The sequence below is a fragment of the Heteronotia binoei genome, chromosome 16 (genome assembly GCF_032191835.1).
Source record: "Heteronotia binoei isolate CCM8104 ecotype False Entrance Well chromosome 16, APGP_CSIRO_Hbin_v1, whole genome shotgun sequence".
In the NCBI taxonomy this organism is placed as follows: Eukaryota; Metazoa; Chordata; class Lepidosauria; order Squamata; family Gekkonidae; genus Heteronotia; species Heteronotia binoei.
Window position 1 is genome coordinate 48,626,776 of NC_083238.1, and position 128,070 is coordinate 48,754,845.

Here is a 128,070-nt window from a genome sequence, read left to right on the forward strand (position 1 = left end):
GGCCATAAGAGCTGCCACGCTAACTGGAAATGTGGTTTCTTAGTGGGTTAAAGACATAGGAACTGACAGTCCTTCTCATTGTGTTGGCTTGCTTACTGTTTACTAGCCAAGCACTAGCCACTGCGAACTTCAACACTAGAATTGGTGTTTAACATGTTTACAGAACTCACGGTTTTCATACTTCTTAGCCTCGGCTGCCCAAGATAAATAAAAGATGCAAGTTATTGGGGGATCATTCGCCTCGTGCCACACCCAGGCCCCAAATAAATGTGTGCTAGATCAAAATCAAGATGTTTGCTTTAAATGTGTCAACAGACACCTGCCCCCCCTGTTTCTTCTGCAACTGTTCAGCAAGAAGAAAACTTTTTAAATGCTTTTTTTTAAAAAAAAAGTATTATGTGTACTTCGCCCACAAAAACGCTCACGTCGTCGTTCTGGTGTGTCCTCTTGTGACTGAACTGTTTTCTTCATTTCTACAGGTAACGTTTGTCAACATCTTACATAAAACAGGGTGCTGTTCTTTCTTATGGCTGTCACTGATATAGGTGAGGGGAGATAACAGAAAAATATTCTCTTGGCTAAAATTAACTTGGGTTTAGGATCGCTGACGCAAAAAAAAAAATCACTTCTGGATGTTTGAATCATGGCTTATGTGTGTAACTTCTTTATTTAAAACAAAAACATGTCGGTTGGAGGTCAACTGTAAAATGGAACAGTTTTCATAATAAAGAACATTGCGAATGTTGTGGTTCGACTGTGAAAATCTCTACAAATCCCATTCTAATGCAGTTCTCTAATCGCTCCAAGGTGGTTCTTCTGTAGAGAGAGCAGTAATTCTGTTGTCATATTAATATTTATTTTGAAGGCTGTTTCTGTTTAGCTCCTTTTAGCAGCAGCCCTGAGCTGCAGAGGTAACAGGCTGATTGAAATAAATTATTGGCTTATGTTCCCCCCCACACACACACACACATAGATAATGGGCCCACGCACACACACACACACACACGCATGCAAGGTGCAGTCCCTTCTTGACCAAAGTTTTAGGGTTGGCTGCCTTGACTTGGCCACTTTCAGAGCCCCTCCGCCAGAAAGCTTCTGAGAATCAGCAAGCCCTGCAGTGGATGGGAAAGGGTGTTCCCCAACTTTTTTAAAAGCCCCCCCAACTCTTAAAATCCTGGCTACAGCCCTGCCCCCAAACCATATCAAATTATATCTGTGCATGCAGAGGAGCACTGCAGAAATAAATAATGGTGTTCTTTGATGAGAGCACCTTGTGAGATCTCAGTTGCCATTTTGGGTTGCCACAGCAACCCTTAACTATGAGGCCTCCACCTCACTTTGTGGTGTGGGGAAGCATCTGTAGATTTTAGGGCCCTTTGCCAAGCATCAGGTGCTAGGTGGTTTGCTTGATGCTCAGCAGAGAGTACTAAACCCTTCTGCAGACTTGCCAAAACAGAACATACAGTGGAGGAGCCATTTTGGCAACCTGGAATATTGTGATGGCTGTGATCAAAAAAAAGAGAAGAAGGTGGAGGGAAAACTAAAAAAAATTATAGCACCATATGGTTAGTTTTTAAATTATCTATATATGTTTTATTTTTATGACTGTATTTTTAATGTTGTATTAGCTGCCCAGACTCCACTCATGGAGTGGGCAGCATATAAATCCAAAGTAATAAATAAATAAAACCAGGAGCGAGAGTGGTGGGGGTGGTAAACAAAAGTAAGGGTTAGACAGGCAGTAGACAGGCTTTGATCTGTAACACGTCAGAAACGGATTGAGCTTGGGGTGGCTGCCCAGAAACAATGACTAGAGTAAAAGGTCTGTGGACCAGAGTTGGAAGGATACTTTCCTCCAGAGCGAACAAGATGCGTTTGTCTGTCTGAATTCATAGTCCTAAATCAGTCAAAGCAAAGCTATCTCAAGTGTAGTGTAGTTGTTAAAAGTGTTGCACTACTATCTGGGAGACCTTCCTTTAAATCCACGCTTGTGCCATGGAAGCTTGCTGGGTGACCTTGGGGCAGTCACATTCCGTCAGCCTAAATGACTTCACAGGGTTGTAAAGATAAAATGGAGAAGAGGAGAATGATGTCAGCTATTCTGCATCCCCATAGGAGGGAAAAGGTGCGGTACAAATGAATTAAATAAATAAAAATCTCTCAGTGTGTGTGGGCCTAGTAAGCTGTCGACATTCTATTAGATAATTTTTGCCTTCAAAACATTCATGATCAGAAATAGCTAGGATTTTAAACTTCCAGATAATGATGGAGGTGGCGGGGTGTGTGTGTGGAAACTTAGCTCTAAGTGAAAGCATTTAATTGGCACTTGAATTGAAACAATTCCTATGAGTCCCCAACCCTAGGGCTATGGACCAGTATCAGTCTGTGACCTGTTAGCAACTGGGCTGTGAACTGTGTAATTATTTTATTATATATTACAGTGTAATAATAGAAATAAAGTGCACAATTGTATCATCCTGAGACCTTCCCCCACTCTGTGGAAAAATTGCCTTCCACAAAACCGGTCCCTGGTGCCAAAAAGCTTGGGGACCGCTGCTATAAGAGAACACCCGATGGATCATTCCAACAGCACCTGTGAATCGCCAGTGTATTTTAATAATGATCAGTAGCTACATCACGGCCTCGTGCGGTTGTTCAGAATTGCCATGAAAAAGATATGCTCATTAGAGAGAAAAATAGAACATGATACATTTTGTAAATTGCCTTCTAACAAGGTAACTAACCGTGTCATATCCCGTTCAAATTGATGTATTTCTAACCACAACTACGGTGAACCTTATAATTGCTTAGGTGGGGGGAAATAAATTAATTCAGAAAAAAATCAATTCAGAAGAGTTAAGGACGTAATGCTGTGACCTGGATAGCCCAAGCTAGCCTGATCTCATCAGAACTTGGAAGCTAAGCAAACTCGAACCTGGCCTAGTATTTGGATGGGAGACCTCCAAGGAATACTGGGGTCTTGCTGTGGAGGCAGTCAATGGTAAACTACCTCTGAAATGTCTCTTGCTTTGAAAACCCTACAGAGTCACCATAAAACAGCTGTGAAGGCACAAAAAAGAGGACATAATCCTAAATTGACATATTCAGGTATAAATCCTATTGAACCCAGCGGAACTTCAGAATAAATGCAGGACTGAGATGTGCATCATTGCCTCTTTTGCTCTGGAGCAAGTAAAAGGGAAGCCTTCGACAAGGATGCTTAATAATATCATACACCTAAGAACTGGAGTGTTAAGTTTTGATTTCGTCATTGCATTATATTCTGTATTGTAATGGTCTTGTAGTGGATCAGTGGCTGGAAATACCATGAATGTCTGTCTAAATCATTCAGTCCATTAGGGTGGATTGGCCATTTCACTTACAGGGAAATTTCCTTGCGGGTCTGTTGCCCTGAGGGGGGGCACTGGGAGAGCAGGGGAGAGCAGAGCCAAACCCCAACAATGCTGCCAACGCCTCTGGGGGGGGGGGAGCGGGAATAGTTGGCTCTGACCCTTCATTGGCAGGGGTAGTTGGTGGTGACACGCGGATTCTCCCCTTGCACCACCTCCAGTTTGTGGAAGGACACAATGGGTGAGTGTTAGGGAATATTCTGTGTCTTATTAGTCCATGTTGGTTTGCCAAACTTTAAAAATACATTCCTGCCTGAGTGCCCCCCTGTTCTTTTTAACCTATGTTCCCTTAGCAATGACATCGGTCGAGGGTTGGTACCCCATTATCTGTCAGGGAAGAGTTGCATGGTTTGTTTTTCTTTTTGGAATATAAAATGTATTCTAGATAGAGGTTAGACAGAATTATGATAACATAAGAGAAGTCATGTTGGATCAGGCCAGTGACCCATCCAGTCCAACACTCTGTATCACACAGTGGCCAAAAAAAATCCAGGTGCTATCAGGAGGTCCACCAGTGGGGCGAGAACACTAGAAGCCTTCCCACTGTGCCCCCCCCCCCCGCCAAGCACCAATACAGAGCATCACTGCCCCAGACAGAGAGTTCCAACAATATGTTGTGGCTAATAGCCACTGGTAGACCTCTGCTCCAGATGTTTATCCAATCCCCTCTTGAAGCTGGCTATGCTTGTAGCCGCTGCCACCAACTGTGGCAGTGAGTTCCACGTGTTAATCTCCCCACAAGTGAAGAAGTACTTCCTTTTATCCGTTCTAATGGGGAGGGTCAGTGGCAGAGCATCTGCTTGGGAAGCAGAAGGTCCCAGGTTCAATCCCTGGCATCTCCAAAAAAGGGTCCAGGCAAATAGGTGTGAAAAAGCCTCAGCTTGAGACCCTGGAGAGCCGCTGCCAGTCTGAGAAGACAATACTGACTTTGATGGACCAAAGGTCTGATTCAGTATAAGGCAGCTTCATATGTTCATATGTTCAACCTGACTGCTCAGCAATTTCATTGAGTGCCCACGAGTTCTTGTATTGTGAGAAAGGGAACAGAACTGATGCTCTTTTCAAAATCCTAGACCCCACCCTTTTGCCTACTTTATCCTATAAAGGAAGGACTAGGTGTCTTGTTAGGGGTGCTTGCATGATCTGCTCTTGCAGGTATCAGGATGATCGTCCTTAATAAAGACTGTGCTCCATTAGCCAAAAGCCTTGGTGATTTTCTCTCCCCCAGATATGTTCTTGGAAAGGGTGAGGGGAGGCTGCCTATTCTAGGCTCGCCCATAACAGCGAGCTAAGGCCTTCAAGTGAGGCAGCAGATGCCCATAGTACATCACATCTGGCCTCCCTGTCGCAGTATTCCATCACCTATAGGGCCTATTGGAACATCATTGGTTCCTGCTCTGTTTGCACTATGGTCTGATCAGTTGTCTTCTACCTGAAATGGAGTAATTTTATTGTTTTAATTATTTTAATTGGTTATTTATTTCTAATTTTATTGCCTATTGTTATTATTTAAGTCTGTTGAGATCCGCCCTGAGCCCGCTCGAGGGATAGGGTGAACTAGAAGTTAACATAAATAAATGTTATTTATAAATAAATAAATAAAATATGTTATTATAAATAAAAATAACAACCATTTTTGATACTGCTGAACTGCATGGGCCCTCCATTATTGATTTATAGCAGGGGTGGCCAACGGTAGCTCTCCAGATGTTTTTTTGCCTACAACTCCCATCAGCCCCAGCCATTGGCCACGCTGGCTGGGGCTGATGGGAGTTGTAGGCAAAAAAACATCTGGAGAGCTACCGTTGGCCACCCCGATCTATAGCTTCACAGGGGCTACTCACTTGGCTTACTCCAGGACCATTTTCATGTCCCAGTTCCATTCTACAGCCTGTCTTCTTAAGATGTAATGATTAGCTTGAAGAGAATCCCGTAATTAGATGTGCGTGGATTTGTCTGAGCAGCGGTAGAAAAACTCAATAGATTAGCACTGGTGGCATGGCGTTCCTGGTGATCAAAGAAACAAATTCCCTTCTTTTCTTCTGACATTTTTGGGTTGTCATGACAAACCTTAACTCTGAGGCCTCAACCTCACATTGTGAAGAATTATTTTCCTAAATGTGTAAGTTTTAAAATTTAAAGTCGCCTTTGCAATGTCTTTAAGTACAGGCAACGATAGGGTCGAGATTCAAAGTTCCGATGAGGGAGATGCAGCGAAAGCGAGAGACCTTTTGGGGTAACAGCTCGATTTTACGCAAGCAAAAGGATTAGGGAGTTTATTTCTGCTTGGGGAAGCGTTTCTACAGATTACCAAGGAAAGGATGTCCATAGATTAGTGGAGCCAAGAGGTGAACGAGGCTGCTAAGAGCCAACCGATATCTCTCCTTGGCAATTCCTAGTACATCGGATCACGTTACATATTCTGATTTTTAAAATGCTTCCCTGCACGATAACGGAAGGCATCGCATAGAAGGCAACTTTGTAAACTTTGTGAACTTTGAAGGCAGCTAACGTTGGGTAAGTTAATTTATGTTTCTTCGAGACTCGATTATAGCTGGAAGATGTCTAGCCAACAGTGCATCTGTTGTTTCTTTTTAATTGTATCAATTAATTATAAAGTTAAGATTGCTTCAGTTTTAATGAATACAACACTATCGTTTTTTAAAACTATGAGTACAAAATGGTAATGTTTTGCAATATTTTATTCCAAGTTTCCAAAGGGATCTGAGGCTGTCAGTAACAACCTATGCCCATAGATCCAGACGGGCAGCCGTGTTGGTCTGAAGCAGCAGAACAATGTGGGAGTCCAGTGGGCACCTTTAAGACCAAGTTTTATTCTTGGTATGAGCTTTTGTGTGCACCCACACGTCCTCAGACGCATTGAAATGGAAGTAGAGCCAGTTTGGTGTAGAGCCAGTTTGATGTAGTGCAGGGGTGGCCAACGGTAGGTCTCTAGATGTTTTTTGCCTACAACTCCCATCAGCCCCAGCCATCAGCCATGCTGACTGGGGCTGATGGGAGTTGTAGGCAAAAAACATCTGGAGAGCTACTGTTGGCCGCCCCTGGTGTAGTGGTTAAGTCTTCTCTGGGAGAACTGGGTTTGATTCCGCACTCCTCCACTTGCAACTGCTGGAATGGCCTTGGGTCAGCCATAGATCTTGTAGGAGTTGTCCTTGAAAGGGCAGCTGCTGTGAGAGCCCTCTCAGCCCCACCCACCTCATAGGGTGTCTGTTATAGGGGGAGAAGATATAGGAGATTGTAAGCCGCCCTGAGTCTCTGATTCAGAGAGAAGGGCGGGGTATAAATAAACAGGTTGCTTACCTGTAACTGATGATCTTCAAGTGGTCATCTGTGCAGTCATACACTTGGGTTCTGTACTCACGCAGAAGCTCACCTCAGGGTTTCCAAAGCTCCAATCTTAGAATGTTATATAAATCTGCAGTCATCTACTTCTTTTTTGTAGAAAAAAACCCAGCAGGTACTCATTTGCATATTAGGCCACACCTCCTGGCACTAAGCCAGCCAGAACTGCATTCCTGTGCATTCCTGCTAAAAAAAAGCCGCCCCCCCTCTCTAATATATCTATCATCTTTCTATCTATTTAGGTGGGTGTGTATACACATAAATACTCCATATATATATATATATAATTTATTTTTTATTATTTTTTGTAGTTTTAAATACAGATGCCTCTACATAGGTGAACTGCAAATTAGCATACAACTTGAGGAAGATGTTTTGACATATTCAAAGGCCAAACAGCAATAACAACTTAAGTTTATACGGTCACCATTTGTTTGGATTTAATTGTCAGAATAAGAGACATTCAGTTTATTACTCTTGAACATTTAAGAAAGATACGTTTACACATCTGTCTCCTATTTAGACCTATTTATTGCTGCACTGCTCCCCCCTCAATTAAAGCCAAACAAACGATGACCTGAAGACCATATAAACTTAACTTGTTATTGCTGTTTGGCTTTTGCATATGTCAACCCATCTTCATTAAGTCATATGCCAATTTGCTGTAGAGGCATCTGTCTAGCTATATGGACTGGTAAATTCCACTACATTGTGTCTTAGGAAGTGTGCCTGCACATGAATGCTCATATTTTGAATAAAACATTGTTGGTCTTAAAGGTGCCACTGGACTCTAACCTTATGCCCATGCAATATATTGGACAATTTTTGTGCTTCCAAAGTACAGGTGTGCAGCGTTGTGTCTTCACACCCTCAATTAAGGTTTGCAAGCGAGAATCTTCCGACTCTGATGCAAAACCGTAGTTCTGTATCTTCATCACATGGCAATTCAGCTGAACATTTGTTTTAGAAAAGACCCTGCCTCATGACCATTATGCTGAGTGCTTCATTTTTAGTACTGACACTGAACCTTTTATTAGGCGTTTGTTCATAGGAATCCAGGTGGTAGGAAGTAGGAGGCAATACAATTATATAATAAAAAGAAAATGCCATTTAAAACTATAAACATCTAAATTTGGGATAAAATCAAGGATAGACTTTTTAAAAAAAAAGATCCTGTCAATACTTTGTTTCTTCCCAATGCCAATACACCCATCCAACTCAATTTGATTATTGCCCAACAGTGAAAATACACAAAGAAATGATAATATTCGTTGAGACATGCATACAACTAGAGTAAGGACATATTTTTTAAAGGTTAAAACAGATCTTACTTTCCAACTTTGCTGTAGAATTCTCAGCCTCACTTAGTAGCAAAACAGGGGGAAGGGGAAATAAACTGAAAGGGATAAGATGGGATGGAATTGGAAGAGTGAAAGAGGTCGCCGCACCTCAAAAAGGATATTATAGCATTGGAGAAAGTTCAGAAAAGGGCAACTAGAATTATTTAAGGGCTGGAACACCTTCCCTATGAAGAAAGGTTGAAACGCTTAGGGCTCTTTAGCTTGGAGAAACGTCGACTGAGGGGTGACATGATAGAGGTTTACAAGATAATGCATGGGATGGAGAAGGTAGAGAAAGAAGTACTTTTCAAATGTTGGACTGGATGGGCCATTGGCCTGATCTAACATGGCTTCTCTTATGTTCTTAAACTGGAGAGGGTGCAGGTAAGGCAGAAGGAGGAGAAGGGAAGGGTGTGCCAGAAAGGTGGGGAGGAAACAATGGTTGTCAGGGGAAGACATTTTTAGTATCTATACATGTCCATGGGAGGGCTGGTGGGATGGTATAACCCAATCTCGGAAACTAGGTAGGGTCAGCACTTGGGCGGGAAACCACCAAGGAAGACTCTGCAGAGGAAAGCAATGGCAAACCCCTTCTGCTTCTCACTGGCCTCGAAAGCCCCTTGCTGGGAGAAGCTAAGCGGGGTCAGTACTTGGATGGGAGGCCACCAAGGAAGACTGCAGAGGAAGGCAACAGCAACCCCCCTCTGCTTCTCACTAGCCTTGAAAGCCCCTTACTGGGGTCACTAAATTGGTTGCAACCTGACAGCACTCCACTCACATATACTTGCGCAATCCCATTTGTTTAGTTCTATTCCGGCACTGCAAATCTCCAAGGTGGTGGTTGTTTCCCCCACAATATTATTACAGCTTGAGAACCAGCTTGGTGTAGTGGTTAAGAGCAGCAGACTCTAATCTGGAGAACCAAGTTTGCTTTCCCCATTCCTCCTTACACATGTAGCCAGCTGGGTGACCTTGGGTCAGTTACAGTTCTTTCAGAACTCTCTCAGCCCCGCCCATCTCATGGGGTGTCTATTGTGGGGACAGGAAGGAAAGGCAATTGTAAGCTGCTCCAACACCACCTTGGGTAGTGAAGAGCAGGGTATAAAACCAACTCTTCTTGCAGTATACAGACAGATGAACTCCACAGTGTTTCATATGCTCTTTGCTTGGATCCAGGCCTTGAATTCAGCAGGAGCTCACAGGGTTGCAGCTCCTGAACCTTTCTGAGGGTTCCCCCTCCTCCTCCCCACCTAGCTACCTTGTCCATTGAATAGCAGTTGCAGCTGCATAACAATCCCTGGATTAAGAGAGCGGGCAGCCAGCCAGCCACAGGAGCTTTGCCACACCCCCAGCAGCCCTCACTAACCCCTGGAGAAGTCCGTGCCACCCTTTCTCCACTTCTTTTGTGATTTTGGGTGGCGGATGGCTTGTTGGCCTTTTGACTGTTTGGTGGGGGGGGAAGCTAAGAGCCCCTGGCGAGCAAGGCCTGCTTGGGCTGCCTGGATCTCTAGCCAGCACAAGTAGGCCTCACTTGCCTGGGGTGCTCCTTTCTTGCATCGGGTTGCTTGGTGAGGGGGTGGCCTATGCTAATGAGCTCCACCACCTATTTTTCTACAAAACGACCCCTGCTTGGATCAACTGTGTTCCTCAGTTGGAATCAAGTTAGTAATATTCTGTAATCGAAAGCATTCCTGCATGGTAGATCTGATTTGTTTGCTGAAGACTTTGGGTTGGACTTCTTTTGGGGGGGAGGGAGCAGGGAGAACACCACAATCCTTCTTCAGGAGAACAAGAGTACATTTCTTTTGACAGCAGCCCTTTCTCTATTTTAACAGTGGCCACCCTGAGCCTGGAGCTGCTGGCAAAACAGATTTGCAAGAATGTCAGTTCAACCTGACTGCGGAGTTGTTGTTTTAGCCTCAGGTGGAGCAGCTGTATTAGTCTGAAGCAACAGAACAAAGTTGGAGTCCAGTAGCACCTTTAACGCTAACAAAGTTTAATTCCGGGTATAAACTTTCAGGTGCACACACACTTCTGAAGATATCGTAAAAGCAGTGGAATTCTAGCAGGAGCTCCTTTGCATATTAGGCCACACACTCCTTGTTAGCTCTTGGAGGATTGGCTACATCAGGGGTGTGTGGCCTAATATGCAAAGGAGTTCCTGCTAGAATTCCACCCCGGCTTGAAAGTGCCACTGGACTCAAACTTAGATCTTCTTCGTGGTCTCTGTGCAGTCCCACACATGGGTTTTCCTATCAGGACGAACCCTACCTCGGAGATTTTAAAAAGCTAGCCTAGGCGTTATTTTTGGCGCGCACTCCCTCTCGCTCTGGGGAGCAGGCATCCACTGCGCATGCCTGTAGCGCGAGGGAGGCGCCCAACCCACTCAGTTTCTTTCCAACCGCCGCCCGGGATAGTCCTACCTCGTTGCGCTCCTCACTTACCTCAGATATCTAGCCTCCGTTTCTTCAAGTTTCCTCTTATTTCATCCTTCGCTATTTCTTCATATTCTTATCTTCAAAAAAAAAAAAAAAATTTAGATAAATATCTTCCCCGCTTTTCCTCAGACCTCCCTTCCCCCACCCCCACCCCCCCCCCCCCCCCCGGGCGTATGGAAGGAAGGGACAGTAAAATAACCTTCAAAAGGTGCTCGCGCTGTAGGGCGAAAATCCCTACATCGGACGGGCATTCGCTTTGCTTGTTCTGTTTGGGAGAATCCCATAAAGTGGACGCCTGTGCGCATTGCCTTCAATTCTGCAAACAGGCGCGCAAAAACAGAGCCGCTAGACTCAGAAGCCACTTAATGGAGTCTGTGCTCCAGCCTGATATGTCGCAATCTTCGTCAGCAAGTAAGTCGCCCCCCCTACTGACTCCCCAAGGGGACGGCGCAAGGTCGGCAGCTTCAGTGGCCATTGTTCCCAGCAAGCATAAGTCCGGCGATGCCGCGAAAGCCGGCGACGGCGCGAGAACGTCAGAACAAACGGCCGCGGCGACTAAACCAAAGGGCGGGAAGCACACTAAGAAACATAAGCATTCCGACCCGAAGGGCCAGAAGGATTCGAGAAAACCGTCCGATCCGAAGGCTCCGCGGAAACCGACAGACCCGAAGGACCCGAAGATTCCGAGGGACTCGAGAAAATCTTCCGAACAACAGAACGAGCCCGAATCGCAATGCGAGCCCTCCACTCCCGGATCCGACACCCAGGAAGTGACCACCCCGGCTACGGAGTCGCCGCACCAGCAGACGGAAGAAGTTATTCCTATTCCGTCCCGATCCCCTTCCCCGCAAGGATCCATGCTAGACCCTGCTCTGGAGCCGATTCGAGACCCGCAACAGTGGACTCGACACCACATCAATCCTAGATCGTTCCGCGATATGTCGAATCCCATCCAGTACAAACATGACGCTTACAGGTACTTCGATGCGCATCGGTTCCCAGCCAGGTCCCCCAGCATAGAGAGATATCGGTACCATCATACGCGTTTCCCGGAGAGATCCCCTAGTAGAGGGAGGGACCGCCATCGCTACAACCCGAGATCTCGGTCCCCATCCATGTCCCCGAGGCGACGCCATTATGCTTCAAGGTCTCCTTCCATCGAATCCCATGCGTGTTGCGGATACCACCATTCTCGGTACCGAACCGATTATCACAGGAACCCATCCAAGGAAGCGACTCCTGTCCAACGGAGCAAGCAACTACCGAAACAGCCGTCTCCGACTCCTTCCACTTCGACTTCTAAACCTAGAGGTGCGATTCCAGTGGAACCCAAAAGCACGACTCCAACCAGACCGGACCCACCTGAACCCGAACCTGACTCTGATGCTGAATCCGACGCTCAATCATCGGACTCGATACAGTCCATGTCCCCTGGGTCCCCCGCCTCGGATATCGCCAAGCCCGCGGATTTGTCACCTTCCGAAGGGGCAAAGACATACCTGGACTTGATTGCCAATATGGCCTCTGCACTTAACGTAACTCTTACTTCGGATGCACCCAAGGTGACAGACGTGGTACACGACTTGGTGCACTCAGATTTACCTGCTGGTTCCTTTCTGCCGATGCTGCCGGTACACCTAGAAGCCATCAAAGAAGCTTGGGACAACCCAGCCTCCATTCCCCCAACTTCAAAACGAATTGAATCCCTTTATAGGATCCAAGCACCGGACTCGAAATTTTTATTTAGCCATCCAGCACCGAATTCTCTGATAGTGCATTCATCTTCTAAAACTAAACAGACCCGCCACCCGGTACCCCCTGAGAAGGAAGGCAGGAAGTTAGATACTCTTGGAAGGAAAATGTATTCAATCTCGACGGCAACTGCCAAAATCAACAATTACCTAGCATACTTCGCCGCGTATTCCCACAATATCTCCTCCCAACTGAATACGCTCGTCTCTGCCCTGCCTGAGCCCTCCCAGAAACAAGCCTGCAAGCTGCTTCAGGAGCTCAACAGGATTTCAAAGCAACAGATAAACACCATCCGTCACTCTGTGGGGTGCACTTCCAAGGCGATGGCCGCCTCAATTGCCCTAAGACGACACGCTTGGCTTCGATCCTCTTCGTTGCAGCCCGATCTAAAATTCAAAATAGAAGACCTTCCCTTCGATGGACAAGGTCTCTTTAATGCCACAACGGACGATATACTGTCCACCGTGGACGACAGCCGCAAACGAGCGAAAAGATTGGGGGTAGCCCAACAGCAACAACAACAACAGAGCTATAAGCCCAGATCATGGAAACCAACGCCCTTCAAACGTTCCAGATCCCCTCGACAATCTGAATACTGGAAACGTAAGGCTCCTCCTCCAAAGCAATCCTTTAACCAGAGACAGCAGAGACCACAACCACCTAAAAAGGCTGCATCTTCATCAAAGCAGTCTCTTTGACTTTCTACCTCTACCAATTCAGCACGTCTCCAGACTTCTTCCATTTCTCGACAATTGGCAACAAATAACCACGGACAAATGGGTTCTGAACATTATTTTGAGGGGCTACTCCATAGAGTTTCAAGCACCACCAAAAAGACATCATTTTGTTTCCACTCCCCCATCACCTTCCCTTCAGGAAGAAATAGACACCTTAACAGCCAAAGCGGCTATAGAGCCTGTCCCAGTCCAGTATCATCGGACAGGTTTTTATTCCAGGTACTTTCTAGTCCCGAAAAGGGATGGGGGACAGCGCCCGATTCTGGATCTAAGAGCCCTAAACAAATTCATCCGCCACAGAAAATTCAGAATGATCACCTTACAATCGATTCTGCCCTTAATCCCCAGAAACTCCTGGATGGCACTGGTAGATTTACAGGACGCATACTTCCACCTGACAATACACCAATGCCACAGAAAGTTTCTGCGCTTCGCCGTTGGCAACAACCACTACCAGTTCCGAGCTCTGCCCTTCGGACTTTCCACGGCACCACGGACATTCACGAAATGTATGGCGGTTATTGCAGCATACCTCAGACAACACGGCGTTGCAACCTACCCATACATAGACGATTGGCTCCTTGTGGGAGCCTCAAGGACGCAGTTGATGAAGGACATTTCCATCACACTTGCGCTCCTAGCAAACCTGGGCCTCCAGGTCAATCATCAAAAGTCACACCTTACCCCAACTCAAGACATTCAGTTTATTGGGGCTCGTTTGTGCACCACGGACCACAAGGCGTATCTTCCTGTGGACAGGATATCCTCCATTCAGACGCTGGCCACACAAATAATGCAACAACCCAAACAAGCGGCCTTCAACATTCAGCGCATGTTAGGACTTATGGCAGCCACGACGGCAGTTCTGACACACGCAAGACTACGCATGCGAACCCTACAAATCTGGTTCGTCCGCGCGTTTCGACCCCAACACCAATCTCAAGGAACGGTCCTCACTGTTCCAAACCACATCCTCCCTTCGCTCGAATGGTGGACAGTTCCAGCTCACCTGCTTGCGGGAATGCCCTTTTTACGGCCAAGCCCATCAGCAGTGGTTACAACAGACGCCTCGAGATGGGGCTGGGGAGCTCATCTCGACGTACTCACGGTCCAGGGGCAATGGACACCGTACGAACAGTCGCTCCACATCAATTGCTTAGAGCTTCTAGCTGTTCACAGAGCGTTAAAATCGTTTCTTCCATCTCTTCAAGGCCTACACGTACAAATCGCCTCAGACAATGTGGCGACGGTTTTTTATATAAACAGGCAAGGAGGGACAGCATCCACCCGCCTTTGCAAAAGAGCAATGCACCTGTGGCATTGGAGTATTGCCCATCAGATCCACCTCACTGCGGTACATCTTCCTGGCGTACAGAATATTCAAGCGGACAGACTGAGCAGATATTCCATCAACGACCACGAGTGGTCACTCCACCGGTCATACCTTCTGCCAGTATTCCGGAAATTCGGAACTCCGTCAATAGATGCGTTTGCTGCACCAGACAATGCACAGTGTGCGATCTTTTTTATGAGAGGTCCGCCCTCACAACAGTCTGCAGGGGATGCCTTCATACAAACGTGGACCGGTCCACTACACTTCCTCTTCCCTCCCTTTCCGCTAATAACACGGTGCATACAGAAAATTCAACTGGACAACACAGATTGCATTCTAGTGACGCCATGGTGGCCACGCCAGCCATGGTTCACAACCCTTCTCCTCCTGTCAGAAAACACTTACCATCACTTCCCTCTGGCACACAACCTCCTGTCCCAGCAGAACGGCAGGGTTCTGCACCACGACCCGAACAGGCTTCGCCTAACGGCCTGGAGGATATGTTCTCAGACTTTCCTGAAGGAGTAAGACACGTTCTCCTTAATGCAAGGAAACCGTCAACAAGGAAGTCATATTCCATGAAATGGAAAAGGTTTTCCATCTACGCTACCAAGCATAATTTCAGCCCCTCCTCGGCTTCCATGCCTCAAATCTTAGCGTATACACTGCATTTGTCAGAAAAGGGCCTTACGTACTCCTCTCTGAAGGTGCACCTGGCAGCAATCTCAGCTTTTCACCCGCATGTACAGGGTCGAACTGTTTTCTCACACCCTGCTGCGAAATCCTTCTTAAAGGGAATCTTACATTTGCACCCACCACTGCGGCAAATGTATCCTAGCTGGAGTTTGTCACTAGTGCTTAGCCAACTAGTAAAACCGCCTTTCGAACCTATGGCTACGATACCACTTCACCTCCTCTCATGGAAAACGGCACTTTTAGTTGCACTCACCTCTGCTAAAAGAGCAAGTGATCTCTGCGCGTTCAGAGCGGACTCGCCTTACACCATGTTTCACCATGATAAGGTGGTGTTACGGCCAGATCCCGCTTTCTTACCGAAGGTGGTTTCCGCATTCCATCTGCATAGAACCACTACCTTACCTGCTTTTTTCCAACGGCCTACGGATAAGGGCCAAGAAGCTCTACACTGTCTAGACGTGAGAAGAGCACTCGCCTTTTATATAGATAGAACTGCATCGTTCCGCACAGACTCCAGACTTTTTGTGGCCTACGGCCGCCGTCATAAGGGAAAAAAGATATCTACACAGAGACTATCAAAATGGTTGGTTGCTGCTATAGAGCTGTGCTACAAACTCGCGAAGCAACCAGTCCCATCTGCCATAACAGCTCATTCTACAAGAGCTTTGTCAACGTCATCTGCCCTTGCCAGGGGTGTATCCATGGAGGACATTTGCGCTGCTGCCGCTTGGTCTTCCTCCTCGACCTTCGCCATGCACTACGCTTTGGACGTTCGTGCTAGGCGGGATGCATCCTTCGGACAGGCAGTTCTTCGCTCCATCTTTGACTAAGAAGCTGGTCCGGGCTTGGTGAGTAGTTACTTACCTTATAGCCTATAATGTGCTGACTATGTTGCACTAACCTTTGCACTATTTCTTCCTCCAACTCTAGTGCCAGCACCCACCGCCTTGCAGGTCAGCTTATCAGTCACCCATGTGTGGGACTGCACAGAGACCACGAAGAAGATAAACAGGTTACTCACCTGTAATTGATGATCTTCGAGTGGTCATCTGTGCAGTCACACACGCCCGCCCAGCCGTCCCCGCTGCTGGCTACTTGTCTTATATATCCGCGCTCCTATTATGTCAGCGGCGGGGAAAGAAACTGAGTGGGTTGGGCGCCTCCCTCGCGCTACAGGCATGCGCAGTGGATGCCTGCTCCCCAGAGCGAGAGGGAGTGCGCGCCAAAAATAACGCCTAGGCTAGCTTTTTAAAATCTCCGAGGTAGGGTTCGTCCTGATAGGAAAACCCATGTGTGTGACTGCACAGATGACCACTCGAAGATCATCAATTACAGGTGAGTAACCTGTTTTTCTGTTTTCTCCTACTTGTGAAGTCAAGTTGGCGATGCTATTACAGGAGGGGCAATTGAAAGGCAGACTGGCCATCTTCCCAGGTTTCCCAAATGTGGTGCAGTATGATCTCCATGGATCTCCTTGGAAGGTCAGATGCTGAAGCTGAAGCTCAAATACTTTGGTCACCAAATGAGAAGGGAGCACTCCCTGGAGAAGACCCTGATGCTTGGAAGGACTGAGGGTACAAGAAGGGGACAGCAAAAGGTGAGATGGTTAGACAGTGTTATCGATGCAAGGAACATGAATTTGAGCAAACTTAGGAGGATGGTGGAAGATAGAAGGGCCTGGCGTGATGTAGTCCATGGGGTTATGAAGAGTTGGACTCGACTGTGCAGCTGAACAACAACAAGATCTCCAACCTGCATGTAGCTCAGGTTATGCCAACATACCCGGTCTGGGGAAGGGCAACTGGATTAGTCCAAAATGTTACTTTTGATCCTAATAGGAATTCCAAGCCATAAAGGACTACCATTTAAAAGCTGGAGAAAACTTGCCTATGAATGCCAAGTGTCTTCTTCTAATCTTTCTTTGTTGTATAAGCTTGTGTTTTAAAACGTTTTTGCACAGGCATTTGAAATCCCAGTCTAACTGGTAGTTATTCTAACTTCTGTCTCTTTTCTTTTGAAGCCTATGACTTCCAAGTGTTAGGTGATCCAAAGCTCATTATCTTCTGCAGAGACTGGGCTGGGCAGGAATTCAGAACTGAAATAACCTCTTCCTTGCTTCTTTTGAGAGAGGTAGAGGGGATTACACTGGATCTTTCTCCTTCACTGCTCTGCAGGCTGGAAAGTAAAGGAAACCCAGAACTTGTTTATGAATGGAATACAGGCACACCTGAGCGAGTTAAAAACCAAATGAATGCAGGCTGTTTGCTGATAGGCGGTGGTGGATGTTCTGCCTGTCACCTGTGATCAAAATGAAGTAATCTCCCGCTAAAATGTTTGAAATAGTTTGACGTTCTCTTGTTCATTTGAATATTCAATAATATTTTATGTTGCCATTTCACAAAATGCCCTTATAGCAGTAAGATGGAACAATTCCCATATAAAATCATTTCCTTTTCCCTTCCCTTCCCTTCCCTGAGCTCATCTGATCAATAGATTGCAAGCAATTGACTAGAAGAGTACTAAATTAGATCCATCCAGGTAGGCAACCATGTTGCTCTGAAGCAATAGATCAAAGTCCAGTAGCACCTTTAAGACAAACAATGTTTTATTCAGAATGTAAGCTTTCATGTGCATGCACACTCCATCATATAACAAAAAGGGGTACAGTGAGCAGAGTTACATATAGCTGGTGGGCAGTGGTTAAGCATGCAAAATAGTACCAAGCAGGGGTGGAATTCTAGCAGGAGCTCCTTTGCATATTAGGCCACACACCCCTGATGTAGCCAATTCTCCAATAACTTTTTTGTAAGCTCTTGGAGGATTGGCTACATCAGAGGGGTGTGGCCTAATATGCAAAGGAGCTCCTGCTAGAATTCCACCCCTGAATCTACAGTAAAATAGTGCAATTAACAAAGAATTGAAAGAACAGCCAGTTTGGTTTAGATGCCATTTGTTGTGTTGGAAAACAGCAAAGTCAATAAACATGTCAGAATTAAAGAACAATCCCCATTTCATTGTCTGATGATGCAGGCATGCGCATGAAAGCTTAACATTCAGAATAAAACTGTGTTGAGCTTAAAGGTGCTACTGGACTCCCAACTTTGTTCAAAAGGAAAATGTGATAGGAATTTAGCAACCGATACAGTTATATTCGGATCACTGTCTAGCATCTGGTAGGGAATAAACAAAACAAACAGTACCCTTTGAAAATTATTAAATAATAAATGTGATAAAATCCAGTGATTCCTAAAAACAGTAAAAAAAAAAAAGGAGCATCTGTGTAAGAAATAATGCAAACATGGAGGAGATTCAAAATGGAAGTATGCAGAAACCGAAGGAACTGGATTTTTGTCTCTAGCAAAAGTTCCTCGCTGACCTTAAGGGCCCTGCTGTCTAATCTTGTGCGTGTTGATCCTGAAGTAAGTCCTACTGAGCTCTGGGGTGGGGGGGACTCGCTGCCAAGTCATTGTGCAAAGGAGCGTCACCTTACAATAGCTCCCGAAAGCAGTTGTAACAAGACAATGCCAGCCGCGTTCTTTAATAAGCGTGCTCGCACATGGTTCAGGGTTTCGATAATCTGGGCATTTTTAGCCTCCAAAACCTGTCCCCTGGTCACTTAGGAGTCTGAGCCTTGGAAGCTAAGCAGGGTCAGCCACGGTCAACGCTTGGACAGGAGACAGCCGAAGAAGTCTGGGGTGGTGACGCAAAGGCAGGCAATGGCAAACCACCTCCTCTCATCTCTGCCCCGACCTGGACAGCCCGGGGTAGTCTGATCTCATCAGATCTTGAAAGCTAAGCAGGGTTGTTCCTGGTTGCTCCTTGGATGGGAGACCACCAAGGAAGGCGTTAATATATGTGATTGGAGATGTGTCTTAATATATGGAGCCCTTGCCTGGCTCATTGGAGCCTGAAGGACCAAGCTTGGGAACAAATGGCAGTAGGATCCAAATCCCTGCTGCCCTGCTCCAATCACAGGCCCCCTGCTGGTTTGAATGGTCCAATAGGATGCTAGCCCAGCAACCTGGAGTGTATATCTAGTTGGCCCTGTTGGCCCAGTCTTTAGTCTTTAAGTACAGCCTATCTTATGCTGTACCTAATAAAGAGCTGATGATCACTACCACCTCGCTTCTTCCATACGTTGAACCCACTATATTATAGAAGGCCAGGGTGGCTATGCAGAACACCTCCAGGGATCTCTTGCCTTGAAAAACCCATGAGGGGGCTCCATAAGCCAGTTCTGACCAGGCCTATAGCCAGGATTTCAAATGTTGGGGGGCATTTAAATTCCTCAGGGGGCACTTTAATTAATTGAATTATTGCTGGGGAGCTGTGCACCAATGCTCTGTGTGACCTCTGCCAGGCTGTCCTTGGCAGCAGCAAAACACAGGTGGGGCTTCCTAACTTTCCAAGGGGCCATTCCCCCCACCCCGGTCTCTGAACAGGGAGGACCTCTCACAATCTGCCCCACCCGCCTCCCAGGCAGCAGCAGAGGCAGCAGGAAGGGAAGGCTGTGAGTCAGGGGTAGGGTTGCCAAGTCCAATTCAAGAAATATCTGGGGACATTGGGGGTGGAGCCAGGAGCAAGGAGCAAGGGTGTGACAAACATAATTGAACTCCAAGGGAGTTCTGGCCATCTTATTTAAAGAAGCCACACACCTTTTTAATCGCCTTCCTTCCATAGGAAATAATGAAAGATAGGGGCACCTTTGGGGGCTCATAGAATTGGATCCCCTGATCCTATCTTTTTGAAACTTGGGTATTCTGGGTAGAGGCACTGGATGCTATACGGAAACTCTGGTGCCTCTACTTCAAAAAACAGCCCCCCTAGAGCTCCAGATACCAGCTGATCAATTATCCATTATTTCCTATGGGAATAAGTCTCCATAGGAAATAATAGAGTTCCCAGCAGACATTTCCCTCCCCTCCCCCCCCCCCGCTTTCTGATGACCCTGAAGCGAGGGGAGGGCCTCCAAACTGGGGGATCCACTGCCCCCACCTGGGGATTGGCAACCCTAATCAGGGGGCCTCACCAGGAAGTCAGGGGGCAGGTCCCACAGCCCCCCCACCCCCCATGTAGAGTGCCAGTTTGGTGTAGTGGTGAAGTGTGTGGACTCTTATCTGGGAGAACCAGGTTTGATTTCCCACTCCTCCACTTGCAGCTGCTGGAATGGCCTTGGGTCAGCCATAGCTCTCGCAGGAGTTGTCCTTGAAAGGACAGCTTCTGGGAGAACTCTCTCAGCCCCACCCACCTCACGGGGTGTCTGTTGTGGGGGGAGAATATATAGGAGATTGTAAGCCGCTCTGAATCTCTGAGAGAAGGTAAGGGTTTAAATCTGCAGTCATCATCTTCTTTTCTTCTGTAGTGAAGTCTTGATGGCACTTAAGTATTACATTAAAGGGACCCATTGTATATTTGATACTGTGGCAGGCAAGTTGCTTTTGTATTCTCTTACCTTTAGGCTTATCTGGCATGCTTTAAGTTTGACACTTGTCAGCTATAACATCTAATGCTGAGAAGCCTGGTGCTGACTCATTCACACATGCAAAAACCACAGTCAAGGCTTTCCTATTGCACCAATGCGATGTTTTCTGGTTGAGCCAGCTGCCAATCATCCATTATGGCAACACGGGGATATGCGTGTCTGAACCACTCCATGGTGCTTAACCACAGTTGTGTCCCTTGGATCACTGCATGTTTCTGTGTTAACACCTTCTCTGCCCACTTCTTGCCTCATCCGAAGCTGCTGAGCCATAAGAGACTTGTGGCAGAATAAACAAGACATCCCAAAGTATATGAGCACTCATGTGCTCATATAACAGTAATGTTGAAAAAAGACACTAAAAATAATTCCCAGAGTTAGGGTTTGTAGAATCTTGCAGCCAGAGCAGGCGCTCTGACCTTCTTGGCTGCTGTGCATTGAGTGGGGCCAGGGCTGCTGGAGAGCTGGTATTTCTAGGCTGGAGGGGTGTGGTGAAAGGGCAATTGGTTTGTGGATGTGCCCATTGTTTGGTGGGGCTTCCTGGAAGGGTAGTGATAAGGAAACTGGCTGTTGAATGTGACCATTGTTCTGTGTTAATTGCTGGGAGGGTTGGAAGGGGTGTGAAGATAAGGAAGATGGTTGTTGACTGTGCTGATTGTTCTGTGGAATTTGCTGGTTGTTCTGTGACTTTCTGCAATTTTGGCATCAGGGACCGGCCCCAGAGCAGGCAGGGTGGGGGCACCGAATTCTGGGTGGGGAAGGAAGTGGGAAGGAGGCAAGAGCAGCGTGGCTTTTTCAGCAGGCTGCTGGCTCAGTTTCGCCTGGTTTCCCTGCTGATGAGGTGATCAGCACGGGGGGGGGGGGAGGGGGGTTTCGACCTTTACAGAACTTGGAAGGTGCTTCATGGCCCCTTCCCCAGCCTTAACATTGGGAAAGCGGGGTGGCAAGACTTAGCGGTGCCGCGAGGGGCGAAGAGGCTGCCCGGCCTGGTTACTAACAGGCCACGGCCTGGTACCAATCCAGGCCCGGGGGTTGAGGACCCCTGTTCTAGACAACTGTGCAATTTATTCAACTTCCCAGACTCACAATTGAGGAATAGTCATTTTGTTACTTCCCACCTGTTCAAGGTCTTGCAAAATCCTGCCAATTTCAAATAGCTCATTCACATCTCTCCTATAAAAAAAAGCAAAGACTTGTAAGCTCCTGGAGAATTGGCTACATCGGGGTGTGTGGCTTAATATGCAAAGGAGCTCCTGCTAGAATTCCACCCCTGGTTGTAATAGTGGGAGGTCTCTCCAGCTACCACCTGGAGGTTGCTAACTCTATTCATGTATTCAGTCATACACAGGGCTTTTTTTTGAGCAGGAACACAGTTCTGGCTGGCTTGGCAATCAGGAGGTGTGGCCTAACATGCAAATGAGTTCCAGCTGTGGTTTTTCTACAAAAAAGCCCTGTGTGGAACAATGCTGGCTCCAGAGGGTGTGGCCTAATATGCAAATGAGTTCCTGCTAGGCTTCTCTTTAAAAAGCCCTGGTCATGCGCGATTGGACAACCGTCTGCCATTTTAAGAGCCCCAACAGAGGTCCAAACAGATAGCAAGTTGATCCTTTAAAAGGACAGCCAGGAGCTAGGGATTAATGGAATTTTCCTAGACAAGTTCTGAGGAATCTGATAAACTTTGCTGTGTCATTTTTGTCTGTCAGTCTTTTAAAATCTCTGGGAATAAAGATGTCAGAAGAGCTGTGTCACTCCAACACTGACTGATTTCCCACTAACCTTATGCCGCTCTCATGCTCCTCTTCTCTGCGGGGCTTCCATTGGATTTCACACTATCTGCCCCGGGGCTGCAACCCACTTTGCCTTTTTCGCATGGCAAACAGAAACTGGTTTTTAGAGGATCTTTTTTGCTGCGTGAAAGAGGCAGAGCGAGTTGCAGCCCCGGAGCAGATAGTGTGAAATCCGACGGAAGCCCCGTGGAGAAGAGGAGCGTGAGAGCAGCATAAGGCTAGTGGGGAATTAATCATCGTCTTTCCATTTATTTATTGATTTGATTTTTAGCCTGCCCTTCCCATAGAACAGGCTCAGGGCGGGTTACGTCACAACCATCTCTTCAGCTTCCTCACAGGACCCATAGCATCAGCCACCAAGTACCACATTGGTTCTCCACACATGTACCTCCAGCCCCGCTCTCCAATTCCTAGTTCCTTCCTCTTAGGGATGCCTGCCTCCTGATGGGACCCAGGGATCCCCTGGAATTACGGCTCATTATAGGTCCCCGTCCTCCCCAGGTTCCATCCCCAAATCGCCAGGAATTTCCCAACTTGGATCTGGTAACCCCAGGGCTTTTTTGCTAGCAGGAACTCCTTTGTATCTTAGGCCACACACCCCTGATGTAGCCAATCCTCCTGGAGCTTACAGGGCCTACTGTAAGCGCTAGGAAAATTGGCTATACTTGGTTCGATGCCTAGGTGTTCAAAACAGGGACATGCTTTATTGAGAACTACATACTAAGACAAAATGGTGGGGCTGCGACCCTGCTTATATGTGTGCGTAAGAACCTCTCCACAGATCCCCATACCAAATCATGGCAGTCAAGCTTCGCGCCAGAACTGCTCGTTGGTACCTATTAAAAGTCCAGATTACATAATAATTGAGACCTGTAAGACGGAGCTCTTTTAATCCAGCGGGTGTCCCCTGAAGTCATCACCTCCTCCAGCACCTTATCAGTACCCTACTACCGAGGTGCTTAAGTTATGTTGGATACTACTTTGATCATTCTGTAACTCTGTAATTTTACAGATTTTGAAATTATGATATTGTCTAGTCTGGATGTGGTTTGCTTCATGTTTCTGTATGGCTTTTAATGTTGTAAGCCGCCCAGAGCCTGCTTGCGGGATAGGGCGGGGTATAAATCAAAACATTAATTTAAATTAAATTAAATATATCCCGAAGTCACTAGCGTTCCCACGGTAGCCCTGGTGAGCAAAAGCTACCCGCCAAAGTGCAGTACGTAACAGGCTACATCAGGGATGTGTGGCCTAATATGCAAAGGAGTTCCTGCTACAAAAAAAGCCCTGGGTAACCCTACCCCCCTACCCATTAGCGGGGGGACCTGGCAACCCTGTCTTAGGGACATGCTTACATCACTGGGCCCCTCCCTGTTCTCGTCCTTCTTTTCCTCTCTGTGATGTCACATGCCCCATTTTCTTCCCTCCAATCCCCAAGAAGCGACTGGGTTTGCCATCCGATGGCATTAACTTCAGGCGTTGGATGCCTTCCTGAGTATACCAGGCGCTCTCGTGAATGCGTGTCTCTTGAATTTTATTTTGTTTCCCCCCCCTCCCCCATTCTTCTTAGTTTACCTTCTCATCTGCTGCAGCAGAAGAAAGGGAGCAAGTTCTAAATATAGGCCTTAAGAAGGGCAGTAAAAGTGACAGTAATTCCTTTGCCTCTGGTAAGAAGATTGAGGTAATAACACATCTCCTGCTGGTACTCTACAAGTTTCCCCATCTGCGGAACAATCCTGGAGAGAAATGGCTGCCGCCTTGCTTTGGTGACTCTGGAGACAACAAATTACAGCACATTATATTCCCGGTGAGTATTTTACTTTACCTACTTGTATGTATTCTAGCACAAATGGATGTATCGTTTTCTACTGATTATCAACATGATTTACACCTAGGCTTTCTGTACTTTGTATTTGTCTCAAATAAAAATTGCATTTGTGTTTTATAGCATAGTGTTTTTATACAGCACTACATTCTTCTTCAAGAAAGATAAAATAATTTCATGCTAAGACATTAAGCCATCTGAACCAGGTTGTCACTATAATAGAAAAGAATTCAAGGAGGGCAGGGAGCTGTCCCTGTTGGCAGCAGAGCAAGAATGGGTTTAAATTACAAGCAGAAGGTACCTGATGGAGATTAGGATTTTCCTTTTTACAGTAAGAGAAGTCCAGCAGTGGAACTGGCTGCCTAGGAAGGTGGTGAGCTCCCACCCTCTGCCAGTCTTCAAGCAGCAGCTGGACAAGCACACATGCCACGGATGCTGTCTAGGCCAAGAGTGGCCAAACTGTGGCTCAGGAGGCACATGTGGCTCTTTCACATATATTGTGCAGCTCTTGAAGCCCCCACTGCCCTGTTGGCCAGCTTGGAGAAGGCATTTGTCTCTTTAAATCACTTCCCCAAACCAAGCCAGTCAGCAGCTTGGAGAATGCTTTGAAAGTTAAAGTTGCTCTCTTTCCACCTTTTCCTCCCTCATCTATCTATCTTCCTTCCTTCCTTCCTTCCTTCCTTCCTTCCTTCCTTCCTTCCTTCCTTCCTTCCTTCCTTCCTTCCTTCCTTCCTTCCTTCCTTCCACATCTGACATTTATATCTTGTGGCTCTCAAACATCTAATGTCTGTTCTATGTGGCTCTTATGTCAGGCAAGTTTGGCCACCCTTGCTCTAGGCTGATCCTACATTGAGTAGGGGGTTGAACTAGATGACCTCTCTGACCCCTTCCAACTGTATGGTTCTATAGAAAGAATTTGCTTGTAAGCTCAATCAGAATGACAGCTCACAGTGGATTGGAATGCTCACAAGCCTTACCTCTGGAGGCCCAGATTTTGCAACAACTACGCCAGGGATGAGAGAACTGTGGGGGGTTTTGGAAGGGGTATGGCTTTTTCTTATCATTCTCCACACCTTCCTGGTGTCAATCCTGACTACACCATCTCTCTAGCAGCATTTTAATACCAATATAAGAACTGATAATCTTTCTGTGTAGCTTTTCTGATGTTTGGTGAAAAGACAACTGACAAACTTCTTGACCTTGTTAAAATAGTACAATTCCTAATTGTACAGTACTGACCTGAGAATGAAAATGCTGGGTTTGGCACAGATCACTTGCAATAATGACTAATGTAATCCATTTTTTTCATGTATATATTCATGTCTTGTTGAAGTCAATTTAAGTAGGTCATTTTTTAGACATTCTTAAAAGTGTGAGTTAAAGTTCTTTAAGCAGAGGTGAAGCTCTCACTTTTTAACAAACACTCGTTTTGATCCAGGGGATATAATCCCCTCAAGGTTAAGGCAAGACGGAATGTTGTGTTTATCCAAAGTTCAAACGTGGCTGTTTGCTGATGGGAAAATGAAATCTTTTTCCCTTGGCAGGTTCATGCATTCATCTTGCAGTTTCTGATTGGAATATGAATATACAAATCTCACAAGCACCCAGGGATCGTTTTGTAGAAAAATAGGTGGCGGAGCTCATTAGCATAACTCATTAGCATATGCCCCCAGTGAAAAACAACCCAATGCAAGAAAGGAGAGCCACGGGTGAGCGAGGCCTGCTTGGACTGGCTAGAGATCCAGCCAGCCCAAGCAGGCCTTGCTTGCCTGGAGCTCTCCTGGGCTGCCCCTCCCCAGTCAAAAGGCCAGCAAGCCCACCACCCAAAATCACATAAGAAGTGGAGAAAGGGTGCTGTAGGCTTCTCCAAGGGTTAATGAGGGCTGCTGGGGATGTGGCACAGCTCCTGGTGGCTGGCTGGCTACCTGCTCTCCTAATGCAGGGATTGTTATGCAGCTGCACCTACAATTCAATGGACAAGGTAGGTGGAGAGGAAGAGGGGAAATCTTCAGAAAGGTTCAGGAGCTGCCTCCTGTGAGCTCCTGCTGAATCTGAGGCCTGTAAGCACCTATTGGATAATGTCTGTGGCATCACTCATAATGATGACACTGCTTTCCTTCCCCTTCATCTGTACTTCTCCTCCTTCCTTCCCCCCCGCTCCAACTGCTTATGAAATGGGCAGATCTCTTCGAGATTTGGGTTGGAGGTGTTTGTTTATTTAGTAATGTACCAGGGCTCGTAGGAAAGACTAGATTTTATAATCCTTTATCTGGATATAAACAATCTTAGCTTTCCTAGAGATAAGTTAGCTGGTATAATAGGGTTGTTGTTGGGTCTTCCCACTTTTTGCTGCCGTTCTGTCAGTTGGTGGGAGAAAAATTCATTTAAAAATAGCCACTGGCACAGTAACATGATGTCACTTCCAGAAAAAACTCAGAATTGACATTACACCACTCAAGGAGTCACCAGAAACTCTATAGTTTAACCCCCCCCCCCCCGCATGCTGCCTAGGGTTGCCAAGTCCAATTTTAAAAAAAAATCTGGGGACTTTGGGGGCGGAGCCAGGAGACTTTGGGGGTGGAGCCAGGAGACATTGGGGTGGAGCCAGGATCAAGGATATGACAAGCATAATTGAACTCCAAGGGAGTTCTGGCCATCACATTTAAAGGGACAGCACACCTTTTCAAATGCCTTTCTTCCATAGGAAATAATTAAGGATAGGGGCACCATCTTTTGGGGCTCATAGAATTGGACCCTCTGGTCCAATCATTTTGAAACTTGGGGGGTATTTTGGGGAGAGGCATTAGATGCTATACTAAAAATTTGGTGCCTCTACCTCAAAAAATAGCCCCCCCAGAGCCCCCAATACCCACAGATCAATTCCCTATTATTCCCTATGGGAATCATTCTCCATAGGGAATAATAGAGTGCCCAGTAGACATTTCCCTCCCCCCCCCCACGCTTTCTAAAGGGGGGGAGGGCCTCCAAACCAGGGAATCCCCTGCCCCCTCCCTCTCTCTCACACAAATACTTACTAGATCTTCTTCCTGCAGAACTTCACTTGCTGTGAAAAGGAAAGCAAAAGAAAGGAAGGGGCCGTTCTCCATGGAAACTGTTACTGACCCTTTCCAATGAAGCCCTTCCTGTTTCCTGTTTCCTGCGCAGCCCTAAAGGGGCACACATTTTACAAATGGATCAGGAGCTCTACAACTACATGATGCCTACACGTATGTTCTCTCCCCCCCCCCCCGCTTCCGGATTTTTGGAGAGCGGGGGAGGAGGCCACACAATCGGGGGGTTGGGAAGCCTAATGCTGCCCTATGCCCCTCTCCCCCATATCAGTCTAGGTGTCAGTCATCAGCTGGCGACCCTAAGGTTCAGAAGTTACACTTTTTATAATATTAAGTGCCCTGTAAGCTCTTGGAGAATTGGCTACATCAGGGGTGAGTGGCCTAATAAGCAAAGGAGCTCCTGCTTCAAAAAAAGCCCTGGTGTCACTCAAAATGAAATTTGAAGAGCTTTGAATGCATCTATTTATTTAACCATAGCAAAGTTAACCATAGCAAACTTATTTATTTATATTTCGATTTATTGTGAGTAACCAAGAGAAAAGCAGATATTCTTAAAGTCCAATTTGCACTGCCTAAAAGTGTGGGAATTATTTCCCTGTGGTCTGCTTCCTTGGCTGTTTGGTAATGATTGCAGAATTTCCTTCATAAACACATTCCATTTCTGTCTTGAGCCCCCTTGTAATATCTTTGGCATCCGCTATTATTCTAGGAAGCCAATTCCGCAATTTCACATAGCCAATATCTAAAAACCTTCTAAGCAGATCAGAAAGAGTATCATTCTTTCTCCCCAGTGCTGTCAACATTCTAAAATACACAGGCGTGGAATTCTAACAGGAACTTCTTTCAGTATTAGGCCACACCCCCTGATGTAGCCAATCCTCCAAGAGCGTGCAAAAAAGAGCCTTGTAAGCTCTTGGAGGGTTGGCTACATCAGGTGTGTGTGGCCTAATATGCAAAGGAGCTCCTGCCAGAATTCCACCCCTGAAAGTACATTATCTTCTGTGAAACAATATAAATGGCTTAACGTTGTGTTTTTGTTTCTCAGTTAAGCATTTGTATTTTATTTATGTAGAATAGATGATCCACTCCCAGAAACGAGGGGAATCTACGAGAATGAAAGAGAAAACGGAGAAGGGTGCCTCGCCACGCAGCCATGAAAATGGTGAGTTTCTTATTTCTCTCTCTGTAAATGTTTCACGTTGTGGAAACCATTAGATAAAAATAATGGTAGATATTACTAAGATCTACTTTTATATATACCACAGGTCTCGATGCCATTGTCTGCTTAGAGATGGTTGCATATTTTCACTGAAATGTATACCTTTTAAAATTGCTCAGTAGCTAGCTTTTCACATAAAAAAGCAAAATTGGTTTTAAGAATTTATTTACACTATTCATATCCTTCTCTTCTGATAGACTCAGGGCAGCAACAATTAAAAAAAAAACCCTGAAGCCAAATGGAGAACAATTCACAGAAATACAAATATTATGAAAAAACAATCTATCAATCTTTTTTAAATTGTCCATATTTTAGCTTCAGTACTTTGCCATGTGCCATCATTAAATTTTAGGTCCTCAATCTCCACAGCATGTAATCAATACAGAAACTTGAGTAACCATTTAGTAACCATGTAGCCAATCCTCCAGGAGCTTACAAGGCTGTTTTTGGAAGCTCTTTGAGGACTGGCTACATCAGGGATGGGTGGCCTAATATGCAAAGGGGCTCTACTAGAATCCCACCCCTGGTCATCATGGAGATGAAATTGGGTTGTGCTGTTCTACAAAGAGTTGCCACATGTTCTGTTCTCACAGAACTATGATAAGTTCCATTGCAACTGTTTTGTCTACCTCTTCTGCAGACTGCTGTGCATTTGGAAGTACATCTTTGGATTTAGTTTTTAGCCTGATATTTAAAATAGACTTTCCGTGTATGGGTGGACGCCTTTGCAGCCAGCCCAATATAATTACATTTCAGGAATACAACTCAATTTCTGCCGTTTTGTAGCATAATCCACCAACATAAGACCATAAGAGAAGCCATGTTGGATCAGGCCAGTGGCCCATCCAGTCCAACATTGTGTCACACAGTGGCCAAACCCGCCCCTCCAGTTGCCATCAGGAGGTCCACCAGTGGGGCAGGTCACTAAAAGCCCTCCCGCTGTTGCCCCCTCCAGCACCAAGAATACAGAGCATCACTGCCCGGCCCAGACAGAGAGTTCCAACAATACGCGGTGGCTAATAGCCACTGATAGACCTCTGCTCCATGTGTCTATCCAGTCCCCTCTTGAAGCTGGCAATGCTTGTAGCCACCACCACCTCCTGCGGCAGTGAATTCCATGTGTTAATCACCTTTTGGGTGAAGAAGTATGACTACAAACTTCAATGAAGGAAGCCAAAGAAGTCCCGCTAAGGTTGCATACACGTACAATTTCTCCTTATCCATTCTTCAAATGTCCCAGTGAGAATAATTGAATTCCCATAGGCAAACACTTACCATTTTCGCACACAGCTTACCTTGCAGTCACAATCCTGTTCCCTCCGCAGCGTCCGGTTGGATTTCCCACCATCTGTGCCGGAGTTACAGGAAGTGTCTCAGTTTCTGCGTAGCAAACGTAAACTGGGTTTTAGCGGTTTACGTTTGCTATGCAAAAGCCGCAGCACTTCCTGTAACTCCGGCGCAGATGGTGGGAAATCCGACCGGACACTGTGGAGGGAACAGGATTGTGACTGCGAGGTAAGCTGTGTGCGAAAATGGTAACTGTTGCGAACAAAACCAAACTATGTTTATTGGTGGATATGTCTCTCGTCTTGGTTATGTTATTTCTTGACCTGTTATCCCAACAAGGTATCTGTAGATGAACTTGGGGGACGTGTTGCCTGCACTAACCTTGTATTGTCTGTGGGATTTGGGAATTAGGTTTATCTCACGTCCTGTCTCTGGTCCTGCAAGAACTAAGCCAGTTCTATAAAAGAGATTCCAATGGGATTGGCCTGCTCTACGACCTCCTCCGGTCTCCATGGCTACAGTCTCTTCTAAAGGTAATGTCTTCCCCAGGGCTTTTCTTGTAGCAGGAACTCCTTTGCGTATTAGGCCACACACCCCTGATGTAGCCAATCCTCCAAGCGCTTACAGGGCTGTTAGTACAGGGTCTACTGTAAGCGCCAGGAGGACTGGCTACATCAAGGTGGTGTGGCCTAATATGCAAAGGAGTTCCTGCTACAAGAAAAGCCCTGGTCTTCTCCATTGAGAACCAACTCATTTTAGAAACGATTGTGCTTCACCTTGCAGTGTATGAAATAAATTTCTGTCTGTGTCATCTAGGAGGATCAATTTTAACTTTATTTCATAGTGGGGAAATGCAGAGGTGGAATTTTAGCAGGAGCTCCTTTGCATTTTAGGCCACACACCCCTGATGCAGTCAATCCTCCAAAAGCTTACAAGGCTCCTTTTTGTAAACTCTTGGAGGATTGGCTACATCAAGGGTGTGTGGCCTAATATGCAAAGGAGCTCCTGCTAAAATTCCACCTCTGGGGAAATGTGATGATCAAAGGCTTTGGATCTAAAGAGAATTAATTTTTCCACTGATGATTCGCTGTCTCCTGTTCTAGAGTGGTGTGTAAATTAATTTTTGGTGTGTGTGGGGGGGACCTGTGGGAGTTATATAAGAAAATCTAGTACATCTCAGGACTTGAAACATCCTCAATAATGTGATATCATCTGAAAGTTTGGACACTGCACTACTTACCCCTAATTCCACAACATTAATGAACGATGACAATAGCACCAGTCCTAACTCCAATTCTTATGCAACCACAGACTAGGGATGGGCAAGGACCAGCTCATGAACTGAAGTTTGTCACAAATTTTGGCCAGGGACCTCCAGGGTCATCTAGTCCAACCCATGCACAATGCAGGAACGTCACAAATACTTCCCCCACGCACCCCCCTTCCTGCCCTCCTTCTCACAATCTGCCTAATTCACAGAATTAGCATTGCAGTCTGTTTAAGAACCTCCAAGAAAGGAGAGCCCACTACCCCCTGAAGAAGCTTGTTCCACTGAGGAACCGCTCTGTCAGGAAGTTCTTCCTAAGGTTTAGCTGAAAACTCTTTTGATTTAATTAATGGGGCCACAGAAAACAATTCTGCACTATCCTCTATATCAGAGGTTCCCAAACTTATTTGACCTAACGCCCCGTTTTCAGAAAAAAAATACTCAGTGCCCCCCTGGAAATCTTCAGCTCTGACTAGTGCAATGGGAAGGTGCCGCCACCCAGCTGCTTCCAACCCTAAAGCAGCAGGCAGCGGTAAAATGGGGTGCTTTTCGGAGGTTTCCTTGGAAGCTTGCCTGCTGGCTGGCATGATCATGCCACATGAGAAGGGGGAGTAAGGGGGCTCCCAGCATCACCCCCTGGCAGGGTGTCACCCTAGGGGGTCACTTATCCTGCTTATTCCCATGCACTGGTCCTGCAGAAGACACTCTGTGTCTGGGGCATTGCAGTTGGTTGAAATCAGCAGAAGCAACCACCTGGTAACCAGAGGACTGTAAGAAGCTTGACGCTCTGCAGAAAGCCTTGTGAGGAGAAAGCTACAGGTTGGAACTCTGAAGTTTGTGCAATTGCCTCAGTGCTTCCACTGTCCTGACTTGAACTGTATTGCTGAGAGAGAAACTGCAAGCAACCTTGAAAAGCTGCTAGTTGTAGCAAATATTGGCTAGGATAGACTATTGTTTTTTGTTTCTGTGTTTCTTGTTTATCTGTACAGCTCTAATTTTTTTATTCTGCCTTGTAAATAAACTGCATTATTCTTATGTTTTAATTGGTCTTTGGTATGATACCTTGTGAAAAGCCCTTTAGGAGTCTTTGTAGGGAAGTGAAAGAAAAATGAGTGAAGAATGGGATGAAGTTGAATAAAAGCTGCTATGAATAGGTTGATCTTTGCTGTGATTCTTTCATGCTATTATTTCTGGTGGAAGAGAATCCACAGTGATTCCCATGTGGCATAGTACGTAGTACAGGGGTGTCAAACTCATTTTTTATGAGGGGTGGATCTGACATAAATGAGGTCTTGTCAGGCCAGGCCATGTGTATTCCTATTTAAGATTAGGTAGCAGAGATATAAACTTTTTAAAGGACACAGACAAACACAACTAAAGTGGTTTTTTAAAAACTTAAAATAAAACATGCTTAAAAACATTAGAACTTGTTGGTCTTAAGGTACTTTGTTTGTATCTCTCCCATGGGATCCAGGACAAAGGAAGCTCTGGCTCTTTCCCTCCCTCCTTCAGGGACCAGAAGGGGGAGGAGCTTCAACTAGTGGAGAAAATTGAGGTTTTGCTCTGTAGCTCCTGTGTGATTGAGCAAGCCTTGCAAAGCAAGTTGAGAGATGCAGAAGGAAGCAAGAGAGAGGGAGAAGAAAGCAGAGCCCAGGTCACATGTTTGACACCACTGACGTAGTAGTTTCTGACACTTTGCTGTGGCAGTGATGGTTCATTGACCTCTAATACTTCTGCTCTTAGGTTTATGAATGTCTTCATCAATACATCAAAAGGAAGCCAGTTCCACTCACCCCCCAGGCGCGTGCCTTGACCCACGAGGTAAGATGGATATACTCGATCGGGGCTGAACCTCTGTGATAGGAAATTAACTAAAATTTTGAAAAAACAATTTTCCACCCGGGGTTTTTAATAATGAAATCTCTGGGAAGGGTGCCCTAATGCTAAGATGGTCACTATTGTTTTTGCATGTACACCTGTGTAAGTTTAGTTGGCAACCTGTGATCACCAAACAGCAAAATTTAAAGTTTCCTTTCAGAGAAGATGTGTCATGTCCTGCTTTGATAGCACTGCATCCTTATACTGCCAACTTTTCTAAAAATGAACACACAGCAGATTCACATTTTTGTAGTGGGAACAATAATTTTTGTGAGGGAAAGGGAGAGGGGCCACTTGGGCAAGAAACCATTGACATCACAACAGCGTGGTCACCAGGGGTGGAATTCTAGCAGGAGCTCCATTGCATATTAGGCCACATACCCTTGATGTAGCCAATCCTCCAAGAGCTTACAAAAAAGAGCCTTGTAAACTTCAGGAGAATTGGCTACATGGGGGGGGGGGGGGTGGCCCAATATGCAAAGGAACTCCTGCTAGAATTCCACCCCTGGTGGTCACCATAGGCAACAGAAGGACATGCAAAATGAGTGACGTGCAGGCAGTTCCCATCCAGGAATGGTGGCTAGAATCTGGTCTTAACTCTGCTCTGCATCCCATCTTCTTTATCACCTGTTTCTGATGTAAGGCCATAAAGGGTGTCAAACATGTCATCTGCTTCCTTCTCCTTCTCTCTTGCTTCCTTCTGCATCACAGCTTGCTTTTCCAGGCTTGCTCAATCACACAGGAGCTACAATGCAAAGTCTCTGTTTTCTCCATTGGCTGAGGCTCCTCCCTTGGGGAGGAAGAGGGGAGGAATAGCTTGCTTTTCCAGGCTCTCTCAATCACACAGAAGAACTACTGAGCCAAGCCTCTCTTCTTTCTGTTGGCTGAGACTCCTCCCCCTCCTGGCCCCCTGGGGAAGGAAGGAAAGAGCCAGATCTTCCTTTGTCCAGTTACTTGGATAGCATGGGAGAGATACAAAAAAAAGCACCTTTAAGACCTATGAGTGCTAATGTTTTAAGTATGTTTTGTATTTGTCTGTATCCTTTCTAAAGCTTATATCTCTGCTAGCTGGCATTACATTTTATGACACACATGGCTCAACCAGACAAGGCCTCATTTATGTCAGATCCGGCCCTCATAACAAATGAGTTTGACACCCCTGGTCTAGACCAGTTGGGTTGATGCAGTTGCAATAAGTACACCGCCTTGCACAAGGGGATAGGACATCCAACTCCAAGGCTATTTACGTTAAAATACTATTTACATCTGCGAGCAGAACACCAAGAGCAGAATTGCACTTTAAAAATATTTGGCGTTGGCTCACTTTTGCCAGCGTATTTTTACTGCTTATATTTTAGTGGTTTTCAGTACTGCTTAAAAAGAAAGCACCAAAGAACCCATTGTACTCTTTCTGAAGGTTCGTTTAGTCTTCCTTGTTTATCCTCAGGTAGCAGAGTTGTTGCGTGGAATCCATCCGACTGCAGAGGTCAGGGAGCTGAGGCGACTTCTACGCAATCCCCACTTGAAGGCAAGTACTGACCCTCCCGCAAATTTGTCACATGGAAGATTATGAAGATGTCTAGCTGAAGGGGGCCACTCATTCCATAAGACCTTATTTCCTGTTTTGCCAACTGGCCACTTGGTGTTTTTATCGCCATGAAAGAATTATTATTATTTGAGGGAAGGGCTGTTGCTCAGTGGAAGAGCTTCTGCTTGACATGCAGAAGGTCACAGGTTCAATCCCCGGCATCTCCAGTTTAAAAGAATCAGGCGATAGGGGATGTGAAAAATATCTACCTGAGATCCTGGAGAGCTGCTGCCAGTTTGAGGAAACGATACTGACTTTGATGGACCACAGGTCTGATTCTGTGTAAGGCAGCTTTATGTGTGTATTGGGACATTTGGTGGATATAGCAGAGTTTGACCCATGCAAGTCTCCAGGAGTTTCCCAACCTGGCAAGGCAACTCTACTGTCAACTGGAAATTCCTCTTTCCTCATCTTACTTCCCAGAAGTCACATTCCAAGATGGTCTAACTCAGGGGTGTCAAACATATGGCCTGGGGGCTGAATCAGGCCCTCCGAGGGCTCCTATCAGGCCCCCAAGCAACTGGCTGTCAACTGCTTCCTTCTCCCTCGCTTTTGCTTCCTTTATCACAGGCTTTGCCAGGCTTGCTCAATTGCGCAAGAGCTACAGAGCAAAGCTTCTGTTTTCTTCATTGGCCGAGGCTCCTCCCTTGGGGAGGAAGCAGGGGAGGGATAGTTTGCTTTGCCAGGCTTTCTCAATCACACAGCAGAGCTACTCAGCCAAACATTTCATCCTTCTATTGGCTGAAACACCTCCCTCTCCTGGTCCCCTGGGGAGGGAAGGAAAGAGCCAGAGTTTCTTTTGTCCAGTTCCCTGGATCCCATGGGAGAGTTACAAAGAACTCACCTTTAAGACCAACAAGTGCTGATGTTTTAAGCATGTTTTAAGTTTAAAAAAAAACAACGTTGTGTTTGTCTGTGTCCTTTACAAGGTTTTTATCTCTGCTCCTAACCTTAAATAGGTACACACTTGGCCTGGCCCAACACGGCTCGGCCCGAGAAGGTCTCATTTATGTCAGATCTGGTCCTCATAAGAAATGAGCTTGACACCCTTGGTCTAACCCTTCCATTTCTCCCCACTCACAGGCTTTGCTGTCTGCTCATGACACAGTGGCCCAGAAAGATTACGAACCGATTCTTCCACCTCTGCCGGACAACATCCCTGAAAATGAGGAAGCCATGAGGATCGTTTGCCTTGTGAAAAACAAACAACCCCTCGTAAAGTTCCATTTTTACATTTGAACTTGTGCAGTCTATTTTAGTAATAAATTTCCCCCAAAGTTCTCAAAAAAGACGTACAAAATTTGTTATGGTACCTCGCAATTTACCTACTGCTAAATTTTGCTACATTAATGTTTGCTTTTAAGCATCTGTTAAAATGTATGATAAACTTTTGAGGCTGAAGAATCGTGTGTGGACTGAAGATTTAGTTGCAAAGAAATTTCTTCTAAATGCCCTGGGCAGATATTCAGTAATTGTACAGAAGGGTGGAACATCTGCTGAGGGCTCCATCCTTAATGTTTTTGCCATGCACAGGAGTAGAATTCTAGCAGGAGCTCCTTTGCATATTATGCCACATCCCCTGATGTAGCCAATCCTCCAAGAGCTTACAAGGCTCTTTTTTTGTAAGCTCTTGAAGAATTGGCTACATCAGGGGTATGAGGCCTAATATGCAAAGGAACTTGTAATGTACCAGTCGCGGAGACGAGCGTAGGGCAACGTAGTTTATTACATGGTACAAAACAAGATGGAAGAGAGGGAACACGCGGGCCGGGCCCCGCATATATACAGCACCGGAACTATTCTTCCTGCTGGCCAGTCCAATGTAGGCCAGCCATATTTCCCGCCACTAGCTGTGATTGGCGGGTGGCAGCGCCCCGCGCGGAGGCACCTGGATGTTCTCAGTTGCCTCCGCTGCTGGGCGGACTAACGCTATTTTGCTGTTGTGTTATTATGAAATGGTTGCGTTCTGCGAACGCCATACATTACAGAACTCCTGCTAGAATCCCACCCCTGGCCATGCATAATAATTTATGAAAGCTCGCCAGCTCTACACTTTAAATGAATAAAATGGGAATAGAAACAAGATAATATATCTTTTAATTTTTCCCCCTAGGGGGCCACTATTAAACGCCATGAGCTAACAGGCGACATTACAGTGGCAAGAGTCATCCACGGCGGGTTGGCAGATAGAAGCGGTAAGATGAATTTCAAATGTGCATCGGGAAAAGGGATGGTGGCCACTTTTTATTTAAAAAAGAAGAAAATGCGTGCAGTGGGATATTGTGTATAGTTATATTTTGTAAACCTGCTTCAGAGCAAATTGGGAAAAAGATCCAAATGTCGCTCCTTTTCTTGGAACAGAAGGGTGCATAGTTGAGACTAACCCATGGATCACATAGGACAGCTGTCCCCAACCTTTTTGGCACCAGGGACCGGTTTTGTGGAAGACAGTTTTTCCACAGACTGGGGGTGTGTGTGTGTGATGGTTTCTGGATGATACAATCGTGCACTTTATTTTGGTGTAGTTAAGTATGCGGACTCTTACCTGGGAGAACCAGGTTTGATTTCTCATTCCTCCACTTGCAGCTGCTGGAACGGCCTTGGGTCAGCCATAGCTCTCGTAGGAGTTGTCTTTGAAAGGGTGGCTTCCAGGGAGAGCTCTCTCAGCCCCACCCACCTCAAAGGGTGTCTGTTGTGGGAGAGAAAGATAAAGGAGATTGTGAGCCACTCTGAGATTTTGAGTCAGGGCAGGATATAAATCTAATGTATTATTATTATTATTATTATTACATTGTAATATATAATGAAATAGTTATGCAACTCATGGCCCAGTTGCTAACGTGCCACGGACTGGTACTGGGCCATGGACCGGAGTTTAGGGACCCCTGACATTGGATTCAAACCACTATTATTATTTTTTTAGCAGTATTCACTGAGAAATACTCTCTTTGGAGAGTTCTGGCCATCACATTTCAAGGGACCGCACACCTTTTTAAATGCCTTCCTTCCATAGGAAATAATGAAGGATAGGGGCACCTTCTTTCGGGGCTCATAGAATCGGGCCCCCTGGTCCAATCTTTCTGAAACTTAGAGGGTGTTTGAGACGAGGCACCGGATGCTATGCTGCAAATTTGGTGCCTCTGCCTCAAAAAACAGGGCTACCCCCACAGCCCCAGATACCTACAGATCAATTCTCCATTATAATTTATGGGAATCAGTCTCCATATGGTATAATGGAGTGCCCAGTAGACATTTCCCTCCCCCCTACACACTTCCTGATGACCCTGAAGTGGGGGGAGGGCCTCCAAACCAGGGGATCCTCTGCCTCCACCTGGGGATCGGCAACCCTAGAGAGAACTGATCTAGGGTTGCTAATCCCCAAGTGGAGCCAGGAGATTCCCCAGTTTGGAGGCCCCCTCCCCCGAAATAGGGTTATCAGAAAGTGGGGGGGAGGGAAATGTCTCCTGGGCACTCCAATAATTCCCTATGAAAACCAATTCCCATAGGGTAATAATAATAATACTTTTTATTTGTATCCCGCCCTCCCCGCCAGGGCAGGCTCAGGGCGGCTCACAACACAAGAATACAATATACAACAACAGTTATACTTATAAAATCATCATTAAAACAATTTACAAGTTATATTAAAATTAACATTATGGTGCTATAAACATTAAATCTTCAGTATGGGGCTCTGGGGAGACTGTTTGTTTGTTTTTTTAGGTAGAGGCACCAAATTTTCAGCATGGTGTCCAGTGCCTCTCCCCAAAATTCCCTCCAAATTTCAAAAAGATTGGTCTGCGGGGTCCAATTCTATGAGCCCCCAAAGAAGGTGCTCCTATCCATTATTTCCAGTGGAGGGAAGGCATTTAAAAGGTGTGCGGTCCCTTTATATGGGATGGCCAGAATTCCCATTGGAGTTGAATCGTGCTCGTCACACCCTTGCTCCTGGCTCCACCCCCAAAGTCACCAGATATTTCTTCAATTGGACTTGGCAACCCTAAACTGATCTCTGTAATCTGGAGATGAGCTAAAACCGGAGGATCCCCAGGTCCCACCTGGAGTGTGCTTTATAGAAAAGGCTCAAGTACTGAAAATCTCTGCACAGATCTGAGGCCAAGAAAGAGTCCAGGTCTCTCATGAAAGCACCACGTGTCTTTGCCTGCCTCTTCTTGAGTGAAGCCCTTCATGTTGGCCTTTTTTGTTGCAGGGTTGTTGTACGCTGGAGACAAACTGGTAGAGGTGAACGGTGTTCCAGTGGAAGGGCTGGAGCCAGAGCAAGTCATCCACATCCTGGTACGGTTATACAAAGGTTTTAATAGCACCCAAAGGCAGCGCATAATCCATGAAAATGAACACACGAAGACACCCTGAAAGCCTCAGTTTGTGAATCTCACTAAAGAAGCCTGGTTGTTTGCTCCAAGTTGTGCATGACTTTGGGTTTTGTACAGAGTTCTGCGCATTGCTATAGTTTACAGGGGTTGAATTCTAGCAGGCGCTTCTTTGCTTATTAGGCCACCACCATCCGCCAAGAGCTTACAAAAAAGCCTTGTAAGCTCTTGGGGGATTGGCTACATCGGAGTGGATGGCCTAATATGCAAAGGAGCTCCTGCTAGAAGAAGAAGAAGAAGAAGAAGAAGAAGAAGAAGATATTGGATTTATATCCCGCCCTCCACTCCGAAGAGTCTCAGAGCGGCTCACAATCTCCTTTCCCTTCCTCCCCCACAACAGACACCCTGTGAGGTGGGTGGGGCTGGAGAGGGCTCTCACAGCAGCTGCCCTTTCAAGGACAACTCCTGCAAGAGAGCTATGGCTGACCCAAGGCCATTCCAGCAGGTGCAAGTGGAGGAGTGGGGAATCAAACCCGGTTCTCCCAGATAAGAGTCCAGACACTTAACCACTACACCAAACTGGCTCTCCAGAATTCCACCCCTGAGTTTGCACATCGTCTTTTTTGACACCACATACTGTGTTGATCAGTTGCCAAAAGGCTTCTTTCTTTCCTGCGTGATTTCCTTGCTCTGACTAGCAATGCCATTTCTTTATGGACCCCTTTCTTCATAACATGCTCCTGGCTGTTCATGGGATTATTTTAGGGATGCCAACCTCCAGATGGGACCTGGGGACCCCATGGAATTATAGCTTGCCTCCAGACTACAGAACTCAGTTCCCCTGGAGAAAATGGATGTTTTAGAGGGTGGTCTCTGGCATTATATAGGTGGCCCCGTGGCGCAGAGTGGTAAAGCAGCAGTACTGCAGTACTGTGGTCTGAACTCTGCTCACGACCTGAGTTCGATTCCGGCGGAAGCTGGATTCAAGTAGCCGGCCCAAGGTTGACTCAGCCTTCCATCCTCCTGAGGTCGGTAAAACGAGTACCCAGCTTGCTGGGGGGAAAGCTAAGATGACTGGGGAAGGCATTGGCAAACTACCCCATAAGAAGTCTGCTGTGAAACGTTGTGAAAGCAATGTCACCCCAGAGTTGGAAACGACTGGTGCTTGCACAGGGGACCTTTCCTTTTTTTTCCTCTGGCATTATACCCCTCTGGGTCCTTGTCTTCACCAGAGTCTGGCCCAGGGGTGGCCAAACATGCTTAATGTAAGAGCCACATAGAATAAACATGAAATGTTTGAGAGCCACAAGCAAGGAAGGGGGGAGGCAGGGAGGAGATGTGATGAGGGAGGGAGAGGTGAAAATAAAGCAACTTTAACTTTGAATACATTCTCCAAGCTGCCAGCTGCTGACTTGGAGAAGTGATTTAAAGTGAGTAATGCCTTCTCCAAGCTGGTTGATGGGGTGGGCATGGAGGACATTCAAAGAAGTGGCTTGGTACAGCCTACCTCTGTCTCCCAGTCCTGGTATTCCTTTTGGAGGTCTCTCTTCCAAATATTTGCAGGGTTGGCCCTGCTTAGCTTCCAAGATCTGATGGGATCAGGCTTGCCTGGGCTATCCAGGTCACGGCAAAATTTGTAATGATAATAATTTTTCCCCCCTTTTTCTGGCTTCTTGCAGTCCCAGTCCCAGGGAACAATCATGTTCAAGCTGATTCCTGTTTCAGATCGACCTGTCAGTAATCAAACAACGGTAGGATCCCTCTGTTTCTTCAGAGCTTAACCCAATAACATTCTGCTGAAAGAAGAACTACTGCTGTCCATGAAGTGGGGTGTGTGTGAATGTGTGTACCTTTTTAAGATTAGGTAGCACAGAGATAAACTTTATAAAGGACACAGACACAATTAAGGATTTAAAAAAAAAACATAAACATGCTTAAAGCTTTAGCACTTGAATGTAAAGGTGCTTTCTTTGCATTTCTTCCAGGGGATACAGAGAACTGGGCAAATGAAAGCTCTGGCTCTTTCCTTCCTTCCCCAGGGGACCAGGAGGGAGAGGAGCCTCAGCCAATAGAAGGAAGAGAGGCTTGGCTCTGCGATTGAAAGAGCCTGGCAAAGCATGCTCTGCCCCCCCACTTCCTCTCCAAGGGAGGAGCCTCAGCCAATGGAGAAAACAGAGGTTTTGCTCTGTAGCTCCTGTGCAATTAAGCAAGCCTTGCAAAACAAACTATGAAGCAGAAGGAAACGAGAGAGGGAGAAGGAAGCAGAAGACAGCCGGTCACTCGGGGGCCTGATAGGATCCCTCTGGGGGTCTGATTTGGCCCCCGGGCCACATGTTTGACACCCCTGATCAAGGGCCAGCCCCGCACATGCTAGAAACAAAGCAGGGTCAGCCCTGGTTACTCCTTGGATGGGAGACCATCAAGGAAGTCCAGGGTTGCTGCACAGAGGCAGGCAACGACAAACCACCTTAAGAACATCTCTTGCCTTGAAAACCCTTCAGGGTCAGCTGCAACTTGAGGGAGGGGGCGGGGATCGACCCACGTTGCTGCTGATCAGATCTGAATAAAGCTGTACCTATTCCAGCCCAGCAGTTGACATTTTTTTTTTCTATTTTCCACATTGTCGTGTCCAGCTCTACGTGCGAGCGATGGCGGATTACTGGCCCCTTCAGGACCCTGCCATTCCTTGCGCTGACGCCGGCCTGTCATTTAAAAAGGGAGACATTCTTCAGATTGTGGACCAGAACGACACCTTCTGGTGGCAGGCGAGGAAAGTCTTGGACCTCAGCGTCTGTGCCGGACTGATTCCTTCCAATCATCTTTTGAAGAGGTAATCTAGACCAGATGCTACAGAGAAACCTGCTGATTGTTGTTAAATACCCCACTGTTAAAGAGCCCCGTGGTGCAGAGTGGTAAAGCCACAGTACTGCAGTCCACGTTCTCTGTTCACAACCTGCGTTCAATCCTGGTGGAAGCTGGGCTCAAGGTTGACTCAGCCTTCCATTCTTCTGAGGTCGGTAAAGTGAGTCCCCAGCTTGCTGGGGGGAAAGTGTAGATGACTGGGGAAGGCAATGGCAAACCACCCCGTAAAAAGTCTGCAGTGAAAACATCACAACATCACCCCAGAGTTGGAAACAACTGGTGCTTACACAGGGGACTATCTTTACCTTTATCCTACTGTTAGTTCTGCAGCTTTGCCAAAGAACAATGGTCTTGGAATGGCTCTGAAGGTCATTAATAAGGGCGAGGCCTGTAATTTTGCCGTTTACTGCAATATAGAAAAGTAAAGGAAATGTAGGTTTCCCACAAAAGAAGGGGAAGGTCATTGTCAAACGTGATCTCAGCAAGTGGAACTTAAATGTAAATGGACTAATGATAGGGTTGTATTGTAGTAAAAGAAATCTGGATAAACTAATTACGTTGCTGCTGCTGAAAAAAAATAAATAATAAATCTGCTGCTGTTGCTAATCACATTTTCCACCATTTAATGTGGGGTGTCAAACGTGTCACCGGGGGCTGGCACATGAAGCAACTTATGTACAGAACCTTGGTCACAGGCTCAAAGCATTGACCAGGGTCGTTTTCGCACTCCCCTTCCGCCGGCGCGACCCCCCCTCTTCACCGCGCAGGATCTGTGCGGATTTCACACTAAACGCTGCAGAGCAGCCAGAAAAGCCGGAAGCTCCCGGCACAAAAGCCGCTCAAACTGAAACCGCCAAAAAGCAGTTTGGCGTTTGCGCGGCTTTTGCGACGGGAGCTTCCGGCTTTTCTGGCTGCTCCGCAGCGTTTAGTGCGAAATCCGCGCAGATCCTGCGCGGTGAAGAGGGGGGTCGCACCGGCGGAAGGTGAGTGCGAAAACGATCCATGAGATTTCTGTAATGAACGTCAATAAATCAAAAGCAGGTTTGTAACTTAACAGATACAACTCCTGAACAGCGTACTCAAGACTGCTACAGTACAGACATTGTCTCCAGATTTTGAATCAGTAATTCAGAGCAAGAGGTGTTGTTAGTTATTGGAAACTGTAAAATAAACAAAATATTGCAAGAGTTCTAATCTTTTAAGCATATTTTATTTTAAGTTTTTAAAAAAATCTTTAATTGTGTTTGTGTCCTTTATAAAGTTTAGATCTCTGCTACCTGGCATTACATTTTATGACACACATGGCCTGGCCCGACAAGGTCTCGTTTATGTCAGATCCATCCCTCATAACAAATGAGTCTGATACCCCTGCTCTAGAGTCTCTACGTTTGAGAGCACAGTTACAGTGACAGTGTTTTAGATTTGCTGGTGTTTTATATATAACACACACACACACACACACAGAGCATACTCGTACACAGGTTTTGTTGGCATGATAATTTTATTTCATGTTGTACCTACTTTGTTTTTGACTTTAGGGGAGAAAGGTGGGCTATAAATGATAGATGAATAAATGGTGCCAGAAGATGGCAACTTAGAGAGCTGTGCTACTTTCTCAGTCAGGGAGAAATATCTGTTTTAAAATGTTGGATGCCACGAGGCACCATCTTAGAAAAGATGCACACACATAACCCTCCTCCCCAAGGATGCCTGCTTAGTCTCAACTAGGACCAGGGCCTTTTCTGTCCTGGCCCCAACCTGATGGAACCAGCTCCCATTGGAGATCTGGGCCCTGCAGGGAAAGGAAAGGACCCTTGTGCAAGCACCAGTCATTTCCGACTCTGGGGTGACATTGTTCTCACAACGTTTTTACGGCAGACTTTTTACGGGGTGGTTTGCCATTGCCTTCCCCAGTCATCTACGCTTTCCCCCCAGCAAGCTGGGGACTCATTATACTGACCTCAGAAGGCTGGAAGGCTGAGTCAACCTCGAGTCAGCTATCTGAAAACCCAGCTTCCACCAGGAATCGAACTCGGGTCATGAGCAGAACTTAGGACTGCAGCTTTAACACTCTGCGCCACGGGGCTCTTGGGGCCCTTCAGAGCCTGCTGTAATTCCTCAGGGTCTGTAAAACAGAGCTGTTCCACCAGGCCTTTAGTTGACGCAGCAGCCATCGTTAAGCATCAACATGGCCTCCCTGCCATGTGCAGGTCCACTTGTGAATTCCAGTTGAGCAGGAATTGCTTTTGACTACTGCTAATTGTTTTATGTTATTCAGGATTTAGGTTTTGACCTGGCTGTCATCTGAATTTTTGAATCTGTTAATTTGCAATTGCTTATCTGGTTGTTTAAGCTAGTTGTTTATAATTATGTAATTCTTTTATTGATGTGACCCATCCTGAGCCCGTTCTCGGGAAGTTAATTAATTAATTAACTAATTAAAGGAGGAAATGAGTCTTTTAAGATATGCTACTGGTATTGAGGGGGTCTTTGTAAGTGGAGGTGGAAAGTGCCATCAAGTCACAGCTGACTTTTGGCGACCCCTAGTGGTGCCTTCTAGGCAAGACACGTTTAGAGGTGGTGTTGCCATTGCCTGCCTCTGCGTAGCAACCCTCGTCTTCCATGGTGATCTCCCATCCAAATACTAACCAGGGAAGGCCCTGCTTGGTTTCCGAGACAAGATCGGACCAGCCTGGGCCATCCAGGTCAAGTCTCTTTGTAAGCACCTATATTTAAATATATATATATATACATACGCTGCCCTCATTAATCTGAACCGCTTTTAAAATGTATCCTCTTTATTAAAGATCTAGTCAGAGATCTGTCTTCATCAAAGAACTATTTCATCCAGGGCTTTTTCAGTAGAAAAAGCCCAGCAGAAACTTATTTGAATATTAGGCTGGACCCCATGGCATCACCATTGTTTTAAATGGGGATTTTAATAGAAAATGCCCAGCAAGAACTCATTTGCATATTAGGCCACACCCCCTGACATCAAGCCAGCCGGAACTGTGTTCCCGTGCGTTCCTGCTAAAAAAAAGGCCCTGATTTCATCTATTAATCCTAACCCATAAATCAATGTAAATGCCCTACATTATTGTTACAAGAGTCCCGTGGCGCAGAGTGGTAAAGCTGCAGTACTGCAATCAGAACCACTCACGCACGACCTGAATTCGATCCCAGTGAAAGCTGGGTTTTCAGGTAGCCAGCTCGGGGTTGACTCAGCCTTCCATCCTTCCGAGGTCGGTAAAATGAGTACCCAGTTTGCTGAGGGGAAAGCGTAGATGACTGGGGAAGGCAATGGCAAACCACCCCGTAAAAAGTCTGTCGTGGATAGGGTTGCCAAGTCCAATTCAAGAAATATCTGGGGACTTTGGGGGTGGAGCCAGGAGACTTTGGGGGGTGGAGCCAAGATCAAGGCTGTGACAAGCATAATTGAACTCTAAAGGGAGTTCTGGCCATCACATTTAAAGGGACGGCACACCTTTTCAATTCCTTCCTTCCACAGGAAATAATGAAGGATAGGGGCACCTTCTTTTGGGGCTCATAGAATTGGACCCCCTGGTCCAACCTTTTTGAAACTTGGGGGGTATTTTGGGGAGAGGCACTAGATGCTATACTGAAAATTTGGTGCCTCTACCCCAAAAAACAGTTCCCCCAGAGCCCCAGATACCCGCAGATCAATTCTCCATTATTTTCTATGGGAATAAATTCTCCATAGGGAATAATAGAGTTCCCAGCAGACATTTCCTTCCCCTCCCCCTGCTTTCTGATGACCCTGAAGCGGGGGGAGGGTCTCCAAACCGGGGGATCCCCTGTCCCCACCTGGGGATTGGCAACCCTAGTCGTGGAAATGTTGAGAAAGCAACATCACCCCAGAGTCGAAAATGGTTTCTGAGACACAAGGGACTACCTTTGCCTTTACCTTTACATTATTATTACATCATCATCTCTATGCATCTTGCTGATGAAATCTAGGCCAGATTTGCCCAGGGATCCTGGAGGTTTTTTCCCTTCCTCTGGGCACAGAGGGGGAGTTGGCGGTGGGAAGGTAGTTGTGAATTTCCTGCACTGAGCAGGGGGGGAGCTGGACTAGATTACCCTCGAGGTCCATTCCAGCTCTGTGTTTCTATGAAATGGTTCCTCTTCTCATGGTTGCCTGGGCCATCATTTTAAATGGGAAACTCACGTTCTGTATGGATCAGGGCCCAAAGGGCAGCTGAGTGAGTGGGATTTCATTACTGACCTTTTTGGTTTCTTAGCATATCTGCAGGTTTTTCCTTTTCCTCACCAATCAGTGGTTCAATGGTAAGGCCCAGTTTAGACCTTGAGGTCTTCTGGCTTGTTTCCTAAATGTGTCAACAGGGCTGGCCCTGCCAATGGGCAATTGCCTAGGGCAGTGGTCCCCAAGGGACTGGTTTTGTGGAACACAAATTTTCCACAGAACGGGGCGGGGGGGAGGGGATGCAATGGTTTCGGGAGGATACAATTGTGCACTTTATTTCTATTCGTTTGGCGTGGTGGTTAAGTGTGCGGACTCTTATCTGGGAGAACTGGGTTTGATTCCCCACTTCTCCACTTGCACCTGCTGGCATAGCCTTGGGTCAGCCATAGCTCTGGCAGAGGTTGTCCCTGAAAGGGCAGCTTCTGGGAGAGCTCTCTCAGCCCCACCCACCTGACAGGGTGTCTGTTGGGGGAGGAAGGGAAAAGAGATTGTGAACTGCTCTGAGACTCAGATTCAGAGTGGAGGGTGGGATATAAATCCAATGTCGTTGTCTTCTTGTTATTATATGGCCCGGGGATTGGGGACCTCTGGCCTAGGGCACCAGCCTTCTGGGGACACCAAATTGGGTGCCCCCCATGTGACTCAATGATGTTATTAGTGTGGGGGGGGGGGTGCCAGAAGTTAGCCTTGCCTAGCACGTCAGCAGCCAGACAGTCTAGGGCCGACCCTGTGCGTTAACACTTTTTTCTTTTTCTGTTCAGGAAGCAGCGGGAATTCTGGTGGTCTCAGCCCTTCCAACCCCACCCGTGTCTGAAGTCAACAATATGTGAGTGCAGAGATTTTTTTTTTGTTATTGATCGCCTCAAAAGGAGAGCGAGTGGAAAATAAAAGGACATTGGACAATTTTTGATAATAATTAAGTTGTAAAAAGAAGAAGAAAATAAAATTTTGTTTTAATAGTTAAGGGTACCTTTAATATTTTTTTTTAAAGTAAATAACACTGGCGGGGGTCAAGTAACAGGGGGAGGGGTGGGTGGAAAGTAATATATGGGGTAGATAAAAGAAATTTTTAAAGATGTAAGATATAGATTTATTACCATATGTTACTAATAAAAATTGTTTTACAAAAAAAGGAGAGCGAGTGGGGAAATGGTTGTGCTTTTAAATAAAATAGCGACTCTTTTTCATTTTCATTTCATCTTGACCCAGGAATTGCCCCTGGTTCATCCCGCAAAAGCCTGATGGGCGTTAGAGGCTGTCCGGCGGGAGCACGTCCTGCCAATTTCAAAACACCATCATTGGGAGGCAGTTTATTTCCTGTAGACAGAGCTTGTGAAACTAATGAACATGTGGCTGCCACCTTCCATTCACCTGATAATATAAGATGCTTTCTCAAAACTAGCTCTGAGGCTTTTTTTAGAACTTGGTTATGGTCACTTATGACGTTGGTCTATATCGGGGGTGGCCAAACTGTGGCTCGGGAGCCACATGCGGCTCTTTCATACATATTGTGTGGCTCTCGAAGCCCCCACTGCCCTGCTAGACAGCAGCTTGGAGAAACGTAGAACAATTTCCCACTAGCTTTATGCCGCTCTCACACTCCTCTTCTCTGCCGGGGCTTCCGTCGGATTTCACACTATCTGCGCCGGGGCTGCAACTAGCTTTGCCTTTTTCACAGAGCAAACAGAAATTGGTTTTGCGAGGATCTTGTTTGCTGTGCGAAAGAGGTGGAGCAAGTTGCAGCCCCAGGGAAGATAGTGTGAAATCGGACGGAAGCCCCACGGAGAAGAGGAGAGTGAGAGTGGCATAAGGCTAGTGGGAAATCGGTCTTAAAGTTGCTTTCTTTCCATCTCTCCTTCCTTCCTTCCTTCCCTTGAGGCTCTCAAACACCTGACGTTCATGTCTTGCAGTTCTCACACATCTGATGTATATTCTATGTGGCTCTTAGGTTAAGCATGTTTGGCCACCCCTGGTCTATGTTGTCATCTCTTAGATGAAGTGATACAACATTTTGTCCCCAGCAACAAAATTCTTCAGATCTCCTGTGTTTTTTTTAATAACTGCTTCCATGGATCTGCTGCGGATAGTGAGTACTGTGGAAGAAGGTAAGTAGTATCCAGGTTTCATCCGTTTCTTTATAAAATTAATCCGTCTGCTTGCCTATCAGAGGCGAGCTGAACTCTCAGTCTAGAAGGCACAGACTTTTCACTGTTAGTGCTAGTGATGTGAGTTGAATACTTTCTCATAGAGGTATGGGCAAAGAATCTGAAAGGCAATTTGTAATCAGTGGGTTCCCTCCACCATCCTCTCAGTTTAGCATATCACAATTCATACAGGAAGTGCTATTTTATATTCATTAGGCCAGTGTCTATCTGAAATGAATATATGCTTTAGAAGAAACTCTTTTAGGCTTGCTAGGCCCCCGATTAGTGCAGAGAATCTCTTCCCTCCCCCCCGCTTTAAGTCCTGTTTTTTGCTTCAAGTGTACAAGTCTTGAAGCTTTACCATAGAGTTTCTGGCAATTCCTAGAGATGCACTAGAGATACCTGGAAGTGACATAACAGCAAACACAACATTGCAGCCCTCTATGTTTCTAGCCCCAATTCTCCCAGCTGCCTTCTGTTTGAAAATTGGTTAACTTTTTGACCTGATAAAAAGTTCTGTATAAGGCCTCTATAACACTTACATGTTATGTGTAGTTGTGTTTCCTTTTCCCAATGATTTTTAAAATCAGAATGTAGCCCATGAGGCTAAAATGTTAATGTGAAAGACCAGTGGGGAGGAGAAGGGTATTTCACATTTTCCCCTCACTCTGTTTCCTCAAAGAAATCACTGTCCAAAGCTGCTTTGACCATTGCTAGGAAAAATTTATAGGCACTTCCATGTTTTTCACTTTGGAGGTAACAGGGAGAGTATCTGCCCTCCTGACAGAGTGGGGAAGGGAGGAATAGCAGGCTCACATCCACTCTACTGACTTGCAGTAGTAGCTCTTGTTAGAAGAACAGGCTGATGATATCTCTTGCTCAGTTCTCCAAGACTACAAACACCACAGAGCAAGATAGAAAGGTTGATATCAGTCTCCTTCCTGTCTACTATCACTCTCAGAGAACCGCCTTCCTGTTTGTTCTCCTCCTTGTCGTCCTTCTTCTTTCCTGCATGCATCAGGAGAAACAGCGTGGTATCTCTCCTCCTGCTCTAAACTAAGCAGATGGCCTACTACAATCCAAAGCCATCCAGTTAGCTAGAATAGTTTAGACACTTTTTTCCTCTCCAGTACACTTTTATGTTATGTTTCTTTAAATAAATCCACCAGTATTGGTTTCTTAACTTAAAGCAAGGCTCTCTGTGCAGTTTGTGAGATAGTGTAGTAACCATTTGACTAGGCCACGCTGCTGCTCTGAAGCTCAGAAGGAGCACTCGGCTAAGTGAAGGTAAGGACGGCTGCCTGACCAGTCAGCCATCCTAAACCAGACCCAACAGTTCCAGCCCACCCTGCATGGGATGAGGGCTTCCCCTTACTTGAGACCAGAGTGGCCCCACTGGTAGGGTTGCTAGGCAGCCAGGGGCAGAGGATCACCAGCTTCTGCTTCTTGGCACTGTTCAGATTAGAGAGGCAGGAGGAAAAGGCTGTTGGGCCAACAGCATGACATCAATTCTGGGAAATACTGGAACTGACATTGGTCTTCTCTAGGAATTGTCAGAAGCTCTATGCTGTTACAAAAGAGGTTTGGGCAAATCTTAGAGAGGCATGACATCAAACCACTAAGGATGTGGAGATAAGATCCTCAGTAATAATCTGGGACATTTTTGGACTATTCTTTGCACAGTCAGAAGGAAACTGTTGCATAACGCATCACCCTCTAGCCCAGGGTTGAAAATACTAGAGGACTGTAAGAATGGGATCTTACAATTAATCATCACTTGTATTTAGATTTCCTACATCACTATAACCCCAATCGGGTTCTTTTTCTCACTTTTGTTTCCAACAACATAAAGAAGATGACATGCAGATCGATGAGAAGTGTGTTGAAACAGGTAATTGACTGTTGTTTCCCTCAAGTAGGGTTTGTGAGTCTCTCTCTCATCACTAAAAGGGATCGGAAAACTTAGGTCTAAATCATTGAAGGGGCCTATTAAAATAATTTGTGACTGCATATGTGAAACAAATTGTGTTATCTGTCAAGAAAATTGAGGATGTAGTCACAGCTAATGCTTTATACAGAAGAGAACAGTCAGGAAAAGATAAATATCAGCTCGGTACCAGTCTCTGTTGGAATTCTTGACTCCACGTTGTACGTTTGAGTCTCTCTTTGGACTGTTTGGAAAGTGAATGCTAAAAATCCCCTTTGCCCTTAAACTGAGTATTAGTAGAGTAGCATGTAAAACAGACAACAACATTTTAAAGCCGCCCTGAGCCTGCTTCAGCGGGGAGGGCGGGATATAAATAAAATAAATAAATTTGAATTATAAGCTGCAGAGGTGTGCCTAATTCCAGTGACCTGATGGTTGCACTGCCATCTTGTTCCTCTCGGCAAGGCAGTTTGCATGTTCTCTACCCACTGGGGTGTCGTCTTCCATGCTATGGAAAAAAATGAGGGGCGCAGGGCTCTTTTTCTAGCAGGAGCTCCTCTGCATATTAGGCCACACCCCTCGATGTAGCCAATTATCTTGGAGCTTACAGTAGGCCTTATACTAAGAGCCCTCAAAGAGCCCCGTGGTGCAGAGTGTTAAAGCTGCAGTGCTGCAGTACTGCAGTCCTAAGCTCTGCTCACGACCTGAGTTGGATCCCCGGTGGAAGCTGGGTTTTCAGGTAGCCGGCTCAAAGTTGGCTCAGCCTTCCATCCTTTTGAGGTCGGTAAAATGAGTCCTCAGCTTGCTGGAGGGAAAGTGTAGAGGACTGGGGAAGGCCATGGCAAACCACTCCTCTGCCCCCCCCCCCCAGATCTGGCCCTGGATCTCGGAGAATTGGCTACATCAGAGGTTGTGTGGCCTAATAGGCAAAGGAGCTCCTGCTACAAAAAAGCCCTGGTAAACCAGTAATATACTCTGGACTCTTTGAGTCTGTAACTCTGATCCAGTATGCGGAGTCTTTCATTCTTAATTCCAAGAGGAAACAATAATTCTGAATGTTTGATAAATTTGAATGTAAAGCCTCTCTTAACAACCCCAAGTCTTCTTAAATGGTAGGGCATTTTCCTTGCTCACCATTTTGATGTACAGTGCTTCAGAGCATTTTGTATGTTTCAGCAAATAAGGCAGACTTGAAGCCTGTTGTGTATTCGAACTGGAGTTTGGCCTTAGGGCCAGCAGAGACTTGGCTGAGCTGGAGACCCTAAAACAGGAGCCACCGGGATTCGGGAAGGAGGCCCAGCAGGGATCATTAGACCAGCTATTAATCTATAGTTGTGTGTAATGGGTTTTTGGGTGGGGAGGCTTGCACGCATATAAGCAGGGCCTCTGTTCCTATCTCACTATGCTGAGTCACTGAATAAAGAGTTGAACTCACTATCTCTTGGGTGTCCTCATGCTTTGAACCCAGTACATTTTAAAGCCAGATCCAAAATATACTTGAACTCTGCATATGTTAATCAATGGAAGATGTCATGAAAACCTTGAAATTACACCTTGATGCTGTTCTGATTCTTTGGGAGGGAAAATCCTTTCCGATGCATTAGAATGGTCTGAAACAGGGATAGTATTGAAATGAAATATATTTGCTATTTTTGCTTACTGGATGACTTAAAAGATGAGGAAACTTTTGAGTCTGGTAAGTAGAAGTCTTTTTTTATTATTTGTTGCTAAATCATCCTTTAAAAAAAAAAAAAAGAATTTCAAATTACGTGGCTGAGAGGGAATTAAACCATTCCATCCTGAAAATGGATGATGACATCTTTGTGTAGAGTTGTTTCTAGTTTCAGAAAGCTGTTTTGTCACTGCCTTCTTTTGGATGTTTGGGTTAAATCGGAAGGTTTAGTGGCCAGCTTTATGAAATTGGGGTCCTCTTTTCTTGGTAGCCTGCTCTAGAAGAGCCCCATGGCGCAGAGTGTTAAAGCTGCAGTACTGCAGTCCTAAGTTTTGCTCACAACCTGAGTTCGATCCCCTGCGGTAGCTGGGTTTTCAGGTAGCCAGCTCTAGAAGAGCCCCGTGGCGCAGAGTGTTAAAGCTGCAGTACTACAGTCCTAAGCTCTGCTCACAACCTGAATTCAATCCGCGGTGGAAGCTGGGTTTTCAGGTAGTCGGCTCAAGGTTGACGCAGCCTTCCATCCTTCCAAGGTTGGTAAAATGAGTCCCCAGCTTGCTGGGGAAGGCAATGGCAAGCCACCCCGTAAAAAGTCTGCTTGAAAACGTTGTGAAAGCAACGTCACCTCAGAGTCGGAAGCGACTGGTGCTTCCACAGGGGACCTTTCCTTTCCTTTCTTTAACAAAAGGTTTGTGTAGAATTACGATGAGAAATGCAGAACTAGGCAGGTGACAGTCAGGACAGATAATGAGATTACATTACATAAGCACAGTCAAAGGACTAATCTGCTTCATTGTGTCCTTATTACTTTAGACTGAGGAGGATCCAATTTTGGTACTTGGACAGCAGGATGAATTTGTGTATTAGAAACTAAAAATAGGACAAGTTACACATAAGGTCTAAAACAGGGGTGTCAAATGCACTTGTTTTGAGGGATGGATTTGACATAAATGAGACCTTGTCAGGCCAGGGCATGTGTATCATAAAATGTAATGCCAGGTAGCAGAGATACAAACGTTATAAAGGACACAAACACAATTAAAGATTTTGAATCTCTCTTACGTGATAGAGGGAACTGGGCAAAGCAAGCTCTGGCTCTTTCCCTCTCTCCCCAGGGGACTAGGTGGGGGAGGAGCCCCAGCCAATAGAAGGAAAAGAGGCTTGGCTCAGTTGCTCTGCTGTGTGATTGAGAGAGCCAGGTAAAGCAAGAGCTCCTTCCTCCCCAAGGGAGGAGTCTCAACCAATGGAGAAAATAGAGGCTTTGCTCTGTAGCTTCTGTGTGATTGAGCAACCCTGGCAAAGCAAGCTGTGACACAGAGGGAAGGAAGAGAGAGGGAGAAGAAAGCAGACTTGCTTGCGGGCGTAATAGGAAGCCTCTGGGGGCCTAATCCGGCCCCCAGGCTGCATATTTGGCACCCCTCATCTAAAGTATAACCCTTTCCTGAAAAAATAAGGGAGATGCACATAATAGCAGTCACTGTAAAATGGGATTAGGGTTGCCAGCTTCAGGTGAGGGCACCTGGTGATCTCCCATTATTACAACTGATCTCTATTACAACTGACCAAGATTAGCTCCCCTAGAAAATGGCTGCTTTAGAGGGTGGAATCTATGGTATTATATCCCAAATCACACCTGTCCCAGGTTCCATCCTCAAAATCTCCAGGTATTTCCCAATTCAGAGCTGGCAACCTTAGATGGGATACTATTTCTCTCTCCGTGGAGTCCCATTTTCAGAGCAGAAGTTTAAAAATGAATCCTTACCCGACTACAGGGGTGGAATTCTAACAGGAGCTCCTTTGCATATTAGGCCACACACCTCTGATATAGCCAATCCTCCAGGAGCTTACATGGCTCTTTTTTGTAAGCTCTTGGAGGATTGGCTACATCAGGGGGCGTGGCCTAATATGCAAAGGAGCTCCTGCTAGAATTCCACCACTGCCCAACTGTCTTCCACTGCATGCCTGAGGATTTTTCGCATAGCTCAGCAGGACAGAACAACTGAAGTGAGTTCCAATAGCTCCAGTGACTGTTTGGTATCATGATATACTGGGAGGAGATCATGGAACCATGTGTAAATAGGAGTGTCTCAAGAGGATAGGATTGCCAAGTCCCCTGCTTCTCAGAGCGGGGGACTTTTGTGCACGTGCCACAATAATGTCACCTGGAAGTGATGTCATCGCGTCAGTGACGCTGCGTGTGGCTGCTCTAGGAATTTCTAGGGAAACCCTATAGTTTTCCTGGATGCTCTAGCCATTTGGGAAGGGGAAATGATATGGTACCTATTATACCATAGAGTTCTCCTAAATCGCTAGAGCGTCCAGAAAAACCACAGAGTTTTCCCAGAAATGCTTAGAGTGGCTGCTGCGCGCCAGTGCTGGCGTGATGATGTCACTTTCAGGTGATGTCATTGTGCCAGCAATGTAGGGGGAGGTTCCCCCTGCTGGCCCAATGTGGGCCGGCGGGTTGGGAACCTCATGGGCGGTGGAACCCCCACCCTGACCGGGAGCTTGGCAGCCCTATGAGAGGAAGTTTGAAACAAATTAAGCTGCAATTGGGGACTGGTTTGCCCAGAGGAGCTTTTTGTGGAAAGAACTCAGAAGAGAGGAGAATTCAGGAGAGGTTAAAGTGGAGTTTTCGGTAGGCAGGATCGACTCTCAGAAAGCAGAAGTGAATATGCAGAGCTGAGATGTAACATTTTGAGACTAGGCTGATGCAGTCTGTAGTCACAAGAAGATAACAAATATACGTAGCTGCTCCGAGGGATTTCAGAGAGGCTCAAAAAATGGCCAGCCTTTGTACAGTCTGACTTTAGTTGTTACATTGTGTTTACATTCTGCTAAGCTGCACCTATCGATATTTGTCCACTGAGATGTGGACTTGAAGTCCTGAGATCCCTAATTTTTAATGTGGGTCTTCCTCTTCTTACATTCTCTTACCACAAACCAGAGGAGCTTAAAGAAGGTAATCTGAAAAATTTCCTTTCTCCTTAAGACTGTGCAGAGTAGGTTGTCAGTCATATATTTTTTTAATTGTCAGAAAACTGAGAAACTTGTTGCACTGATTTTTAAAAACTGTATATGATGACAAGTTGTGGTCAACTCTGATAAATATGCAATTAATACATGGCAGAAACAAAACATGTGTGTAATGGGATATCAGTGCTTGTTTACCGAATCACAGGGGTGGAATTCTAGCAGGAGCTCCTTTGCATATTAGGCCACACACCCCTGATGTAGCCAATCCTCCAAGAGCTTACAGGGCTCTTATTCCAGGGTCTACTGTAAGCTTTTGGAGGATTGGCTACATCAGGGGTGTGTGGCCTAATATGCAAAGGAGTTCCTGCTAGAATTCCACCCCTGCCATGAATTGTAACATATTTGCGCAGTATAGGAACTAATCAGCAGCATCAATACCTCAGACTAGCCCCAGTTTGCCAGAGCTTGGAATGGGGGTGGCCAAACTGTGGCTTGGCAGATACATGTGCTTCTGTCACACATATTGTGTGGCTCTCAAAGCCCCCCACCCCACCCAGTCAGCCAGCCTGGAGAAGGCATTTCTCTGTCTTTAAATCACTTCGCCAAGTCAAGCCAGCCAGCAGGTTGGAGGATACATTTAAAGTTGTTTACTTTCTACCTCTCCGCTCCCTCTTCTCTCCCCATCTATTTTCCTTCCTTCCTTCCTTCCTTCCTTCCTTCCTTCCTTCCTTCCTTCCTTCCTTCCTTCCTTCCTTCCTTCCTTCCTTCCTTCCTTCCTTCCTTCCTTCCTTCCTTCCTTCCTTCCTTCCTTCTCTCAAACATCTGCCATTTCTGTCTTGTGGCTCTCAAGCATCTTATGTTAATTCTATGTGGCTCTTATGTCAAGCAAGTTTGGCCACCCCTGGCTTGGAAGCTAAGCAGGGTTGACCCTGGTTAGTATTTAGATGGGAGACCACCAAAAAATCCATGTTTACTGTGCAGAGAAAGACAAATGCCAAACCACCTCTGCTCTTCTCTTGCCTTGAAAAACCCATGAGGGGTCACCATAAGGCACTTGTGACTCTTAATTATTGTCCGGACCTGGATGTAGAGTTGACAGCCTCCATGTGGGGCTTGGAGACATCTTGGAATCATGGCTAACCTCCACAGTACAAAGGTAATGTCCCCTGGAGAAAATGGCTACTTTGGAGGGTGGTCTCTGTGGCATTGTACCCAGTTGAGGCCCCCTGCCCCTCTCAGGCTCTGCCCCCAAATCTCCAGGGATTTCCCAACTCAGAGCTAGTAACCCTACCTGGATTGCCCAGGCCAGTGCAGCCTCACCAAATCTTCAAAGGTAACCAAAGTCAGCTATGGTTAGTTCTTGGATGGGAGACCACAAAGGAATGGGTTTTGCCTGACTCTTCTGGTAGGAGAGAGACAGAGGGGGGAAAAAACCTTTTTGCAAATAAAAGCTGTTTTCATTTCCTCGCTAGATGTCAGCTTCTCCACAGGTGTGAATTGATCATCATTGTCTGGCCAGGAAGGTCATTAGCATTTCTAAAGGGTCGTTGGGTGACTATGCTAAAAGAGGAAACTTTTTTTTAAATGAAGCAGACAATTTTGAACAATCCAAACTCCAAAGTACTCCGCAAGTAAAGTTAATATGATGTTTCCTATAAATATTTGTTTGCAAGCCCTGTCTTGGAATAGACACACATTGGTTACTCAGCCGAAACAAAACAAGAGCAGCTTCTCCATTCCTTTGAATAGTCCAGTCTGTTTAGCAGGTTTCCTCAGAAGCAAGCTTTACCATGATAAACTACCCCCGCAAGAAAAATTCCTGGCTACCAACAGGTTTCAGACAAGCCCTTCAAGAGTAACTGTTGTTATCCATTCACCCTGAACCTCATAACTGAGGGGTGTCTCTTAAACAGAATAACATGACTCTAGATTTGGGTTTACCAACTCCTGGTTGGAAAATTAGGGTTTTGAGTGGAGATGGACATCTGCAAGGGCCTACTGTAAGCTCTTGGAAGATCGGCTACATCAGGGGGTGTGGCCTAATATGCAAAGGAGCTACTGCTACAAAAAAAGCCCTGATGATGCCATAGAATCCACCCTCTCAAGTAGACATTTTCCTCCAGGTGGACAAATCTCCATTGTCTGGTGATCAGTTTGTCATTCCAGGAGATCTTTGGGTCTCCCCTGGAGGTTGGCAACCCTACAAGATGATTACTATTGTGAAAAGTTGCTGCTTGTTATATAATGATTTCCTTTGCATGTTTGGTATTGGACATTTTTTAATTGATAAACTGTCCCCGGCATCTCATTCCTCTGGCACCTTTCACATCTACTGTATTGGGAGGAAAAAAAGGTAAAAGTCAACCTAATTCGCTTTCACATCTGTGTGGAGGGAAGATAAAAACCAATAGTCCTGTGGCACTTTCTATCTATCTATCTATCTATCTATCTATCTATCTATCTATCTATCTATCTATCTATCTATCTATCTATCTATCTATCTATCTATCTATCTATCTATCTATCATCTATCATCTATCATCTATCATCTATCATCTATCATCTATCATCTATCATCTATCATCTATCATCTATCATCTATCTATCATCTATCCATCATCCATCCATCCATCTTCCATCTATATATAGATAGATAGATAGATGATATAAAAAATCTACCATGTACTTCCAGGGAGCATATAAAAATCTTCCAGGGAGCATATATAAAAATCTACCATGTACTTCCAGGGAGCAGCGCCTGCTTTGTCATTTGTGTAGAAGCTTAAGCTAGAATAAAACCTTAGACTTGAAGGGGCTGCTAGGCTCCTGTTTAATTTTGTTTCGACAGACTAACATGGCTCCCCCTCTGGAATGATTACAGTTTGACAATCACTGTCCTTTTCCCTTGTCCTTCCTTGCTTGCATGTTGTGTCTTTCACGTTATAGAAGAGGAAGAATTCACTGGATCCGGTCAGCAGGTCTTTGTTGGTAGGTAGCCATTTTGAGATAGACCACAAATCTGCCATTGAGTCATAGTTGGGCTGCCTTGTATTTTATCTGAGATGCCTTCATCCTGGGCTTCATTCCCAAGTATCTCTTTAATCTTCTTCGTGGTCTCTGTGCAGTCCCACACATGGGTCTTGCCGCAGGCAATGGATCCACACCTCGGAGCTCCAATAGCTCGTCTATAACATCTCTTGGCGCGCCCTCCTCCCGCTCTGGGGAGCAGGCAGCGACCGCGCATGCCTGGAACGGGGGGAGAGCGCCCATTCCACTCAGTTTCTTTCCTACCACCGCCCGGACAACACCTTCCTCGCTGCGTTCCTCCTTAGCTCGTCTGTTACCTCATCCGTTACCTCATCCTTTTTCCTTCACCTGGTATCGTATTTCTTTCTTTTATCTTCGCTTCGTCCCGGAAAACAAACAAACAAAAAAAAACCCGTTCTGCGCTGCCTTTCCCCTTTTCTCCCTTCCCCCCCCCCTTGTCCGGAGCGCATGGAAGGGAAAGTTACCTTCAAAAAGTGCACGCGCTGTGGGACCAAAATCCCTACTTCAGACGGCCACAGCCTCTGCCTTTTCTGCTTGGGGGAATCTCACCGAGTTGACTCCTGCCCTCATTGTGCGAAATTCGGAAAGCAGGCCCGGAAAAACCGTGCGGCAAGGCTCCGGAGTTTCCTCATTGAGTTGTCCTTAAGGGCCATGCCCGCATCGGCCTCGCCGCCTCCCCAACAAAAAGCGGGAGATTCGGCTTCTACGGACGTGTCTCTCTCCAAACAGAAACACAAGTCCGATAAAAAGTCTTCGAAGCACGCCGAGACCGGCCATAAGGCTCCGAAGAAATCGCGCCATTTGGAATCTACGGATCCGGCACACAAAAAATCTCGTCATTCCGGATCGGCCGATTCGGCTCCGAGGAAACTCCACGCGCATTCGGCTCCCAAGAAGCCTCAGGCTCCAATCTCGACATCGACGTCTATGGATCCGTCGACTCCGTCGGACGTCATCACAGACATGCCCCAACTGACGCCTCACACATCCACAGCAGTGGAGGTTATACCAGTCCACTCTCGTTCGCCTTTGGTGCACAGCGTGGTCCCGACCGACTTTCTTGAACCCGATCTCACCACCGAGTCTACCCAGACCTACCTTAAACCTCCGCTTCGAATCGGATCCTTCCGAGACATCGGGATTTCTCCCCTGTATAAGGACGTCCGAGACATCGGGATTTCTCCCCTGTACAAGGACTCGGCCGCTCAGGCCTCAAACAAGGGTCGTTCTCGTTCACCCTCACGTCGAGTCCAATCCCGCTCGCCGCTCCTCAGGGACCGCTCCAGATCACCACGTCGGCGCCGAGACTCCGACTCCTCGGATTATTATCGCGACTACTATGCCACTTCCAGATACAACCGGCACTCCTCTCGTTTCCATCGCCCTTCTCGGTCTCCATCTCTGGAGGCTTCGGGTTATTCCCCGTACCGTTACGAGGACTCTCCTCCCCGTGATCGACTCCGTGACTTCTCCCGACAACTCCGCGATTCTCCACGGGCTCGTGGTTTCGACCGAGACCTCTCTTCTCCTCGACCCCGTGAGTACTCTCGAGATCGGACCCGAGAGCCACGCCCCCGTGGGTTCGATCGTGCCTTCTCTTCTCCGCCCCGTGATCAAGATCGGACCCGAGAACATGCCTATCCTTGGGATCGGATCCGAGAGCCTGATTACTCTCGCTATTCCCCTCGACTCCGGGATAGGCTTCGGGAATGCATACGTCACTCCGATCTACAGCGATCCCAGGACCGCTACCAGGCAGAGGACGCTAGACCGCGCACTCCATCAGCCTCGGCCTCGGTTGCTCCTCCGGTCTCCACTCCTACACACCAACCTGCTCAGACGGTGAAATCTAAGACGGTTCCTTCGGACCCGATCCGGCCTCCACCTCCTCCTTCGGGTGAGGACTCCCGCTCCGAACCTGAATCGTCAGCATCGTCAGACTCCGAGGACCGCCCTGACTCGGTAGCCTCGGACTCGGTACCACAGCCCCGACTCTCTCCATCTGATGCGTCCAAGGCTTATCTCCATCTAATTACCACCATGGCCGAAGCCCTCAACATTACTCTTCCATCGGACTCACCTAAGGTCTCTGACGTTGTACACGACCTCGTGCAAACGGACTTTCCACCTGGTTCGCTGCTTCCTATGCTTCCGGTGCACCTCGAAGGCCTCCGCGAAACCTGGGACAAACCTGCCTCGGTCCCACCAACCGCAAAACGCTTTGACTCTCTCTACAGAGTTCACGCTCCTGAGGCTAAATTTCTTGCCTCTCATCCGGCACCCAACTCTATTATCGTGCACTCAGCCACTAAGGCTAAACCATCCAGACATCCAACACCTCCTGACCGTGAGGGAAGGAAATTAGACACCCTGGCAAGGAAGATTTTCAGCCTTGCCTCCACAAATTCTAAACTGAACAATTACTTAGCCTACTTTTCGGCTTATGTCTTCAACTTGGCCAACCAATTTACGCCTCTTATTGCCGCCCTTCCTGAACCCTCCCAAAGGTCGGCCTCCGGCTTGGTATCAGAGCTGTCCAGAGTGTCGAAGCAACAGATCAACACCATACGCCATGCTGTCTCCTGCTCTTCCAGGGTCTTTGCGTCCTCTGTTGCCCTACGTCGCCACGCCTGGCTGAGGTCCACAAATTTACAACCGGACATTAAACAAAAGATCGAAGACCTCCCCTTCGATGGCCTCGGCCTTTTCCATGCTTCTACTGACGAGTTCCTAGCCTCGGTGGACGACGGCCGCAAGCGTGCTAAGCGCTTGGGAGTTTCCCAACCGTTCTCCCAGCATTCCAACTGTGCAAAGCCCTGGAGACCATCATTTCAAAGACGTCAAAGGTCACCTAAGCGAACTGACTTCTGGAAGAGAAAGACTGGCCAGCAGAAACCTCAGTTTCAACAAAGGCCGCGGTCACAACAGCCTAAAAAATCCTCCCTGCCTTCCAAACAGTCTCTTTGACTTCCCCGAACCGTTTTTCCACACACGTCTGTCACCATTCCTTCCCACTTGGAACTCGATAACAACCGACTCCTGGGTGCTGACCATCGTGCGTCTAGGTTACGCAATCGAGTTCATTTCTCCACCTCACCACCACTATTTCATAGCTACCCCTCCGTCTTCTCTCCTCCGTCAGGAGATTCTGGACTTGCTCCACAAGAAAGCCATAGAGCCTGTCCCCCCCCTACATCGGGGGACAGGCTTCTATTCAAGATACTTCCTAGTTCCCAAGAGGGATGGAGGAAGGCGTCCCATTCTAGATCTAAGGAAGCTCAACAAGCACATCGCATACAGGAAGTTCAGAATGATCTCCCTGCAATCCATCCTGCCCCTTATTCCCAGGAATTCCTGGATGGCTTCCCTAGACCTTCAGGACGCTTACTTCCATGTGACCATTCGACCTCAACATCGGAAGTATCTGCGATTTGCCATGGGGCGGGACCACTACCAATATGTGTCCCTACCTTTCGGCCTTTCCACTGCGCCGCGCGTGTTCACCAAGTGCATGGCGGTGGTGGCAGCTGCGCTTCGCACTCGGAACATCCCAGTCTTCCCATACATCGACGACTGGCTCCTTGTGGCCCCGACAAAACAGCAATTGGAGCACAACCTCGACACAGCTCTCACTCTTCTGAGCTCCCTGGGCCTTCGCGTGAATGCATCAAAATCGCACCTCACACCTACCCAGGACCTCAAGTTTATAGGCGCCATTCTCTGCACCTCCCTGCATCGAGCCTTTCTCCCCGAGGATCGGGCACACACTATCATTGCCCTAGCCAAGTCAGTTCAACAACAACCTCGTCAGTCTGCGTTCACAATCCAACGCCTACTGGGCCTTATGGCCGCTACGACATCTGTCCTTCATTTTGCCAGACTGCGAATGCGACAACTTCAGATCTGGTTTGTTCGAGCCTACAACCCCCGAACGCAACCACAAGCTGTTCTGCTCACTGTCCCACAGAAAGCGCTTCTATCTCTCACGTGGTGGACTGTACCCAACAATCTCCTCGAGGGCAAGCCGTTTCTACCGACTTCTCCGACGGCCACAATAACAACAGATGCCTCCAAGTGGGGATGGGGAGCCCACCTAGAGGACAAAACTGTCAGAGGGCTTTGGACGACCACCGAGAGCCTCATGCACATAAACTGCTTAGAACTGATCGCGGCGCACAGAGCTCTTCAATCATTTCTTCCACTAATAAGGGGCCAGCATGTTCAGATCTCTACGGACAATATGGCAACTGTTTATTACATAAACAAGCAAGGGGGCACCAGATCCCTCCGTCTCTGCCGTATAGCCGTACTGCTCTGGGAATGGTGTGTCAAGCACAACATATTCATGACTGCCATTCATCTTCCCGGTGTGGAGAATACTTTGGCCGACTCCCTCAGCAGGTTTCGCATAGACGACCACGAATGGTCCATCAATCCGATCTACCTTCGGCGCATCTTCCGTTGCTTCGGAACACCCAAGGTGGACGCCTTTGCATCCAGGGACAATGCCAAGTGTCCTCAGTTTTATTGCAGGCGGGGCAACGACGCATTTCTGCACAATTGGACAGGTCCCCTTCACTACTTCTTTCCACCAACCCCCCCTTCTGACACGTGTGTTGGTGAAAATAACTCGGGATGGCACAGACTGCATCCTCATTGCGCCATGGTGGCCTCGGCAACCGTGGTTCACGAGGCTGCTTCAACTGTCACGCCACACCTACTGCCGGCTTCCTCCTGCGAACGACCTCCTCTCTCAAGCCAACGGCCAGGTTCTTCATCACAACCCTTGAGTCCTGGCCCTGGCTGCCTGGAGAATACAGCCACCTTCCTCTCAACAGAGGTAGCCAATGTCATCCTCAACGCAAGAAAGCCTTCCACGAGACTTTCTTATCAGCGTAAATGGAAGCGTTTCTGTTCCTTTGCGACATCTTCTCATCTGCAGCCGGAAACGGCTCCACTTCCCCTAATCCTGGACTACCTGCTTTCTCTACAGAAATCGGGACTCTGTTATTCATCCGTGAAGGTTCACCTTTCTGCGGTTTCGGCTTTCCACAATCCGATTGATGGCAAGACTGTGTTCTCCCATCCTTTATCAAAGTCCTTTCTTAAGGGCATGTTGCACCTCAACCCACCTGTTAAGCCCTTTGTTCCGACTTGGAGTTTATCGTTAGTCCTTTCCTGCCTGATGAAAGCCCCCTTTGAGCCTATGGCTACCATAGACCTCAACCTTCTTTCCTGGAAGACAGCATTACTCGTAGCCCTTACCTCGGGCAAACGGGCAAGTGACTTATGCGCCTTCCGCTACGATCCTCCCTACACCATTTTCCACAAGGACAAAGTTGTTTTGCGACCAGACCCGGCGTTCCTGCCTAAGGTTGTCTCCCAGTTCCATCTAGCAACTTCTACTTCTCTACCAACCTTTTTCTCCAACCCATCCGACCAGGGTCAACGAGCCCTGCATTCCTTGGACGTTAGAAGGGCTTTATCCTTCTACCTTGACCGTACACAACCCTTCCGTAAGGACCCTAACCTGTTTGTGGCCTACGGAAACCCTCACAAGGGTCTTAAAATTTCTACCCAACGTCTGTCGAAGTGGGTAGTCAGTGCCATCAGGTTGTGCTACGAACTGGCTAAACAGCCTTTGCCCGAAGGCCTTAAGGCCCACTCTACTAGAGCGGTCTCGACGTCTTCGGCCTTTCTACAAGGCGTTCCTCTAGAGGACATTTGTGCGGCTGCATCCTGGTCCTCTCCATCCACGTTCGTCTCCCATTATGCGCTGGACGTTCGTGCGAGACGTGACACCTCCTTCGGTCAAGCGGTCCTCAGATCCATCTTCCACTGAAGCCAGGGGTGAGTGTATCCGCTTCCATTTTTACACTGCATACCATCTCACATGACGGTTGATTGCGTGATTGCATGTGATCTGATTGCTTCCTGTGACTAACTTTCTTCTTTACCAGCACCCTCCTCCAGGTCATCCAGCTGGCTAGTCACCCATGTGTGGGACTGCACAGAGACCACGAAGAAGATAAACAGGTTGCTTACCTGTAACTGATGATCTTCGAGTGGTCATCTGTGCAGTCACACACGCCCACCCAGCCTTCCCCGCTGCTGGCCTCTTGTACTTGTTGCTTAACCTTGTATAGTGTCACTGCCGGCGGCGGCTGGAAGAAACTGAGTGGAATGGGCGCTCTCCCCCCGCTCCAGGCATGCGCGGTCGCTGCCTGCTCCCCAGAGCGGGAGGAGGGCGCGCCAAGAGACGTTATAGACGAGCTATTGGAGCTCCGAGGTGTGGATCCGTTGCCTGCGGCAAGACCCATGTGTGTGACTGCACAGATGACCACTCGAAGATCATCAGTTACAGGTAAGCAACCTGTTTCTCTTCCTTGACTGTTGCCCTCCCAGCCTGCAACAATGTGTTCTCCTTTAATCTGTTTATGGTGACTGGTAGGGCTTCTTTTGTAGCAGAAACTCCTTCGGATATTAGGCCACACACCTCTGACGTAGCCAGTCCTCCTGGCTTACTCCACTAACAGCCCTGTAAACTCTTGGAGGATTGGCTACATCAGGGAGGTGTGGCCTAATATGCAAAGGAATGCCTGCTACAAAAAAAGCCCTAGCAGCTGCATTTCTTTTCTTCCAAATCTCCTATGCAGTACTTTTTGAAGATCTGTTAGACCTAAACTTCTGTTACTCATGACCAGGGATGGAATTGTAGCAGGAGCTCCTTTGCATATGAGGCCACACATCCCCAATGTAGCCAATCCTCCAAGAGCTTACCAAAAAGAGCCTTGTAAGCTCTTGGAGGATTGGCTACACCAGGGGTGTGTGGCCTCGTATGTAAAGAAGCTCCCGCTAGAATCTCACCCCTGCTCATGGCTTCCTCTGCTCTTGATGCATTTAGCAAAACTTCGTGATTTTCTATCAATAGACAGTAGAATGCATTGGAAATTTAGGCAGTCTTCCGTTTGGAGCTAATCGAATGTCAAATAAAGCTAGATAGCGAAAGCTGAAAGGTACCCCGTTGTGTGCAATGTGAGTTGTTGAAGAAGATAGACTAGACGGGCTCATGAAGGATCTAAGAATGGCGATGAAAGCAAATTATACCTAACTTTTCTCTCCAATGGGGACCTGAAGCAGCTTACATCATCCTCCTCTCCTCCGTTTTATCCTCACAATAACCCTGGGAGGTGGGTGAGGCTGAGACAGTGGGACCGGGCCAAGGTCAGCCGCAAGCTTCCATGGCAGAGTGGGTTTTCGAACCTGAGGCTCCCAGGCTGTAGTCCAGCACTTTAACCACTAGACTGCACTGGTCCTCTATGAACCTCTTCGTTCAGAGACAGCAGACTTCTGAATTCCAGATGTGGCAGGCAAAACAGCAAATGATGACTGCTTGCATACCTAGCTTGTGTCCAAGAGCATTGGACTGTCAGCTGCTGGAATAAGGTTCCCAGGTCCCTCTGGGCAACTGGTGGGGAAAGGGAAGTGAGTTGATCAGGATCTGGGAGTTTCTTTGTGTGTTTCATCAGTGTGCTGCCAATGTGACCTATGGGGATGTAGGGGATGTTAGGGTGACATTCCAGTTTCAAGGGGGAAACTCTATGGTAGAATTAGCTTCTACCATTGAGGTTTGGCCCAAAAATCAGAGTGTCAACCCGACATGCCTTTGGCACTTCCGGGTCATGCTGAATTCGTGTAGGCACGCCACTGAAATGTTGCGTATTTCTCTCTTGTTGGGGGGGGGATTTCTCCCCCACTAGCCAGCTGATTGGTAGCAGAGAGATGGGGTCTGGCATTGGGGGACCTCTGCCCCTACCAGGGGGTCTGGTATCCCCATGCTGGAATTAGAGATGGGCCTTGAGTTTGGTCCAACAAGGCAGCTCTTCTGTCCCTCGGCTTCCTGGTTTCGCTAAATGGCACCAAGGGAAAGAAGCTGGTGGAATTCTAGGAGCTCCTTTGCATATTAGTCCACACGCCCCCTGATGTAGCCAATCCTCCAAGAGCTTACAAGGCTCTTTTTGTAAGCTCCTGGAGGATTGGCTGCATCAGGGGTGTGTGGCATAATATGCAAAGGAGCTTCTGCTAGAATTCCACCCCTAGAAAAAAGCAAAGTAGGAACCATGCCATAACTGTGGTTCTGCAGCCTAGGCTCCATGGAAAGATACGGGTCTACCAAAACGAGGAGCACTGTGATATATTGTAGAACAGAAGAAGCATTCGATGTGCTGAAAAACGTCAAGCAACCCTTGCCAACTTAATCCAGCAGACCTACCTATTTTGTTCAATGACCGGTTTTAAGTATCTTTCTGCCTCTCAGCTGGCTTCCGTAGAAGTATGCGCCTCTGTCGCAGGAAATCGCGCAACAGCCACTTACCGTGTTATGCCCGGTGTCCCAGTGCCTGCTACAGTGCAGTAGCAGCCCCTTATGAAGAGGTGGTGAGATACCAAAGACAGCCTGGGGATCGGAACAGATTAATCGTCCTAGTGGGTAAGTTGCATTGGCTTCTAACTGCAGAATAAGGACAAGGGGTGGAATTCTAGCAGGAGCTCATTTGCATATTAGGCCACACAACCCTGATGTAGCCAATCCTCCAAGAGCTTACAAGGCTCTTTTTTCAAAGTTCTTGGAAGATTGACTTCATCAGGGGGTGTGGCCCAATATGCAAAGGAACTTCTGCTAGAATTCCGCCCCTGAACACAAATCATAAAAATGTGTAACATTTAATATAAAGCATACACATAAATGAATTTTACAACATATTGTCTGAATATCAGACTGCGTAAAATCTGCAAACCATATACAATTTCACATATACCTTTGATGGACTTCCAGTCACCACAATAACCATATGCGTTTCGGCCCCTAAAAACCTTCCTCAGTGGTCAAGCTATAAAATGTACAAAGGAACACATCCAGGAATAAAAATGATAGAAAGTCAGATGTTGCTTCTTATGTGATGTGTGGTTACTTAAAATTATATAAAATAAGTCATAACAGGATAGTCCTGAAAACTTCACCCACACTTTTGCAACCTTTGCAACTTTTGATGGTGTTACCTCACATCCAGTGATATTAGATACTCTGTGCCAGAGAACCATAAAGATGACTATTCTGATGTGTCCATGAAGTTTAAGTTACAAATATAACACCATGAACCAGGGGCTTGTAGCATTCACACAGAAATGATCTATGCTTCTCTTGAAATACTCAGGTCCTTCAGGTGTTGGAGTAAACGAACTACGGCGGCAGCTTATTGGCACAAACCCTCATCAGTTCCAAAGTGCAGTCCCACGTATGTAACCTCTTATTTTTCTAGTAGCAGCAGGAGGAGAGGGCAAGCGACAGAGCCGAACCATTTGATGGATCTTGATAGTAATTCCTTGCAGTAGGGCTGCCAAGCCCCCGGTCTGGGCGGGGAATTCCCCACCCGGGAGGTTCCCAACCCGCCAGCCCATGTTACCTCCCCCTACATTGCTGGTGCAATGACATCATCTGGAGATGGCGTCATCAAAATGGCGGCGGCCATGCGGGGCTGCTCTATGCATTTCCAGGAAAACTATGGTTTTCCCGGATGCTCCAGCCATTTGGGAGGGAAAACTCTATGGTACAATAGGTACCATTGAGTTTTTACCTCCCAAATGGCTAGAGCATCCAGGAAAACCATAGAGTTTTCCCGAAACCGCCTAGAGCAGCCCCACACGGGTGCCGCTATTTTGATGACATCACTTCTGGGTGACATCATCACACCGCATGCTCACTTCGCGCACGTGAAAGTCCTCTGCTCCGGAAAGCTGGGGACTTGGCAGCCCTATCTTGCAGTTAAGTTGTCTCCTGCACAGAACTTGAGAGGGGGAAGAAATCATGTGGGCCTTTCAAGACTAGGGATGCTAGCCTCCAGGAGGGACAGGCAATGGAAGTTAAACAACTACTGTGATGATAAACAAAGTTTATAGTAACCATTTAAAAACCTTCATATATTTCAATGTTCATATATTTCAACCTTCATATATTTCAAAGTTTATAGTAACCATTTAAAAACCTTCATATATTTCAATGCTCCACATTTCAAATTTTACATGCTTCATATTGTAATAAAAATAATTGGTTTCGACCGGGCACTCCAGACTTTGGGGACAATACGTTTTAGCCAAACTAATTTTTAATCTTAATTCCTTGCCTTCACCAGCAACGGTTACCAAGTTTAAAAGAACCTGGTCTTCTATTTTAAATTATTTGGCAAAGAACAGAGAAATTCCAAAAGAACTTAATACCTTTTATATTTAATTTAAGCTCTTTTGCTGCTTTATTGATGCTTTTGCATCACTGTTTTAATTTTTGAGTAAATGTAATTAAAAAAAAAAAAAAGAGTGTAGGCACTGCCCAGTTCCGCCACTGTCATCTCCCCAGGTCTGCACAGACCCAGGAAGGTGAGAGCGACACAGCGGCACAGTGGGAGGGGGTGGCCCTTGAGGTGGAACTTCATGAGGGGGCCAAAAGTAGGTTATGTTGGCAGAGTAATTAACACAGCAACAGTGCACAACCTGATTAAAGAGTAGATAAAGGTTTATTTAGGAATTAATATACTTGATAGGAAAGAGGGGAGACAGAGATAGGTTCCTAACTACATCTCTAGCTGAGAGAGAGGGTAAGACTGAGTACGGCACTTCTGAGAAGAAGGCGGAAATTGCCCTGAGGGTAGAAATCTGAAGACAGACAAGGAATGACCTTAACAGGAGAGAAGGTACTGATGACCTCACAATCCTAATGGTCTCCTTGCTGACCCCTGCAGGGTCTTCTCTTCTTTGTACCCCAGAAATTGCCTTTTCCAACAGGTTACAACTTGATGGCTATTAATTATTAATTGTGAACGTAGATCTTCATGAGCCTCAGACCGAGTACTACTGGACTCAACTGTAATCTGGGAATCCAATTATTTAATTAATTAATTCTTTTATTAATCCAAGACAGGTGAAGCCAAAGTTACAGGATTCATTAGAAGTACTTGTGTCCTTGTTTCTGCTACAGTCCATGGTTGCATTTCTCAGATCTTCTTGAAAAAGATTGTAGTGACAGAGAAGGGACCGAAAGATCATCTTTGCATACCTTGTCTTTGTCAATTGCATTTTTTTTTTGCCATTTCTGAGGGTCTTCTGACTTTGGGGGGTGGCTTTTTGGGTGGAATGTAGAACTGACTGGGGTAGAAAAGGAGACGTTTCCCACCAGGGCTTTTGACACAGGCTGTATGCTTATGATTTGCCACAAAGTTCTATCCTAATATTAATGTATGGATGAATTAAAATGCTTTCAGTAAAGCTAGCCTTCCTTTAAACAGATACAACTCGGGCTCAGAAGAGCTATGAAGAGAACGGTAGAGAATATCACTATGTATCGAGGGAGACATTTGAAAACATGGTGTATACTCACAGGTAGCTCTTGGACTCCTATTGGTTTTTTCTTATTTCCTTAAATCTTCCTTTTTTAATTCGAGGAGACATGATCCATGTGGCCACACACTGGGATTGCAGGGTCACACTTAACCACCACACCAAACTGGAGAGCCAGTTTTACCTGGAGCCAGTCTTACCTGGGAGAACCGGGTTTGATTCCCCACTCCTCCACTTGCAGCTGCTGGAATGGCCTTGGGTCAGCCATAGCTCTGGCAGAGGTTGTCCTTGAAAGGGCAGCTTCTGCGAGAGCCCTCTCAGCCCCACCCACCTCACAGGGTGTCTGTTGTGGGAGGAGAAGATATAGTAAGCCACTCTGAGTCTCTGATTCAGAGAAAAGGGTGGGGTATAAATCTGCAGTCTTCTTCACTGGTTAGGTGTTGATTACTACTGATAATTTCCTATTTAACACAAGAGTCATGGTAACATTTCTACTGGTATTCCACTAATGTTTACTGATATGTATTTCCAAACATGTCACGGAACTATACCACGAATCTGCGGACCAACTGCCTTATTGTTTTCACTCTCATCAAGGATCACATAAAGAGCTTTTGTATCCTAATGTTTGCTGATTTTTAAAGTCCCTTTTTGAAGTCCCTTTAGATTTGACAGCTAAAGCAAACAAACTCCTGTGGATTGCAACACCTATTCATTCTCCTCTAGCTGGGACAAGGTGGAAATGAAGTCCCATAACTGCTGCATAGTTTTATCATCATTGTTGTGTATGTGGACTAATGTGTATGTTCCTCACTAGTGTTCCCACCTGGTTCATTGGAGCCTGGAGGACTGAGCTTTGGGACTCTAGAACAATGAGCAGTAGGATCCAAATCCCTACTGCCCTGGTCCAATCAGAAGCCCCCTCCTGGTCCAAACGATCCAATGGCATTCTAGTGCAGGAGCCCAGGACTGTATATAGTTGGCCAGTCTTCTTTAGCTATTAGTTACCATGCTGTAACTCAATAAAGAGCTATGATCACTGCAACCGCGTCTCCTCTATGCATTGAACCCACTATATTATAATCATCATGGAACATAAATACCTTACATAAAAACATAAGAGAAACCATGTTGGATCAGGCCAATGGTCCATCCAGTCCAACACTCTGTGTCACGTAAGAACATAAGAGAAGCCATGTTGGATCAGGCCAATAGCCCATCCGGTCCAACACTCTGTCACGTAAGAACATAGGAGAAGCCATGTTGGATCAGGCCAATGGCCCATCCGGTCCAACACTCTGTGTCACATAAGAACATAAGAGAAGCCATGTTGGATCAGGCCAATGGCCCATCTGGTACAACACTCTGTGTCACATAAGAACATAAGAGAAGCCATGTTGGATCAGGCCAATGGCCCATCCAGTCCAACACTGTATGTCACACAGCGGCCAAAAAACCCAAGTGCCATCAGGAGCTCCACCAGTGGGGCCATGACACTAGAAGCCCTCCCACTGTTGCCCCCTCACCAAGCAGCAAGAATATACAGCATCCCTGCCCCAGGCAGAGAGTTCCATCAATAATAGCCACTGATTGAGCTCTGCTCCGTATGCTTATTCAATCCCCTCTTGAAGCTGGCTATGCTTGTAGACAGCTTTAAGTTTCTTTAAAGAACATCATGAATTGTTAGCCTGTACTGTGTATTGTGCCCAAACCTGGACAACCCAAGTTAGCTTGACCTCAGATGTTAAGCAGGGTTGCCTCGGTTAGTACTTGGATGGAAAACCCCCAACAAATATCTGGATCACTATGCAGAAGCGTGGAATGGCAAACGACCTCTGAACATCTCTTGCCTTGAAAGCTATATGGGATTGTCACAAATTGGCGGAGATTTGACAGCTAAAGCAAACAAACTCCTGTGGATTGCAACACCTATTCATTCTCCTCTAGCTGGGACAAGGTGGAAATGTTGTCAGGCCTTGTGCATAACCAGTGTTATGTTACTTGAAGCAAGCCCTCTCACTTTACTCCTCTCCCTTTTGATCCTATTTGCAGAATGTTGGAGTACGGCGAATACAAAGGGAATCTCTATGGCACAAGCATCGATGCCGTGCGCACAGTGCAGGACGAAGGGAAGATCTGCATCGTTGATTTAGAGCCTCAGGTGAATGGGAAGCAGAAGAATTTGAATGCCTGAGTTAGGGTTGCCAATCCCCAGGTGGGGGCAGGGGATCCCCTGGTTTAGAGGCTCTCAGTCCGCTTCAAGGTCATCAGAAAGCAGAGGGAGGGGAGGGAAATGTCTGTCCCTATGGAGGCTTATTCCCATAGAAAATAATGGAGAATTGATCCGTGGGTATCTGGGGCTTTGGGGGGGGCTGTTTTTTGAGGTAGAGGCTCCAAAGTTTCAGTATAGTATCCAGCTCCTCTCCCCAAAATATCCCCCAACTTTCAAAAAGATTGGACCAGGGGGTCCTATTCTATGAGCTCCAAAAGAAAGTGCCCCTATCCTTCATTATTTCCTATGGAAGAAAGGCATTTAAAAGGTGTGCTGTCCCTTTAGATGTATGTGATGGCCAGAATTCCCTTTGGAGTTCAGTTATGCTTGTCACACCCTTGTCCTGGCTCCACCCCCAAAGTCTCCTGGCTCCACTTCCAAAGTCCCCAGAAATTTCTTGAATTGGACTTGGCAACCCTAGCCTGAGTTGTGGATTCAGCTGTTCTGCTACTGAAGGCTCATGAAACACGGAATAGTGTTCAAGCACTGGTAGTTAGAACAAATTGGTCCACGCTGGTGGTGAATAATATCGCAAAGACTCTGGGTGTAAATAGAATGTATCTTGCCCAATTTGTATTATATTAAATACAGCACTTAGCAGGGGTGGAATTCTAGCAGGAGCTTCTTTGCATATTAGGCCACACACCCCTGATGTAGCCAATCTCATCTCAAAATCTCATACGTTGGGCGCTACTGGACTAACTAGATTTGTTAGTTTGCATTATTCTTGCTTCTTTAAAAATAAACAAAAGTAAATGATGCTTCTTAAAAATATAACAAACTTGTTTTTAATAGGAATCGAACTGAGTCTGCGTAAGTGTTGCAAATTCAGTCCAGCAAGTTTAAATGGCTTCTTTCGTTTTTGTGGTCTTGTAGAATATTCAGCTGGCTCGCACTCACGAGCTGAAACCCTACATTGTATTTATTAAGCCGTCAAGTGTGAGTTGCATGAAGCAAACCCGGAAAAATGCCAGGATTATCACAGACTATTACGTGAACATGAAGTTTAAGGTGAGCATCAAAAGGGGCTATCATGGTGTGGCACTACTGGGGCCATAGCCAGCACATTGTTGTTGTTGGTCTACTTTTAATGTATTGTACCCTCTTGAATAGGAGCCCCGTGGCACAGAGTGGTAAAGCTGCAGTACTGCAGTCCAAGCTCTCTGCTCACGACCTGAGTTTGATCCTGTCAGAAGCTGGGTTCAGGTAGCTGGCTCAAGGTTGACTCAGCCTTTCATCCTTCCGAGGTCGGTCAAATGAGTACCCAGCTTGCTGGGGGGAAAGTGCAGATGACTGGGGAAGGCAACGGCAAACCACCTCATTAAAAAGACTGCCGTGAAAACGTGATGTGACGTCACCCCAGAGTCGGAAACGACTGGTGCTTGCACAGAGGACTACCTTTGCCTTTTTTATCATCTTGAATGCCCTGGCCTAGATGGCTTATGCTAATCTGATCTTGTCAGATCTCAGAAGCTAAGTACGGTCAGCCCTAGTTATTACTTGGATGGGTGACCACCAAGGAAGTTCAGGGTTTGCTACGCAGGCAATGGCAAACCACCTCAGAACATCTCTTGACTTGAAAACCCTACAAGGTTGCCATAAGTTGGCTGCAACCACCATCACCTTGTATTATTCATCTTCAGAACATCCCTGAAGTAGATTGTCAATTCCATTTCATCAATGTCTTAGTGTTTTTAAAATAGTGACTTTAATCTGTCTGAGTAACATTTAAGAGCTAACAGTTCAACTCAGTTTTATCAAAATCGATGCCCCCTGCACTAATTGCGAGGCAGGGTTTTTTTTCCACCCTTGATTTTTGTCTGCATCAAAACCAACAAGTTCCTCTTTGCCTAATTCTGGCAACCCTAGAGGTATGCAGAGGATCTAAGAATGTTTTTTTTTTTAGAATAAAAGCTTTTCGATATGTGTGAATGTATGGAAAAGATGCAGTCCTTCGCCCACCCTGCATGGTAATTCCCGCTCCACTTACCAAAATTCAGTTCTGTGTTAGACCCCTTAAAAGTGCACAGGACTGCTATCGGTTTTAGATCTCTGAAACACTCACCTGAAAGCAGTGTTCATGAAGAACAGCACCTCCACAATGGGGAATATTCACACCATTGCTACAAAGTGATCAAAAAATATCCTTCAAAATGTATACAAATCATAACCAGGTCCCCACTGGGAATGCTTCCGCCCTCACAAAGAGTGTATCGGTTTGAATGCCCCTTACATACTTTTCACAGCTGTTACATAAAGATTTGTCATTAACACACTGGACAAAGAGAACAAAGTTTGAATCCAGTGGTACTTTTAACAAAGTTTAATTCGGGCTACAAGTTTTTGGTGTGCATGCACACTTCTTCAGGTACAAATGGGGGACTTAAAACTGGTACCCGTTTGAAATTCTGGAATTACAGCTCATCTCCAGACTGTTCAGTTCCCCTGGAGAAGATGGACGCTCTGGATGGTGGATTTTGACATTGTACCCCACTGACAGGGCTGGCCCTAGACTGCCTGGGACCCTAGGCAAGGCTAACTTCTGGTGTCCCCCCCCCCACCCGCACTTATATCACCGAGTCACATGGGGTGCCCTATTTGACACCCCTAGAAGGCCGGCTCCCTAGGCAATCACCTACTTTGCCTAGTGGCAAGGGCTGACCCTGCCCACTGATGTCCCTGTCCTTCCAGGCTCCATCCCCAAACCTCCAGGAGTTTCCCAACCTGGATCTGGACCCCCTCCCCCCATTTCTTGCTGGTGGCGGGAAGGGGGACCTGGTAACCATCATTCCAATCCCCACTGTCAGAGCTTTCTGGGTGACCTTGGGCCAGTCACGCACTCAACTTCTCTTGCTGAATATATGATGTATTTGACAAAGGAAGGCTTCACTCTCAAAAGCTTATTCCCTAGAAATCTTGTTGGTTTTTATGGTGCTACTGGACTCTGTTTTACTGTAGGCCAGGGGTGGCCAAACTGTGGCTCGGGAGCCACATGTGGCTCTTTTGCACAGATTGTATGGCTCTCAAAGTCCCCATTGGCCGGCTTGGAGAAGGCATCTGTCTCTTTAAATCACTTCGCCAAGCCAGCCAGCAGCTTGGAGAAGGCATTTAAAGTTGTTCTCTTTCCACCTCTCTCTTGCTCCCTATTTGCTTTCTTTCCATTTTTCCTTCTTCCCTTCCCTCCTTGTGGCAAACATCTGACGATCATGTCTTGTGGCTCTCCAACTTCCGGCATTTATTCTATGTAGCTCTTCTATTAAGCAAGTTTGGCCACCCCTGCTGTGGACCAACATAGCTACCCACCTTAAACTGTTTCCCTCAGCCTCACTTACCCCCATAAGATTTTTCAGAGTACAAAATAAAGAGGGGAGACCCATAAATGCCAGCCTGAGACCCATAAATACCTATAAACCTGGAAGAACAGTGGGATAAAAAAAATAGGCAACAGAAAACGGGGATATGTCGGTAGACACCTTCAGTTTCTTATGGTTCTGTTCTCTACACTCAGGAAGAAGATCTGCAGGAAATGGAAGAGTCAGCTAAAAAGATGGAGGCTCAGTTTGGTCAGTTCTTTGACCACGTTATTGTGAATGATAACCTAGAGGAGGCCTGCATGCAGCTGCTGTCTGCTGTCCGCCGAGCACAAGACGAGCCTCAGTGGGTTCTTGCAACGTGGATATGCTCAGACAATCAGCCATAAATCTCAGGAGTAGCCCAGCTTCACAGAGATTATAGTTTCTGCTTCCCTGTAACCGTAATCCCAGGGCTTCTTTTTTTTTTGTAGCAGGAACTCCTTTGCATGTTACGCCACACACCCGATGTAGCCAATCCTCCAAGAGTTTACAGCAGGCCCTGTCATAAGAGCCTTGTAAGCTCTTGGAGGATTGGCTACGTAAGAGGGGTGGCCTAATATGCACAGGAGTTCCTGCTACAAAAAAAGCCCTGCATAATCCTAATGCTAGGGTTCAAAGATACATATATCTTTGCAGGGAATTTGGAGAGGATTAGGCAAACCGTCGTTGCAAGATGTAATTCTATTGTCTTCTGTGGCATTCCTGAGCATTGTATGTTCAGTTAACGTTTACTTTTATACAAAAAAAGATGGTTGCATTGTAGTCTGTCGGACTGTCATTTTGATTGTGAAGGAAAATAAAAGGGATCTATTTTGCTGAACCTGCCTGTGTGGGCCAGTTTCATTAATCCAACAAAACCATTTCCATGGCTTTAAATTTTGAAACGCTTTTGCAGCCTCTTTTCTAAGCCTACGAAAAATGAAGGACCCTGTTCAAAGTTGATTTTTTTTTTCTGAAGGGAAGATCACAAGACATTTGCACTATTTTTAAAAGAAATATGTCGTAAATATTTACAAGTTTAGAAATGAATGTATGAAGCTTATTGTTAGTTAAAAAGGGAAAGAAGGAAAAGCCGAACGAAGGATGCTAGTAGTTTCTCATTTTGAAAGATTAAAAAAATATGTTAACTGAGATTGATGGGAAGGTGGCACGGTCTAGCCCCATCTCTTCAGATCTTGGAAGGATTACTTGGCTGGAGACCACCAAGGAAGACTCTGCAGAGAAAGGCAATGGCAAACCTTAGCAGGGTCACCATAAGGCAATTGTGACTTGATAGCACTTACATATGTATTATACAGCTCCGTGGCACAGAGTGGTAAAGTTGCAGTACTGCAGTCCTAAGGTCTGCTCACGACCTGAGTTCGATCCCGGCGGAAGCTGGGTTTCAGGTAGCCGGCTCAAGGTTGACTCAGCCTTCCATCCTTCCGAGGTCGGTAAAATGAGTCCCCAGCTTGGTGGGGAAAGTGTAAATGACTGGGGAAGGCAATGGCAAACCACCCCGTAAAAAGTCTGCCGTGAAAATGTTGTGAAAGCAACGTCACCCCAGAGTCGGAAACGACTGGTGCTTGCACAGGGGACTACCTTTACCTTTAAGAGCCCGTGGCGCAGAGTGGCAAAGCTGCAGTACTGCAGTCTGAGCCCTCTGCTCACGACCCGAGTTTGATCGCAGTGGAAGCTGGTTCAGGTAGCTGGCTCAAGGTTGACTCAGCCTTCCATCCTTCCAAGGTTGGTAAAATGAGTCCCCAGCTTGCTGGGGGGAAAGTATAGATGACTGGGGAAGGCAATGGCAAACCACCCCGTAAAAAGTCTGCCGTGAAAACGACTGGTGCTTGCACTGGGGACTACCTTTACCTTTTTTTTTTACATATATATTAACTGAGATCACTTCCTTCTAATTGCTGGCTCTTTTACTTGCCATTGCTAGTGAGAAATAAAGTCTTTACTACTTCAATTAAAAGTCTTCACAGCATGAGTTATGGCTTGCCAGGATAGTCACGTAAGGGAAACTGGATTTTGTAATGTTTATCAATTGCAAGTCCAGCATATTCATATATCTTTGCTATTTCTCATACTAATCGTAATGGAGCAAAGAAATACACAGGGCACTGAAGCCCCCATCTCCTTTTAGTGACTTCTTTCCAGGCTTTCCAAGCATATTTTTCAGGTCCTCAGGTCTACAATGGTGCTTTCCCCAACACAAATCCACCAATGAAAGCTGTGACTGTCAAGAAGTTGAATTCTTTGCCCAGTCCTGAAGCCTGCTTTGGAGCTATCACACATCCAAAATACATTGTCCTATTATTATTAAGTGCAGCCAACTGCGTGCAGATTGCAAATTCCTGTTCACAGCCATGGTATACACATCTGTCCATGCAGTATAATGTGCCCAACTAGGATTTGGAAGCTTCACAAGTAATTTAGGAACATAAAAGGTTACCTAGGCTATCAGACCAGTGGTCCATCTAGCCTAGCATCTTGGTTCACACTATGGCCAACCATAATGTTACCTCCTGGTACCGGTATTCAAAGATTTACTACCGCTGGGTGTGGGAGTTTCCACAGTAGCCGCTAATGGGCCATGAATCCATCTAATCCAATTTAAGGCCATTTATGCTACCAGCCATGGTTGTATCCTGTTGTGGAGAGTTCAACGGATTCCTCATTGAATGATGATGCAGTTCTTCTCCTTTAGACCACCTACAATCTGTAGCTAGCTACACAACTTTTTCTCTCAAGATTCTTGTGTAAAATTGGGGAACAGAAGAAGACCCATAAAGCCATCATGAGCTTCAACATAAAGATGTTCCACATAGACAATAGTGCTGTTGCAAGTGTGTGAAGCCGCCAAGGTATTTTCAAGGGCTCCCATTCAGTCATCAGTCAGACATTTTTTATTTTATTTATACACTGATGTATAGCCCCCACTCCCCTGTACAACACAGCTCAGCAGGTAACATATTTCTAAATCACATTAAAAACAATCTTACAATAATCAATACAGTGACATATAAAAGGAGCACAGCATAGTGCCACTTCTCCAGGACATTAAATATTATGCAGGTATAAGGGAGTAACAGACAAAGAAGGGATGTCAGCCATAGTCGTGGCCGTCAATTGTTCTTACCCATAAACCTGGTGGAATATCTCAGTCTTGCAGGCCCCGTGGAATTGCCTCAAATCTTGCAGTGTCCCGCCTATATCCTGTGGCTAATAGCCACTGATGGACCTCCACTCTTAAGAAAATGAGAGAAGCCATGTTGGATCAGGCCAATGGCCCACCCAGTCCAACACTGTCACACAGTGACCAAAACCCAGGGGCCATCAGGAGGTCCACTAGCAGGGCCAGAACTCCAAAAACCTTTCCACTAATGTCCCCCAAGCATCAAGACAGAGCATCACTACCCCAGACAGAATATTGCCTCTATAATAGCCACTGTCACTGATGGACCTCTGGTCTTCAGAACATAAGAGAAGCCGTGTTGGATCAGGCCAATGGCCCATCTAGTCCAAAACTCTGTGTCACACAGTGGCCAAAACCCAGGGGCCATCAGGAGGTCCATCATTAGGACCAGAACTCCAAAAAGCCTTCCCACTGCTGTCCTCCAAGCTCCAAGAATACAGAGCATCACTGCCACAAACATAAAGCACTCAATCTCCTTGCAGCTAATAGCCACTGATAGACCTCTTCCATACGTCTACCCAATCCCCTCTTGAAGCTATCTCTGCTTGTAGCCATCACCATTTCCTATGAGTGCTGTATGAGACTGATGTTAACACAAAGTTCCAGACCCCTTGGCATCTTTTTGAGAGCCGGTTGGTGTAGTGGCTAAGTGCGTGGACTCTTATCTGGGAGAACCAGGTTTGATTCCCCACTCATCCACTTGCAGCTGCTGGAATGGCCTTGGGTCAGCCATAGCTGTCACAGAAGTTGTCCTTGAAAGGGCAGCTTCTGGGAAAGCTCTCTCAGCCCCACTTACCTCACAAGGGTGTCTGTTGTGGGGGAAGAAGATAAAGAAATTTGTGAGCTGCTCTGAGACTCTGATTCAGAGTGAAGGGTGGGGTATAAATCTACAGTCTTCTTTATCCATCCTAACCTGACGGCTCAGCAATTTCACCGAGTGTCCACAAGTTCTTGTATTGTGAGAAAGGGAGAAAAGGACTTCTTTCTCTACCTTCTCTATCCTATGCATAATAATCTTGTAAACCTTCATCATGTCGATGTTTCTCCAAGCTAAAGAAACCCAAGTGCTTTAAACTTCTTCAAAGGAAAAGTAATTCTTTCTCTCCCTCTCCAATCAGCTCTAGAAGGCCACCCCCACTTGCCCCGGGGGCCATACCCTGAGGAGGGAGTGGGCTTTCTCCCCCTTGGGGCCCTCCTGGATGGTGTTGAGAGCCAGTTTGGTGTAGTGGTTACGTGTGCGGACTCTTATCTGGGAGAACCAAGTTTGATTCCCCACGCCTCTGCTTGCACCTGCTGGAATGGCCTTGGGTCAGCCATAGCTCTCTTATCTGGGAGAACCGAGCTTGATTCCCCCCTCCTCCACTTGCAGCTGCTGGAATGGCCTTAGGTCAGCCATAGCTCTTGCAGGAGTTGTCCTTGAAAGGGCAGCTGCTGTGAAAACTCTCTCAGCTCCACCTACCTCACAGGATGTCTGTTGTGGGGGGGGGGGCCACGAGAAAGTAAAGGCAATTGTGACCGCTCTGAGATTCAGAGTATAGGGTGGGATATAAATCCAATATCTTCTCCTTCTCTGTCACATGCATAATAATCTTGTAAACCTCTATTACAGGAGTGGCCAAACTTGCTTAAACTGTCACATAGAATAAGCATCAGATGTCTGAGAGCCCCAAGACATGGACATCAGATGTTTGAGAGAAGGAAGGAAGGAAGGAAGGAAGGAAGGAAGGAAGGAAGGAAGGAAGGAAGGAAGGAAGGAAGGAAGGAAGGAAGGAAGGAAGGAAGGAAGGAAGGAAGGAAGGAAGGAAATCTGATGGAGAGAGGTGGGAAGAAAACAACTTTAACTTTAAATGCCTTCTCCTAGTCACCAGTTGGCTTGGCAAAGTGATTTAAAGAGATAAATGCCTTTTCCAATTTTGGCTGAAGGGATGATGAGAGCTTTGAGAGCCACACAATATGGAAGAGCCACATGTGGCTCCTGACCCTCAGTTTGGCCACCACTGCTCCATCATGTCACCCCTCAGTCGACGTTTCTCCAAGCTAACCAACCAGCTTCAAGCACTTTAAACTTCTTCATAGGAAGAGTAATGCTTTCTCTCCCTCCTCTATCCCATGATGCATAATAAACTGTAAACCTCCACCATGTCACCCCTCAGTCGACGTTTCTCCAAGCACTTTAAACTTCTTCCTAGGGAAAGTAATGCTTTCTCTCTCCCTCCCTCCTCTACCGCACGCATAACTTTGCAACGACTGCCGGCCAAGCTGCGCGGGCTCTTTGTCTCGCTCTCCCTCCAACGTCCCCTCAGCGAAGCGTGAGAGCGAAGGAGCCCCACGAAGCGGCGGTCCCCCGGGGCAACGGGATTGTGACGCCGGGGCCTGGAAGGGAGAAGCGAGCCAGAGAGCTCGGGGAGCCGGCAGCGGCCTCCCTCTCTCCCGCCTCGGCCCTGCGAGGAGCGTCGCGCCCCTCAGCGATGGAAGAGGAAGCTCCCGGCGGCCCTCCCCGCCATCCCCCCCCTCAGCGGAGATGAGCGCGCCAGGCTCGGCGCCCGAGATCCAGAAGGGCTCCCTGGAGCCTCCGCCCGCGGACATCCGGCGCCGGGGCAGCTGGAGGGACTCCCTCGCGTGGGCTTTCGGCGGCGACGGCGGCGCTGCCTCCACCAGCGGCTCCAGCACGTCGGAGCTGAGCTCGGAGCAGGAGTCGTCGGCCGTGTCGGCCTTGTCGCGCTTCTCCGTCACGACCCTGCTGGGCCTGTCCGCCGCCAGCGTCACCACCACGCCCGAGAAGCCCAAGGGGGAGAAGGCCCGCTCCCTCCTCAGGGTACTGCAGCCCTCCTCAGGCGGCCCCCTGGCGCTCAGCGGAGAGAGCGGGAAAGACGCTTCCCCCTCCCCAAAGATAGGCCCCTTCCCCAGACCCTGCCCCCAAATCTCCAGGAAGTTGCTGGCCTGGAGTTGGGAACCATACAGTGTCCTTTATTTCCCCCCCATAGCCCTCCTCCTGTTTAATAGTGTATTGTAAAGTGGCCAGGTTCCAGGGGGGGGACTTGAGATCTCCCCACTTCAGGCTACAGAAATAATTTATTATTTATTTTAAAAGACTCCGCAGTCTTGAGCTGAATTCAGCAGGAGCTCAGAGGAACGCAGCTCCTGAACCTCTAGCCGCTGAGCGCCCGGGTTGCACGCAAATGAGATATGCCACTGAGCTCTTGCACCTTTTCCCCTACAAAATGACCCCTGAAAAGACTTATTCCACTTCTGGGAAAAATAACTGCTTTGGAAGATGGATTGCATGGCATTGTACGCTGCCAAGATCTCATCTCCCCCAGACTCCACTCTCAAATCCAGGACCCGATCTGTATGTTTTTTGAGGAGGGGGCAAAATTAAAAAATGGCGCCGCCTTATGGGCCCCTTCTACTTTATGGGCCCATAGAATAGAATGGACTCCATACCCAATTTGGCACACACACACCCCCCAGTGGCGCCCAGGCAAGCACCCCCCTCTGCCCCCCCCCCCCAGATCCGGCTCCGCTCAGATCTCCAGGTATTTCTAAATCCAGAGTTGGCAACCTTCGCACATTGCCTTCCTGGCTAGCTGCAGAGAGAGACTCTATATCAGGGTTATAGGGGGCTTCAAGAGCAAGGCATGTGTATTTCCAGATACAAAAACCAGGTGTCACTAGCCATGTTTCAAATGGTGCTTTCACATACAATAAATAATGCACTTTCAATACACTTTATTTATTTATTTATTAAATTTATATTCCGCCCATTCCCCCATAGGGGCTCAGAGCGGAGTACATCAGCATAAATAATAATAAAATCACAGTAACATCACAATAAAAACCACTCGCAATATTTAGTAAAGTGCAACAGGATGGTCCAACAAGATGGTGTAGCAGGATGGTACAAGAATGGTACAGTAGGGGAGGCCAACCGATCTAATAGACACCTGTGCCTCATCCAAAAGCCTTGGAGAACTGGTCCATTTTACAGGCCCTATGAAAGGCTAACAAGCCAGGTAGGGCCCCGATACCCATAGGGAGCTGATTCCACCAGGTTGGAGACAGGACCTGGTCGAGGCAAGACGGGCATCTCTTGGGCTGGGGCTGGTCAAAAGATCTTGGGAGGCTGAACAAAGCGACCTCCAGGGCATATATGGGAGGAGATGGTCCGCAGGTATGTTGGTCCCAGGCTGTGTAAGACTAAGACATTTGCAAGCAGATCTTGCTTTTCACACAGTGAAATCCAGCTGCAAGGTGCATTGAAAGTGCATTATTTAGTGTGTGTAAAAGTGCCCAAAAGCGCCCTGCTGTCGGACTGGGGAGTTTAAATGGCCCAGGAGCAGGACAGTGTGTTGTTGGTGGGGGCACTGTGCTCCAACAGAGCACCTGTGGCTCTGAAATAGGGATGCCAGCCTCCAGCAATTTGTATTTTTGTAACTGTTCTTTGACCTCATTTTGTTTTCTTTGGGAACCCGTGGTTTCATATTGCAGTGCATATACTTTGTCATTAACTGCAGAATCTCAATTCCCTTTTATTTTATAGCTGTTGTTGAAAAACCAGAAGAGTCCTGAAAGCTCAGGATCTGAACTGATCACTGATGTTCATAATTTAGTTCCTTGTGGTGATGTGGTATGTATATTAAAAAAAAACCTTCACGTCTCTAAATTATGCTTTTATGACTGTAAAATGATCAGTAGTGCCACATCGTTGCCAGAGATTAATTGGTATTTGTTAGGATTCGTTCCATTTACTGCTTTATTTGTTGGAACAGCTACTGCGGATTTGCAAACACATTCTGTCGACTAATGGAAAAAGAAGATATTGGATGTATATCCTGCCTGTATTCTGAATCTCAGAGTGGTCACAGTCTCCTTTACCTTCCCCGCCCCCCACAACAGACACACTGTGAGGTAGGTGGGGCTGAGAGAGCTCTCACAGAAGCTGCCCTTCTGAGGACAGCTCCTACGAGAGCTAGGGCTGACCCAAAGCCATTCCAGCAGCTGCAGGTGGAGGAGTAGGGAATCAAACCCAGTTATCCCAGATAAGAGTCCGCGCATTTAACCACTACACCAAACTGGAGGGGGTGTGTGTGTGATTGTCCTGGAGACATCTTTATTTCTTTTGCTTGACTCTTTAAAGTTCCTTTAGTACGTTTTGACTAAAACCATAGTAGGATGCTGTTACAAGTCCACAAGTACTCATATCCTAGTCCCAAATGTACTGTGTTAGTCCATCAGCCTCTGATGCTGGTATAAATGAAGTGCACAGGCATCATTTCATACAAAAAGAGGTGCCGGAGCTCATTAGCACAACTCATTTGCATATGCCACACACACCCGACATCACCGGAAGGTGTACTAAATTGTATCAGCTCAGCATCTACCTTATCCCCATCATACTTTTAAAATTACTTTCTCCTATGTGGCCACAGTGGCACGATGAAGATTTCAATCTGTCTTCTTTAGATGTTTCGGTTATTTCCCCATTTTTTTGTGGAGAAAATATTAGAACGTTTGTAAAGTCTTAGCGTTCTGCAACGTTCTCCCAGGGGGTTTGAACAATAGAGCCCAGAAGCGTGGGGAGGGGGCAGTAAGAAAGAAAGAGCGCAATAAAATCTAGAGGTTCCAGAGCTCCGCTCCTGTGAGCTCCTGCCCAAAATGAGGCCTGACAGTGTCGGAGAAAGATAGTGGTTTGGGGCATTCGGATTCAGCAGTCACTATCCTAAATATTTATTTTAAAAAGGTAGTCCTCTGTACAAGCACCAGTCGTTTCCGACTCTGGGGTGATGTTGCTTTCACGGCAGACTTTTTACGGGGTGGTTTGCCATTGCCTTCCCCAGTCATCTACACTTTCCCCCAGCAATCTGGGGACTCATTTTCCCAGCCTCGGAAGGATGGAAGGCTGAGTCAACCTTGAGCCAGCTCCCTGAACCCAGCTCCTGTAGGGATTGAATTTAGGTCGTGAGCAGAGCTTGGACTGCAGTACCGCAGCTTACCTCTCTACACCAAAGGGCTCTTCAATATTTATTTGCTGGTCCTTAAATTCTGTAGCGCACCCACTTTTAGCTTCTTACACTGGTGTTATGTTAAACTAATGATCACAACATGCTGATAGTTAGAATGGTACCATGTGCTTTGCCTAAAGCCGCCAAAAATATTGCCACTGATTCCTCTGTTTAATGGTAGATGAGTCAGCTTTTGGAAATGCTTGAACACAGCAGGTAAGGATGTCCTTAAGCAGCCAACATATCTCTGACGCAGCAGCATGTCAAAGGACAGGATAGGTTAAAAGTTGACTAGGCCACATACTAACGGCTTGGATCCAGCCTCATTTGGGGCAGGAGCTCACAGGAGGGGAGCTTCGGAACCTCTACATTTTATTGTGCTCTTTTTTTTAATACTTAAATTTTATTAATTTTTAAAGAAAAACATATCAAATGAACAACAATCGTTTTCTTCACAGCAATTTACACTTCAAATTATCCATATAAGAGAAAGAAATAACAAGAAAAAACTAACATAGGAGCACTATCATCGTGTCCAGCATTAGCATTGATGATCAGATACAAAAGCAAATCGTATATTGACAACATAGAAAACAGATCCAAGTTGTCAGCCGTGTTGGTCTGAAGCAGTTGAACAAAGCAGGAGTCAAGTTTCACCTTTAAGACCAAGTTTTATTCAGAACGTAAGCTTTCTAAGCACACTTCATCAGATGAGGGGATCAGGTATTGAAGAAGAAGAAGATGATCAGGTATTGAAGAAGAAGATAATGATGAAGTGTGCTTAGAGTGCACACGAAAGCTTACGTTCAGAATAAAACTTGGTTGGTCTTAAAGGTGAAACTTGACTCCTACTTTGTTCAACATAGAAAACAGTATCAGTAATATGAGAAATTAAGATATTTCTGGGGAATATAAGACTGGAAATCTGTACAAGTGTTAATATAATCAAATTGTGCTCTTTCTTAATCCCTCCCCCCATCAAAGAAATACTTGCTTCTGGGCGCCATTGTTCAAACCACCCCCTGTGAGAATTTTGCCGAACTCCAAGATTTGACAAACTTTAATATTTTCCCTCAGATGAAATGGGGAAAGAACCAAAACATCTAAAGCAGACAGATGGACATCTTCCTCATGCCACTGTGGCCACCTAGAAGAGAGTAATTTAAAAAGTATGATGGGAGGAAGGTTTCATTATGACAATTCTAATTCAAGAAGCATTTTATGAACATACGAAGCTGCCTTATACTGAATCAGACCTTTGGTCCATCTAAGTCAGTATTGTCTACTCAGACTGGCAGCAGCTCTCCAGGGTCTCCAGCTGAGGTTTTTCAGCCTATTTGCCTGAACCCTTTTTAGTTGGAGGTGCCGGGGATTGAACCTGGGACCTTCTGCTTACCAAGTAGAGGTTCTACCACTGAGCCACCGTCCCTCCTCTAAATTTTCAGGTAGATGCTGAGCTGATATCATTGAGTCCACCTTCCAGTGATGTCAGGGGCGTGTGGCATAGGTAAACGAGTTATGCTAATGAGCTCCGGCACTTCTTTTGCTATGGAATGACCTCTGCTTGGATCTATTTCCAAGGATGCTCTCCACCCCCAGCCCAAATCCTCCCTCGAAATGCTGTTTCCTGTCACTTGGGGCTGCAGTGAGAGGGGAGTAAGTCACATACTGTGGGCACAAATCCTTCCGTCTGTGGAAACGTTCTTCCAAGCCAGTATTAAAGAACATGCTCCTTATTCTTGATTGGATGAGTCTGGATTGTGTGTGGAGGTTATATAGCAAGAAGGGTATGTGTGTGTGCGCGCGCACACGTGCTTGTTTGTTAAGTAGTGTCAATTTGCTTTTGACTTATGGCAGCTCTATAAATTAATTATTTCTAAAACATCCCATCATTTAACAGCCTTGCTCAAGTCTTGCAAACTGAGGGCCATTGATTCCCCACTCCTCCATTTGCAGCTGCTGGAATGGCCTTGGGTCAGCCATAGCTCTCACAGAGCTGTCCTTGAAAGGGCAGCTTCTCAGCCTCACCCACCTCACAGGGTGTCTGTTGGGAGGGAGGGGTGCGGAGAAGATAAAAGAGATTGTGAGCTGCTCTGAGATTCAGAGTGAAGGGGAGGTATAAATCCAAATCTTCTTTTTCTTCCTCGATGGAATCCATCCAGCTCATGTTAGGCCTTCCTCTTTCCCTGCTGCCTTCAGCTGTTCCTGGTATGATTGTCTTTCCCAGTGACTCCTGCCTTATGAACACATGAAGCTGCCTTCTGCTGAATCAGACCCTCAGTCCATCAAAGTCAGTATTGTCTGTTCAGACTGGCAGCTGCTCTCCAGGGTCTCCAGCTGAGGTTTTTCACGCCTACTTGCCTGAACCCTTTTTAATTGGAGATCCCAGGGATTGAACCTGGAACCTTCTGCTTACCAAGCAGATGCTCTACCACTGAGCCACTGTCCCTCCCTGTGGAATGCGGGCCTTCTCATGATGTGACCAAAGGACGATAGCCCCACTTTTTGGGGGGGGGGGGGCGGGCGTGTTGGCGATCCACAGTATCTGTAAAACTCTCCTCCAACACCCACATTTCAAATGATCAAATACATATATAGATGCATATAAAGAAAAGATGTCTGCTTGTACTTTAAGAACATAGTTTGGGTCCAGTGGCACCTTTAAGACCAACAAAGTTTTATTCTGGGTGTAAGCTTTTGTGTAAGAGCCCCGTGGTGCAGAGTGTTAAAGCTGCAGTCCTAAGCTCTGCTCACGACCTGAGTTCGATCCCCTGCGGAAGCTGGGTTTTCAGGTAGCCGGCTCGAGGTTGACTCAGCCTTCCATCCTTCTGAGGTCGGTAAAATGAGTCCCCAGCTTGCTGGGGGGAAAGCGGAGATGACTGGGGAAGGCAATGGCAAACCATCCTGTAAAAAAGTCTGCCATGAAAACGTTGTGAAAGCAACATCACCCCAGAGTCGGAAACGACTGGTGGTTGCACAGGGGACCTTTCCTTTCCAAGCTTTTGTGTGCACATATGCCTCTTATGTATATGAAGACGTGTGCATACACACAAAAGCTGATACCCAGAATAAAACTTCATTGAGCTTAGAGGTGCCACTGGACTCAAACTTTATTCTGCTATTTCAGACCAACCTGGCTATGCACCTGAATCTGCCTGTACTTTTATAAGACATACTAATGAGATATACATTATCCTAAAATAAGGTAGGTATGCATACACATGAAATTACTTCCTCAGGAAACACTAATGTTCCTTTTTTTAACACGGAATACTTTTGCTTGGCTTTTTAAGCACATAACAGCCTTTGTGCACAAAGCATCGAATTGTTTATTGTCACACAAAAAAAGTAGATCTCAATGATCTTGCATAACATGACTCATAAATAAGTACAATGTGCTTTTAGAAAGTCATGACTCCAAGATAGTTCTAAGAAAAAAACTGACTTTTAATTTGGTGTTCTGTATTCCAATAGGTTGGCTTGCTGGCTGTTAGTGTGAAGCAGTTGAAAGATTTCACCCCCAAATGTATCCTTTTTCCCAGTTCTTCCAGTGTGTGAACAGCTATGCTCTCCGAAAATTAAATTCTGGTCATTTTCAAAAATATACCCAAATCATAATGCCAACATTATGGGTAAAACCAGATTTGAGCCCAGTAGCACCTTAGCGTTGACTCTTGAAAGCTCATTCTCTAAGGTGCGACTGGACTCGAATCCAGCTCTTTTGCAGCATCATGGTTACCCTAAGGGCTCATTTTGTAGCAGGAGCTCCTTTGCATATTAGGCCACACCCCCTTGAGTGTACAGTAGGTCCTACTGTAAACTCCACTCCTGGAGTTTACAGTAGGTCCTGTAAGAACAGCCCTGTAAACTCTTGGACGATTGGCTACATCAGGGGTGTGTGGCCTAATATGCAAAGGAGCTCTTGCTACAAAATGAGCCCTGGTTACCCTCCTGAACCTGGCTAAAGCCAGATTGCCTGCTTGCAGGAGTGAATACAAGAAGCTGCTGGTCTATAAAACGACAGTCAATCTAGTGAATGAAGTTGCTTCAGTTTTTGTTACCTGCCATAGGTAACTTAAAGGTTCTTGAACTCGAAAAGAAGATATATAAAGCATTTAACAATACAAAACAAAACAAAAAATAGATACACAAACACAACACAGCTGGGGTGGGGGGAAGTCCACTAAGAGTTTACTGGGAGTGCACCAGATGAAAAAGAAATGTCTTCACCTGCTGGCTGAGACAGACTAATCTCCCTGGGAACTTGGGAGAGGTAGCTCCAAAATTTTGGCACCCCAACTGAGAAGGGCTTTTGTTGGGTTGCCGCCCGTGTAGCCTCAGATGTTCACCCTTTTTATAACAGCGTTACTCCACGTCTACCTCTCTTCTTTATTTTATAGCCAACTCACTTGAAAGGTTTATGCAATCTTAACCTGAGGTTCTTTTTCAGTCAACGTTAAGCGAGACACCAACTTACTGATTCGCATTAGTATCGACAAAATAATGAAATGTACCAATCCTCAGGTTTACAGAGCAAACCCAAAATCCAACAAGAGGATCAATGCAGTTAGTTTCGGAGACGTGAGATATTTTTCCATAAAGGTATCCATAAGCTATTTTTACGGGATGTAAAATAGTCTGAAAACTGTCAGCTGGAAGCCAGCTGGGTGACCTAGGCAAGTCACAACACGCTCAGCCTAAAAAGAAGCATAGCTCGCCACCTAGAGGCTCCAAAAAAGAACTACGGCTTCGGCTGCCAAACAATCCCTTTCGAGATCTCCTGGGCTATTCCACACACCATGTCACACAATAATTAATTAATTAACTGTCCATTAACCGTTACCTGCTTGAAAACCTGGCTAGCTGTTGGTTGTTACTATACTCAGGGGTGGAATTCTAGCAGGAGCTCCTTTGCATATTAGGCCACCCCCCGCCCCCCGAAGTAGCCAATCCTCCAAGAGCTTACAAAAAAGAGTCTTGTAAACCCTTGGAGGATTGGCTACATCAGGGGTGTGTGGTGGCCTAAAATGCAAAGGGGCTCCTGCTGGAATTCCACCCCTGCTATACTTTTAACAGATTTTAGAAGTGTCTGAGAGATGGAGAAGCTGGATAAGTAGTGGATGCTAGCCACTTGCAGGAGTATTATGAAAAGAAAGATGGAGGAAATGTATGTAGGATTAGATCCAGCTAGATTTTTCAGTCAGTTGCACCTAATTACCCTGTGCTGCACAGCTATTGTCTGCGCAAGTTCCACGATCCCCAGCATGGCCTTTTCGGTGGTCAAAGGGGACTCCCTCCTTGCTTTTTCATCATCAGAAAAGCATAGACCTGACCTCGATAGCGCAGGCAAGCCTGATCTCATCAGATCTCAGAAGCTAAGCAGGGACAACTCTGGTGGGTACTTGGATGGGAGACCTCCTTGGAATACCAGCAGTCGGGAGGCAGGGGCAGGCTTTATTTAGCCACCTCTGAATATCCTCCAGGACCCCAGGACGGGTCAGTCACCAGAGGTTGACATGACTTCCATCTGCGCGCAAAAACATACACACACATTAAAGAATACAAAAAAAAAACCTGGCTGGATCCAGTCTACAACTTTTAAACCGTATTGGGCTGGTATCACCATTTTAATGATGGCCACATATCGTTACTGTTGACGTCCAATCAGAGCTGGTGTAGGAGTTTTTCCCACCCTAGGTAACCTATGATTTTGATGCCCTTCCCCATTCATCGAACAAGCACAAACATGAAACATTGAATAGCTCATTCCAAGGGCTGTACTCCTAAGCATGCTTACCTGGGAGTAAATCCCATGCAACATACAGGGACTTCCGAGTAGACATGGTAGAACACTGGTTGGGTTCCCACATTGCCCTACAGCCTTGACCTCCTGCCCCTTCCCCCCCCCCCCCGGGCTGCCCATTGGTCTGTAACGGCTCTATTGTTCTACCCAGCTCTGGTGTCCTTGTCTATCACTTTGGTTTGTCTAGTGCAGGGGTGGTCAAACTGTTGCTCTTTCACACATATTATTTGGCTCTCAAAGCCCCCACCACCCTGTCAGCTGACTTGGAGAAGACATTTCTCTCTTTAAATCACTTCTCCAAGCCAGCTGGAACTTGGATAATGCATTCTCCTTCCTCCCTCCCTCCCAGCTCTCAAATATCTGGCTTTCATGTCTTGCAGCTCTCAAACTTCTGACATTTATTCAATGTGGCTCTTACGTAAAGCAAGTTTGCCCCCCCCCCCCCGTCTAGTGGATGGCCAAGCCCTGCAGGCAGTAACCTCCTGTGGCATCTATGAGTGAATGCTGCTGAGCAAAATTGCTGCTCCAATAAAAAAATGTCTGCCCCACGTTTTAATTTTCAGGTTCCAAACCAGAGAAGTGATCCTAGGAACAGAATTGTTCTAGAGTTGGTAGGCTTTGAGGGGCCAAAAGATTTCCCAAGGCTGTTTGGGACTGTAACGATGCACCTTTATGAAGTCATTCAGGTAAGTACAGTGAAGAGGTACTCTCTTGAGTGCGGATTGTACTGACCTGCTTTGAAACTGAGGCTCACAAATATGAATATATTACTTTTCTTTCTAAAAATAATTATTTGTTGTATTTCGTATTTAATAAAGAATGCTTATAATAAGGCTACATTGCGGGGGGAGGTTAAATAACAGGAGGAGCAATCCAAAAATCTAGATTCCAGCCCATCATCAATGCCAACTTGTAACTGGTATAAAAGGTAGTCCCCTGTGCAAGCACCAGTCATTTCCAACTCTGGGGTGACGTCACATCACAACATTTTCACGGCAGACCTTTCTCACTTTCCCCCCAGCAAGCTGGGTCCTCATTTTACCAACCTCAGAAGGATGGAAGGCTGAGTCAACCTTGAGCTGGCTACCTGAACCCAGCTTCTGCCGGGATCGAACTCAGATCATGAGCAGAGAGTTTGACCGCAGTACTGCAGCTTTACCGCTCTGCACCACGGGGCATAGCTAGTCAATATTTCATGCTTTCTCAACAGAGCAAACGTATTTACAAAAAAGACCCAGCTCCAGGGACCTGAAAAGCACCCCCTGTGATCCCCTGGCCGTATCTGTGACAGTAGCAACTGCACTGAGGTCTTTAACGACTCTGCCCACACCCACCAATCTTAAAGAAGCATGCTGACAGGGTCCCCATATCAGCTCCCCATATATGGAAGCTGATAGGTGGCAGTGCTTGCATGCCTTCACAACATCCTTCCTTCACTCGCACTCAAAACACAAAAAGGAAAAGAGCAAAGGTATAATATAGTGGGTTCAATGCATTGAAGAGGCGAGGTGGTAGTGAACATCATTTCTTTATTAGGCACAGCATTAGATAGGCAGCACTTCACGACTGGGGGCCAGCTATATACAACTCAGGGTTTCCGCGCAAGCAGGTTATTGGGTCATTCAAACCAGCAGGGGGCTCAGGATTGTTCCTGAGTCCCCAAGCTCCGTTCTTATGGCTCCAGTGAGCCAGGCAGGAACACCCTATACAGTCTTCACTTTGGTCCGCATGCACAACAAAAGGGAACAAAGTACCCTCTGGGGGGGAAGACTGCAGCACAACGCTTAGAATCCATGCATCACATTCTTGGGGATGCTGCAGGTACAGATTTAATTCCCTGTCTGCAACAATGGCCCCTCCCCACATGCCAACACACAGGGAACTCTCCAGTGGTCCTGGAGTTGAAACCAGCCTTATAAAGACTATGGAAAAGATACAACACTGGAACAGTTACAGGCGTGCATAGCACATGAGAGGTCTCCAACCCAAGGCCTTTGGTTCCTGTTGCCTTTTGCTTGGAATTTTGATTAAGCTATTCGGTTAGATTTGTGTTTTGTTGTCTTTATGTAGTGAATGTTGCAAATGGGAGGAGCATTCTAAATTTTCCCATTCTTCTCTCCCTTACCCCCCCTCCCCTTTCAGAGACAGTCTTTCACTGAAACATGTGCCATGAGAATTCGAAATATGGTAAGTTGTTGTTTTGTTTTATTATTTAGACTTTCGGGCCGCCCTTCCCTGCAAGCAGGACTCAGGCTGGCTTAGATCAGGTTAAAAACACAACAATCCATTAAGTTAATTTAATATTAAAGCACCATATGATTCCAGATGGTGGATAATTTGTTTTAGGGATTGCATCTCTCTAGAGGGTCTAGGAGGTAGATTGCGGGGGGAGGGAAATCCAGAGCGCCCCACTGCTTGCTGCCCAGTTGCTGTCCTCAGCCAAAGGCCTGGCAGAACATCTCTGCCTTACATGCCCCACTGTTTATTAAAAAGTGAAGCAGATGTATATTATAGAATATGCTCTAAAAGAGACCCGGTGTTGCACGTGTAACTTGAAACGCAGTTGTCCAAAGAAGAGACTGGTTTTGGTGTGAACAGGCCAAAGAAAAAGAAAATGGGCATAGGAAGAGTTGTTTCTAAGTCCAAAGCCAGGAATGATATAGGCTGAAGAACAGAGTTGTGATATACCTGTAATATACCTGTTTTAGTCACTTCCTGGGGAGCAGCCTCTGGTCTAATCAGTTTCACTCCTAATTGGGAAAGTCTCCTTTTTTTCCCCCTCCAGGGGTAAAATCAGGACTTTTTTTGAGCAGGAGCGCACAGAAACTCAGTTCCGGCTAGCTTGGCACCAGGGAGTGTGGCTTAATGTGCAAATGAGTTCCTGTTGAACTTTTTCTACAAAAAAGCCCCATGTGGTGATGTCAGGGGGTGTGGCCTAATATGCGAATGACTTTCTGCTGGGCTCTCTCTACAAAAAACCACCTGGGTAAAATCAACTTGGTTAGAAGATTCAGCACTTGACTTAGGCACTCACACTAGCAATGAATTCTGGCTTACTGGGAGCATCCCAATGGCCTGCAGTAGAGGGACGGACTGCAGGTACCCTGGGGAGCATTGGGAGCGCTCAAGCAACCCATCGGCAGCTCCCCGTCCAGAGAGCCGGGGAGGCGCCTTGGAGACACAGCTTTTAAAGTGGTGCCTTTTTGAGCCCGCTCCTGGTAAGCCAGGGATGGCTTGGGAGCAGGACAGGGATAGCAGACAGATCTGCCTTTCTGCCATTCCTGGGGCAGCTTTCACCGCCTGTAAGCAGCCATACTGACCTTGATAAACCTTTTGGTTTGACTCAGTATAAAGCATTTCACGCGTCCACGTGAGTTCTAGTAGAGCACAACCACTTTTAAACTCATTTGTTTAAATCAGCTGAAATTGTTATGCCTTCTGTTTCTGCATTACATTACCGAAGAATCAAGTACTCCTTCTTCATAGTTAAGATTCTTCTCAACTGAAGACCAAGTTCCATCGAATTGTCTCAGTAATAGAGACGACTTCACGGAACACTCTGTTCTCGGGACGAAATGAAAGCCAGAAGTCTATTTTGTTATCAGGCCAATTATAGTAAAGCTCTTATTATCTAGCACTAAGAATTACACTATGTGAATGTGGAAGGGGCGGGGGGGGGGGCGGTTTGAACTTGATGTTTAAAGAAATGTTTATTACTTAGGAGGTAGATAGATAAAATCAATTAGTCTTTTAGAAAATATTGCATATCGTAACGCATATAACATGTATGCCATAACCATCATTTAAATTTAATTTGTTATATAAAATATAGGTGTTTTGCACTAGAAGATGGAGTTTTTATGCTTTCAGGTGTTCTGCGCAGCAGATGTGGAGTTTATGTTCTGCTATGGAAGTCTTGGATATGGATATTCACATCAGGTCACTATCTATTTATTTGCTTCATTAGATTGTTTGAATTCAAGCTACAGGGGGCTGAAAGGGCTAGGACTACCGTGGAGCCAGCACCCTGCCTGTGCTTTGCAAATCATCCCCTGTCCTGCAAGTCAGCTTATAATGTAGATTACAGTTCTTTACAAACATGCAAAAGTATTGCATTTTAAATAGGCAAATTACCCCCCCCCCCCCATTTCCATTCAGGAAAATGGCACAGGGCTACAGGAGCCCCCCCCCCCCGTCAAGCCATTGTCCTGAGCCCAGTCGCTCCTGTGCATTTTAAAAATGCCTTTCCTTGCAGCTGCTGTCTGACTGCAAGAAAATGAGATCCAACTTGTAAAAAACCCGTAATATGCAGGGGTCGTTTTGTAGAAAAATAGGTGGAGGAGCTCATTAGAATTACCCATTAACATATGCCCCCCCCCAGCCGAAAGCAACCCAATGCAAGAAAGGAGCAAAGCAAAGCAAAGCAAAGCAAATTTTATTTTTATATCCCGCCCTCCCCCGCCAGAAGGAGAGCCCCAGGTGAGCGACGCCTGCTTCTGGGGTTGCCAAGTCCCTTTCTTCCTGGAGCGGGGGGGCGGGGAGGCAGCCCAGGAGAGCACCAGGTGAGTGAGGCCTGCTTGGGCTGGCTGGATCTCCAGCCAGCCCAAGCAGGTAGGGCTGCCAAACCCCCAGTCCAGGCAGAGGTTCCCCCACCTGGGAGGTTCACAAACCGCCGGCCCACATTGGGCTGGCGGAGGGAACCTCCCTGTATGGCTCATGCATGATGACGTCACCCGGAAGTGATGTCATTGCACCGGTGATGCTGCACATGACCGCTCTAGGCATTTCCTGGAAAACTATGGTTCCCCCCCCCCCGACGCTCTAGCCATTTGGGAGGTTAAAACTCTGTGGTACCTAGAGAGGCCACCAGCGCAATGACTTAACTTCCAGGTGATGTCATTGCATTGGTGCCATAGGAGGTTCCCCCCGCCAGCTCAATGTGGGCCAGCGGGTTGGGAACCTCATGGGTGGGGGAACTACCGCCCAGACCAGGGACTTGACTGCCCTACCTCGCTGACCTGGGGCTCTCCTAGGCTGCTCCCCCCCTGTCAAAAGGCCAGCAAACCACCCATCACCCAAAATCACACAAGAAGTGGAGAAAGGGTGGTGCGGACTTCTCCAGGGGTTAATGAGGGTTGCTGGGGGCATGGCAAAGCCACTGGTGGCTGGCTGGCTGCCTGCTCTCCTAATCCAGGGAATGTTATGCAGCTGCACATAATGGACAATGGACAAGGTAGGTGGGGAATAAGAGGGGGAACTGTCAGAAAGGTTCAGGAGCTGTGCTCCTGTGAGCTCCTGCTGAATCTGAGGTCTGGTAATATGCATTTTGGCCCTTTATAAGATGACTTTGCCTTAGTGAAGCTGTTGGGTGGATCCAAGACATCTTCCTCTAAGAATAGAGCCAGGTTCTTTGGAGGAAAGCTCCTTGTGTCAGAAGAAAGCTCGCAGCTGCAGTGAAATAGATCCACACAGGGCTTTTTTTTTGTAGCAGGAACTCCTTTGCATATAAGGCCACACACCCCTGATGTAGCCAATCGTCTAAGAGCTTACAGGGCTCATAATACAGGTCCTGCTGTAAGCTCCAGGAGGACTGGCTACATCAGGGGTGTGTGGCCTAATATGCAAAGGAGTTCCTGCTCAACCAAAAAGCCCTGCATCCACCTGAATCTATAGGATTTCTAAACCTGTAGAAACTTTTCAACTCTGCTTCCTTTCTTCCATGAGTACAGGACAGAAAGTCATAGAAGGCGGCCATAATCAGCAGAGCATCAGGAGGGTTTCTGGTGTAGGGTTGCCAATCCCCAGGTGGGGGGAGGGGATCTCCTGGTTTGGAGGACCTCCCTCCTCTCCAGGGTCATGAGAAAGTGGGGAGGGGGAGAAAATGTCCGCTGGGCACTCCATTATTCCCTGTGGAACCCAATTCCCATAGGATATAATGGAGAATTGATCTGTGATCATCTGGGGCTCTGGGAGGGCTGTTTTTTTGAGGTAGAAGCACCGAATTTTCTGCACAGCATCCAGTTCCTCTCCTCTAAAGACCCTCCAAGGTTCAAAAAGATTGGACCAGGGGGTCCAATTCTATGAGCCCCAAAAGTTGTCCCTATCCTTGATTATTTCCAGTGGAGGGAAGACATTTCAAAGGTGTGTGGTCCCTTTAAATGTGATGGCCAGAAATCCCATTGGAGTTCAATTCTGGTTGTCACAACCTTGCTCCTGGCTCCACCCCCAAAGTCTCCTGGCTCCACCTCCAAAGTTCCCAGATATTTCTTGAATTGGACTTGACAACCCTATTCTAGTGTCCTGGCCCCACTGATGGACCTCCTGATGGTGCCTGGGTTTTTTTGGCCACTGTGTGACACAGAGTGTTGGACTGGATGGGCCCTTGGCCTGATCCAACATGGCTACTCTTATGTTCTTAGCTGCTTGATGCCATGTTTTGGATATCGGATTAATGCTACATCCGTATTCATTTTAGTGTAAATGATTTTTCTTTTGCAGCTGAAAATGAAAGGAGCAGATCCTGCCAAGGCGGTGGCCTGTTCCATGTTCATGCGGGTTCCACCACCAAAAGACAGGAAAGATAACACAAGGTGATTATTCTTGCCACCTAGGTTTAGATTTCAGCTTACCATGAACTCCTAGTGTTTGTTGTACAAATAGTCACAGGATATGGATGTGAGGGCGGTCTGGCTGCGACATCTGTTACCCCATCAATCGCCAGGGCTGATTCGGCTGATCTGGCTGGCTAGGTGGGTGTCCCCTACCTCCCTCACCGCTCCATGTGCATCCCTCCCGAAACTGCACACTCAGTGGAAGAGGATGACCATCCCAGATAGAAGGATTGTTCTGTTCTTCGGTCAAGGATAATTCAGAATTGGCATACATTTTACTGGTGAAAATTCCAATTCCAGACCTGGGACAAAAGCAGTGTTCCCTCTAAGCTGAGTAGTGTGAGCTAGCTCACAGATTTTTGGCTTCTAGCTCACACATTTTTGTCTTAGCTCAGGAAAGATGACCCCAGAGCACAATAATTTATGCAGTAGCTCACAACTTTAATGCCAGAAGCTCACAAAGTAGAATTTTTGCTCACAAGACTGCAGCTTAGAGGGAAAATTGGACAAGAGTCCAGGTGTAGCCAAGTTTCAGCCACTGTTCCCTGTCTTTCTTATGAGTTCTAAAGCTGTAGGGTCTGCAGCAGGAGAACTCCGTCATCCCTAGTCCATATGCGGTTAATTGAGGATGGTTCAAAGATACTGGAGGGTTGGCCCTGGTTACTATTTGGATGGAAGTCCTCCGAGGAATCCCAGGGTTATGATGCAGAGGCAGGCAGTAGCAAACCACCTCTGAGCATCTCACCTTGAAAACCCTGCATATTTTACCTATTTTCCACTTCTGTTAAACATCTGAACCAGCTTACAGATCAGTAAAACAAAATTATATCAGTACCATAAATAGCGTTCGAACAGCATTTTCTTTAAATTCTCTCAAGCATTCTCTTTTAATCAGTTCTGTTATCTGGGAGCCTGAACTGAGTCATCTTTCTACCTAATTATTTGTTTCATTTATACTCCCACCTTTCTCTCCGGTGGGAACCCCAAGCATTTTATACTGTTCTCCTCTTCTCCTCTTTAACTGCACAACAATCCCTTGAGGTAGGCTGGGCTGAGAGGCAAAGGCTTCCAAAATTTGGAGATTTTGGATCTTCAAAATCATCAGCCAGCCAAAACCAGTATCCCTCCGTACCAGTGGCAGTCTGCAGTATGGGAACAAGCTTTATAAGGGTGACGTACAAACAAAAAGGAGACTTGGGGTACTTTAAAAACTGAGGGCCAAACTGGATGTTACAGTGTCCACAGATCTGACCTGTAGAAGCTGCTGCCGTTTTAAAGAGCCAGTTTGGTGTAGTGGTTAAGTGTGTGGACTCCTATCTGAGAGAACTGGGTTTGATTCCCCACTCCTCCACTTGCAGCTGCTAGAATGGTCTGGGGTCAGCCATAGCTCTCGCAAGAATTGTTTGTCCTTGAAAAGGCAGTTTCTGGAAGAGCTCTCTCAGTCCCACCCACCTCACAGGGTGTTTGTTGTGGGGGACGAAGATAAAGGAGATTGTGACCGCTCTGAGACTCTGATATTCAGAGTGAAGGGAGGGATATAAATCTAATATCATCTTCTTCTCCTCCCCCTCCCCCTCCCCCCCAGAACTAAAGGGTAAAGTACGATTTAACCCAAGAATGCCCTTGTCTGAATGAAGCTCATTTCTAATATATATTATTTCTAGAAAAGTTCCCATTGAAGCAATTCTTAATTGCAGATGTATCAAGGACTTTGACCTTGAGAAAACAGTGGTGTGTTATGTAGGGGAAACTCTTTCATTTGAGTGCCTTTGTTTTTCTTATTTTGCAGCAATGTCATCAGACCCCAGCTCATGGATTACCCGGCATTCTTGTCTCCAGACTTAAATGTCACAGTGGGAAATTTTGATCTAGAGGCTCCTCTAGAGAATTCAGAGGACTACAAAACACTTCAGAAGGCTTTGAAAGAACCACCTCGAGAAAGGCAAGATAGCGAGTGTTAAATACTGGGTTCGATGCATTTGGAGTTCACACAGTACTGGCTTTATTGGTAACTACATATTAAGACGAAGAGCCCCATGGCGCAGAGCGGTAAAGCTGCACTACTGCAGTCGGAGCCCTCTGCTCACGACCTGAGTTTGATCCCAGCGGAAGCTGGGTTTTCAGGTAGCCGGCTCAAGGTTGACCTTAGGAATGTTTCTTGCCTTGAAAACCCTGCAGCGTCACTGTAAGTCAACTACAACTTGATGATATTTTACTAGGGTTGCCAAGTCCAGTTCAAGAAATATCTGGGGACTTTGGGGGTGGAGCCAAGAGCAAGGTTGTGAAAAGCATAATTGAACTCCGAAGGGAGTTCTGGGCATCACATTTAAGGAGACCGGACACCTTTTCAGTGCCTTCCCTCCATCGGAAATAATGAAGGATAGGGGCACTTTCTTTTGGGACCCATAGAATTGGACCAATCCTTTTGAAACTTGGAGGGTGTTTTGAGGAGAGGCATTGGATGCTATGCTGAAAATTTGGTGCTTCTACCTCAAAAAACAGCACCCCCCACAGAGCCCCAGATACCCACAGATCAATTCTCCATTATACCCTATTGGAATCGGTCTCCATAGGGAATAATGGAGTGCCCAGCAGACATTTCCCTCCCCCACCAGCTTTCTGATGACCCTGAAGTGGGGGAAGGGCCTCCAAACAGGGGATCCCCTGCCCCCACCTGGGGATTGAACAACCAAAAAAGTCCCACGGAAAAATGGAATTGAGGAAAAAAACCAAACGGTTCCATGTATATACCAGCTTCCAAAATATTTTGGGATAAATAAGGTCCACTTAGACACAAGTCTATAATCCAGCTCCAATTTATTTCAGGGAAGCCATAAACTTTAGAAAAGTGTGGATTGTACAGTCTCCATGTAACTTATCCACAAAAATATTCCTCCTCTTCAGCTGCATACGTTCTATTTTTTGCAGCAGATTAATCAAATGTGCTGTGTGATGATTTAATCGATTTAATTTTCCTGTTTCGCTTTCAGTGCTTTATCCCAGCCAAAGCTTCTTTCATTCAAACACTCCTCATTACATTCTCCCATCACTTCACTCTCAGCCCTCAGTGTAATTGACATTGATGTTCTCAGCTGCATCACAGTCGTTCTGTGATAGGATAGTTAGCCTAAATTATCAGTAGTCTGGTCCATACCACCGTTAAATAAAAAACAAACTTTGGTTTGTCTCTTTTTATTGTAATGGGATGAAATTAGCTCAGATCTAGGTAATTTTTATAGAATTTGGGGACTGGAGTAAGGGGAAGCAAGAGAGCTAAAGTCCAAGTATTTCATTTTAACAGTGCCGTGGCTGCAGTCTTCACTGTTTGTTTCTGTTTCCCAATGACAAAAAAGTCTATACATCCAGTGCTATACTTTGTTGTTGTTCAGTCACACAGTCGAGTCCGACTCTTTGCGACCCCATGGACAAAGTCATGCCAGGCCCTCCTGTCTTCCACCATCCTCCGAAGTCTGCTCAAATTCATGTTTGTTACATCAAACATCTCATCTCATCTTTTGCCGTCCCCTTCTTCTTTGCCTTCTGTCTTTCCCAGCATCAGGATATTCTCCAGTGAGGTCTCCCTTCTCATTTGGTGGCCAAAGTATTTGAGCTTCAGCTTCAGTACCTGACCTTCCAGGGAACAGTCTGGGTTGATTTCCCTTAGGACTGACTGATTGGATCTTCTTGCAGTCAAAGGGACTCTCAAGAGTCTTCTCCAGCACCACAGCTCAAAAGCATCTATTCTTCTGCGCTCGGCCTTTCTTGTGGTCCAGCTCTCACAGCCATACATTACTACTGAGATTACCATCGCTTTAACAATACGGACTTTTGTTGGCAGGGTGATGTCTCTACTTTTTATTATACTGCCCAGGTTCGCCATAGCTGTCCTCCCAAGGAGCAAATGGTCTTTTAATTTTATGGCTACAGTCACCATCTGCAGTGATCTTGGATCCCATTTTTACCGTACTTTAAAAGCATTCTGTTTCCAAACAGCATGATCGTCTCTCTTTCTCTGTGAGTGATCTCTTCCATTGAAATGCAAACCACTCTAGGACTGAATGCATTGTTGGTTCACCAGGGCAAATCGTCTGGAGACAACGTCTGTGCTTTAGTAATCTTGAGTATGCTGCTCAGGTGTTCAGGTGTATATCTGTATTCTACAAACCTACTTTTGATTTATTGACATTCATTACAGAAATCTCATGGTCAATGCTTTGAGCCTAAGACCCAGGGGGAAACATGAAATGGCTGGGCATTGCAAGCTTTTTGTATATAAGTTGCTTCATGTGCTGGTCAGCCAATGGAGAAGACAGAGACTTTGCTCTGTAGCTTCTGACATAGCAAGCGGTGATGCAGAAGGAAGCAAGAGAGAGAGAGAGAGAAGGAAGCAGGTGACAGTGAGTTGCTTACGGGCCTGATAAGAGCCCTCCGTGAGCCTAATCTGGCCCTTGGACCGCACGTTTGATCCCCCGCTGCTCTAGGTTTTTCAAGGCAAAGGACATTCATAGGTGATTTGCCATTGCCTGCCTCTGCATGGCAATCCAGAATTTCCTCGGTGGTCTCCCATCCCAGTACTAACCAGGGCCAGCCCTGCTTAGCTTCTGAGATCTGACAAGGTCAGGCTAGCCTGGGCCATCCAGGTTGGGGCCCATAATAAGTAAGGGTAAGGAAAAACAGGATTTCTCCTTCCTCACACTGCCACTGGCTATAGGTCCAGTACCACCCTCTTGCCTCTGGCTCAGGTTGCCCTGCATCTCACTGCCAGTTTACTGACCTCGTCCAGGCTTCCTCCTTCCTTTGCTGCAGGCTTGCCTCCCTCTCTAGGATTTTTCTCCAGCCAGTTTCCATCTGCTCCTGGTTACCACCAAGCCTTGAATTCAGCAGGAGCACAACTCCTGAACCCTCCTCCTCCCCACCTACCTTGTCCACTGAGTAGTAAGTGCAGCTGCATAACAATCCCTGGATTAGGAGAGTGGGCAGCCAGCCAGCCACCAGGGGCTTTGCCACGCCCCCAGCAGCCCTCATTAACCCCTGGAGAAGCCCACACCACCCTTTCTCCACTTCTTATGTGATTTCGGGCAGCAGGTGGCTTGCTGGCCTTTTGACTGGGGGGGGGCATGCAAGGAAAACCCCAGGTGAGCAAGGCCTGCTTGGGCTGGCTGGATCTCTAGGCAGCCCAAGCAGGCCTCGCTCGTCCGGGGCTCTCCCTTCTTGCGTCGAGTGGCTGTTGGTTGGTGGGGGGGGGCAGCATATGCTAATGAGTTATGCTAATGAGCTCCACCACCTATTTTTCTACATACCCACCCCTGGTTACCCCCCGCGTTCATGCACCATTGGGAATTCTTATCGTTTGGCAACATCTGCCACATGCAGATATAGAATCATAAAGTTGGAAGGGACATCCAGGGTCATCTAGTCCAGGCCCCTGCACAATGCAGGAAACTCACAAACGCCTCCCCCTAAATTCACAGGATCTTCATTGCTGCCAGATGGCCATCTAGCCTCTGTTGAAAAACCTCCAAGGAAGGAGAGTCCACCACCTCCCGAGGGAGCCTGTTCCACTGAGGAACCGCTCTAATGGTCAGGAAGTTCTTCCTAATGTTGAGCCGGAAACTCTTTTGATGTAATTTCAACCCATTGGTCCTGGTCCTACCTTCTGGGGCCACAGAAAACAAGAAGATATTATGCTTAACCTTGGGAGGATTGCCTTAAAATTGTTTTTCTTTTTAAATTTCTGTGGAGGTTTTTTTTTTTTGCAAACCTAGGAATATCCCAGATCTGCAAACCTTGAAATGAAATTGTAAACCCCCTAAATGGTAACTGTGATTGCCCCATGGCAATGGATCTGGCTGCTTGCACAGGGGCTCATTATTAGATACAGGGATTTCCCCTCTCCTTTTAGACTGGTGAAAATGAAACAAGAATATCGGAATCTGAAAACATGGCGCGAAAAGGCTGAATATTTAGACCAGCTTATCTTGAAAAGAGGACCAAAGACAAAGCCGGGTCTAATAAAGGTAATTAATATCAAGAAGATAGCTTGCTGCACAGCCAGACCACATGGAATAGGCTGCTCCATAATTCTTTCTTCCATTTTTTAAAAAAAAGAAAAGCAGCCTTTCAAAATCAGGAGCAGAGGACTGCTTAACTCTTCCCTCCCTTCCCTCCCTTTTCAGAATTGTCCCCAAGATAAAGGATCATGGGACTTCTCATTCAATTTAGTTTGCTCCCTAGTTGTGGTTCAGCGCTGCAGATAATGAACTTAATGGATTTAATTGCCACGAGATATTACAAAGCTTTCCCCGTTTGCTTAGGGACTCTTATCCCAGGCCCCGGAGGATGTAGATCTGCTGTGATGCTGCGTTTGCAAATAAACGTGCTGTTTTGCACCGTGACTTAGATTCCGCAGGTGGTGCAGTTTCAGTCTCAGGATATTGTTGGATTCAGTCAAGTCCTAGTTGTATGGATGCCTGTCAGCTGGCAAAACCTTCTTCTTTCCCTTCTCCTTCTCCTTCTTCTCCTTCTCCTCCTCCTTCTTCTCCTCCTCCTCCTTCTCCTCCTTCTTCTCCTCCTCCTCCTCCTCCTTCTCCTCCTCCTCCTCCTTCTTTTTCTCTTCTCCTCTTTCTTCTCCTTCTCCTCCTCTTTCTCTTTCTCCTTCTTTTTCTCCTTCTCCTCCTCCTCCTTCTCCTCCTTCTCCTCCTCCTTCTCCTTCTTCTCCATCTCCTCCTCCCTCCTTTTCTTCTTCTTCTCCTTCTCCTCCTCCCTCCTTCTCTTCTTCTTCTCCCACACAGAAGCTCACCTTAGAGTTTTAAAAGCTTCCCCCCACGCTTTATTTCTCCACTGTGTTGCCTGGATGGATCAGTTTTGTAACTGACTCCGAAGTTTCTCCAAAGAGTACAGAAATATTTACTCACGTCTCTCTCCCAAGCACTTAATTATCCCATTTGGTGTTCCCCTAGGGAACAGACTGGACCAGAGCTGCTTGCCAGCTGAAATAGACAATGTACTCAATCCATTTAGATTTATAGTAATTAGAGGGCAGAGGAAGAGAGCAGTGGCAATTAGGTGGGAATCCATTTGCTACTCTGCCCTCAACATTTATGCCCCTGACATAGCCAATCCTCTAGGAGCTTACAGGGCTCATATTACAGGGTCTACTGTAAGCTCCAGGAGGATTGGCCACATCAGGGGTGTGTGGCCTAATATGCAAAGGAGTTCCTGCTACCAAAAAAGCCCTTGCTGTCAGGCTGCTAACACAGGCAGGAGGCTATTGCCCCAGTAAATATTCATGTAAAGGAACTTCTGTTCAGCTTCAGAAATCATCATGTGTACAGAACGTGGCATACTAAATTTTGGTTCATTATTAGGGTATATGGACTAGCAATCCCAGAAATGAAACAATATACAAGAATTTTTTCAAAATTTGTTACTATATTTATTATCACAATAAGGTGAATTATTTGTATGGGCAAGCATAGCTGTGCATTCCACTTAATCTTTAAACGTTTCTCTCCTCCCCTCCCTCCCCCCACAGTCATCTCGATTCAGGCAGATCGTTGGGAAGATGCAACATCCTCTTAGTAAAGAAAGTATTACATCTAGTGGAGCAGGTATACAAAACAGAGGATGGGGCACGGTGTGTATGTGATCTGTAATATGTATATTTATTGCCGTTCTGCCTGGCTCATCGGAGCCTGCAGAACTGAGCTTAGGGACGCGGGAACAATGGACAGTAGGATCCAAATCCCTGCTGCCCTGCTCCAATCACAGGCCCCCCTGCTGGTCTGAATGGTCCAATAGCGTGCTTGTGCAGGAACCCTGAGTGTATATAAGTTGGCCCCGTTGGCCCAGTCTTCAGTCTTACTAGTGCAGCCCTATACTTGCTGTACTCAGTAAAAGAGCTATGCTCACTACCACCTCACCTCTTCCTTGCATTGAATCCACTATATTATATGGACATATGAAGCTGCCTTATTCTGAATCAGACCCTTGTTCCATCAAAGTCAGTATTGTCTACTCAGACTGGCAGCGGCTCTCCAGGGTCTCAAGCTGAGGATTTTCACACCTATTTGCCTGGACCCTTTTTTGGAGATGCCAGGGATTGAACCTGGGACCTTCTGCTTACCAAGCAGATTCTCTACCACTGAGCCACTGTCCTCCCCAATGGCTGGGGCTGATTGGAGTTGTAGGCAAAAAACATCTGGAGAGCTACCGTTGGCCACCCCTGTTATAGGACATGTCAGTTATGGGTTTCTTACTCTTGCAGTGGAACCACATCCTGGCATTTATGGTTCTCATTTTTAATTTTACTTTCTCTGCAGACAGGAAGTGAAATTGACCTGGATTTTAAGCAAACGATAGACTTATTCAGAATGGTAGGAATAACTCTGCTCAGACTGGGAATATATAATTCCAACTATGGAGTTATTTGAATTTCAGGTGCTTTCTTATAAACTGGTTAAATTGGTCCATCCACATGACCAAGCAGGATCCTTTGTGGAACAACCTTTACTTCTTTGTGGTTCTCTGTGCATCATCCTGATGGGCTTTGTGCTTATGCAGATATACAGTATGAAAACTTCTAGAGCAGGGGTGGCCAAACTGTGGCTTGGGAGCCACATGTGGCTCTTTCACACATATTGTGTGCCCTTCGAAGCCCCAACCACCCTGTCAGCCGGCTTGGAGAAGGCATTTGTCTCTTAAATCACTTCTCCAAACCAAGCCAGCCAGCAGCTTGGAGAATGCACTTAAAGTTGCTTTCTTTTCACCTCTACCTCCCTCCGCCTCCCCCATCTATTTGTCTTCCTTCCTTGTGGCTCTCAAACATCTGACGTTCATGTCTTGTAGCTCTCAAACATCTGATGTTTATTCTATGTGGCTCTTACGTTAAGCCACCTCTGTTCTAGAGCTAGCTTTCAGCTGCAAAGTACCCCTCCCCCAGAAATGCAGCCATGGGAGGAGTCTCATTTTACTGATCTGTTCCTGTTTGCCCAATAAGTAGAAATGCCTGTTCATCTCAGTAAATTTAAAGAATTTATATCTAATTAGTCACCTTTCTGCCTTTTGACTTCTTCCTCTTCCATTTTTATACTCTTGATGCATGCAGTGCTATACCTGTAGAATATTTTTTACTCATCTCTACAAATGACTGGCACCTAGAGCCCAGGCAGCCTCGTAGATCAGGGGTGTCAAACTCATTTGTGATGAGGGCCAGATCTGACATAAATGAGACCTCATTAGGCAGGGCCATGTCATGCCGGTCCGTGTGTGTTCCTATTTAAGATTAGGTAGCAGAGATATAAGCTGTATAAAGGACACAAACACAAAGATTTTTTAAAAATATTAAAATAAAACATGCTCAAAACATTAGCACTTGTTGGTCTTAAAGATGCTTTCTTTGTATTTCTCCCATGGGATTCAAGGAACCGGACAAAAGATCTTTCCTTCTTTCCCCAGGGGACCAGGAGGGGGAGGAGCTTCAGTCAATAGAAGGAAAAGAGGCTTTGCTCAGTAGGTCTGCTGTGCAATCGAGAGAGCCTGGCAAAGCAAGCTTTGCCTCTCCCCCCTTCCTCCCCAAGGGAGGAGCCTCAGCCAATGGAGAAAATAGAGGCTTTGCTCTGTAGCTGCTGTGCAATTGAGCAAGCCTGGCAAAACAAGCTGTGATGCAGAAGGGAGCAAGAGAGAGGGAGAAGGAAGCAAATGGCTGCCAGTTGCTCGGGGGCCTGAGAGGGGTCCTCTGGGGGCCTGATTCAGCCTCGGGGCCACACGTTTGTAGGTTGTACAGGTGGAAGAAAAATCCTCTTGATGGATAACCACAACTGACTACTATCAATTGTGCTGTGGTGAGCATCAAAAACGAAGGAAGGAAGGTAGATGATAGATAGATTAGACAGAGAGATGAGAGAGAGATGGATGGATAGATGGATGGATGGATGGGAGGGGCGGAAAGGAAGCAACTTTAACATTACATGCTTTCTCCAAGCTGTCCGTTGACTTAGCTTGGAGAAGTGATTTAAAGGAGAAATGCCTTCTCCAAGCTGGCCGACAGGGCAGTGGTGTCTTCAAGAGTCCACCCAATATGTGTGAAAGAGCCACATGTGGCTCCCTAGCCACAGTTTAGCTGCCCTGTTCTGTCCCATTAGTGTTGTCAAGTCACCCATAGGATTTTCAAAGCAAGAGATGTTCAGAGGTGGTTTGCCATTGCCTGCCTCTGTGTAGTGGCTCTTGAATTCTTTGGTGGTCTCCCTTTCAAGTACTATGCTTAGCTGACCCTATTTGGTTTCGGAAATCTGAGACTGGGCTTAGGGCATTCCAGCTTACCCTCTTTTTTGTTCTACTTTGGAAATTTGCCAAATTTGCCAAATTTTAGTTGGCTCTAATAAAAAGCGTAACACTACTGTGTTTATGTTTTTAAATTGTTTCCAGCCACTATGGCTACCTATAACTTTTATCCATTGTAGTATACTCTAATCAGAGCTTTTTTGGTAACAGGAACTCCTTTGCATATTAGGCTAAACCCCCAATGTAGCCAATCCGCCAGGAATTTACAAAGCTCTACTTACAGGGCCTACTGTAAGTTCTTGGAGGATTGGCTACAACAGGAGGGTGTAGCCTAATATGGAAAGGAGTTCCTGCCACAAAAAAAGTCCCACTTCTCTGTGTTGAGGAGAAATAGCTTGATAGTGGATTTACTCACATTGTGGTATGGCAAAGGGAAGATTTCAGTTTATTTACAGTTTGTTGGCTTTATATTAGCCTGGGGAAATAATGAAAAGATTCAACTATATTAAAAAGTTTGATAGGATGGCAGTACCCAGAATCTGTTTTGAGGGCAGACATCACAATAAAGTCTAAAGTAATCTCACGTGAATCAAATAGTATACTATATAGCAGGGATGGCCAATGTTAGCTCTCCAGATATTTTTTTGCCTACAACTCCCATCAGCCCCAGCCATTGACCATGCTGGCTGGGGCTGATGGGAGTTTTAGGCAAAAACATCTGGAGAGCTACTGTTGGCCACCCCTGAACCTAAATACGATGAAGAGAATAAGCAATGTTGTAGTCAACACAACCAGCATTTTCTTGTCACTTTGCTAAAATATACCAGTATCTAACTATTTTTTTCACATCTCCAGAAATGGTGTTACATGAAGAACAACGATCTGAATTAATGGTAGGAATATGCATTATTGGTATATTGTATTAAGAAATAAAACCTGTGTGATACCAAGGTAACTAAACCAGTTCTTTGGATTAGACAGCCGAAAAGGTCTTACAGATATCAATAACCCAAACTGATAAAATCATTTTTAAAAAACATTTCAGTCTGTTTCACACTAGGATACTCCTGCACTGTTGTAGTATTGCAGAATTATAACTGTGGTCTCACACAGCGCTTGACATTGTGCTGTATGACTCATAATGAACCTGCTCTATGAGGTCCTCGATCTGTTTATTAAGAAGCAAGTACTGTTGCTTTCAATGGGACTTACTCCCTAAAAAGAGTGCTTAGGATCTCAACCCTCAGGGCACACAGCTTAGGTCAGGGAGTTCCCTGACCCATCTCACAATCACATGTCTTCTTGGGGACCCACCTTTAAAAAGCACTTGGCCCTATGCTTAAGCGAGGCTCAGAGCACTGCTAAGTGGGAAGGGCCAAAGGCATGTGGAGCAGTGCTGGATTAAACTCTGTGGAGGCCCCTCGGCAGTCAAAATCTCAGGGGGGCCCTTGCAAATTATCTCAGAGTTGGAGCACCTGCTCCGCTGCCCTCAGCCCACACTGCAGCCTGCAGGGACCTTCTCAAAAGCTCCTCTGACAAAGCTGTGGGGGAGAGGCAGAGAGAGGCAAACTTGGCCACAACGCCAGCAGCAGCCACACCAGGCAAGTTGGCAAAGAGCGGCTCAGTTGCTGGCTGTGCATGCAGGCTGGGAGGGCTGCAAACGGGGAAAACTGGGGGGAAGCCGGCCTGGGGCCCTTAAAGGTGTGGGGCCCATAGACCAGTACCTAGTTGGCCTAATGGTTAATCCGGCCCTGATGTGGAGCCAGGGCTTTTTTTTGCAGCAGGAACTCCTTTGCATATTAGGCCACACACCCTTGATGTAGTCAATCCTCCTGGAGCTTACAGGGCTCCTTGTAAAAGAGCCTTGTAAGCTCTTGGAGGATTGGCTACATCAGGGGTGTGTAGCCTAATATGCAAAGGAGTTCCTGCTAGAATTCCACCCCTGGCCACAGGTAGTTGCTGGTGGGGTGGGGCTTGAGGTGGGTCAGGAGCCTGCAATATCGGGGGATCCCCCATCCCCACTTGGGGACTGTCATCCCTAATGGCACAGCCTCCTTTGGAATACTGCATGTATCATTCTGGTCAGCCTATCTCAGAAAGGACATTGCAGAGGTGGGGAAAGTACAGAGGAGGGCAACCAAGATGATACGGGGGTTGGAGAACCTTCCCCATGAGGAAAGGCTGAAGAACCTGGGACTTTTCACTTTGACATAACAGAGGTTTATAAAATTATGCATAGGGTAGAGCGAGTTGACAAGGAGGAATTTTTCTCCCTCTCTCAAAATACCAGAAGGTGATGGGCTGTAGATTCAGGATGGTCAGGTGGAAATCCTTCTTTGCACAGACAGGAATTAAAATGTGGAATTCCCTACCGGATGATGTTGTGAGGGTCACAGGCATAGGCGACTTTCTAAGGGGATTGGATAGATTCATGTAGAAGAGGTCTGTCAGTGGAGATGAAAGAGAACCGCCACATTCAGAGGCAGTCAACCTCTGAACCCCAGAGCCAGGAGGCAACATTAGGGGAAGGCCTCAGCCTCTAGGCCCTGTCGTTGGTCCTCCAGAGGATCTGGTTGGCCACTTTGTGAGACAGGATGCTGGGTTAGATGAACCACTGGTTTCATCCCACAGGGTTCTTCTTATGTTCTTATGGAGATTTTGTGTGTGGACTCTGAGGAGAATGGGGTTTGGGAAGGGGAGGGACTTCGATTGTGTTCCGAGTCCGCTTCAAGGTGTTGGTCTTGACCTTTAAAGCCCTATATGGTCGGGGGCCTGTCTGTCTATGGAACCGCCTTTCTCCACATGTTCCCCAGAGAGCACTGCGTTCAGGGACACAAAACCTACTGTCCACCCCTGGACCAAAGGAAGCCAGGCTGTGTTCTACACGGGCTAGGGCCTTCTCAGTGGCAGCACCAGAAATGTGGAATGCCCTCCCAGAGGCCATAAGGGCCCTGCGGGATCTTTCGCAATTCCGCAGGGCCTGCAAAACCGAACTATTCCGACAGGCCTTCAACATCTAACCGGGAGGGAACTGCCACCTCACACCGCTGAGGAGCTACGAACATTATAGGATCGCGGACAGAAACAGATAAAGAAGATCCCGCCATACTGATGTTGTATAGCACCATGTCATGTTTCGAATTGTATTTTATTGGTTTTTAAACTGTTTTATAGAACTGATCGTTAGCTGCCATGAGTCCGCTTGCGGAGAGGGCAGGATAGAAATTTAAAGTAATAAATAAATAAATTCAATGGATTATAATGCCAGAGAGCCCTCTTTCCAAAGCAGCTATTTTCTTCAGTGGAACTCAATGCTATTAATAATAATAATTTTTATTTATATCCCGCCCTCCCCGCCAAGGCCTAGAGATCAGTTGTAATCCCATTAAATCTCAGGCCACCCCCTGGAGATTGGCAATCCTATGGCCATCTGAAAGAGAGAGAGAGAGAGTAGAAGTCTGGGATGGAAGTGAAAAGTGATTTATTCCCCCTCCCAGTCACCAGGAACTTCCCTTCCATTCCACCTCTCTCACCCACCCCAGTACTCCCAGTTATACATGGCTGCCACGAGGAACTGTGTAAGAATAAATAATATATGAGAATAAAATCAGCCTCCCTGCCCGATTCCTCAGGAGAGGTAAAGGGAAGAGGAGGGAAGGACTTAAAATGGCGGGTGAGGAACCCTTGATACAGCACACTGAGGCACTGAAAAGTTGTTCCCAGGCCCGGCCAACAGAGCCTCAGCAGCAGTTCAGAGTTAGCCAGGAGCTTGCATGGGAGAGGATGGTTGCCCCTGCTCTGCCTTAGTAGTGCAACTGTGTAGCCATGTTGAGCCTCAGAGGTAGGGTTGCCAAGTCCAATTCAAGAAATATCTGGGGACTTTGGGGGTGGAGCCAGGAGACATTAGGGGTGGAGCCAAGATCAAGGCTGTGGCAAGCATAATTGAACACCAATAACAAACTAAGAGGAACGGATCCTCCATGACAATGCACAGACCAGCTTATGCAGGACCCTCAAACAATCAATTACCACCATGCTTGACATTGGGAGGTATGCCAAGTATGCCAAAGCGGTCGCCATCACCTTCCCCCGCCTGAATACGGCCAGCTGTTTCTTGGGAGGGAGGGAGCCCCCTTCACTGCACGAGGAGTCGCCAGACCCACAGGCTCGAAGGCGCGGCAAAGCAGCCCCGCACAAGATGCCTCTTCCAAGCCTCTGCCGCCTCCCGGCCCAGCCGCCGCCTGCTGCTCCTCCCCAGCCCCCCAGGGCCCGGCGGAGCATCCCAGCAGTAGGTCAGGGCGGGCGCCCCAGCAGCAGCAGGCTGTGCAAGGCCCTCCTCCTCCGGGCTGCCGGGCACCTTTGCGCGCCTGGTCGGGAAAGCAGCAGCGGCTGCATCGTCCCGTCGCCCCCGTGGCCCTGCTCGGCCTCTCCCTGCCTGCCTGCAAGCGGTGAGTAGCAGGGCGGCACAGACAGAGCGGGTGACAAGGAGGGTGGAGGCAGGCCAGGAGTGTGGCGAGCCGCGAGTCTGGGTCCTAGAAGGCCTCCTCCTGGCCTGCCTGCAGCCTCCCCTTCTCTAATTTTAACATCAGAGGCGGAGCGGGCGACGCTGAGCCCATCTCGGAGGAGCAGCTACGGAGAAGAGGCGGCAGCCGCGCAGTGGCGTCGCCCGCTCCAAGAAGGGGGGGCTCGCCACGCTCCTTGGCGCCGTTTCCCCCCTCCCCCCGCTTCCATTTTTGGGGGGAGCGAGGGAAAAGGCTGGAAAACCTGGGGTCCCCCGCCAGGGCAGGAGGGTTGGGACCCCTACTCAGAGGAAAGGTAGAGGAAAGTTCTATCCAGGTCTTTTTTTGAGCCGGAACGCACAGGAGTGCAGTTCCAGCTGGCTTGGCACCAGAAGTGTGGCCTAATATGGAAATGAGTTCCTGCTGAGCCTATTCTACTAAAAAGCTCTGTGTGATACAATGGTGATGTCAGTGGGGTGTGGCCTAATATGCAAATGAGTTCCTGCTGGGCTTTTCCTACAAAATAAGCCCCAGGGTTCTATGCTCTTGGCTGAGGTGTTGAAATTCTTGGTCAACTCTTCCTCTCCCTTCCTTGGGGAAGTGTTGGGCAGGGAGTCTGTCACGTCTCGGGGCGCAGGCAGGAGGGAGTCTAAAGCTGGTCCAAAGTCCAAGTTCAAGGAGTCAGGAGCTGAGTCACCACAGCAAAATCGCAAACCAGAAGGAGAAGTCAGTGTCCAAAGCCAAAGGGTCAGGGTCAAGGCCAAGGAATTCAAACTGGTCAGGAACTGGAATCAGGAAGGAGCGTGGATGCAAGCCAGGGAAGTGGATGCAAGCCAGGGAATCGACTCGTTGCTTCCACGAGGTTGCCAAGTCCCGGGTGTGAGTTATATGTGCACATCAATCAGCCTACTTCTTGGGTGGCTGTAGTTCCTGTAGTAATCAGGGCTAAGAGATCTGAAGCACTGGTGTGTGGTGCGTCTGTTTTCTGTCAGTGTCTTTTGAAGACGCAGGCACATTCTTGAGATGGGAGGGGGAGAGTTTGGAGGAGACTGATTGTCAAGAGCCAGCATGGGTGCCTGGAATGTGGACGGTATGATTGATGGCCCAGCTGTTGGTTCTTCCTGGTCTGTTAACCCTTTCAGCTCCCCCTCCTCAGGGCTCAGGGCCAACATGCCTGGTGGTTAATCCAGCCCTGAATACATGAAGAACGCTACCATAAGATTTTGCTAAATGTGAAGATGAGACATTTGGGGGCGGGGGGGTGGGGTTGGGTTCACCTCCCCTCCTTCGAGGCATGTCAAGGAAGTGAAGGAACCATGTGGTAATCCATTGTATTGGCTTGAAAATCTGGGAAATGTTACAAGATCCCAAACAGAAGTCATTGATGTTGGGCGTGGTTTTTTCACAGCACTGAAACACTAAACTGGCCATAGACTTGCTTCCTCGACACGCATGTATATTTCACGCTTGTTTGCTCCAAAAGGTACGCACTCCTTCCAGGCTACATTGTGAATAAGGTTTGTGATTGTGTGTCTTTATTATTAAAACAGGACAGTTTCCCAAGTTCTGTGGACGAAATTCCTGAAATCTCAAGTTCTATAATTCCTAAACAGTCGAGGCAAGCAGCGACAGATTCAGATACAGACTCAGAAAAGGATCGTGATTTTCCAGCATCTGCTGATGCCTTCTCTTCCGTCCCAAAATTGACTGTAACATCTAGTGCTCCTGCCCCTTCTCATATACCTTTGAAAAGCGCGGAAAGGCTATTCAAAAGAGTAGAAGCTCCTCTAGAGTCAGAAACCTCGTTGTCCAGTTCCAGCGCAATCCCGGCAGAATTTTCGGATAGCCACGCCGAAACAGGAGATTCGGAAAGCCCTGCTTTGGAAAGTCCCGAAGGCAAAGGGACAGAAGAGGAACCGGCTCCCCCAGCGAGAAAAGAATCCGTCATTGAATATCCACCATCAGTGAAGGTAACTGCGGCGCTGACAGTATGCGACGTGGTTTCCCATTTTTTCCCTCTGCGGCGAATGTCACCGTACTTTTATTTTTCTGATGGAGATGCACGCTTGAAGTTTGCGTTTTCACTCACCCAAAGTTAGTGACGTTTGGTTACAGGGCCGGCTCTGCCACTAGGCAAACTGGGCGCTTGCCTAGGGCACCGGCCTTCTGGGGGCACTGAATGGGTGACATTGTCAGTGCAGGAGGGGGCGCCAGAAGTTGGCCTTGCCTAGGGTGCCAGACAGTCCAGGGCTGGCCCTGTTTGGTTAATAAGCGTGCCTGCCAGTGAAGTGACAAATGGCCTGGTGATTATGTAGAAGGGGCGGTGGCTCAATGGTAGAGCACCTGCTTGGTAAGCATAAGGTCCCAGGTTCAGTCCCCGGCATCTCCAACTAAAAAGGGTCCAGGCAAGTAGGCATGAAAAACTTCAGCTTGAGACCCTGGAGAGCAGGGGAGGGATGGTGGCTCAGTGGTAGAGCATCTGCTTGGTAAGCAGAAGGTCCCAGGTTCAATCCCCGGCATCTCCTGCTAAAAAGGATCCAGGCAAGTAGGCGTGAAAAACCTCCGCCTGAGACCCTGGAGAGCTGCTGCCAGTCTGAGTAGACAATACTGACTTTAGGGAGAGATGGTGGCTCAGTGGTAGAGCACCTGCTTGGGAAGCAGAAGCTCCCTGTTTCAATCCCCGGCATCTCCAGCTAAAAAGGGTCCAGGCAAGTAGGCGTGAAAAACCTCTGCTTGAGACCCTGGAGAGCCGCTGCCAGTCTGAGCAGACAATACTGACTTTGATGGACCGAGGGTCTGATTCAGTATAAGGCAGCTTCATATGTTCATATGTACAGAGTATTGGAATATTCGGTGAATATAGCAGAGTTTTGCCCAGTCATAGGAGCGTGATACTAAGTTCAGCAAATCCCCAAGAAGTATATTGCAAAAAAAGGGGTGGGTGGGGGTGGGATAAACTTACATTTATTCAAGTAGGTCCAGTTCACATTCCGGTTACAGTCGAAAGGAGAGAGAGAAGCCTAATCTAAAGAGTACTCTCCCTATCCCAAATGGCCTTGTGTGTGAGAGTATGAGGGCATTGCATCTACAGGAGAGACCAGCAGAGACACATGTCTCCATGGAAGGCCATGTGTAGAAGGGAGAGGACAAGGAGAGAGAGGACAGGGTCAGAGGGCAGCTCCCAGGTTAAAACAAAGAGAGGCATCCAGTTCAAGGCAATAACACCTATACATCCTTAGAGCGATGTAGCATCCCCTCCTCCAGTTCATTTTCAGGTTGCAGTCAAAATGAGAGAATGAAGCCTAATCTGAAGAGTGCTTTCCCTACCCCAAATGGCCAGCTTGTCCGGCATCGTGTGTTTGGGAGGATGAGGGCATTGCATCTACAGGAGAGACCTGCAGAGACTCGTGTCTCCAAGAAAGGAATGTGAAGTGACTTGCCACGAGGCCCTGATCTGGATCGAGTGTGGCACAGCATCCCCAGGAACTCTTGTTTCTGCCCACATCTTTTCGGGTGCAGGAACAGCCCTCTCCATGGTTGTTTCCACACTTGGAAGGGCACCAGGTGTGTTGGAGGAACGAGAGCTTCTGGGGCCACCATGTCAGGCACCCAGTCAGGATCAGCAATTTTTAAAGACGTACAAATGCGTTTAAAATGGTGTTGGCAGCCAAAGGATGGGGGCCCATAGCCTCTGGCCCTGAGTCTTTAGGGTAGATGCGCTCTGAGAGAGTAGCTGTAAGTCTGCTGTACTGCAGCTGTAATGAACAACAGGAACTTTTTACCATGTATGGTGGTTATGTGACAGAACCAAATCTTATTGGAAGATGGTACACGATCTACTGCAAAAGATTCTGAAAATACAAATTAGATTTCAACCAGAGTTTTTCTTTATTAAATATATATTACCAGAAGATCATTCCAGACAGACCAAAGTGTTTTTAATACACGCAGTGACCGCAGCCAGAATAATTTTTGCCAAATACTGGAAACTACACAAAATACCAAGAAAAGAGGAGTTACTATCTAAGCTTTTAGACTTCGCAGAAATAGACATACTATCAGCCAGACTGAGAGATGCCCATCTCTGTGAAACTAAGAGAACGTGGGAACCATTATATAATTGGTTACGTTATAATACATGAACTTCCAAAATAAGATAATAATGTAATTCATGAGAACTATTGCCGTGTAAAAATATATTCTTGTCTTAGTAGGAGCTTTAAGGGATATTAATGATTATCAAATTACTGAAATTATAAGATGTACTTGCAGAGAATGTTATAAGATGACTGATATTGATGACAATACGAATTGAACGATGTATAAGTAGAAATACTACAAAATTTTAATTCATGTACCCTACCCTTTTCCCCCTTTCCTTCTATTTCCCTTTCCCATTCCTTTTCACCTGAAAATCTAAAATCTATTGTAAACAGAGAGAGAATAAAACCAACACTGTAGCGGCAAAAAAAAAAAAAAAAAGGAGGGGGAGGGGAAGAAATGTCAATCCAGAACAGATGAGGTAGGCAGAAAGCCTGAAAACATGAAATTATATGGAATTATAAAAAGGCCACAATGATATTCCAGAAGCTTTAATCAGATTATAAATATTAAAAACCATGCAACATAAGAGAAGCCATGTTGGATCAGGCCAACGGCCCATCCAGTCCAACACTCTGTGTCACACAGTGGCAAATTTTTTTTTATATATACACACACACTGTGGCTAATAGCCACTGATGGACCTGTGCTCCATATTTTTATCTAAACCCCTCTTGAAGGTGGCTATACTTGTGGCCGCCACCACCTCCTGTGGCAGTGAATTCCACATGTTAATCACCCATTGGGTGAAGAAGTACTTCCTTTTATCCATTTTAACCTGTCTGCTCAGCAATTTCATCGAATGCCCACGAGTTCTTGTATTGTGAGAAAGGGAGAAAAGTACTTCTTTCTCTACTTTCTCCATCCCATGCATTATCTTGTAAACCTCTATCATGTCACCCCGCAGTTGACGTTTCTCCAAGCTAAAGAGCCCCAAGCATTTCAACCTTTCTTCATAGGGAAAGTGCTCCAGCCCTTTAATCATTCTAGTTGCCCTTTTCTGGACTTTCTCCAATGCTATAATATCCTTTTTGAGGTGCGGCGACCAGAACTGCACACAGTACTCCAAATGAGACCGCACCATCGATTTATACAGGGGCATTATGATACTGGCTGATTTGTTTTCAATTCACCAAATTCAGCATTCTGTAGTTACATATGTAGGTACCTTCCCCTAGAGCACCCCCCCCCCCCAAAAAAAACCTTTAGCAAAATGGCACTCATACTCATTGCCACTGTGTGTGCATCTGCATTTGCTGTAGTAGTGTGAGCATAAAGAGGCCTTGTCTCCATGAAGAAGCAGCCTGCAACTGGTTCACTTTCGGGGGGGGGGGGTTGCCTGCTGAGGGTTTGAAAGATCTCTAAAATGGAATTTACTTCCTTCATGAAAGTATAATTCCCAAGATTCTCTGCAGGAGGCATGGCAGCTAAAATGACACATCACAGATGTGTGTATGTGTGTGTGCATGTGGGTAATATAGAAGCACTCCTTTGGGTAACTTTCACCGATGAGCTTTTTCTACATACTAAATAATTGCAAATCTCTTCAGCAAACTTTCAGAAATATTTTACTTGCATTCCTTTCAGCTGTTCAATCACCCTTTGCAAGTAGGCAGCCGTGTTGGTCTGAAGCAGCAGAACAAAGTAGGAGTCAGGTGTCACCTTTAAGGCCAACAACGTTTTATTCAGAATGTAGATAGATCCAGGTGGGCATTTTTAGGATTTTTTTTTTTACTATAAATTCCCAGCCACATTATACCCTAAAATTTACATATGAGTCCCATAGTGGTAGGTTTGCGAAATAAAGAGCTGAGTGCACATTTCCGCAAAACAGCTGAGCTTTTCCCGCAACATTTCGAATGGTTGAAAAGACCTGTACAAAATACTGTAAGGTGGTACAGACCTACCAAGAAGCGCACAAAGGCTAGATTTAACTAGTTTGCCATTTAATTAAGTGGGACGGCTGCAGGACTTAATATGACTCAAATAATAATTCCCTGCTACATTCTGTTCCCTCATCCTCCTCTTCACCTGACTAGCAAATGCAGTGGGATGAGATGGCACCCCTGCCTCTCTCTCCATGTGACCCTCAGTCTGAGCTCCTTGTGTGTGTGTGTGTAAACTGCCATCAAGTTACCACTGACTTACAGTGAGATAAACAGAGATGGTCTGCCATTGCCTATCTCTGCGTAGCATCCCTGGTAGGATCACCACATTTTGAAAAGCAAAAAAGAGGACATATTTCCCAACTGACTACTTCAAACATGCGATCACTATGACAAATCTCATTTTAAACACCCCTACTATTTAAGCTGTGATCGTCACTACTAACTGGGTATATGCCTAATCTTCCAAGCCAAAAAGAGGACATTTCGTAGATTTGCTAAAAAGAATACAAAAGAGGACAGACATTTTAAAAAGAGAGGATTTGTCCACTAAACCTTGGTATTCTTTGGTGATCTCCCTTGGATGACCCGACTTAGCTTCCAAGATCTGATGATATCCGGCTAGCCAGGGCTACCCAGGTCAGGGCGTGAGCTCCTTGCACTAACATAAATAATTGCACCAGCTACAAAGATTAAGACCATTAGGGTTGCCAAGTCCCTCTGCTGATGCAGTGGGGGACTTCTTGGCGCAATGACATCACCTGAAAGTGACATCATCACGCCAGGCACGTTGTGCCGGGGACGCTCTAGAATTCATGATAAAACTCTATGGTACCATAGAATTTTACCACAAATCCTAGAGCATCCCTGGCATAATCTGCCTGGGGTGATGACATCACGTTTGGGTGAGGTCATCACGCAGGGCATGTCGTGCAACAGGCAGAGCTCTTTGGGGGCGGGGATCCTTCTGGCAGCCTGTGTGCCAGTGGGTTGGGGCCCCAAAATGGGGGATCCCCCTCCCCTGGTGGGATCTTAGCATCCCTAAACACCATTAGTCCATATGGTGAGCCCAGAATTTCTTTAGGTAGCTTATAAATAAACGAATGCATAATACACACATTTTTGTGCCACACCTGTGCTGATCTGAGGTTCAATGTACAATACAATTGGCTGGCTTTTAGTTTGTACTTTCTTGGGATCTTCCAATATAAATTGGGACATGCATATGAAACAGGGCACCGATTCCCAAATCAGGATTATAAAAACAGAAAGTTCATAACAAAGGAATCGTGTGATACGTTCTGATCTTCCTCTTTGTACAAACGTTTTTCCGGTTTCAGTCCCTTTATTAATTTATATTTGTTACTTTTGCACACTCACATTACAGTCTTAAATATGATCAAAGATTTTAAAGATATTCACTTCTACTTTACTACCTGTTTTGCCTACCTTGCATATTGCCTCTGACTTGTCAAAGGAATCGCGCTGTAGATCTGAAGGATCTGTAAAGGTGGAAGCACTAAAACCATCAGGTAAGGAACTACTTTTACTAGTAACCATCTATTTCTGGGACACTGCAATACACATAGGTTGAGAACTAGAAGACATGTCCTTTTGGAGCCGAATGTGGGGAACTCATGCTTTTAGTGCCCCCCCCCCTCCCAATATTTATTTATTTACTTCCTTAACCCACCTTTCTTCCCAATGGGGACCTAAAGTAACTTACAACATTCTCCTCTTTCCCCTCCTCACAATAACCTCATGAAGTAGGTTAGGCTGAGAGTGTGCGACTGACCTAGGATTGCCAATCCCCAGGTGGAGGCAGGGGATCCCCTGGTTTGGAGGCCCTCCCCCCGCTTTAGGGTCATCGGAAAGCAAGGCGGGGGGAGGGAAATGTCTGCTGGACACTCCGTTCTCTATGGAGACTGATTCCCATAGGAAATAATGTAGAATTGATCCGTGGGTATCTGGGGCTCTGGGGGGGGGCTGTTTTTTGAGGTAGAGACACCATATTTGCAGCATAGCATTCAGTGTCTCTCCTCAAAACACCCTCCAAGATTCAAAAAGATTGGACCAAGGAGTCCAAAAGAAGGTGCCCCTATCTTTCATTATTTCTAATGGAGGGAAAGCATTTAAAAGGTATGATGGCCAGATCTTCCTCTGGAGTTCAGTTATGCTTGTCACACCCTTGTTCCTAGCTCCACCCCCAAAGTCTCCTGGCTCCACCCCCAAAGTCCCCAGATATTTCTTGATTTAGACTTGGCAACCCTAGACTGACCCCAGGTCACCAGCAAGCTTCCATGGCAGTCTGACACTCCAACCACTGCACCATTCTGATTCTCTTTCAGATTGAGAAAACACCACTGGGGGTGTATGTGTCTGTGTCCCATTTCTCCATGCACTGCAGTTCATAAGCAAATGAGGCCCCCACATATGGGGAAATCACATAACCTAAGAACATATCTCCTCACGTGACCCCGAGACATCATATTGATTCAGATGTCCCTGATCACTACAAAAGTGATTTTTACTGAATTGTAGCTGCTGGCATGAAGCTGTTCATATAGTGAGCAGCACATGGTTACAAAAGGATCTTCTTCGTGGTCTCTGTGCAGTCCCACACATGGGTCTTGCCGCAGGCAACGGATCCATACCTCGGAGCTCCAATAGCTCGTTTATAACGTCTTTTGGCGCGCTTTCCTCCCGCCCTGGGGAGCAGGCAGCGACTGCGCATGCCTGGAGCGGGGGGAGAGCGCCCATTCCACTCAGTTTCTTCCCTTCCGCCGCCCGGACAACACCTACCTCGTTGCGTTCCTCCTCTGGCTCGTCTCTTGGTATCGTACTATCTCTCTTACTTCTCCTTTTCTATTTTCTTCGTCCCTTTAATATATATATAAAAAAAAAAAAAAAGGTAGATCCCGACTTCTGCGCTTTTGCTTCTTTTTTTTTCCTTTCTACCCCCCCCCCCCAACCCCGTCTCTCCCTTCCCTCCTTCCCCTGTCCGGAACGGATGGAAGGGAAAATCACCTTCAAAAGGTGCAGGCAGTGTGCTGCTAAAATCCCATCATCCGACGGTCACTCGCTCTGCCTTTTTTGCTTGGGGGAATCCCATAGAACCGATAACTGTCACCACTGCGCTTGCTTCGGTAAGCAGGCGCGTAAGAACAGAGCGGCTCGTCTTCGTAGCTTCCTCATTGAGTCTTCTCTCCGCGGGATGTCTACTTCAGATCCGCCGCCTCCCCCACTTAGAGCGGGAGATTCGGCAGCGTCGGCCCTTCCTACCGCTCCTAGGAAACATAAGTCCGACAAAAAGGCCTCTAAACACTCTGAGGGGCATAAGGCGCCTAAACAAGCCCGTCAGGGCGAATACTCGGCTCCGAAAACCTCCAGTCCGAGCACCTTGGCGCCTAAGAAGCACGACCCGTCAGCTTCTACCTCCGCGCGCCCTAGTACTTCCGCTTTTGCTACGGCTGCGCAATCGGCCTCGGCGGCTGCGCAATCGCAATCAGTTGCTTCGGCGGCACAAGCGGCTTCTGCGCAGTCGACTCCGATTCTACCTATCGAACTTTCGGCTCCTTCTGACGTCATCTCGGAAATGCCTAGCCTCACTCAAACTTCTCTTGAAGTTATCCCGATTGGCTCTAGATCGCCCTCGGTGCACAGCCTTCCTCCCAGCGATATCCTCGACTCCGAGGCTCCACCTCTCAGACCGGAATCCTTCCTCGACATCACTACGCCAGTGCTGAAGGACGTTACAACTCCGGTACTCAAGGATTCCACAACGCCATTGCTTAAGGACAATACTACCCCACTGCTTGTCGAATCTTCTACTCAGGTCTCTTCGCATCGGCTCCGATCTCGATCTCCGCGGCCCCGCTCTCGCTCGCGGTCTCCGCTTCGCCCAAGGTCGCCGCTCCGGGATCCTCCGCTTCGTCCTAGGTCTCCGATCCGAGATCCTCCGCTCCGTCCCAGGTCTCCGATCCGACATCCTCCCAATTCTCCACATCGGGAGGACTACCATGACTTTCGACGCGACCGCTCTCGGTCCCGGTACGGCGACTACTATCGCGACTATCGACAAGACCGCTCTCCATCCCGGTCTCCGTCACCTCGCCTTTACTCACGTTACCATCGGTACCAGAGTTCGCCTTCGCGCCACAGCTACAGGCATCTCTCTGACTTCGATCCGGACTCCTTTCACAGAGATGTCTATATGCCTCGACTCAGGGACTATTATTCTCCCGGACCCCGCGACTACTATCGTGCACGCGATCAGCGATCTCCTTTGCACCGTCACCTGTCTCCGGATCGCTATGGGGATTACCAACATTACTATTCCCCCCGACGGGAGCCTACTCCCCGCACCCGAGATGATGCGGCAGCCCTTCGGAACCGAGACACTTTCGACTCCCAGACTGCACCCGATCCACACGATGTTCTGCAGCCTCCTGTCCGTCCTCGGGACCGAGTTTCTCCTAGAACCGCATCCGCATCGGTTTCTAAACCGCCTGCTTCGCCTCTCAAACGCCCTCGGGACCCTTCACCTGTCGAGCCCAAGTCACCACAGCATCCACTCTCGACTTCTGACAGAGACACTTCTGATCACTCCGACTCCGAGGAGGCCCCAGCCTCCCCCGCATCGGACCAACCTCCTAGGCTCTCACCATCTGACAGTTCCAAGGCCTACCTTAATCTCATAACAACTATGGCTTCCGCACTAAACATTCCTATGTCCTCTGACTCACCCAAGATCTCGGATGTGGTACATGACCTAGTCCGTTCAGACTTCCCTGACAGCTCTTCGCTTCCTATGCTCCCTGTACACTTGGAGGGCCTCCAAGAAGCCTGGGATAAGCCGGCCTCGATCCCTACGCTTTCCCGACGCCTGGATTCCCTTTACAGGGTTCAAACAGCTGACTGCAAATTCCTCGCCTCCCACCCGGCGCCCAACTCCATCGTTGTTCATTCGGCCACCAAGAACAAACAATCTCGCCACCCTGTTCCTCCTGACCGCGAGGGCCGTAAACTGGACACTCTGGCTAAAAAGATCTATAGCTTCTCCTCGACTAATTCCAAGCTGAACAATTACTTGGCCTATTTTGCTGCCTACACCTTCAACCTGGCGAACCAGATCACCCCGCATATCACATCCATGCCTGACTCCTCTCAGAAAGCGGTCTCGGCTCTCGTCTCTGAGCTTTCCCGTGTCTCCAAACAACAGATCAACTCCATTCGCCATGCGGTCTCCTGTTCCTCCCGAGTGTTTGCGACATCTGTAGCCTTACGTCGCCATGCCTGGCTCCGCTCTACCAACCTTCAACCAGATATCAAGCAGCGTATAGAGGACCTTCCTTTCGATGGCCTGGGTCTATTCCATGCGTCCACGGACGAGGTCCTAGCTTCGGTCGATGACGGCCGTAAGAGAGCCAAACGCCTCGGCGTCACACAACCTACCTCCCTGCCCTCTAACAGGCAGAGACCCTGGAAGCCATCCTTTCAGCGTCGTCAACGATCGCCTAAATCTCAGGAGTTCTGGAAAAGGAAACCCCTGCCTAAACAGCCTTTCATCAGAGGCCACGGACTCAGCCCTCTAAGAAGCAGTCCCAGACAGGCAAACAGTCTCTTTGACTCTCCCAAGGGGCAGACCAGACTATTCCCCTTTTACCCTCGTTGGAGTTCCATCACCACCGACTCTTGGGTCCTTACCATCGTGCGTTTAGGTTACGCAATAGAGTTCGTTTCGCCACCACACCACCACCACTTCATAGCCACCCCTCCATCTGCACTCCTCCAGCAGGAAATCCTGGACTTGCTCCAGAAGAATGCCATAGAACCCGTTCCTCCTCAACACCGAGGGACGGGATTCTACTCAAGATACTTCCTGGTCCCCAAACGGGATGGAGGGAAGCGCCCTATCCTCGATCTTCGGAAGCTGAACAAATTCATAGAATACAGGAAGTTCAGAATGATCTCCCTACAGGGCATCCTGCCTCTTATCCCCAGGGATTCCTGGATGGCTTCCCTAGATCTTCAGGACGCTTACTTCCATGTGACAATTCGACCTCAGCACCGGAAGTACCTGCGATTCGCTGTGGGGAGAGACCACTTCCAGTACGTCTCCCTGCCCTTCGGCCTCTCCACTGCGCCAAGGGTATTCACCAAGTGCATGGCGGTGGTGGCAGCGGCTCTCAGACTTCGAAACATCACAGTTTTCCCGTATATCGACGACTGGCTCCTCATAGCACCAAGCCAGCGTCGGTTGCAGGCCAACATCAGCACAACACTCTCTCTTCTCGATTCCTTAGGGCTTCGGGTGAATGCATCCAAATCCCATCTCGAGCCCACCCAACACATCAAGTTTATAGGGGCTCTCCTCCGCACTTCTCTCCACCGTGCCTTCCTCCCAGGGGATCGAGCACTTACTATCATCACCTTAGCCAAGTCGATTCAGCATCAGCCTTACCAGTCGGCATTCATCATACAACGCTTGCTGGGCCTCATGGCTGCCACGACTTCCGTCATCCACTTTGCCAAGCTACGGATGCGACAACTACAGCTTTGGTTTGTAAGAGCTTACCATCCTCAGTTGCAACCGCAGAATGTCCTACTTATGGTCCCCCAGAGAGTACTTTCATCCCTAACGTGGTGGACGATACCCAGCAACCTCCTCGCGGGCATGCCATTTTTACCGGCACCCCCAGTGGCTGTTGTGACAACGGACGCCTCAAAGTGGGGATGGGGAGCCCACTTAGAGGACAAAACCGTCAGAGGCCTTTGGACCCCTTCCGAGAGGGCCAAAACCGTCAGAGGCCTTTGGACCCCTTCCGAGAGGGCCATGCACATAAACTGCTTAGAACTGATTGCCGTGCACAGGGCCCTCTTATCCTTTCTCCCACTGATCAACGGGAGCCATGTCCAAATTTCAACGGACAACATGGCAACGGTGTACTATATCAACAAGCAGGGAGGAACCAGGTCGCTCCGGCTCTGCCGTATAGCCGTCTCACTCTGGGAATGGTGCCTGGAGCACAACATTTACCTGACCGCGATTCACCTCCCAGGTGTCGACAATGTTCTGGCCGACTCGCTGAGCAGGTTTCGTCTGGACGACCACGAATGGTCCCTCAATCCGACCTACCTTCGACCCATTTTCAGGTGCTTCGGAACACCCAAGGTGGATGTTTTTGCTTCCAAGGACAATGCCAAGTGTCCACGCTACTTTTCCAGGAGGCGGAACGACGCCTTCCTACACAGATGGACAGGTCCTCTCCACTATATCTTCCCACCAACCCCTCTACTAACTCGGGTGTTGATGAAGATAACACGAGACGGCACGGACTGCATCCTGGTAGCCCCCTGGTGGCCACGGCAACCATGGTTCACGAGACTTCTCCAGTTATCTCATCACACTTACCGTCGTCTCCCGTTCGCGATCGACCTCCTCTCCCAAGCCAACGGTCAGATATTGCACCACAACCCTCAGGTTCTGGCCCTTACGGCATGGAGAATTCGACCTCCCACCTCTCCGCAGAGGTAGCCCACGTTATTCTTAATGCCAGGAAGCCCTCCACAAGGCTTTCGTACCGAAGGAAGTGGAAACGCTTCTCCTCGTTCGCGGCTACTAACCATCTACTTCCTGAATCGGTACCTCTCAATATGATCCTGGACTATTTGCTTTCACTGAAGAAATCAGGACTCTGTTACTCATCCCTCAAGGTTCATCTGTCCGCCATCTCCGCGTTCCACAATCCGGTAGACGGCAAGACAGTTTTTTCTCATCCCTTGTCCAAGTCCTTTCTCAAGGGCATGTTGCACCTCAATCCCCCTGTTAAACCTCTTGTTCCAACTTGGAGTTTATCCCTAGTTCTTTCCTCGCTTATGAAGGCACCATTCGAACCCATGGCCACCATAGACCTCAACCTTCTTTCCTGGAAGACAGCGTTGCTCGTTGCCCTCACCTCTGGTAAGCGGGCAAGTGACCTATGCGCTTTCCGCCACGATCCTCCTTACACCATTTTCCACAAGGAAAAGGTTGTCCTGAGACCGGACCCTGCGTTCCTTCCTAAAGTTGTCTCCCAGTTCCACTTGTCGACTGCAACCTCTCTGCCGACCTTTTTTCCCAACCCAACTGACCAGGGACAACGGGCCTTGCATTCTTTGGACGCAAGAAGAGCATTATCCTTCTACCTCCATCGTACACGGCCTTTCCGTAAGGACCCTAATTTATTTGTGGCATACGGAAACCCTTGCAGGGGACACAAGATCTCTACCCAGAGACTTTCAAAATGGGTAGTGAGTGCTATTAGGCTGTGCTACGAACTGGCTAAGCAGCCTCTGCCCGAAGGCCTTAAGGCGCACTCCACTAGAGCGGTCTCGACGTCTTCGGCCTTCTTGCACGGCGTCTCCATGGAGGACATCTGTGCAGCCGCATCCTGGTCCTCTCCCTCCACGTTCGTCTCCCATTACGCGTTGGACGTTCGTGCGAGACGTGACGCCTCCTTCGGACAAGCGGTCCTCAGATCCATCTTTCACTGAAATGGAGGTGAGTGCATCCGCTTATACTCCTATACCACACAGTCTTTGGTATGGGTCAGGTGACTAACTTTTTCTTTTCCAGCACCCTCCTCCAGGACTCTTAGCTGGCTAGTCACCCATGTGTGGGACTGCACAGAGACCACGAAGAAGATAAACAGGTTGCTTACCTGTAACTGATGATCTTCGAGTGGTCATCTGTGCAGTCACACACGCCCACCCAGCCTTCCCCGCTGCTGGCCTCTGGTACTTCTTGCTTTAACCTTTCTAGTCTTGCCAGTGGCGGCTGGAAGAAACTGAGTGGAATGGGCGCTCTCCCCCCGCTCCAGGCATGCGCAGTCGCTGCCTGCTCCCCAGGGCGGGAGGAAAGCGCGCCAAAAGACGTTATAAACGAGCTATTGGAGCTCCGAGGTATGGATCCGTTGCCTGCGGCAAGACCCATGTGTGTGACTGCACAGATGACCACTCGAAGATCATCAGTTACAGGTAAGCAACCTGTTTTTATTCTAGTTCAAGGGTCCCCCCCAGCACCATGCCCAGAGCTTTCTTTGTAGCAGGAACTCCTTTGCATATTAGGCCACCCGCCCCTGATGTAGCCAGTCCTCCAAGAGCTTACAGGGGTCTTCTTACAGGGCCTACTGTAAGCTCCAGGAGGATTGGCTACATCAGGGGTGTGTGGCCTAATATGCAAAGGAGTTCCTGCTACAAAAAAAAGCCCTGACTGCGCCCATGGATGCCATAGCACCAGCTAATGTCTTGCCTGGTGCCTACCAAGTATTTTCAGAAAGCGGGTAAGGGCCAGGTGGGAATCTTGCCTAGCATGACTTCTGACTGGCTACTGGAGATCCATTAGGCTGTGCAGAGTAAAATAATGATGATTCCACAGTGGTTGCTGCCACACCGTTGGTTTTATTCTCTTTCTCACTCCTCTTTCACAGTGTATTTTTTAAACTACCCTTCTTTCCTCCTGCACTTGGACTTCTTCATGGTGTGTATAGAGGTACAGCAGCCATTTTGTGACGGTGCCCACCCCTATTTCAGGATTCCAAAGTTGTTCACAGGCCCAAAAAGATTAGCGATCTCATTCTAGTGTTTTGGTCCATTATGCTACGGAATGTATTTTAGGTTTTATAAAACTTTATAATAACCAGGGGTGGAATTCTAGCAGGAGCTCCTTTGCATATTAAGCCACACCCCCTGATGTAGCCAATCCTCCAAGAGCTTACAAAAAAGAGTCTTGTAAGCTCTTGAAGGATTGGCTACATTGGCGGGGGGTGTGTGTCCTAATATGCAACGGAGCTCCTACTAGAATTCCACCCCTGATAATAACCAACTGTAAATAAAAAAGCTAAAATAACACACCTTACGAATGTCTAAATGTTAAAAAACTAATGTCTTTTGTACTTGGATGTTTTAAACATTCTGTTATGGTTAATTGTTTCTAGAACCAGTTAATGGAATTCAATCACAGTGGCCTTGGAAAGAAGTTGAGGTAAGAAATAACCAGCATAGCAGATTCAGCATTATTAAAACTTTGTATATTAGAGTTAAACAAGAGTGGGTGAGAGGGAAGAGGGTGGTGCTAGGTGTGTGCAAAAAATCAGTATTCTTCAGGTTGGAGAATACTGACCCCACCCCCCCAATCAATATTTTCCAAGATTCCTAAATCCCAATATGTTTTGGATTCGGGGGTTTTGTTTGTTTGTTTTGTTTTGTTTTTGAATTCCCAAAAAGATTGGGCTAGTGATTCAGCTATCCAAAAATGACTATCCCGAAAATCCTAAAAATACTTGGGATTTTTTGGGGGGAATGCTGGATAGCCTCAGTTAAGGGGCACTTAAAAAGCTCTCAGTCCCTTAATGCTTTTGGAGTGAATTCTCAGCTTGGAGAAGGCATTTTAAAAGGATTGTGAACTTTTTAAATGCCTTTGAAGTAAACTCTCAGAGTCAGCTTGGAGAAGGCATTTAAAAGGACCATGATCCATTTAAATTTTATTCCCCTCCATTGGAACAATGGAGGATGGGAGCATTTTCTTCTGAGGCTGATAAAATTGGACCCCCTGGTCCAATATTTTTGCAGTTTGCAGGGCAGGGGGGTGGGTTGAGGAGAGGCACCTGCAGCTATCTATCTCAAAAAGCAGTCCATCCCCCAAGAGCCCCAGATTCCCCTGGATTGATTCTGCATTATAGCCTATGGGGCACCATACTGGTATTGGGATTTAGAAATATCAGGAAATACTGATACTTTTTGGGTTCAATATACCCAAACCTGAAAAATACTGATTTTTTTTTGCACACCCCTAGTTCCCATAGGGTAAAATGAAGATTCTATCTGGAGATTTGAGAGACTCCAATGTGGTGATTGTGGAGGGGAGAGCTGAGTGGGCAGCGTATGTCAAACTCCCCCCATCACCTTCCCCTCTGTTGATGGCTGGGAGCTGGAATGTAATTCCGCCCCTCCCAATCTTTATTGCATTAGCAACAAAATGCCATAGCAACCAACAACCAGACTC

General features: G+C 47.0%; 2 protein-coding genes across 2 annotated transcripts; both read left to right on the forward strand.

Moving 5' to 3' along the window:
* The first annotated feature begins 24,050 nt into the window (after positions 1-24,050).
* MPP4 (MAGUK p55 scaffold protein 4) lies at positions 24,051-75,385 on the forward strand. The gene is made up of 21 exons (XM_060257006.1): positions 24,051-24,142; positions 28,304-28,393; positions 30,149-30,270; positions 32,748-32,825; positions 34,330-34,410; positions 35,554-35,685; positions 36,584-36,665; positions 38,681-38,766; positions 40,481-40,552; positions 41,435-41,631; positions 46,650-46,714; positions 47,910-47,993; positions 49,885-49,923; positions 57,551-57,592; positions 65,970-66,140; positions 66,865-66,945; positions 68,986-69,079; positions 71,090-71,198; positions 72,186-72,320; positions 74,818-75,057; positions 75,250-75,385. The coding sequence occupies exons 2-20, from the start codon at positions 28,309-28,311 to the stop codon at positions 75,007-75,009; spliced, it is 1,947 nt and encodes a 648-aa protein (XP_060112989.1). The 5' UTR covers positions 24,051-24,142; positions 28,304-28,308; the 3' UTR covers positions 75,010-75,057; positions 75,250-75,385.
* Positions 75,386-82,371: 6,986 nt separating this feature from the next.
* On the forward strand, positions 82,372-104,844 carry C2CD6 (C2 calcium dependent domain containing 6). The gene is made up of 11 exons (XM_060257039.1): positions 82,372-82,470; positions 87,320-87,371; positions 88,296-88,447; positions 90,212-90,334; positions 91,791-91,835; positions 93,519-93,587; positions 96,147-96,238; positions 98,049-98,201; positions 102,162-102,276; positions 103,794-103,869; positions 104,822-104,844. Exons 3-11 carry the CDS (start codon positions 88,349-88,351, stop codon positions 104,842-104,844), a joined length of 795 nt encoding a protein of 264 aa, XP_060113022.1. The 5' UTR covers positions 82,372-82,470; positions 87,320-87,371; positions 88,296-88,348.
* Positions 104,845-128,070: the final 23,226 nt, after the last annotated feature.

Coding starts and splice junctions, on each gene's coding strand:
- MPP4 (XM_060257006.1), top strand. CDS start 28,309: ATGATCCACTCCCAGAAACGAGGGGAATCTACGAGAATGAAAGAGAAA. Junction 71,199..72,185: donor TCGTTGATTTAGAGCCTCAG/GTGAATGGGAAG, acceptor GTGGTCTTGTAG/AATATTCAGCTGGCTCGCAC. Junction 72,321..74,817: donor ACGTGAACATGAAGTTTAAG/GTGAGCATCAAA, acceptor CTCTACACTCAG/GAAGAAGATCTGCAGGAAAT.
- C2CD6 (XM_060257039.1), top strand. CDS start 88,349: ATGAAATGTACCAATCCTCAGGTTTACAGAGCAAACCCAAAATCCAAC. Junction 88,448..90,211: donor TGAGATATTTTTCCATAAAG/GTATCCATAAGC, acceptor TTTAATTTTCAG/GTTCCAAACCAGAGAAGTGA. Junction 103,870..104,821: donor TATTACATCTAGTGGAGCAG/GTATACAAAACA, acceptor GTGCTTATGCAG/ATATACAGTATGAAAACTTC.